The sequence below is a fragment of the Pectinophora gossypiella genome, chromosome 14, assembly GCF_024362695.1.
Source record: "Pectinophora gossypiella chromosome 14, ilPecGoss1.1, whole genome shotgun sequence".
In the NCBI taxonomy this organism is placed as follows: domain Eukaryota; kingdom Metazoa; phylum Arthropoda; class Insecta; order Lepidoptera; family Gelechiidae; genus Pectinophora; species Pectinophora gossypiella.
Window position 1 is genome coordinate 7,251,224 of NC_065417.1, and position 144,179 is coordinate 7,395,402.

General features: G+C 37.9%; 12 protein-coding genes across 19 annotated transcripts in view; 6 read left to right on the forward strand and 6 right to left on the reverse strand.

Moving 5' to 3' along the window:
- The first annotated feature begins 16,098 nt into the window (after positions 1 to 16,098).
- On the forward strand, positions 16,099 to 23,148 carry LOC126372661 (uncharacterized). Its single transcript, XM_050018510.1, has 6 exons — positions 16,099 to 16,140; positions 17,372 to 17,397; positions 19,953 to 20,059; positions 21,179 to 21,295; positions 21,791 to 21,929; positions 22,594 to 23,148. Exons 1-6 carry the CDS (start codon positions 16,099 to 16,101, stop codon positions 22,733 to 22,735), a joined length of 573 nt encoding a protein of 190 aa, XP_049874467.1. The 3' UTR covers positions 22,736 to 23,148.
- Positions 23,149 to 23,430: 282 nt separating this feature from the next.
- Positions 23,431 to 29,202, reverse strand: LOC126372370 (U3 small nucleolar RNA-associated protein 4 homolog). Its single transcript, XM_050018072.1, has 11 exons — positions 28,891 to 29,202; positions 28,435 to 28,814; positions 28,169 to 28,350; positions 27,670 to 27,860; positions 26,999 to 27,154; positions 26,303 to 26,630; positions 25,845 to 26,040; positions 25,108 to 25,331; positions 24,552 to 24,725; positions 23,814 to 23,891; positions 23,431 to 23,569 (listed from the first exon to the last, which is right to left on the reverse strand). The coding sequence occupies exons 1-11, from the start codon at positions 28,989 to 28,991 to the stop codon at positions 23,456 to 23,458; spliced, it is 2,124 nt and encodes a 707-aa protein (XP_049874029.1). The 5' UTR covers positions 28,992 to 29,202; the 3' UTR covers positions 23,431 to 23,455.
- A 514-nt stretch (positions 29,203 to 29,716) lies between these two features.
- On the forward strand, positions 29,717 to 56,923 carry LOC126372376 (type 1 phosphatidylinositol 4,5-bisphosphate 4-phosphatase). Of its 3 annotated transcripts, none has more exons than XM_050018087.1 (4): positions 29,717 to 29,897; positions 54,320 to 54,489; positions 55,273 to 55,482; positions 56,360 to 56,923. In XM_050018087.1, exons 1-4 carry the CDS (start codon positions 29,855 to 29,857, stop codon positions 56,633 to 56,635), a joined length of 699 nt encoding a protein of 232 aa, XP_049874044.1. In that variant the 5' UTR covers positions 29,717 to 29,854; the 3' UTR covers positions 56,636 to 56,923. The 3 variants fall into 3 exon arrangements, with proteins under 3 accessions (XP_049874044.1, XP_049874041.1, XP_049874042.1); XM_050018084.1 differs by lacking the exons at positions 54,320 to 54,489; positions 55,273 to 55,482; positions 56,360 to 56,923 and adding exons at positions 30,093 to 30,262; positions 31,039 to 31,248; positions 32,122 to 34,366 and having other exon boundaries at positions 29,724 to 29,897; XM_050018085.1 differs by lacking the exon at positions 29,717 to 29,897 and adding an exon at positions 53,947 to 54,124.
- LOC126372420 (U3 small nucleolar RNA-associated protein 4 homolog) lies at positions 47,691 to 53,429 on the reverse strand. The gene is made up of 11 exons (XM_050018148.1): positions 53,108 to 53,429; positions 52,652 to 53,031; positions 52,386 to 52,567; positions 51,887 to 52,077; positions 51,216 to 51,371; positions 50,543 to 50,870; positions 50,086 to 50,281; positions 49,349 to 49,572; positions 48,792 to 48,965; positions 48,048 to 48,125; positions 47,691 to 47,804 (listed from the first exon to the last, which is right to left on the reverse strand). The coding sequence occupies exons 1-11, from the start codon at positions 53,206 to 53,208 to the stop codon at positions 47,691 to 47,693; spliced, it is 2,124 nt and encodes a 707-aa protein (XP_049874105.1). The 5' UTR covers positions 53,209 to 53,429.
- Positions 56,924 to 63,970: 7,047 nt separating the features above from the next.
- Positions 63,971 to 79,386, reverse strand: LOC126372377 (tubulin polymerization-promoting protein homolog). 2 transcript variants are annotated; one of them, XM_050018088.1, is made up of 4 exons: positions 79,230 to 79,386; positions 68,581 to 68,745; positions 66,239 to 66,520; positions 63,971 to 65,425 (listed from the first exon to the last, which is right to left on the reverse strand). In XM_050018088.1, the coding sequence occupies exons 2-4, from the start codon at positions 68,728 to 68,730 to the stop codon at positions 65,234 to 65,236; spliced, it is 624 nt and encodes a 207-aa protein (XP_049874045.1). In that variant the 5' UTR covers positions 68,731 to 68,745; positions 79,230 to 79,386; the 3' UTR covers positions 63,971 to 65,233. The 2 variants fall into 2 exon arrangements, with proteins under 2 accessions (XP_049874045.1, XP_049874046.1); XM_050018089.1 differs by lacking the exon at positions 79,230 to 79,386 and adding an exon at positions 70,952 to 71,045.
- A 1,934-nt stretch (positions 79,387 to 81,320) lies between these two features.
- On the reverse strand, positions 81,321 to 83,987 carry LOC126372372 (glycerol-3-phosphate phosphatase). The gene is made up of 5 exons (XM_050018074.1): positions 83,691 to 83,987; positions 83,413 to 83,573; positions 83,105 to 83,242; positions 82,423 to 82,766; positions 81,321 to 82,266 (listed from the first exon to the last, which is right to left on the reverse strand). The coding sequence occupies exons 1-5, from the start codon at positions 83,905 to 83,907 to the stop codon at positions 82,095 to 82,097; spliced, it is 1,032 nt and encodes a 343-aa protein (XP_049874031.1). The 5' UTR covers positions 83,908 to 83,987; the 3' UTR covers positions 81,321 to 82,094.
- Positions 83,988 to 84,297: 310 nt separating this feature from the next.
- LOC126372375 (enoyl-CoA delta isomerase 2) lies at positions 84,298 to 86,226 on the forward strand. The gene is made up of 4 exons (XM_050018083.1): positions 84,298 to 84,590; positions 85,303 to 85,553; positions 85,639 to 85,728; positions 85,803 to 86,226. Exons 1-4 carry the CDS (start codon positions 84,470 to 84,472, stop codon positions 86,067 to 86,069), a joined length of 729 nt encoding a protein of 242 aa, XP_049874040.1. The 5' UTR covers positions 84,298 to 84,469; the 3' UTR covers positions 86,070 to 86,226.
- A 303-nt stretch (positions 86,227 to 86,529) lies between these two features.
- Positions 86,530 to 102,018, forward strand: LOC126372662 (sodium/potassium-transporting ATPase subunit alpha-like). Its single transcript, XM_050018511.1, has 18 exons — positions 86,530 to 86,539; positions 87,144 to 87,293; positions 87,780 to 87,952; positions 88,634 to 88,804; positions 89,215 to 89,344; positions 89,736 to 89,972; positions 90,516 to 90,731; positions 91,215 to 91,232; positions 91,584 to 91,774; positions 92,365 to 92,536; positions 93,130 to 93,278; positions 93,641 to 93,842; positions 94,251 to 94,405; positions 95,448 to 95,634; positions 95,912 to 96,151; positions 96,755 to 96,943; positions 101,608 to 101,725; positions 101,804 to 102,018. Exons 1-18 carry the CDS (start codon positions 86,530 to 86,532, stop codon positions 101,916 to 101,918), a joined length of 2,823 nt encoding a protein of 940 aa, XP_049874468.1. The 3' UTR covers positions 101,919 to 102,018.
- A 4,192-nt stretch (positions 102,019 to 106,210) lies between these two features.
- LOC126372373 (uncharacterized) lies at positions 106,211 to 110,011 on the reverse strand. Of its 5 annotated transcripts, none has more exons than XM_050018075.1 (5): positions 109,624 to 109,724; positions 108,804 to 109,282; positions 108,563 to 108,718; positions 108,347 to 108,440; positions 106,211 to 107,197 (listed from the first exon to the last, which is right to left on the reverse strand). In XM_050018075.1, exons 1-5 carry the CDS (start codon positions 109,661 to 109,663, stop codon positions 107,025 to 107,027), a joined length of 942 nt encoding a protein of 313 aa, XP_049874032.1. In that variant the 5' UTR covers positions 109,664 to 109,724; the 3' UTR covers positions 106,211 to 107,024. The 5 variants fall into 5 exon arrangements, with proteins under 5 accessions (XP_049874032.1, XP_049874034.1, XP_049874037.1 ...); XM_050018077.1 differs by lacking the exon at positions 109,624 to 109,724 and adding an exon at positions 109,468 to 109,583; XM_050018080.1 differs by lacking the exon at positions 109,624 to 109,724 and adding an exon at positions 109,464 to 109,584 and having other exon boundaries at positions 106,215 to 107,197.
- A 2,508-nt stretch (positions 110,012 to 112,519) lies between these two features.
- Positions 112,520 to 116,869, forward strand: LOC126372378 (THAP domain-containing protein 1-like). Its single transcript, XM_050018090.1, has 3 exons — positions 112,520 to 112,769; positions 113,182 to 113,377; positions 116,310 to 116,869. The coding sequence occupies exons 1-3, from the start codon at positions 112,693 to 112,695 to the stop codon at positions 116,601 to 116,603; spliced, it is 567 nt and encodes a 188-aa protein (XP_049874047.1). The 5' UTR covers positions 112,520 to 112,692; the 3' UTR covers positions 116,604 to 116,869.
- Positions 116,870 to 118,628: 1,759 nt separating this feature from the next.
- On the reverse strand, positions 118,629 to 121,033 carry LOC126372664 (dipeptidase 1-like). Its single transcript, XM_050018512.1, has 2 exons — positions 121,013 to 121,033; positions 118,629 to 120,263 (listed from the first exon to the last, which is right to left on the reverse strand). Exons 1-2 carry the CDS (start codon positions 121,031 to 121,033, stop codon positions 118,920 to 118,922), a joined length of 1,365 nt encoding a protein of 454 aa, XP_049874469.1. The 3' UTR covers positions 118,629 to 118,919.
- A 15,758-nt stretch (positions 121,034 to 136,791) lies between these two features.
- Positions 136,792 to 144,179, forward strand: part of LOC126372665 (uncharacterized) — an 8,688-nt gene continuing 1,300 nt past the window's right edge. Inside the window, exons 1-4 of the mRNA XM_050018513.1 lie at positions 136,792 to 136,866; positions 137,389 to 137,491; positions 143,038 to 143,169; positions 143,424 to 143,664. Coding sequence (XP_049874470.1) covers positions 136,792 to 136,866; positions 137,389 to 137,491; positions 143,038 to 143,169; positions 143,424 to 143,664 — 551 coding nt within the window. The remainder of the gene's footprint in view (positions 136,867 to 137,388; positions 137,492 to 143,037; positions 143,170 to 143,423; positions 143,665 to 144,179) is intronic.

Consider the following 144,179-nt stretch of genomic DNA (forward strand, 5'->3'; position numbering starts at 1 on the left):
AACGCCGCGCCGCGCGCCTGCACTTGTAAACAACAACTGCGCTCCCCATTTGTCCGGCCAAGTAGTGAATGCCATTTGCGGCAAATCTACAATAAGTCACATCAAAAACAAGTACTGCCCAACAGATACAACATTAATGTTGAAAATCAGTCTGACGCTACAGTTAGAAATATTTATGTTTTCATAACGACATTATAAGAAAGTCATTAAGTATAATAAGTAAGTAGGTAAGTACTTACACTTTTTTTGTTATTGTGTATAGCAATACAAATAAAATAGGTACTTAAGTAGGTACCTAACATTACTTTTGCAATATTTTCCCAGGTAAGTAATCAACTAGTAATGATTTTCAGAAGTTCCGTCACATTCGTCATCAGGGTTTCACGTAAATTGAATTGTTCGCTTTCTAAACACAAATCGTACACGCGATGTGCCACTTATAGGTCATTCGCGAAACGCATATGAACTGAATTATCGTTAGCGGTGCAAGTGATTAGTCAATATTTTTTCTGAGAAGAGAACAATATGACGTCGAGCGAGGCGTGATCTGTTTGTCTAGTCTAGACGGAGAGGAGGACAACAAACGAACCGTGCCGAGCGTCTGGAGGTGATATGAAGGCCTCTGCTGCCTTTCAATGCATCGTAAATTGGTTTGCGAGCGTCTAGACTACGAAAATCTGGACATTGGGACATCACTGACGTTGCTACACGCTGCGACGACGTCACTACGTGCTAAGTGTTCTATGAGAGACGTGAAATCACTTAGGCACATCGTAAAACATTACAGCCCGTAAATGTCCTACTTGCGTCTTCAAGAGCAGACTCCATTTACAAGACAATAGTTCGTAGTGAAATACCTCACCATGCTCCACTGCGGTTTAGTGTTTTATAGTAAAGCTCAAATAATTTACAATTTTCTGCCCACTTCTCTCAAACAAAAGAAAGTAAGATCACTGTTTATTACGTCTATAAATTCTACTCTAGCGCCACGTAGCGACGTTTAGTGAATTGTCGTAAATGTACAGCGTTTGTTCTGTCTGAATTTAGTTTTTTTAACGGTATAAGTATACTGAGGTACTTAACTAAATATATTGTATGTTATTTCACTTTTTCTACAAATTATTTTTAATTACAGAACTATGGTAACATCATCATTATCATCATAAGCTCGCGATTATATGCCCATTATGTACGCTTCACCGAGTTTGCTGTTAGACCGGCGTAATAGATGAGCTGTATCGCGTATTATTTAATTAGGACTTACATTATAAAAACAATATGTGTCATGCGTCTTACAACTATTATCTTAGTCAATTTAATAAAGCAAGAAGGAATTAAAGGAGATTGACCAAAGATGTATGGAATTTGGTCTAAATATCCACCAGTAACTAGACCTATTTGCCGTGATAGGTCACTAATTTTTGAGTAATAAATACCAAACCGCGGTTAAAAATATGCTGTCAGTAAATAATTATGGTTATATAAAAAATCACGTATTTTAACTTTTTATGGGAAAATATATGTATTCAGTACATCATTGTTTGAAGGCATGATTGAAGATTTCCGTATAAAAATGTCAAAAATCTAGTTTTTTCAATTTGCCATAACTTTATACTTACAGCATATTTTTGAATGATGTCTTAGTATTAATTACTTAAACGTATTACGCCAATTTTGTTGCTATTTTGTAAATTAATTATAATTAACAGAAAAAAATACTCTCACGAAAAGAAAACTAGATATTTCAACATTAACGTCATTAATACGGGCAATAAAGGTATAATTAAAACAATCTAGGCGTAGTAGGTACCTACTTTTGATTAAAGTTTTTACTGGTCGTTTGAGTTTCAAATTGTATAATTATTTAGCACGCTTAATGAGCACATGTAGTAAACAAACTGTAAAAGTGCGCGTATCCGGTCATGACAAATGGCTAGAGTAGCGTAACTAATGGGGTCTGTAGACATAAGGTACGGAACCCGAAACATACGAGTACGGCAAGCTCAACGTACCAGGCGAGCATAACAAGCGTGCAACCACATTAGGTATTAAACAGACGTTTGTGATGATATAACAATAGGCGGACGACACGGTCTACCGACACGATAGATTGTCAGGAGACTATAATTTCGAATTTCGAAAAAACGTAATGATAGCGTTTAATTCAGTGAGACTTTGATTTTTTGAACATTAATATCATCAAGTAGAGACCGTTTCTGTTTATTAAGGTCTTTGTCTTGAGGAGTTGTTGATTATGTAATTAGAAGTGTTCTTATCTTACATCGACTATTACAAGCCATTAATATTGTTTCTGAACTCTAAACGTGGAAAAATTGTACAGTGGGCGGACAGTTAATGTAACGTTGTATCATATCGGTGCCCCACAGGCTTAATACAGTTACAGTATGATGTAAAAAGAACTAAGTACTTAATAAAGTTATTACATACTCACTCAGGTGTAAGAATATTTGTCCGGTGTTATGTGGGTACCTATATATACCTACCTTTCCTACTAGTTTTTATATGTCACATAATTTATATATATTTTTCTCTCCTGTCAATCTCATCGGTCGTTTTTCGTTGCATCTCCGGTTTTTGATAAAATCAATTAAAAAGTCTAAGGAAGAGTTCCTGCTGTTTTACTGGACCTCACATTTCCGAACAATGTTCAATCCTTCTTTATACCCAATTAATAAACATAGATACCTACTTTATTAGTGACTTAAAACCTAAAGATCTGGGATCCTATTTGTCTGCATTTTTTATATCGCAATTCTATACCTTAAAGAAATGGTAACAGGTGAGTGCTCTCTGTAGATTTATGGTTTTATAATTCACTGCTTTAATTTTAATTAATACAACAATAGCGGGTTCCGCCAAGCAGTAAAGTAAGGCGCTTGGGAATTGTAAAAAAAAGAGGTTGAGAGCACGACTACTAGGCTTAAGGGATCGAATGCAGCCGTAATCGTGTTATATATATTTTTTTTTAATGTGAGAAGACCATCAACGTGACTGCGTTCCCGTGGCATCTATGCCGGCAGCGGTGTAATGAACGCATAGGTGGTACAGGTGGTTAGGATTTCAATTAATCGAAAGTAAATCATAATTTACACCGAGGCAGTTTCAGGGCCGGTGATATTAATTGGTGTCGTGTATAGGCCTCGCAGGCTGCGGGGCGAGGCGCGGGCGCGGGGCGGGCAGTCTAGACTTTCGCCCCGCGTCGCGTCGCCCCGCGGACCGCGCCGCAGCCGAAACGCACCCCTTTTAACTAATAATAACACATAATAATGTGGGCAATTTAACTCAATTATTAGCCATGCTTTATGCGGACGGGGATGAACGCCCGATCAATCAAACGACTCGTTATTGCGAATTGTTAGCGGATATGGCGTGTCTGCGCTCACACTGACGACCACCACATACGCAGGTCTTTCATGTAAACTAAACCTCTATTTCAACGTAAGCTGTCCAATTCAGAAACATGTAGGTAAGTTCTTCGCTGTAGTACCAGTATGAGAGACTTTGGATTAGGTACATTAAGCACGAGTATATATAACTACATACTGTGACACGGTGCTCTGTGTCGGTAGAGTTCGGGGTTCGGTGCGTGAATTTCCTCACGGTCTCTCCAGGGTGGCAGAATGAAACAGTCCAGGTGGTGATACGAAAGGTCCGCGTTTATTATCAAAACGAGAGGTACACTTCACAGTAACACTAGTGATTCTAATGTAGGAACAACAAACAATATTATTTAACACAGTCTCTCACATAAAATTAGGAATTACGGATAATTAAGAAAATTATAACAGAATAGCGTCAACCATTTCAAGTACGCTCAAACACGGAATCTAGCGGGGAGCCGAATCTCGCGCCGTCCAATCAGCGTGCCGGACGCAGGCCGCGCGGCCGGCGCGCGTGCGCGTTGCGGTAGCGTCGATTTAGACGCGACGCGATTGGAGGGTGCGACCTGAGGGGGTGAAGTGTGCGGCGGAGGGGAATTTAAAGATCGGCGCGCTACACACTCCTCCTCTAAGCTACAAGAGCGTCCCGCTCGTGGCTTAGCAAAAACATGTGGCGCGTCATGTGTGCGTGTATGTGTCAGGGTCTCCCTATCCCTAATACGAGGCCGTCCTCGCAGCCTACGGGGCTGAACGGGCTGAGTGTCACTCGACTGGGGACCTGAAAATAAAGACACGTCCGAAGAATGAAAACGACCTAACAACTGTCCATCTTGGTCGGCAATCTCGAACGTAGTAGGACTAAGGACGCGCTTAACAACGTAAGGGCCATCACGTCGTGGCATAAACTTCTTTGTCAAACCCTTCTGGGCATTACTCAGAGCATGAGTAGTAAGAAGAACGAGGTCACCTTCTGCATAAACAGGGAACGGGCGACGAGAGGCATCGGAAGTGTCCTTCCGAGAATCCTGCTGCTTCTCGACACGATCGCGAATGTCCTGGAGCGAACTGACAAACCTGGTCAGGTAAGGCGTAACCTGGGGAACATAATTGTCCTTTTCTAAGACGGCTCTGAGGTCGTGATGGGCGTCAAAGGGAGTACGCATCTCCCGCGCAAACATCATATAAGACGGTGTCAAACCGGTGGTACTGCACGTCGCAGTATTCAAAGCAAAACGAACCTGAGGCAAGTACTTCGACCAAGCACGATGCTCAGTTTTAACCAGTATAGCCAACTGAATTTTCATATCCCGGTTCTTCCTTTCGGCGGGATTGGCTTCCGGGTGGTATAAGGGAATCAAATTCTGCTTAATCCCAAGAATGTGCATGCATTGCTGCATAACAGCAGAGACGAATTGCACGCCATTATCAGATACGATACGCCGAGGAAAGCCATAGCGCATAAAATACTGCTCAATCATGAGAGGGGCGCAAGCTTCGGCGGTGGCATCGCGGAGGGCAAAGATCTCAACCCAACGCGTAGCAGTATCTTCAATAAGAAGGACCCACTTCGATCCATCTTCAGCTTCTGGAAGAGGGCCAAATAAATCGACAGCGAGGACTTCACCTCGCTGGTTGAGAATCGGAGTCTGCAAAAGACCGGCAGGCTTTTGGTTGGCGGGCTTATACTTCTGGCAATCCACGCATGTCTTGAGGTATTCACTGACGTACCGTCGCATTCCGGTGAAATAATAACGTTGACGGATGCGCTCCAAGGTACGGTCGACGCCTTGGTGACCAGCTAGGGGTGCGTCGTGGAATTCCTTGAGGACTTCAGGAATCATGGAGGCCGGTATAACGAGCTGTGGTTCTTCGGAATCAGCATCGGGACTAAGACGATAAAGAACTCCCTGGTTCATTAAATACCCACGCTCCAACCAACGATTCGAAGCCAGAGCATCACTATGCTCGAGATCTTGAATTATCTTGCAGACGTCGGGGTCGCTCAGCTGAGATTTCCTGAGTTCCTCCGGATTAACGTGGGGAACGTCGACGATTACGGTGCAGATTCCGCAGTCTTCGCGAGAGACATCGTCGCATACAGGACGACTCAGCGTGTCAGCGACAACATTCGCTTTACCAGGCGTGTATTCATATTGTATGTCGAACGCCTGAAGTCGGAGCGCCCAGCGCATCAGTCGACCACTTGGTGACTTGAGGGTAAGAAGCCACCGCAAAGGCTGATGGTCGCTGCGAACGATAATTGGGTGTCCGTCAATATAGGGGCGGTACTTCTCTACGGCCCAAACAACAGCTAATGCTTCCCGTTCGGTGGTGCTGTACTTCCTTTCAGCACTGGTAAGTAAACGACTGGAGTACTCGATGGGGTGTTCCTCTATGCCATCTCCTTGAGTGAGGACAGCACCTAAGGCGTAGTCGCTTGCATCGGTACGTATAACGAACGGTTTGCTATAATCGGCCTGAACTAAAACAGGAGCGCTGGTGAGTTTCTTCTTCAACTCATCGAAAGCTTTCTGCTGCTCGTCACTCCAGTTCCAAGGCTCATTCTTCCTGGTAAGTTTGGTGAGCGGTTGTGCTATCCCAGAAAACCCGGGGACAAACTTACGGAACCAAGCACAGGTCTGTAGAAAAGTCCTGAGATGCTTAAGGTTCTTAGGCTCATTCATATTGAGGATCGACTCAACCTTCGAACCATCCGGTAAGATACCTTCCGGCGTGATAAGGTGTCCAAGGTATTTCACCTCCTTGGCCACGAAGACACACTTATCTCGGTTGGCGCGTAAACCAAAAACGCGTAAACGATCGAAGACCAACTGTAGGTCCTGTAAGTGCTTCTCGTAAGACTCCGAGAGGACGAGAAGATCGTCTAGATAGACGAGTAACGTGACATCCTTGACCATGCTCCCTGAACGAAAACGATCCATAAGACGCTGGAATGTTGCCGGGGCATTCTTGAGGCCAAAAGGCATTCTGAGAAACCTGTAAGTACCGAACGGCGTGACGAACGCAGTTTTATCCCTGTCACCCGGTGCGACGCTAACTTGCCAATAACTGGAACGGAGGTCGATGGTACTGACGAAACAACCCTTCGTAGAGTGCAGCAGGTCCTCGATGACTGGCAGTGGATACGAGTCTGACTTAGTAATCGCATTAAGACGACGGTAGTCCACGCAGAAACGAAAGGTGCCATCCTTCTTAGGCACGAGCAAAGCAGGAGAGGCCCACGGAGACTCACACTCTTCGATGATACCCTCTGCCAACATCTTACCGAGCTCAGCTTCCATAATAGCCTTCTTAGCTGGAGTCAATCGATAAGGCGGGACGGCGACAGGTACATGATCGCCAGTGTCAATACGGTGCTCCGCGTACGTAGTAGGCGCTCCTCCTAGATTGAAGACATCTTCATGACGATCGAGAACATCGGATACTTGTCGGCGCTGGTCACAGGTAAGCATGATGCCTTCATCTTCCCTAAGCATGAAAGAAGAAGCAACGACAGAACGGGGAACCTCCGAGTCTTCAGACTCAAATTCGAGAGGGTAGGTCTGGTGGCTACCTGAAAATTTCCAACACGAAGTCGCAAAATCGATGACCATGCCGGAGGCGCTGAGGAAATCCATACCTAGAAGCGTCTCATTATTATCAGCATCCGGAAAAATAACAAACTCAATCGGAACCTTTTTCTTCTTAAAAGTGACTGAAACATCAACACTGCATACGAGGACATCGCGCTGGTGCACGACTCCGTCAGCGAGTTTCACGGCCACCTGCTTCTGAGTAAAACTTTGCTTCTTATCCTTCAGAAGTTTAAAAAGAGAATGACCTGCGACACAGCACTTAGCTGCGGTATCAATAAGAGCGGTGCCTCGCGAACCTAAAATGTCGACGCAAAGAATAGGCCTACTGCAATAAGTAGCCGTCGAGGTCGCGGAAATTGGGGCAACAACAGTGTCATATACCCTACTGAACACGCTTTCAAAACTTGAAGAACAATTCGGGTCGACACCAGTGTCATTCACCCAACTGAACGTGCGGGAAGAATTCGGACCATTTACCCTACTGTGCACGCGTTCAACACCTGTGGAAAAATTCGGGACATTAACCCTACTGCACATGCTGGAGAAATTCGGGCCACTTACCCTACTGTGCATGCGTTCAAAATCTGTGGAAGAATTCGGGACATTAACCCTACTGTATACGCCGGAACAATTCGAGACATTTGCCCTACTGTACATGCTGGAAGAATTCGGACCATTTGCCCTACTGTGCATGTGTTCAAAAGTTGGCGAAGATTGACCCGTGTGATTGATCAAACATTGATCGTGTAACAGACCTTTTGAGAGAGATTGAGAGTCGAGTGAAAGTGTATCCGAATTCGTGTCTGTCAAATGTTGAGTGAAAGGAGTGAAGTTGGTTGCGTGTGACACATGAATGACATTAGGAACAGAATAAGTAAACATAACCTCGTCATCACCATAGCATAGATCGCAATTACATATTTTATCACAAGAAATATTAATTGAAAGATCATGAATGTCATTATTCGAACTCGGGGTGGAATAAGGTTGTTTACATTGATTAGGAAACGTACTTACGGCGTAAAATGAAACTTTCGCGGTACAATTTGGACATTGTGACCGTATTACACCCTTTGCTCCACAACCATAACAAGAAATAGTATTGTTATCACGCTTATCGTTATCAATCTTATCAGTACTGTTCTTATTCGATAGTTTACGACACTCTTCACGAACATGACCGGGCACTTTACAGTATATGCAAAAAGGACGAGATTTCATGGCACTTTTATTGTTCGACGCGAAGTCCGGAGACATGGTAGACGTGCTGGCGCCGGTAGACGCGGTGCTGGGGCGGCGCGCTGCGTTCTTCAACGACGGCGCGGCCGACGTAGACGTCATGCGCGGAGTACTCGGCGCAGGACGGTGTGTAGCACACGATGCACTGTCGTTACTCACGTTATCTAGGGAATCTTCGACTTCACGTGACTTCCAAAGAAGGATCTCGAAGCTGTACACCTCCTCGCGACGTAGGCGCTCGCGGATACGCTGGTGTAAAAGTCCATAAATCATGTCAATCTCGACTTTCTCTGATAGGTCTCCTCGAGGAAGGCGGGCGAGGAGCGCTCGGGCTCTCGCGATGAATAATTCCGTCTTCTCGTGTTCATGAGTCATTTTAAAAAGCTCTCTGTAGATGCGATGCGGAGGACGACTGTCGCCGAAGGCGCTGCGCAGGCTCTGGATTGCAGTGGTCCAGGTGGTGATGGATGGCTTCACGCCCTGCCACCACGTCGCGGCGTCGTGAGTCAGCAACATGGAGATGCCACGGAGTGCGTTAGCATCGCTGACGTTGGCGCAGTCTTTATATGCTTCAATAGCGTCTATAAATCCGTCTAGAGACTCCTCCATCGCGCCGCTGTAGCGCGCGTTGCATGTGGTGAAATAACCACCGGAATGGTGAGCCGTGGTAATGGGTTCTGCTGGAGCCGGGGCGGGCGTGGCAGGTCGTCGCTCTTCCTCACGGTCGAGGAGGCGCTGAAGAGACTGTTGCCACAACATCATCATCGCAGACATATCGCCGATGGTGACGGTCGCCGCCGCTGCGGCGGGCGCGGTAGGTGGTGCAGAAGCCGAGGGCGCGGCTGGCACAGGAGGGACTACTCGCGCTGCAGATTCTTCATGAGGCGTGTGGAAGTCCGCCTCGACGCTGTCGTCGTCGGCAGCGGTGGAAGAATGACCACTACGTGTGAGAGGCATATTGTTGTTGCAGAATGCACTTTAAACTGGATATTCAACTGAAAGCTGGAGTTCGTACGCTCGTAGAATTTCACGGCCCGAGTTGGGCAGCCATTTGTGACACGGTGCTCTGTGTCGGTAGAGTTCGGGGTTCGGTGCGTGAATTTCCTCACGGTCTCTCCAGGGTGGCAGAATGAAACAGTCCAGGTGGTGATACGAAAGGTCCGCGTTTATTATCAAAACGAGAGGTACACTTCACAGTAACACTAGTGATTCTAATGTAGGAACAACAAACAATATTATTTAACACAGTCTCTCACATAAAATTAGGAATTACGGATAATTAAGAAAATTATAACAGAATAGCGTCAACCATTTCAAGTACGCTCAAACACGGAATCTAGCGGGGAGCCGAATCTCGCGCCGTCCAATCAGCGTGCCGGACGCAGGCCGCGCGGCCGGCGCGCGTGCGCGTTGCGGTAGCGTCGATTTAGACGCGACGCGATTGGAGGGTGCGACCTGAGGGGGTGAAGTGTGCGGCGGAGGGGAATTTAAAGATCGGCGCGCTACAATACTTATCTGCCTAGTTATTCAGGTTTCGCGTTCTTTAAACTAAAGTAGATCGGTACCTATATTGCATGTCTACCACATACCTACGTATAATCTCTACTAAAGAGTTTAAAAAAGTTAAGAGGGTAATTTCTAGTGTTAACGAGAAAAAGTCAACATATTTCTAGACTAGAATATAAAACACTTTTTGTATAAAAAAGGTCTGTAGACATAAATTGTGTGCGGTGAAGTAGGTACAACAAGTGTATAGTGCGTCTAGACTAGACGTGGGGGCGGCCGCATTAAGCGGCCCTTAGTCACTCCTAGGAAATTGGGTCACTCTGTTCAACTGAATTCCGAAACTAGGCTAGAATTTAAACTAAATTCTTGCAAACAACAAATAAATTAAGTATCAGAAAGTTCAGTAGCCTATTGCCTCGTCGGTTGTATAATACACATGACATAACACACGGCACGTGGTCTTGACACAAGTTTCCAAATCTGAAGTTTAAGAGAAACCTGCAAATATTTGAAATGAAAAAGATGCAAAGTTAAATATTTCGGGGAACATTATCGTCTTTCTATGGTCTTTTCTGTGGTCAAAAAGGACTTGTGCGTGTCTCCGAGAACGACACGTCTGATAGAGCGAAGTGGAAGAGAAGTACGAAGGAGGAAGACCCCACCATCATGGGAATAATAAATGCCAAGGAGAGAGAGATTATCGTCTTTCTATACTAGGCTGGGTGCGAATAAAAAACAGAACACATTCAGCTGCTTGTCTTTCAAGCATGTCGTTAATTCCCACAGAGGGATTTTGTCCTTTCTAACATTATATACAGTTGGCGATAGGCTGGTTCTTGTCATAATAAGGTTCATCAGATATCCATCTTATGACTGCGTATCCAACCAACATTGGCTGCAAATTGTCTTCTGATTACCTATACGTACTTGTGGCTCTGCCCACCCCATTAGGGATGTACGGGCATCAGTTTATGTATGAGTAACTAAGATTTCTGGATACGACATCCTTTAATTTTTACCAATAATGAATATTTCCAAACTGATTTAAGTAATTAAAACACATAATAACGGGTTCTTACCGCGTTTAAATGGGGATATGAGACTCCCGATATGATTTAAGTAGGTAGGTAATCGAAATGAAGCCAAATAAAAGTTAGTAAGTCACGCTCTGCGAATAGTTAATAAGTAACTTTGTTACATAGCTAATTTGGTTTTGAGCGTGTAATATTGTTTTATATTAAAAGTAGGTACATACCTATACTATGCACTTGTAGATAGACCGTCTGTGCAGCATTTCATTACCTTAGCAGTCTGGAACAAAAAGTATCGTCTGTCTAGACACGGAGGCGTATATTCACACCATGCGACCCGTGGCCTTTCAGTTTCAATCCCGTATAATGGTTTGCCATTCAGCTGACTACATTAGGCGCTAACAGCGACGCTGTAAAAAATGAACTCAAACTAAAGGCTCTAGCTATAGAGTTTGGCAAAGTGGGCGATCAAAGTTGCCGTGATACGCCTCCTATACGGAATTATTCAAGTTTGTGCAATACTTGCAAATGTAAGTACTCATTTGTAACTCAGAATTATTTGTATTCATTCATTACTATGTTTGTGAAAACAAAAATGGCACACTTTTAACCCAAGTTTCAAACAAGGTCTTAAAAAAACCTGTGTTGTGATGAGTATAATTTTTAACTGATAAAATCATTTATAATCCAAACATGAACTCGAAAACAAATTCGACAATCATTGGTTTAGGCCTGTGCTGGATTCGAACCTGCGACCTCAAAGTAAAAGGCAAGCATTCTACCAACTGGCCTACCACGGCTCTACACATGTAACATTTTCGGAAATGCGCTTTTATGTTTGAGCGAATAATAATAATCTTCTTTTTTTAGTCTTGTGTAATATTTACTTAACTAATGAAATTTAAATAAAGTTGGAAAATAAGAATTCATACTCATACCCATCAGGTCTATAATTTATAAGAGGTCTAATGCAGCTTTTTGTGTGGTTTTGTAAATAATCAATATAGGACCTTATGATGAAGTTTGTGACATTGGTTTACTAGTCAAAGATAAATTAGTTCATCATCTTCCTGAATTCTTGGATCTATGAACCGATGAACTCCCATGAACTGATGAGAGTGGGTAAGTAATGATACTTAAGATTCTTCTCTTCTTCTAATCATATTATCCCCCGTTGGGATGTAGAATTCGAATTTTGATTTACACTCCTTGCGATCTTTTGCGACCTAACCAAACCTAAGCTACAATGAAGATTTTAAGTTTTTCTTTTCGTTCTTGGGCATATCTGCACTTCAAAAACTTTTCAACAGAAAGTTCTTGTTAGACTCTATTGAAACGATTGTCGTTGATATGCAAAACAGTCAATACTTCTAATAGAATTAAAACAAGTTTACAACAAAGTTTGCGAATGTACAAAATTATATATCTAGAAATGGATTAAATAATTCATGCGGCCGGCGACATGTTAATCCCAAGTCGTAACATTGGCTGGTCTAGAGGTCGCCACACTTACCCATGTTTCCATTTACGTGCAAACATAAAAGGATATGGACATGTGACATTGATCGATACATTCAGACAAATAAAATAAGTGCTAACGCCATTTGTGGGTATGTACTTCAATTGAAATGAGTGATAATATTTATTAAAATGAAACTAAGTTTTTGGATATGTATATAGTACCTGCTTATTATGCTTTTTAGTATCTCTCTCTCTCTTTATTTAAGAGCTGCGCACAGAGTAATTGATTGCCATTAATCCGTAGATAGGGCATGTAGAACGGTGGTTGCCCCAATCGCCTTCCGTTCCGCAGTACACCGACCAATTTTTCAATCGGTGATGTTCTAGCTAGAGCCCTACCAGAATCCATTTCCTCGGTCGGCCAGTACTGATACCGCTGCTGCCCAGCGTCAGGGGTGCGCTTTTGAAGTAGCGGCGTCTACTCGCTACGTCACAAGATCGCCGTAGAACCTAAGTAGCATTTTATAGGTTAGCCCGTCCCAGCGCGCTACCCACGACGTTCTGCTAATCCTGTCGCTGTTTGGTCGGGGACTGCTTATTTTTATATTCGCAACTAACCATCATATCTAATGGCCGTTCCACTATCCGCCACCTGTGGACCCCGTACATGGCCTACAGCTCAGCTTTTTAGTATATGCCATGTAAATATATGATATTATCAAGTAACTTTAGTTAGATTTTTTATTCAGAAGTCAGTTTCATGCACTTTTTTTACACACCTACACCTAACCTCCAAAAATAACCCATTTTACTTCTTTACATCGCTGTCTACGTCTAACTAATCTCTACCTATTCGCCTACCCTTTGTTTTATACATTTGTATTGTGAAACAAAATTATTTTCCCGCGCTCGTAACGTAGATATGAACAAGCAATTTGCCTGAGTGAAAAGTATAAAATTGAATATAAAAAGGGGTAATGTATAATCTAAACCCTAAACAGGGTTGATATTTTATAAAAATGGGTTAAAGTGGCGTGCATAGTACTATACTTATAACGTAATTTACCCTTTCTTTTTTAGAAAATGTTTCTTAAAAAGTTGTAACATTTGTACTTATGTACTTAAAAAAATGTTTTTAAGATTAACTGGTAAGTAATTATTATGCGAAAAAGCAGGCGTGAGGGACTTTCTTGAAATTATATCAAGCATTATCCCGTGTTTTATAGGGTCCGCTTACCTAACCTGAAGTTTTGACAGATCCGGTTTTTTTTTACTTAAAACTATATAGGTACTTAGAATAAACATAAACAATCAAACTACGTGAGACATAAGTCGTAAAGGTCAGGTTAAACAGTGGGTTAGTCCCATGACGACAAACATGACGATACTCAAAGAACATTAAAAAATATATAAAAGTACGAAGAAAAAGAAAAAAGACTGTCCTCGATTGAGGTCATGTGATGATATGAACATCTCGAGTTCAGCTTACTAAATAAGTATGCTAATCACTGCACGTTGACCTATTCAAAGAATTCAAAAAATAAAACATTCACTAACATGATCTCTTTGTTTACTTAATTTATTTATTTTGTACATACTAAAACAGACACAAGGAACATACAAAACAGATAGTACAGGTAAGCCTACCTCTAAACAAGGAGATTACTTCCAGCTGACCTACGTGACGAGAGAGACTTTCAACGTATAATATTATATAGATAGACATACATACGCGTACAAATTATTTAGAAATTAATTATATTATATTATTCAAATCCTTCAAACTGATCGATACGAGTTGGACTATGCTAGATTAAAATTGTCAGTCTAAGTTAGCCTTACATTGAACTTCTTTCTGAGTAAAGTGAAAATTGAGTTGGTATATTAAAAAAGTGTGAAATTCTAAGCATATAAATAATATGTTATTATAAAGGCAGATGATATGAAATATAAAATTATTTTAATAAAGTGCGAGAGGTGTGGCGTCAGCGGCTGCGCGCACGTGACCGGTTCCCGGCGTCTGCCCTTCCGTCGCCCTCGCCACGTCTAGACCGCGCGCTATGCACTGGCCCCACTAACCGCGGGTAGTTGACGAACTGAACAGCAACCACAGATCAAAAAAGTCCGTCTAAAATGAGTGTAAGCTCTGGCCCCACTCCACATACAAGGTTCACCAGCTAATAACGACCTGTGCGGTTCAGTGGTTGAGCGTTGGGCTCACGGTCCGGAGGTCCCGGGTTCGATTCGTGGGACATATCACAAAAATCACTTTGTGATCCCTAGTTGCAGGCTGATCACACCCGATTGTCCGAAAGTAAGTAGATCCGTGCTTCGGAAGGCACGTTAAGCCGTTGGTTCCGGTTACTATTTACTGATGTAACAACGTAGTCGTTACATGAGCAATGTCAGGGGCGTACGGCGGCTCAATAATAACCCCCCTGACAACAGGGTTTCTGAGGTTCGTCATCCATCTCACAACCCACACGATAGAAGAGACGAGCTGATTAGTAACCAGAGAGGGCCCAGCCAAGATGCAAATGTTCCTATTTCAACACTAGATAACACTTTTGCACGAATCGACACTCTTCGACGCCAGGTGTTCTCTTAACTCGGAAACGAGAAGCGAAGCGATTGTGTAAATAGGAATATTTGCCTTCTGTTCCTAGGAACAGAAAATATAAACTTCAGCAACCACAATACTGCTGGAAGACGTGACGCAACAAACATCGCAGGCTTCGATATATATACTAATACTAAATATCTTTAGACAGTATGTAGGTACGCTGCGGGGTCTACTGATTTCGTGCATTCCGTCTACTGTTCGGATATGTAGGTAATCCATAAACTTAATTTTTATAAGGATTCACGAACACACACGATTTTATAAGAACTCCCACAAGACAGAAGATCGCTTGGCGCTGGCAGAGGAGCGTGGTGTAGCACGCAGCTCCTACATTTCTACACAATTTCAAATTTAGTTACGTACAATACCAATAAAAGTTTTAAGCAAGTTAGCTAACAAGTTTACATTGTCTCTCAAAAAAATATTATTGCAACAATCGAGATCTTTCCGAAAGTCTTCCAGTCCTAGTACCCAATGAAAATTAAGCTAAAAGTTTTCAATGTAAAAAAGCACCTACATAATAAGTATATCTAAGTAGCAAACAGAATATGTGTGTGAAATAAATCAACCGACTCGACCGAAGCCTTCTCTTTCTACGTAAAGAGACATGGTTATAATATGATACTTTATGAGTAGGCAGGCAGTCTTTTTTCGTTTATGATTATTTAGTTTTTGAGTTAGGCAGAGTCACAAGTTGTCACCAGAAGGCAAACCTCCATCCATAAAATGATTCCGTCATTATTCTTTTAAGGCTAACCTAATATTAGGCGTAATATTCGCACCAAAGTTTCTATAAACATTTCAATTGTACATTTTGTGTCATAAAACAATTACGCAATGTTTAAAGTTGCACTAATTCTCCGTAAAAAATGTTGTGCAAGTCTGAAAATCGCAATAAAACGCGTACCGTCTGCCCTTCCGTCGTCCTCAATGCCAGTCTAGTCTAGACAAAATCCAGCCCATCTGTACTACCTACACGCAGTGGCGTAGCTCCCAGAGACGCATTGAGGAGGCGCTCTGCGACCACAAGCACAGAGCCACAGACCCCTCAAAGCTTAGCCAGCGTCAGTCAACCTCATTCAAAATGTTTTTTAGTTTCTCCCAATTTAGAAAAAATAAGCACCTACTTACTTAATATGAAATTTCACATTTCCCACAAAAATCATGAATGTGCTAAATACTTCATTTTCTCGTATTAAGTAAGGAGTAGCTTAGGTACTTAATAGCATAGAATAAGGAATATGTTAAAAGGGCCCAAATCGTTGCTGACGTCGCTAACTGACGTAAGTATCTGAATTTTTTTGCGAATCTGATTTGCAACTTTTGTTATTGTCAATAAGACACAAATTGTTGATATAGCAAAAAAATGTAGATACGTCACTTTGCAAAGTCAGCCATGCAATGTTTATGGTCATAAGGTCCTCAAATACCTAGCTACGTTACTGCCCACACTCCGCGCCCCACATAGCTTACTGAAGATAAACTGTCTGCACGGCGAAAAATTGAATCTTAATTCAATTATGTAAAGCTATCTGGAAAATAATAGCTTCGTTTTCAACTGTATTATTTGAATCTAAATTATACTTTAGGTATGGTTTCTTTATTAGGTTTTAGTGGAGTTCAAAATACCAAAATCCGTATCTAACAATAGGTAATTAAATTTTATAATAATTAGGTATATATAACTTATGTACTCTATGATGTAAAGAAAATCTTTGAATGATACATACAGCACTTACATGTTAAAAATACTTAATACTGGGCAAGTTGTGGAATGCGACAATGAGATTGCCAATGCATACAAATCCAATTCTAAATAAAGGACGACATACAGGTGTGTATTGATCACATTGGTTGCAATTTAGATCTGCTCAACCTTACCCAACACAGTCAGTTTATGTGTAGGTATTTATAAGCCTAAAGTTTCAATCAGCTTAAAGATTACTTGCGTAAACCGGAGGCCAATGTAGTAGCTTATGAATTTATGACAATTAGTGTTTTTTATAGCTGTTATTAAGGCCGACGGTATGAAGTTGTTTGGGATTATAAACTTTATTGTTACTGCTAGTATTAATTTAACCTTTTACGATGCATCCAAAAATATATGATTAGTTTTTATGAGAAGATACGTGCATAAAACTCACGTCCGTTATCTGTGATACCTACGCTACGTAGAGCCAAAAGTCTATACTTACAGATAGATAACAATATCTTGCAGTGGTCTTAAGATATTTGTGATAATGGTTACCAGCCAATTATTTTCTACTGGTAAGTAATATCCGTTGAGAGTTTGGAAGAATGCTTGAGTCTCTCACAGGTTCGATTCAAGAACGTGCCTCCAAGATTTTCGAATTCGAAATGATTATCATGTGCTCAGCGTTGATGGAAAATCTCGTGAGGAAACCCACACTCCCTAGAAATACGTTTCGGTGATTAGGTTGTGAACTAACCTGTGTTGGGCTGGTTTTCTCTTCGCTGGTTGGAAAGTCAGACAGGCAGTCGCTTCTGTAAAAGACCGATCTGACAAACTTTTACGTTAGGTAAGAGGACTCCGTGAAAACGGATTAACGCTAGAGAGATAAATAAAGTAATTTTCATTATGTTAGACATAACGTTATAATTGTAATTACATAACGTTAATTTTGGACATGCTCAAGAAGATAAGTGACAGGGCGATAGGATTAATGAAGACGTAGTCAAAAATCGAGTTTAATCTCATAGCTTACCCTACCTCAATTTTACGGACAGAAAATAAAAGGAAAAGTCTGACGATACAAGTTTTTACCTTTTTATCGTTGGAAGCAGACAACAGGGGGTTGTCATTTACGCTTAGAGGAAAAGTATTTAAACAAATTTGATTGAGAAAGTTATAGGCCGCCGGTCTAGACGCCCGCCCTCGCCTCCTAGTCTGGCTCAACTTTGAATTCGTAATACCTAGACGTTATTCTAACATTTGCCTAACATCCAATTCACATTTTAATGTTTACATACTTGATTCGTTTATAAATATTTGACAAACTCATGTTAGTTTACAAGTTACTTATGTCTAGCTAGTATTACGTAATGTAAAATGTGTGTAAAACTAGTATAAAATTATGTATACCTATATATTACATTTCCATAAATAGTTCAAGTACTCTCCTTTTTTCAGTCAGATACTTAGGTAGGTCTCTGACCGAGGGAAATTTACAAAATGCGTGAAAGAAATTACGTAATTAGAAACAGGGAAACATTAAGTTCAACAGTAATTCAACTACTTAAGTCAAAGGCGGAGGTACCTACGTAAGTAATTTGTTTGTGCTGGGGTCATGTAATGTCAAAAAGAAATATTGCAATATTAAAATCTATCTGGCCTTTTTAACCCCCAGGGCTGTGGAAACAGCTGGTATGTTGGTATCTATAGGTAGGTACTATAATTAGTTACTTTCGTCGTCTAGCATCAATTGGTTAGTTAATTGTTGAACCGAAATTGACCAAATTAAAGGGTCCTTGGAAAGATTTTCCATGATTGCTGTAAGTATACCAAGATCCATTGGACTTCTATCCATAGGGATAAGCTTTTAAAATTATAAGGCATTCATAAAAATATTTTCAGCAGCTATCTAAATTATCTACCTGCCAGTACCTTTTCTACAAAAAATATTTTTATAATAAATCATTGTGATTTTCTTTAGGGCGTCTCGCGCGAATAAAGGCTCTCCGACAATGATACGTACTTTCAATATTAACTCGGTAATACTTATTGTGATTTGGGAAGGCCCTTAGAATAAATAGCCTTCATATATTTTTTTAAAATAAGTAGTAGTATTTTTGTAATCTCTTACATTTATGCTCAGGCTTTATCACAAGTTTGCATCCTAGATTAAAAGGCTATATAAATTAGAATAAGTATATGACAATTTTAATCATTTTAATCTTTTCTAGTTCATGGGAGCTGTGGTAGCTAAGTTGGTAAAACGCTTGCCTCCCACTTTGAGGTCGCAGGTTCGAATCCAGCACAGGTCTAAACACAGCAAAAAAAATTGTTTTCGCATTCATATTTGGATCATAAAAGATTATCACGTGCTCAGCGGTGAAGGAAAACATCGTGAGGAAACCCACATTCTATCTCTGAGGTATGTGACCTAACCTGTATTGGGTTGGTTTTCCCTTCGGGGGTCAGAAGGTCAGACAGGCAATCGCTTTTGTAAATAACCAGACCTGTTAAATCTTTTTAAGGTTAGGTAAGCGGACCCTGTGAAAAACGGGATAATGCTAGGGAGATGATGAAAGAGAAAAGATTTCTAGTTGGATGTACCTGTGCCTACCCCAATTGAGATATAGTCATGAGCTTATGTAATGTTATGTAAATCTTTTCTAGTTAACTATACATACCTACATATTATTATAATGTTCAATGAAGCGTTACGATACCATCTAGTTATTAAATCGATTATGTCTAAGTTGTCTAAGCAACCTGTTCGTTGCAACCAAACAAACAAAGTCGTGTATTTTATAAGCGTCTAATTTATAACCAAGTATAAGTGATATTTTAAAAATGGGTGACGCAGCCCCGGCTCCTACTACTACCAAAACAGCCGGAGGTCAGTCTCGCAAAGAACCCTCTATAGACCCCGTGAAGGCTGAAGGAATTCTGTAAGCTGTTTGTTTGCAACACTTACCTAACTAATCTAATCTATAAAGTGTCAATTTTCGCAAAATTCCGTCTTACTGAGCACCTACGTCCTAAATTGGTGATTCCTCCCCATGCCAAATTTAAGACTGCTAGCACTTGTAGTTCCTGAGAAATCGTGATGAGTGACTCATGAGCGACCCTCCTATACTCAAAGGTTGCTTGGAAGAGATTGCTACTTTCTATTTCCCTTTTGTTTTGTATTTCCTGTGTATGCAATAAAGTATTTGTTATGTATTTGTCATCATCATCATCATCATCATCATCAATAAACCAATCTCAAGTTCCGAGTGTCAACTCAAGATTGATCTCAAGTATCTGCTCTTATTAATAAATTGAACTTGAGTCACTAATGTCAAACTCGCTATCAGCTGAGAGTTGTCAAAAACGTAGAGATCTATTTTAAATATTGCTTGATAACAGAGCGTCAGTGAGCCACAAGAACAAGGTGGCAGCCCGCCTGTGGCAGCAGCGTTGGGGGTTCTACAGCCGGCTGCGAGAGGTCCAAGAAGAAGAGGCACTTCGATTGGGTACGTTATACCTATTCATGAGAGAGTAACTAAATCCAACATGTTCAATACGTTGCATCACTGGATAAAATCATAGAAGTCTTGATAATAGTAACCCACAAAGGCACAAGGACCACGTTTGTAGGGACCCCATCAAAATTATAGAACTTATCTACAACTTTTTTATTAGTACGCAAATAATTAGTAAGTAAGTAAAGACAATAAAATAAATTCTCTTGACATTTTTGTAATTGTTTTTAATGTTGTTTTTTTTTTGACGTGACTTATTGTAGATTTGCCGCAGATGGCATTAACTACTTGGCCGGACAAATGGGGGGCGCTGAGGGCTCTCACCCGGTACAACGTTTAGGACAATAGGCCTGAGGGTTCCCAGTTGGGCGCGAACCAAATGTTGTGCTTATATGTGCAATGAAGCGTTTTGTATCGTATTGTAAATTGTTTAAATGTAACGAATGCTTTCGCATATACACGCATGCACGTGAGTAAGTACTAAACATACCTAAGGTGATAATAATTGCAGTGATACAATCTTTAATACTTGTAGATCCCAAGCTGATACAAGGACTTTTTATACCTACGACATTATTTTATCTTTAGGTATATTAGTACGTGTAACTTCTTCGCAAGTAATTATTTTGAAAGTTTAATGTGGATGGATATAGGGGTAAGGAACGATCCAAGAAAGTGTGAAGATGGATTGTTTATAGAAGGATATGCGTGTGAAAGGTGTGACTACCGAGATGACGACTGACAGAAATGAATGGAAGAGGAATGCATGTAAGATTGTAATAAACTGCAACGAGATATCGATGGTGTATTGGAGTGGAGCCTCCGAAATAAACTATTATTTAATATTGCGAAGTGTAAGCTAATATCATTTACAAAAGCTAAAACTCCACTGCTTTATAATTATACACTAAATGGAGCGGTTATTTTATTCTACTACACCTAATTGAAAATGTTACTTAGTTTACAAAAACAGAAATTGGAACGACGATACGTTTCCCGCTTGTTTCCCGCACTTAGAGAGAGATATGGAACTAAATTTAAGTAGATAAATTAGAACGCCAGCCCATACTTGCTAATACAACACGTAATCGTGTAATACTGTTTTTTCAGGATTCTCTCTGGAGGAATATCGAGCTGCGATTCGTTCGGTGAGCTGTCAACCGGAACCTAAGATATTCCCCGTCGATGTGGCGCCGTCTCCTAAACCACTACCACCAACTTCCACTGGTAGGTCCTTATAATGTAACCGTTTGTAACCGATATGGGTAACTGTCATGTCACAAATGATTGATTATAATAATAAATAAATAAATTATACAAAATTAAAGGTCCTCCTCTACTGGTAGTTCCATAATAAATCGACCAAAGAGGAGGTCCATGTTGCGCCCTATATAATAAATGACCTACGGCGACCTTACTCACCGCACCACTTTTCGCTTTATGTACCTGGCTCTATCATCGTAAGGTGATAGTTACGTAATCCAAAAATACCCTCATAATAAAATTCCTATTGAGGTGAACAAAACTAAACACGAAAATAGGCAGCTTATGCAACTACTATTGGTATTGGGGCGACGATACCACCACGAACTCTTTAAAATCATCATCAGACTAGAAAGGATTCGTGTCCGGATTACTTGTGGCTTTGCTCACTCTATTGAGTCTATACACCTATGTATTGAATGATCTAAGATATTTGATTAGTATGCGGTCACGTCACAGGTATGATCGGACGACGTGCGCAATGTCCGCTGGAGCGCTACGGGCGACTCGTGAAGACTCCTCGAGACTACCCCACGCGGCCGCCGCTGCCGCCTGGACAAGTATACGACCCCTACAAGCAGACTATTGTATTCCTAGGGTACCTATTTTATGGCTATTACTTTCTGTCTGCTCCGTGTTTGATACTACTTTACGATTTACGTAGCCTACTCCGATAAGTCAAGAGCAAAAGTTGGGTTTTTTTAAATTTTCAATAAAAGATACTTAGACCACGTGATGACGTGAATAGTTATATATAGTTTTCACGTTCTCATTACTTTGTTTAGAACCTCCCTAGCGTTTATCCTGTTGTAAGTATACAGGTGAGATTTTTGAAAGACGCGAATTTTTTTCATACTCTTTCCGGCCATCTGAGGTAATGTCTACCATACGTTACACCAAAAATGTTTCTGTTGTGGTAAAGATAGATTCGATAGCTCCAATGGTATACGTAAACATAGGTCGTGTTGGTTTTTTGAGCGAAAAAAGCGGATAGAAAAAATATCCTAACGGATGCACTGCAAAACGGAGATTTATGTCCCCGGGTTCGGGGTTGCTCGACAAGGGCCCTCGGAGATAAAGGTTCAGATGGCTGGGTGCACTTTTATGATGATTATTGAATTTAGTATAGCTGGCCGGCACTCTCACGCACGGTTGTTGAAGCAACGCACAACATCAAATAAATATAAGAATAGTCTCAATACTCTTAATCAAAAGACTACTTATAAAATTAAAGGATCTACTCACCAAATCGTAACTTCCAGGTCGGTGATAGGCGACCCGATATCATACAAGTTGCCACCGGCGAGAAGCGAGATACCCGACGAGGTGTGGGCGGAACCGCGACAACTCTCCGTCACACAGCTCAACCCAGAGGTCTTAGAACGAGTGATGCGTGGATATTGACAGACCCCCGACCCAGACAATTCAATGCAAGAAAAAGACGGTAGCAGGAACTTGTGTAATATTCCAGTCTTTATGCATCCTTTCCGAAAAATGTATGTACACCCAGTCGCGAAAAGTAGGGGTTTTGAAGCTTTTCGTGATCGCCTTAGAATGCTCCCAGTACTATTGTGTTGAAAAAAAAAAACAATAGTAACTATAGTTTCAATATCGATAGCACAATCGATATATTAGGAAATTCACTAATTACGGAATTCTGTAATTTGGACACATATACAAAAAAAAATACTTGAGTTTTATAACTTTACAATATGTTTACTGTTGGTATACCTATTTAAATAAATAAAATAAAATTCACCTTTACTATCGATAGTGCTATCGACACAGTGCACCGTGTTTATTTTATTTATTTATACACTGCTGTGCAGTGTGTGTGCTAGTGATAGTGTATGTCGACTATCGATAATCAAGCTATCGATAGTTCGGCAACAGTACCCAGTATCGCTACTTTGCGACTTGAGCTTATTAGATAAATCCGTTATTTTCAAGTAATACGAATAAATAACCGTAAATAGTGCATACTTATTTTAGATAGCAGTATTTCCTATCTAAAGCGTCTATTGGTTAAGACAGTCTGTAGTTTATAAACATTAATTATTGGTGAGTTGTTTGTTTTGTAAGAAATAAATACGTTTTTCTACAATTAAATAGTTTTATTACTGTCTAAGACCACCGATTGACCTGAACGGGCGCGGGCAGCTGAGAGACGATGTTCTCCGGGAGTACTTCTAGTAGCACAGCTTCATCCGTGTCCAACCAGTGGAAACCAGCCAAATACTGAAAATAAACGTTTTAATCTTTAGTCAATGAAACTCAAAGCACACAAAAGCGGTCTCACTCAAGTGTCTGACGATTTGGCGGAAAAAGGCTCGATGGAATGGTTCTTGGTGCCGTGAGAGGGTCTGCTGTGATGCATCTCACTAGCACAGTGGCTCGCGATCTATAGTTACATGTAATATAGAATTTTCATAACTGACGAATAAAATGTTCCAATATAGTTTTTGATATATATTTCGCATACCTTTATAGGAATAACGTTAAATCCGATAGTTTTCGGAGCAGCTGGCTTTCTTTTCACTATAGGCTCCATTTCTTCACTCTGAAATAAAAGTAAGTAATGAGTTTCAGAACAGTCTTTCTTATCTTGCTAACAATTGAAAAACGAATAAGCCGTGATTGTTCCGTTGAAAGTGCACGTTGAATTTACTACAACGTCACGCATTCGAATTTAAACTACTAAATCCGAATTTATTTTCTAATTCTTGTTTAGATCCCAAATACTTGATATCACGTGCTTAACGGTGTAGGAAAAAGTCGCGAGGAAATCCAGACACTGAACAACTCAAAGAACAGATTTTCGGAGGATTTTTCAGAGGCAACTGCTAATCTGACCTTCCGACTCGTAGGGAATTCCTTCATCAGTCCCTCATTACTGAGGATCAGGATCCCGCAATTTCTCTCCATTCCAAGCATGGAATGATTTTAAGATTCGGAGTTGGTTGGAGTGATTTGGAGTTGCATGGACTGCTCGACGCATGTTTTCCCCAACTATCTTCCTCGCTGCGTCAAAATATCTTTGGTGCGTGCCTCTTCCATTTGTCCCACGATTATTAACCTCTTCATTAGCACATCCTACGTACGATCAGTAACCTAAATGTTAAGTCACCTAAGGTAAGCAAGCAGGCCGAACAGTGCCTTAATAAACCTGTATATTACGTTACTGCAATGATCGTAAATTAATAGCTTCATTTAAACTGACCTGTTTGCTCCGGTCCAGTATCCAAAGCGAAGTTTCGTCTTGGCAGACGAGCGCACGTCGCCGCGGGTGCACCGACACTGACGTCACAGCCGACGTGCGCGCCAGCCACTCGCTAGGCAACGCACCACCCGGCCACCCCGTCACTTTCTTATTGGCTAAGTCGTATTCTAAGATCTGAATACAAGAAACAGCACAGCACTTCAGAAAACGTCACGTAGGTCAGGTAACCGTCTAACGTGATGGAGAATTGGAGAACTGGTAACCTTTCACTATAAACTTCGACGTATGTATCTTTAGAGGACTATACCAAAAGTAACTGCAAGTTATCTTGCCCACAGCTCTAACTACAGAGCATTGATTAAATATATATTTTAACCGACTTCAAAAAAAGGAGGAGGTTTACTATTCGTCAGGGTCTTTTTTATTTGAATAAATATTGTAGTACGTAGAGAAAACAGTCTATTTAGGTTGTGATAGCTAGAATCATTGATGCTAGACTTCGAGAGTACCATCGGGTAAGTTTGTGTTAAAAAAACAAATACAAAAATATACAAACCGTTTGATCCGAGTATACGACGATAAGTGTTTCCTTTTCGTCGTCGACTGTCATGGCTGTCGGTACGCACTGGTACTTGGGTAGCGTGATGTGGGGGACGAACTCCTTCTTATTGTCCACTAATACCTCAATCACTCCATTAGCATCGCCCACTATTATATATGTACTGCCTGAAGGCGTCTTCTTGGAGACTAACAAGTGTATTATAGATGTTGTTTTTAACACTGGAATAGGCAAATCACGAATTTGGTTATATAAAGACTGATGTGGCACGTGATAGTTTCCAACTAACCAAATCAGTTACTTTTCACTAAACGTCAAAACACGAAATGACTATGGAATTTGTATGAAAAAGCAAACTGTGACGTCATAGAAAATTTTAAAAAATGTCGCACATTTTATTAATTTTTCTATGTTAAAATTTGTAAATAAGTTAAATAGAAGAAAGAAAACGTTTTTTTGTCACCTTTAGACCTGTTTAGTAATCGGAATTTCATAATTTATCTATGACCTAGGAAACTACCCAATTGTAGTTTGATTATTAGAATATTCCAAGCTGCTTGTCATGACTTTAGGAAGCAGGAATCGACTAAAGGAGCATTAAATTATTAGGAGGAATTATATGCTATAATCTGGTAAACCGCCACTTTATAATTTATTATAAATCGTAGTAGGACGTTACTAAAAGTGGCTGCCAATTGTTTTCTGGTCTTTCTATAAAAATACCATAAACTTACTTTTGTTCCCTGTAACAGTCTGTATGACAGTGGCGCCGGCCTCTGGGTCAATAAATAGTACGTGGAGTGCTCCGTCCGAGTGCACGATCATAGTACGTGAGTCATCCGTGAACGCCACCCGGTCACATGTGCCTGTGAGACCCGCCAGGTACAACTTTGACACAGATATGTTCGACTGGTCATCGTCTAAATCGTCCTGCAAATTTTCAAACGAAAAAAAGTCATGAAAAGTAATTTTTCGTCAATTCTTATTGCTTATTTCTTAACAAGTGAAGAGAGAATGTCATAAGATTTTCGTTTTTTATATTATCAGGTTACAATACCATAACTATTGCACAAAAACACAAGGCATGAGGTAAAATATGTACAATAGGCGGCCTTATTGCTAAAAACATTTTTTTCCAGGCAACCTTAACACTTTTTATTTCGGCAAATACCTAGTCAATTCAAATACTTACAGTGTCCAATTTAAGCATCCTGACATCACTATCTGAGGAGTAGAATATGAACTCTCCTGATGGCGACATGGCACAACACTGTATTTGTTTTTTATGTTTACTCTTTATTGATACCAGCTTCACTGGGTTTTCTATTAGTTTTAAACTTAATTTCTCTCCCCTGTTGGCCAGTTTGTTAATTTCATTTACTGCTGTATCTTGTTCTATCTGGTCATTGTTTTGTTTATCATCATCAGACTCTCTCGGGTCTATATTATTGATCATAAGATCACCACTCTCACTAGTAGCATATGATCCTAGCTTCCAGACTTCCAAGTGATTACTGTACCTGAAAATGTTTAAGAATTTTTTTGATGTATTTTTAATTGAGTTGTGTACTAGTTTCAACACAAATTATGAAATTCTGATCACTTAATGAAGACAAATCTACAACTAACGAAATACTTTTTTCTATTTAACTTATTTATAAATTTTAATCAAGAAAAACGTAATTATAACTCTGACATTTTATCATGTTTTTCTATGACGCCACGGTGTGCTTTTTCATACCTATTCCATAATAATTTCGTGTTTTAACGTTTAGTAAAAAGTAACTGATTTGACTAGTTGGAAACAAGCTTATTGAAGATGTGCCGAACATAATTAAGTCTTGAAAATTAAGTGTAACATAAAAAAGATAAAGTAACTTCCATTTACCTCAACAACAAAAGCTTCTTTTTCGTACATACAGATGACCGTGGTGTTGGAATCATATGTGGCACTCTCATTACCCATTTGGGTGGGTAGCTTGAAAATGTCAGGTAACCATCAACACCAGCTGACAAGAGCTTACCATCAGTCACTAGCAGAGCTCTGAAATGTATCACATTTTTTCTTTTATTGGTAGGTAGGTACTATGGAGAAGTACTAAATAATAAATTCCACACACCATAAACATATTCTGTGTCTATCAGGGGTAGCCAGCTTGATTATACCCAAGATCTCTTGTTTACTAACAGAACCCTACAAATTTACCAATTAGATACTTCTTGCAACCTTTAATAAACAGCATAGTTCAGTACACAATCATGTAGTATTTTTTATTTTATAAAATGATTGCATTGAGCAGTTTTGCTTTGCCTTGCCACGATCGTCTGGACTAACAGTTGCGATCAACCAGTTGGCAACCCCTGGTCTATATAGTATCAAAACCACTTTTTAGGATATATTACCAACTGCATAAGTCACTTTGTGTTAGCATAAACTTGAGACAATTTTCATCAGAGACAGTCCTCAGTAATGATGTGGTTACCAATGCATTTAATTATTATTTGTATGGGTTATTTACAAATACTTTTATTACTTTGTCTCTCTTGTAACTAGATTACCTGACATCATGCTCATGTATGTGCCTCTGAACATGCTTCACCCACTGGGTCTTGACTTCATGCCCTTGAGCCTTCTCAATCTTAATAAAGTGTGAGATGATGGGGTCTATCCCACTGCAATAGATGTTCTTCTCATCCTCTGACACTGCTATTGATAACACATCTGCTTTGTGGGTTGTGTATGACTCTATCTGAAATTAATGAAAAAATGCTTTATCCATTGAAAATATAAAATTATAAAAAGGGAATAAACACAATAGCTAGCATCATCATAATATTCATCACATCCTTGCTGATACACCTACACACCACCTTCTCTATTGAAAATTTGAAACTGGTAGGTAATTTTATACCTGAGGAGTTCTTAAATAATACAAAATGTGGCCTGTTCTAGGTATATTAGGCATTTTTGTTTGACAAGTTTTAAAATTATTGGATTACATTATTTTATTTTAACTGTCTTATGGGAAAATAAAAATTATAATTATTGAAACCTCACCTGTTCTCCAACAGTGCTGTCCCAAAATGTGAGTCTACCCTGACTGTCTCCAGATACAATAGTATTATCTGAGAGCATTGCCACACACCACACAACTACCTCTTTCTGTCGTCGAGTTACTGAGATCCGAGTCATAGCATGACCTGTCAGTACATTCCAAACTCTGATTGTATCTATTGAACCTGAACCAAGCAATAAAATATATATAAATAGGTAGGTATATTGTTTAAGGTTATTGGACCCTTATCAACTTATACTTCACATACCTGTCACAAGAGTGTTTCCGGATTTATCAAACTTACAACACATTATCCTACCCTCCTGCTTATCAAAGAGCTTGCTGTACACTATATCACCATTCTCGACTGAGTAAAGATTAATGTATCCTTGTTCTGTGCCCACAGCCACTAATGTGCTTTCTACATTTACATCAAGACACCATGCAGCGTATCCTGTTAGTAATACACTGTGCTTCCTCGTAAGTTTCACTATATCCCACTCGACCAAAGCACCAGTCAGCCCGGTTGACAGCAGCCGTTCGCCAACCCAACCAAGGGCCTCCACAGACCCATTTTCAACGCCAGGAATGAACCTCACCAGATAAGGAGCTTTATTTAAATCCCATACTTCAATGGAAGCGTCTGCTCTGTAAATAATGACATTGGTTTTTAAATATATTCATTAAAATAAAGTTAAAAACGATGATGTTGTACAAAACTAACCTTGCAAGTGCGATTAGTTTATGAGCTTTATTATACGAAACACACGTAATGGGTTGAGGTTTTGGGTTGTAAAATCTAACTCGGTGCACTTTGCTTGCCATAATGCATTAAATAAACACTATTTCATATATAAATTCGACATGTGTCTCTCCACTCCAACTTTGCTCTCCAATCTCCCTGGCGAAACGTCAATGTCAAAACCACGTGTAGTGAGTTTATAAAGAAAGTAATAGCTTGTTATTTAAACAAAATAAATTAATTCAAGACTCCAAAATTGCGTTTCTTTTTATTGAAATTACAATCATTAATTTGTTATTTTACAAATTAAAAAATCGAATGTTTCAATAAAAAGCAAAATATACCCTCTAACAAGATTATATCGCTCTTCATAAACGAAACGATTTAGGTATTCGCGGTGTTGCCATTTAATATTTTTACCCTTAACCTCGTAAGGCCCGGATTTACAGACACAATAGTTAAACAATGGGATTTAGATTTTAAAAGGCATCTGGGCCTTACGACCTTAAATATATTTTGTTATTGTTTTTTTCTTGCATAATACGAAATTTTTCATTGTTTCAACCAATTCAGCTGCCGCTTTAGCTAATTGCTGAGTACTGAAATTGATATTGACGTGACACTTGACAATTTAACAACTTTGGCTGTTTAGCCGGGAATTTTTGTTGTATAATGTAAAAATGTAATATTATAACGTAAGAGTCATATATCTTTCAAATAAAAATTAATAGGAAAGATTTATGATTTTGTGAAGGAAATAGTTCTACCTACCTACTTCACGAAAGAGTTTTGGGGATATTTTTTTAGAAATGGGGATATCCAAAATGCGTAGTTGGCAACTCTGACTTGATTTCTTTCCCAGAGTTGACTAATTTACTGCTTCTCAAATTCGTATTTTATTGGTGATATTTACATATAGCATTGCTAAATCATTTGCGCTTTCGTCATGGGTGATGGACAAGGAGAAAATCAACTCCTCCTGGCGAATGGTAAGGCTGAAAAACAATTTATTATTTTGACAGCTGATGATTCAACCAAAAACCTATTTTGCTATTTTCTTGTTACTAAACAAAGCAATGCTGATAGCTGGAGTAAGCAGCGAAAACTTGTATTGCGCAATTGACTTTCTCGTTTATTACATGAACTGGTGTTTATATACATGTTCAACGTTGTTGTTTTTACAGAGGAGGTAAATGAGAGTACGTTATCGGTGATCGGACCTGATGAATTACCTCCGCCGTACCAACAAGCTGGGATGCCCATGGTGACATGTCGCGTCTGCCAGGCTATGATAGACATCTCTGGGAAGAGAGAACAACATGTTGTCAAATGTTCTGAGTGTAATGAAGCAACGGTAAGGATTATTGTCAATTGATGACTCAAAGTTCACCATGACTACAAACACATTAATCCTATTATTTGGATTCGGCATAGGTGCTGTTAAATACCTAATTAGTCCCCAATTCATAGTTCCTACTATTATGGTTCCTACTCATCTCATTATGCACATACCTACATACATACTTAGTGTCTACTTATTGTCTGTGGCTCTATTTGCATGAATTAAGTTTATATTTGTGTATGGAAAAAGTAAACAAGTGCTTTGTATTAGATTTAAATATTTACATTAGATTATTTATAGTACATTACACATTATAATAATGTATTTATTTTATTCTTAGGTCTTGTTTTGATATCACCAGATATAATAATTGAGATTATAGTGACCTTCTTTAAATATTTTTAAAGACTTCAAAGTAAACAGACTGCTGTGCCTATTGGGTTGGGATAGGCATATTCCCCAGATAAAAATCTTTATCACCTTAGTATGTTATATTTATATTATTATTTATTACATATTTTTTATGTCAAATTTGTAAAGTACCACATATTTTTTAAAATATTGTAAATATGGTAAATTTTCCATTTTTTGTAAATAATTAAGTGAATCCTACACTTAGTACCTAGTTAGCCTGTTTAAATAAATTACTTAACTATCTATTGCTATTCAAGTATCCACTCACTGTTGAGTACACACCTTTCTGTCATGACACTCTTTCTTGTCCTGTGTAAGTCTTACTTTCTGGCATACAATAAAAATGTTAATGCATACTTATTATTAATTTCCAGCCAATACGAAATGCGCCGCCGGGGAAGAAGTTTGTGCGGTGCCCGTGCAACTGCTTGTTGATCTGCAAGTCGTCGTCGCAGCGCATCGCGTGCCCGCGGCCCGACTGCAAGCGCATCATAAACCTGGCTCCGTCACCCGTCACGCCACCCGTGCCTACTATGCCCGGCATGTGCAGGGTCATCTGTGCACACTGCCAGGACACATTCTTGGTAAGTAGATTTGCCATATCATATCTATTTTTGCCTTACCCTCTAAATAATAATATACTCTGTACTCTGACTTCTAGGATGTTCTATGCCTCATTAAATTATTGAGCTTACTTAGAATGACAGCTGCCAGGATAGTACAGCACAAGACAGGATAGTAGTTTTCCTGATATGTCTTATAAGCAATATTTAATAATTAAATGCAAATAAAATATGTGTATTTACTACCTCTAACAATATTACCAGGGTAGATGGTAGAGACTCCACCATTACTTTATATTTTGCTATGTGGTGTCGATCATTCTTCTGACTGATTCTGCTAAGATATCCCTCATAGCAGAAACTTAAAACTATTACTAATTAAAACCTATCAATGAAAAAAATCATCATATCCATCTTAGGATTTCATATATGATATGTTATGTTATGATTTCATATTAAGAGAGCTTGCAAGTTGTCCTTTATTACTTATGGGTCCGCCTACCCCATTAGAGATAACGGGCGTGAGTTTTGTTTACAATAAGTTAGATTATGACATTGGGCGAAAAAAATCTATCAATGTATTATTAACCCAGTCAAAGGGATAACCAACCAAATGTTAATATTGTTAAGCAAAATATCAGGATATCCCTTTGTGGAGGCTTCCCCTTCAATGGGAGTGTTATAGTATGTAATGATAGGGGCTTATATTTATAAAGTTAAAAATATGTTTTATGATTGAGTCATACAGCGCACATCATTTAGTTGAGTTGATAAAAGGGCCATTATTTAAATATGATATAAGAATACTTCTAATCTTATCACAGTGATTAAGAATAGCTCATTGAACTTTTATTTAGCATGTAAACACTGTCTAATGACTAGAATTTGTTGCAGTATCAACTACTGAAGAACTCGCCGGTGCGATGCCCTCACTGTAGGAAGGTGTCGTCAGTGGGGCCGCGCATGGCCCTAGTCAAGGGCACGATATTCGCAGTACTTGCTCTCATATGTTTCGCGATCGCTCTTGGCGTGACGCTGGGCACACTCGCGGCCGCTAAGAGCCACGGCGGCGGCGTGTACGTCGCCTACGTCGGCGCCTTCCTCCTTGCACTCATCCTCGCCGCCCGCGCCATCTATTACTTCGCTATGAAAGTAAGTGTAATCGACGGACCCATGTAATAATTACCGCACTAGGTTTTGTGATATGACTAGGAAATATGAAAGATTTCTCAATTCCACATAGCATTATTATGTTATTGAATAGTTTTATTATACATATAAAACGCATATTTTAAATGAAACCATCACAACGAGAACTGATTGAATTTTGAAACCAACTTGAGTGGTACGACAATATCGCGTGCCAACCCGCAGTCATTGAGAAGTTTCATTATATAATATTATTGTATAGAAAATTGATTGAATGAAGATATATTCAATATTCTCTATTGTTTCCCAAATCTACTGAACATCTTTATATATATGTTTTGAGATGTTGCATGTAAAGGATTGAGCATTTTTATGGTAGGTAAATTTAACAAATTGTGTCATTAAAAATAGATTTATTTTACTTGACATGTAGTTGTCGAAATAATAAATTAGCGATGAGATTATTCTTCAAAATCCAAAAGAACTGAGTGCGTTCTATAAACAGGGTGACATGTATAATTTATTGAGGTTTTTGTTCATTTCTTAGGAGTGTTTCATTGCGAAAAGTAATGAATAACATTGCCCACTTTCATTGTGTGTTGGCGATTAATGAATACTGCAAAGCAATAATAAAAACTAGAAACTTGTTCATTCATTATAATAAGTGTTTGCGATAGTGCATGTGTATGTAAAACAGACATGACATAATTTCTTATTGACTTGTAATAATTCTTACAAGTTAACAGTGATAAAGTGGTAATCTTGTATATACTGATCATATTGCTACCGTGCGGCGATTTCACAGCGTTGCCTTGTGTCAGCAGTGTAAACATACTTTATCAATATTTGCATGCTATTGTTGATAGCTGATAAGGAGAGACTTTTATGAGCATCCATCTATTAATGTACCCTTTTCAAAAGCAAATAAAGAGTATTTCTATTTCTAAAGACGGAGACGCAGGAAGGATTTTTTTTCTAAATCTTTATTAATGACGTTATATTCAAACCCACCTGTCAGTCTCAATTTACACGCTAACTTCGATCTCCCGCTATGCGCTGCTACACTGGACTAATGGGAGATAAAGTTATAAAAAATCGATTATCTGAACAAATACTCCTGCTTTGATATCGCAATAGCTGTTATCGATATATATTTATTTATTTTATAAATTGACTTTCAACGAAAATACGGGATCTTGATATCGATTTCTTCTAATGATTGTTTGAAGTTGATAATTTTCTTTATTTTTTTAAGAAACATTTAATTTTCGTTTGCATTCGAATATTACGTATTTTAAAAAATTTAGTATGACCTATATTTAGCTTCCTTTTTTATTTCGTTTAATAATATGGGACACTTCTATTATACGGGAGGAAATACCTAATTTAAAAAGTTAACAACATGTAACCATCGCTTAAAACAGTAGTTCGTGGGGCTCCGGGAATTACTGGTGTTGCCGCATAGAGCCACTAATAATTGTCTGCAATTCAGAAGTTCGCCCGCAATCATACAGACGTAAGGTCTAATGTCCTTTTTAAATCCAAACCCATTGTTAACTATTGTGTCGGGAAATCTGGTTTTAACAAGATTAAAATAAAAAATCCATCTGTTAATCATGGTAAGATTCCCCCTGAAGCGCAGACAAGTGTTATTGGCTGTATCTGAATTTGTTCAACCGATAGCCCTAGGTTAAGTTAGTGAGTTTGTTTTGAGTTGGTTATTATGTGATAAAAGTATGATAGTGAAGGCTAGAGTCATTGTTTTTATTTTATTTTTCTTTTAGATGCCTACTGAGGTATTTTATAGTCGAACTATAACATTCTCTGTGAATTGTATTGTGTTAGGATATTTTAAACATTATATTACGTGTAAAATTATCAGTACCTACCTTAGACAATATTATATATCATTTATTATTAATTTTCGTAACATGTTAGGGCTTTACACGTGTATTTATAGCTATAAGTCAAATAAATTGTAACTATGAAATCTGCGAGTTTTACTGTTACCGACAATGAAACATCATGTTATTAAGTTTGTTTATTATATAATAAACAATTAAATTCTGAGGTACATTTTACCTTGATATCTTCAAATAAAATACGTATAAATTACAGTGATTGCTTAAGATACAGTGCTTGTTGGTCTGCTGGGGTTTGTAGTATGTCTGCCCACACTACTTTACCAGGGGCACTGAGATCAAGTCAAACATATTCCGAAACGTTTGTAAAAGCTCCATGGTAAATAAATGGTTAGTGGTAAACTTACAATTATTCCTTCACAAGAAGCTAGGTTATTGTTATTTACAGCGTTGTGACATGGATACATTGGATAATACACAAGTTATCATAACGATTATACTTTGTATTTATAAAGTGAAAAAGATCCCAAGATCTCGGCCCTCAGAATAAAAAAAAATACAAAAATATATGGCAGACATTGGATTCGAAAGTGAAATGCGTTGAAATAAATATTTAGAACATTTAGAAATAAATAACTAAGAAAAGAATTCGCTTTTCAAACTGTGCATTTCAACTTACATCTCGATTTTGTACATCATTTTGTTTTGTACTGTTCGAGCTTACGTGTATTACATCTTATTAAACAGTATGATGCCTAGTTTAAACGCTAGAAAAGTTAAACTGTATGTATGTATCTTGTAATCAGATTATTTCGAAAATGTGTACACTCTAAGCTACTCACGACTAGACATCAAACATGCAACTCATAGACACCTAAGATACTTATTCCCGTAAAAATAGTGATGTAAAAATATTGGTTCATGCCTTACTGTCTGGATAGAATAATAAAATATATCCTTTCAAACTACGTAGAAGGAATGTCAACACCGCACGACATACAAAGCTTCAGTTAATTGCGAGAGTAATATATAGTACTATGTACTTGCTAAATTAAATAATTTACAAATATATACTTTAGAATTTACAAAATTATATAACTTAGTTTTTAAGTGTAAAAGGATCATCTATTACGAAATTACGTGTCTATATTGTCTTATGGAATCATGCGACACAAATATTAAAATACTTATTTTTGCATCTTATGTAAAATTACTGAACAAAAGCGTAACGTCGCGTCGCACACAATTAAAATTTAGAGATCTACAGTCAGAATAAAATTGAGAAGGACGTAATTAGGAATATAGGACATGTTCAGGACATTTAAAATCGTTGAACCGAAGCTCGGTTTCAATCTTCTTGCGTCTCGTTATCACGACGCCGCCGGCGACACTTGGGGCTTCACACTTCTTTCAGAGTTCGTGTGGTTAGTGGCTTTTGCCGTAACTGTCCTTGTGTTGATACCCGGTGACGTAACCGGAGCCGTCGACGAGGTCCTTCCTGCCGGCGATTCCCTTGCCTTTGCCGGTCTCGTCGAACCGCTGTTTGTGCGAGCCTGTGTACTTGCTGGTGTCAGTCAGTCTGTCCACAGCTGCTGCTGCCGCTTGCGACTTTGTTACCTACACAATGTTATACAACAGATTAGTGTAACTGTAACATGTCAACGGTGATGTAAGTCCGGGTAACAGCCCCCTCCCCATTTATCCGGCCAAGTACTAGTTGGTGCCATACGCAGCAAATTTACAATAAGTCACGTCAAAAAAGGTGACGTAAGTGGACGTAGATAACACTTGAAATACGTGACTTGGCGTTTGCCTTCAGGTGTAAGTCTCATCATGTGTCAAGAATGTTTAATATTGGTAAATTGTAGAATTACTTTAATACGGTAATACTGTAAAATTCCACAGGTTATGAAAATGTAACGAAATTAAAAGAAGAGAGATTTTGTATAAAATTATGCATGTTTGTTGACTTGTTCGAGTCACGATTATCACCAACCTTGAATTCGTCTTACTCAACACAGCTGCAATATTTATTTTGAGTGTTCCGTGGCACAAATGAGACATATTAAATTCTACTTATTTATATTATTTCGGATTGTCCGCTATCTCAGGCGATGTTGCCCGATAGAGCACGCTTAGGCACGACCGGTGCCCGGTTTATCAAAACTCACAAGTCTACACGTTCACTTGCAGCTTACAAATTACTCACAAGTACGTGTAAATTACGTTTATCAAAAAAGTACAGGTGTTGTATACCTACTTGTGAAAGAAATATTGACACTTGAACATGTAATTTTACATGACTGTGAAGTTTTGATAAACACATTCTTGTAATAATGAAAATTTTTACAAGAAATTTGCTTGTAATACGGGGCCTGTAAGTTTACAAACAGGGCACAGGCGGAAAAAAAAGACGCAAAACTTACATGCGATGAAATTCCTGGCTGTCCACAAGACGTAAGCTTCTTCTTAATGTCGTCGAGTTCTATCTTCTTGCTCTTCGCGAGATCGTCAAGGAATTTCTGGTAGTCTTCTATGCCGACCTTCAAGGACTTGAGCTTCTTGAAGTGGATGGCAGTGTCAGTGGTAGTGATTTTCTTCCCGTCGATCACTTTTGCCTGTTTCATCCATTTGTCGCTCTGTGACAACGTGATATGTTTGCCGTCTGACTTCGGGTCACCGAATTTGGAGAAAGCTTTGAAGGCATCCTGGAAATTATAAAATTGAAAAGTTAGATTGACAGAACCGTACCCACTTTCAATGTCGTCTCGGAGAGATTTTTGCAGGGCTTGCCGATATTCGTTAGCGTGTAACTAAGTAAACAATCAAAAATACCTTTCATTCTGTATTGTCCTAAACCTAACTTTTTAAAAGTAGACAAGAAAATGTCCTGTGATGCGCCGTTCCCACTCCCACTCCGCGTACCCTACGTTCCCACTTTGGGAACATTCCTATTCCCGTTGTAAACTGTTTTTTTTTAATAGACATGCCAACCCCATCGTAACTAAAATTAAAAAACTCTTTAATAGTAAGGACACTGGCTGCTATTCTTTTTCAAATTGTTATCTCTTGTACTCTGGTCTTATCTGAACGGCACGGCACATCCAGATAGGTGTCTCCCTGAAGGATAACTTTCCTTAAAAATTTGTTCACGTCTTAAAAACACTCCCACCAGTCCACAGAGTATTGTGTTTGCTACACTTATGTCACCAACCAAGCGCAGTCTTAATTGCCTTCAATTTTGTATGTACTTATACGCTGGCTATTGACTTAGTAACCACCTTGCTAACTCATACGACGTACACATAACAAGTGCATACATAACCTTCTAGCTATTTAATGTCTACTGGGTTTCTCTTCGAAATGTTTGGTCATTCATGCGCCAAAATCAGTCTGTCAATTTGTTAAAATAAACTTGAAGAAAAGAATGAGAATTTTACTCAAAAATAATATACTCGGTTACCTAAAGGGAAAGATATAGGGTAGGTGTGGTAGATTAGTATCACAGAAAAACAATGGAGAAATAGTATCTGAAGTTATCCCACAAAATGATGATTATGCACTGACAATAAACCCACCTTGTCCCTCATTTCACCGATGGTCTAAAGGTCTGTAGAGTTTTATTTTGGCTGCTTAGGATATGAAAGAGAATGTCTATCTACTGTCACAGTTGGCTCTACCATTATATAAGGCGATACTGCTCATCACGTTGGCATACAGAAAGCTCGGTGAAGGGTGGCCGCGTGGGTAAACTCACTTCATCTTGCGGTTGGTGTGCATCTGACTAACCCAATTGGGAATATAGTCGTGAACTTACGTTAGTTGTACAATGGTGCTAATTCCTGTAAATACCATCTAATTTTATTTTAAGTTATATCTGTCATTTTCTTATCCGCCGAAAAGGAAAGGGACGGGTAATCGACAAGCATAAAATTTATGGAACACACGTCAATTTTAAGCACAAATCTAAACCAACCGTCTAAAAATTTTACATTGGCTAATAACCCGACAGAGTTAAGTAGACAGCACGTCAAACGGATTGCATACCAGCGAGATGCCTATTTTATTCACCCGGGTTATTCATTCGTTTTAAAATTAACTTGTTGACAATCATCCATCCTTTGCCTTTTCGGTGGATAAGAAAATGACGGGTACTTATAACTTAAAATAAAATTAGGATGTGTATGCAGGAATCGGGGCCAATAACATGTTAAATTCCCGCCACCACCCACTCAGATATTAATTTGGAGAACACGAATTGATATATAAGTTGTAGTTTCGCGTTGGTTTATGTCGGCCGACACGCCAACAGAGTCGTAATACTTGGGACGAGTTTGTTGGTGAAGGTTGTGGTAACAATATCGTAACCGACATTTAATTTGGCAAGACAACGTAGAAGAGAAAGTGTCAGGCACACGACTGCCACTTGTAGCGTCACAAGACACGCGACAAGTCTAGTGCCAGGTGCTTCACTGTACTCTATTCTTGACAAGTTGCGACGGACTTTACAACTGTTTTTGTATACCTTCTATGAAGGTTGTGTCGAGTATATCACGACTACGCGCTGCGAAGTTTTTGCTACGCTGTGTAGCTATCGTCAATAAAAACTTTTTTTCTACTCCTCTACTTTAATCTGGCATTTAAATAACCAAAAAGTCTAATATAAGTACATACATAATTAAACTCTTTGAAAAAGTGTACGCTCTATGGTCTATAAAAGCATTGTTTACAAAGTGTAACTGTACTATAATGTCGCCAAAAAAGCATTGTTGTTTTTTTTTTTTTTTGACCTGGAAACTGGCACCTTTACTTTGTTTGGTGCCATAGATATACTATAAAAAAAAGTATACATTTGCCGCCATTTTCCCGCGCGTTGGAAAATAAATTGGAAAATTTTTGTGTTTCGTTTAAAATTACGTCGTCGTAGAAAAAGTATTGTATGCAACGTTGTATAACTAGGTCAAAAAATGCTCGTGGCGTCTCTTATTGCGATGTTCGCCAAGGCTCACATCGCAACTCACGCCACTCGCATTTTTTGACCCTTCTTATACAACTGTTGCATAAAATACTATTTTCTACTCCTCTACTTTAATCTGGCATTTAAATAACCAAAAAGTCTAATATAAGTACATACATAATTAAACTCTTTGAAAAAGTGTACGCTCTATGGCCTATAAAAGCATTGTTTACAAAGTGTAACTGTACTATAATGTCGCCAAAAAAGCATTGTTGTTGTTTTTTTTTTTTGACCTGGAAACTGGCACCTTTACTTTGTTTGGTGCCATAGATATACTATAAAAAAAAAGTATACATTTGCCGCCATTTTCCCGCGCGTTGGAAAATAAATTGGACAAAATACCGATCTACATATCAACACTGCAGTAAAACCTACCAATGTACCCAATATTACCATATCACACAATACCATTCAAAATTTACATCTTCATTTTTATAATTAAAATTTTTCTTTGTATAATTTTTGTTTCATTTAAAATTACGTCGTCGTAGAAAAAGTATTGTATGCAACGTTGTATAACTAGGTCAAAAAATGCTCGTGGCGTCTCTTATTGCGATGTTCGCCAAGGCTCACATCGCAACTCACGCCACTCGCATTTTTTGACCCTTCTTATACAACTGTTGCATAAAATACTATTACAAGAGCTAAAACTCCACTGCTTTATAATTATACACTAAATGGAGCGGTTATTTTATTCTACTACACCTAATTGAAAATGTTACTTAGTTTACAAAAACAGAAATTGGAACGACGATACGTTTCCCGCACTTAGAGAGATATGGAACTAAATTTAAGTAGATAAATTAGAACGCCAGCCCGTACCTGCTAATACAACACGTAATCGTGTAATACTGTTTTTTCAGGATTCTCTCTGGAGGAATATCGAGCTGCGATTCGTTCGGTGAGCTGTCAACCGGAACCGAAGATATTCCCCGTCGATGTGGCGCCGTCTCCTAAACCACTACCACCAACTTCCACTGGTAGATCCTTATAATGTAACCGTTTGTAACCGATATGGGTAACTGTCATGTCACAAATGATTGATTATAATAATAAATTATACAAAATTAGAGATCCTCCTCTACTGGTAGGTCCATAATAAATCGACCAAAGAGGAGGTCCATGTTGCGCCCTATATAATAAATGACCTACGGCGACCTTACTCACCGCACCACTTTTCGCTTTATGTACCTGGCTCTATCATCGTAAGGTGATAGTTACGTAATCCAAAAATACCCTCATAATAAAATTCCTATTGAGGTGAACAAAACTAAACACGAAAATAGGCAGCTTATGCAACTATAACGCCTGGTATAACGCCTGCGTTAAAGGTAAACATTGTCTCTGTATCACTTTGTGTAAATAAAATAGTTACAGCTATCGTTTTAGAAGTTTTGTGGTAAAAAACAATTAATTTGGTTGTAAATACAGTGTGGAAGTGTTAGCAGCAATTCGGACGCAAAACCAACTAAAATATTAGTGAGTGGAAAAATATCCCAATCAGTGGCAAATATTCAACGTTTTCAACTTATACTGTCAGTGAATTATACCAAAAGGCAAACCCCGTGTAAGTGTAAAACATTTCTACGTAGTTCCGATATAAAAGAAACAGTGGACAAGAGTTAATTTTTAAATTTAGTAAAAATCAAAACCGTTACGATATAAACTGATCAAAATTTGCCTATCTATGACATCTAGTGGACGATAGCAGAATTACAACATTGCTTATGAAAACTACTCAACACTAGAGGGCGCTTACTCAATCAAATATAATTTAACCTACTTACTACTAGAGGGCGCTGTTATCATGGATGTGAAAATACAATGTACATATTGTAAAAGATCTGCTGAAATTCGAGACTCAATCCATTGCTCCACCTGTAAAAATAATTATCACTATGACTGTTCTGGATGCTCCGAGAAGTTGTACCGGCTAATGACTGCAGACAAGAGAAGACAGTGGAAATGTAAATCGTGTATACAAAAAGCGCGACAGAATAGTAATAATAAAAACGTTTACCGAAATATTAACAACTCAAAAATTACTCCAAATAGCGTAAAGAAAACTCCAGTAAATAAACCCACTATTTCTTCTGCATCAGCCAGCGCTACAGCAAATGTGGAGGTTGAAAATAAAAAATGCGATGTAGAGTGTAAGACGTCATGTGACAATGTAACGGTAAGAAATAAGTACAAAATTAATATTCCCACATATAACTCGTATCACTCCTTATCTGAAGAAGAGATTCTGAACTCTACAGAAGCGTGTGACAACATCAGCCTGAATATGAGCTGTCCGGAGCCAATACGAAACTCAAGTCATGAAATAAATGCTATAAGGAAAAAGGCGGAAGACATGAAGATGGAGCTAGATAGTGCCGAGTATCAAATTGAAGAGTTATTGTCTGAAAACGGACTTCTCAAGAAAAAGATAGCGGAGTATGAAAAAAGAATAGGTTTGCTGACCGATATATGCAGCTCTGCATCGAAAACTACATCTAAAAGCGTCACCAAGAAAAAGAGGAGAGCCCGTGTCAGGGTATATAGCACTGCTCATTCTCCAATAACTCCACGATCTTCAGGGTCTTTCTTAAATTCGACTAGTATAGATGTTTTCCAAGGCTGCCCCATTATTGACCAAAAGATTCCTGAGTTAGATCTAGTTGACCCGTTAGTAGACCATACCGATACACCTAAATCCGGCGCTCCAAGGGGTGATGGGACACTACAAGCATTACAGAGTAGTAGAACGGCTAGTTCACAGGCGTCAAGCAAGCATAGAGTTCTTCTTCTGTCTGATGAATCGGGGCGTCATCTGTGCAACACACCTGAGAATGGTGAAAGTCAACAGGAACAAACCGCGGCATCCAAACATCCCAGGGGCGGTAAACACAAGGTGCTACTGCTAGCGGACGAAACGGGCCGAGGCCTGCGTCATGTGTTGGAAGATCGTCTTGGCAATGAATACCAAGTAACCTCGATACTGAAACCGTACGCGTGCTTGAGTAAGATTGTTTCCAGACATATTGACCAATGTAAGGATTTTACAGATGAAGATTATGTGATTGTATTAGCAGGCTCACATGATAATAATTTAATGCATTTTCAATCGTATTTACATTATACTTTAAATGTACTACATAACACCAATGTTCTGGTTGGCAAAATTAAGAAAAATCAGTGGTTTAATGAACGAAAACTAAATGAGTTGATTCAATTAATATGCTCTAATATTGAGAATGCACACGCAACAGAGTTATGTTACTTCAGTGATGATAAGGTAGATAAAAAAAGTACAGGCAGGGTAATTATATTAGATATTTTGCTGTTAAATTGTAAAAATAAGAACAAAATAAACTCAGTTAGCAATCATAAAAAAACCACTCGAAATGCTATAAATGTAATAGACGTAGTGACACTGTGCATATGTATTATCAAAACGCGAGAGGACTTCGCACCAAACTACAAGATTTCTATGAAAATGTCTCTAGTTCATCAGCCGACATTTGGGCAATTACTGAAAGTGGCTTGCATGAGTCAATATATGACGGGGAAATTGTACCGCGGGGATATAGTTTGGTGCGATGTGATCGTGCGGACGGGCGTAAGCAAGGTGGTTCGCTACTAGTGGCAGCGCCCGCCTTACGACTACAGCCTCTGCCTTTGCCCCATACTGAAAATTTAGACGATGCAATTTTTGAGTTAGTTTGTGCAGATGTATATAAAGGCAAGAAAAGACTGTTTGCATGTTGTGTAGCTTACATTCCTCCGGCAAGTAAAGACGCTGAATACATGCGTTTATTTGAGTTAATTGAAAAATGCTGTGATATGTATTGTGATGTAATTGTTATAGGAGATTTTAATATGTATTCGGCAAGTGACGATATAAAATGTTATTACGGATATTTTATGACAGTCTGCGAATTTCGCCAGTTTAATGAAATAGCTAATTGTAATAATAGAATATTGGATCTAGTACTCTATAAATCAGGCAAATATGATATAGCAGTTAGCGCCGAGCATGATCATTTAATAAACATGGATCCCCAGCATCCACCTCTGCAAATTATCTGTACCCGTAGAGCCACAACATTCCCTAGCAAACGTAGCTATCGCCAACCTGTCAGTAGAGTTTCGAGTCAGGGAGATCAAAGAGGGAGCTGGAATTTTCATAGATGTGATTTTCATGCTTTATATTCTTCCTTGACTGCGACAGATTGGAGTTCTCTTTACGAAACGACGTCAGTAAATGAGGCTTTGAATATTTTCTATTCAATAATAAATGATACCATAGACCGTTGCGCACCTAGAAAGCGTGGTAAACTTAATACTGATTCTAGATATATATATCCCGAGTGGTTTACTTCGGATATCATATGGGACATTAAGGAAAAGGCTAAGTGGCATAAAGCGTACAAGGCTGGTAAATCGGAAGGGGAATATAAGATGTTTTCTTTTTATAGGGCACAAGTAAAACAGAAGATTCAGATCGCACACGAGCAGTTTAAAGCGCGCGTGCAAGAACAATTAATTAAAGATCCGATAGCTTTTTGGTCCTTTGTGAAAAGTAAAAGAGAAAACCGTAATAAGACTCAGATCACCGAAGAGGGAGAAGTTCTGCAGGACCACCGCTGTGCGCAAGCATTTGCAGAGTATTTTCGGACGATATACGAAAGTGAAAGTCCAAACCTAGATGCAGCAGTGGCTGCAACGACGGCCGCCGAGAAGGCCGGAACAAATGCAGACCGTGTTTGTGTCCCACCAATCACACTAAAAGATGTGCGTATAACTCTCACGCATCTGAAACCGAAAAAGTCTTGTGGGCCGGATGGCATACCGCCATTTATAGCAAAGGATTGTGCGTCAATCCTGGCTGAGCCACTGTTGTATTTATGCAACTTATGTCTGTCTTTCGCCACGTATCCAGATCCATGGAAAACAACAAGAGTGGTGCCGGTACCAAAAAGCGCCTCTAACTCAGAATTGTCTAACTACAGACCAGTAGCGGTGTTGTCTACCTTTGCTAAGGTATTTGAGTCAATCTTGTATACTGTAATATATCCGCAAATACAATCAAAATTGTCAGACTGTCAGCACGGCTTTAGACCGGGTCGTGGAACACATAGTAATCTTATGTGTTTTACCCAGGACACAGCCACAGCCCTGGACACAAAGATAGGTGGACAAGTAGATGTCGCCTATTTTGATTTTAAGAAGGCATTCGACATGGTTAATAATGACATCTTATTAGAAAAATTAGCGATTTTTGGATTTACACCCTCTTTGCTAGCCTTTTTCGCTAGCTATTTAAGCAATCGTAGACAATATGTAGAGTACGCTGGAGAAACTTCAGATTTGTATAAAACACCGTCGGGAATAAGTCAGGGAAGCAACTTGGGGCCATTACAGTTTGTTTTAATGATAAATGATTTACCGGAAGTGATCCAACACGCAAATTGTTTACTTTTCGCGGATGATCTAAAATTGTATACTACGGTTAATAATGAAGAGGACTACGAGCGTCTGCGGCGCGATATTGACAATGATGTTCAATGGAGTAAGAAGAACAAACTTTTCTTCAATATAGCAAAATGTAACATAATGACATGTACGCGAACAAAAACTCCCCAACTCTACCAATACAATATTGATGGTGTTCCGATTACTAGAGTCACTTCAGTTAGAGATTTGGGTGTACAGGTAAATTATGATCTCAAGTTTGGTGATCATATTAAAGTATGTAAAAAAGCATTCCAAATGTTGGGTTTTGTTTTGCGGAACTCTAAAGACTTCAGTAATATAAACACAATTAAGACGTTATACAACACTCTGGTGAGAAGTCGATTAGAGTATAACAGTATGGTGTGGAATCCATTAGAAGCTAAGTACAGCAACATGATCGAAAAGCTTCAAAATAAGTTCTTACGATTCATGTACCTGAAGCAATATGGAGTATATCCACGCTACCCCTTGATGTATCCATCGTTATTTGTTTTAGGAATGATCGGGTATAATAAACTGGACGTTAGGAGACAATTAGCCCTCGTTACGTATACATTAAAAGTATTTCGTGGTAAACTATTTAATCCGAAAATGTTAGAGTCTATACAAATTAGAGTGCCAAACACCAGACTTAGGCTCGTAGCACAGAGAAACGAAGTATTCGCTTTGCCTCAGTGTAGGACGAATATACTGAGGTACGCACCTTTGACTACAGCCCTCCGTACTCTTAATGATATCGCACATGAAATAGACATATTTCATTGTTCGCTGGCGAAATTCGAAGAGGCCGCTTTGCATTATTTAACCAATAAGTAATATAGAATTTAACATAAGTTCCTATTTAATTTATTTATGACATTGTTTTTTTAGACTATAAGTTCTTTCTTGTTTATTTAGTACGTAATGTCTCATGTTATGTTATTGTTTCCAATTTTTTCATTAATTTTTAATAATTTGTTTGAGAATAAGAATGAATGTTGAACATATTTTTAATTTTAATTTTATAACGTATTTTTCATGATTGCTATATATTTAAGATGTTGTCGAATTGGGACCCTACCTGTAATGAAAACATTGTATGAGCATGTAAGAATTTAATAAAAAAAAAAAAAAAAAACTACTATTGGTATTGGGGCGACGATACCACCACGAACTCTTTAAAATCATCATCAGACTAGAAAGGATTCGTGTCCGGATTACTTGTGGCTTTGCTCACTCTATTGAGTCTATACACTTATGTATTGAATGATCTAAGATATTTGATTAGTATGCGGTCACGTCACAGGTATGATCGGACGACGTGCGCAATGTCCGCTGGAGCGCTACGGGCGACTCGTGAAGACTCCTCGAGACTACCCCACGCGGCCGCCGCTGCCGCCTGGACAAATATACGACCCCTACAAGCAAACTATTGTATTCCTAGGGTACCTATTTTATGACTATTCTGTCTGCTCCGTGTTTGCTACTACTTTAGGATTTACGTAGCCTACTCCGATAAGTCAAGAGTAAGAGTTGGGATTATTAAAATTTTCAATAAAAGATACTTAGACCACGTGATGACGTGAATAGTTATATAGCTTTCACGTTCTCATTACTTTGTTTAGAACCTCCCTAGCGTTTATCCTGTTGTAAGTATTCAGGTGAGATTTTTGAAAGACGCGAATTTTTATTTTTTCATACTCTTTCCGGCCATCTGAGGTAATGTCTACCATACGTCACACCAAAAATGTTTGTATTGTGGTAAAGATAGATTCGATAGCTCCAATGGTATACGTAAACATAGGTTGCATTGGTTTTTTGAGCGAAAAAAGCGGATAGAAAAAATATCCTAACGGATGCGCTGCAAAACGAAGATTTATGTCCCCTCGACAAGGGCCCTCGGAGATAAAGGTTCAGATGGCTGGGTGCACTTTTATGATGATTATTGAATTTAGTATAGCTGGCCGGCACTCTCACGCACGGTTGTTGAAGCAACGCACATCATCAAATAAATATAAGAATAGTCTCAATACTCTTAATCAAAAGACTACTTATAAAATTAAAGGATCTACTCACCAAATCGTAACTTCCAGGTCGGTGATAGGCGACCCGATATCATACAAGTTGCCACCGGCGAGAAGCGAGATACCCGACGAGGTGTGGGCGGAACCGCGACAACTCTCCGTCACACAGCTCAACCCAGAGGTCTTGGAACGAGTGATGCGTGGATATTGACAGACCCCCGACCCAGACAATTCAATGCAAGAAAAAGACGGTAGCAGGAACTTGTGTAATATTCCAGCCTTTATGCATCCTTTCCGAAAAATTTATGTACACCCAGGCGCGACAAGTAGGGGTTTTGAAGCTTTTCGTGATCGCCTTAGAATGCTCCCAGTACTATTGTGTTGAAAAAAAAAACAATAGTAACTATAGTTTCAATATCGATAGCACAATCGATATATTAGGAAATTCACTAATTACGGAATTCTGTAATTTGGACACATATACAAAAAAAATACTTGAGTTTTATAACTTTACAATATGTTTACTGTTGGTATACCTATTTAAATAAATAAAATAAAATTCACCTTTACTATCGATAGTGCTATCGACACAGTGCACTGTGTTTATTTTATTTATTTATACACTGCTGTGCAGTGTGTGTGCTAGTGATAGTGTATGTCAACTATCGATAATCAAGCTATCGATAGTTCGGCAACAGTACCCAGTATCGCTACTTTGCGACTTGAGCTTATTAGATAAATCCGTTATTTTCAAGCAATACGAATAAATAACCGTAAATAGTGCATACTTATTTTAGATAGCAGTATTTCCTATCAAAAGCGTCTATTGGTTAAGGCAGTCTGTAGTTTATAAACATTAATTATTGGTGAGTTGTTTGTTTTGTAAGAAATAAATACGTTTTTCTACAATTAAAATAGTTTTATTACTATCTAAGACCACCGATTGACCTGAACGGGCGCGGGCAGCTGAGAGACGATGTTCTCCGGGAGTACTTCTAGTAGCACAGCTTCATCCGTGTCCAACCAGTGGAAACCAGTCAAATACTGAAAATAAACGTTTTAATCTTTAGTGAATGAAACTCAAAGCACACAAAAGCGGTCTCACTCAAGTGTCTGACGATTTGGCGAAAAAGGCTCGATGGAATGGTTCTTGGTGCCGTGAGAGGGTCTGCTGTGATGCATCTCACTAGCACAGTGGCTCGCGATCTATAGTTACATGTAATATAGAATTTTCATAACTGACGAATAAAATGTTCCAATATAGTTTTTGATATATATTTCGCATACCTTTATAGGAATAACGTTAAATCCGATAGTTTTCGGAGCAGCTGGCTTTCTTTTCACTATAGGCTCCATTTCTTCACTCTGAAATAAAAGTAAGTAATGAGTTTCAGAACAGTCTTTCTTATCTTGCTAACAATTGAAAAACGAATAAGCCGTGATTGTTCCGTTGAAAGTGCACGTTGAATTGACTACAACGTCACGCATTCGAATTTAAACTACTGAATCCGAATTTATCTTCAAATTCTTGTTTACGTAGAACCCAAATACTTGATATCACGTGCTTAACGGTGTAGGAAAAAGTCGCGAGGAAATCCAGACACTGAACAACTCAAAGAACAGATTTTCGGAGGATTTTTCAGAGGCAACTGCTAATCTGACCTTCCGACTCGTAGGGAAACCCGAAGTATTACTTCATCAGTCCCTCATTACTGAGGATCAGGATCCCGCAATTTCTCTCCATTCCAAGCATGGAATGATTTTAAGATTTGGAGTTGGTTGGAGTTGGAATGATTTGGAGTTGCATGGACTGCTCGACGCATGTTTTCCCCAACTATCTTCCTCGCTGCGTCAAAATATCTTTGGTGCATGCCTCTTCCATTTGTCCCACGATTATGCACATCCTACGTACGATCAGTAACCTAAATGTTAAGGCACCTAAGGTAAGCAAGCAGGCCGAACAGTGCCTTAATAAACCTGTATATTACGTTACTGCAATGATCGTAAATTAATAGCTTCATTTAAACTGACCTGTTTGCTCCGGTCCAGTATCCAAAGCGAAGTTTCGTCTTGGCAGACGAGCGCACGTCGCCGCGGGTGCACCGACACTGACGTCACAGCCGACGTGCGCGCCAGCCACTCGCTAGGCAACGCACCACCCGGCCACCCCGTCACTTTCTTATTGGCTAAGTCGTATTCTAAGATCTGAATACAAGAAACAGCACAGCATTTCAGAAAACGTCACGTAGGTCAGGTAACCGTCTAACGTGATGGAGAATTGGAGAACTGGTAACCTTTCACTATAAACTTCGACGTATGTATCTTTAGAGGACTATACCAAAAGTAACTGCTAGTTATCTTGCCCACAGCTCTAACTACAGAGCATTGATTAAATATATATTTTAACCGACTTCAAAAAAAGGAGGAGGTTCTCTATTCGTCAGGGTCTTTTTTTATTTGAATAAATATTGTAGTACGTAGAGAAAACAGTCTATCTAGGTTGTGATAGCTAGAATCATTGATGCTAGACTTCGAGAGTACCATCGGGTAAGTTTGTGTTAAAAAAACAAATACAAAAATATACAAACCGTTTGATCCGAGTATACGACGATAAGTGTTTCCTTTTCGTCGTCGACTGTCATGGCTGTCGGTACGCACTGGTACTTGGGTAGCGTGATGTGGGGGACGAACTCCTTCTTATTGTCCACTAATACCTCGATCACTCCATTAGCATCGCCCACTATTATATATGTACTGCCTGAAGGCGTCTTCTTGGAGACTAACAGGTGTATTATAGATGTTGTTTTTAACACTGGAATAGGCAAATCACGAATTTGGTTATATAAAGACTGATGTGGCACGTGATAGTTTCCAACTAACCAAATCAGTTACTTTTCACTAAACGTCAAAACACGAAATGACTATGGAATTTGTATGAAAAAGCAAACTGTGATGTCATAGAAAAATTTTACAAAATGTCGCACATATTATTACCATTTTCTTAACAAAGAAAAATTTGTAAATAAGTTAAGAAAGAAAACGTTTTTTTGTCACCTTTAGACCTGTTTAGTAATCGGAATTTAATAATTTATCTATGACCTAGGAAACTACCCAATTGTAGTTTGATTATTAGAAAATTCCAAGCTGCTTGTCATGACTTTAGGAAGCAGGAATCGACTAAAGGAGCATTAAATTATTAGGAGGAATTTTATGCTATAATCTGGTAAACCGCCACTTTATAATTTATTATAAATCGTAGTAGGACGTTACTAAAAGTGGCTGCCAATTGTTTTCTGGTGTTTCTATAAAAATACCATACACTTACTTTTGTTCCCTGTAACAGTCTGTATGACAGTGGCGCCGGCCTCTGGGTCAATAAATAGCACGTGGAGTGCTCCGTCCGAGTGCATGATCATAGTACGTGAGTCATCCGTGAACGCCACCCGGTCACATGTGCCTGTGAGACCCGCCAGGTACAACTTTGACACAGATATGTTCGACTGGTCATCGTTTAAATCGTCCTGCAAATTTTCAAATGAAAAAAAAGTCATGAAAAGTAATTTTTCGTCAATTCTTATTGCTTATTTCTTAACAAGTGAAGAGAGAATGTCATAACATTTTCGTTTTTTATTATCAGGTTACAATACCATAACTATTGCACAAAAACACAAGGCATGAGGTAAAATATGTACAATAGGCGGCCTTATTGCTAAAAACAATTTTTTCCAGGCAACCTTAACACTTTTTACTTCGACAAATACCTAGTCAATTCAAATACTTACAGTGTCCAATTTAAGCATCCTGACATCACTATCTGAGGAGTAGAATATGAACTCTCCTGATGGCGACATGGCACAACACTGTATTTGTTTTTTATGTTTACTCTTTATTGATACCAGCTTCACTGGGTTTTCTATTAGTTTTAAACTTAATTTCTCTCCCCTGTTGGCCAGTTTGTTAATTTCATTTACTGCTGTATCTTGTTCTATCTGGTCATTGTTTTGTTTATCATCGTCAGACTCTCTCGGGTCTATATTATTGATCATAAGATCACCACTCTCACTAGTAGCATATGATCCTAGCTTCCAGACTTCCAAGTGATTACTGTACCTGAAAATGTTTAAGATTTTTTTTTTTTAATTGAGTTGTACTTATACTAATTTCAATCGCTTAATGAAGACAAATCTACGACTAACGAAAAACTTTTTTCTATTTAACTTATTTATGAATTTTAATCAAGAAAAAGATAATTATAACTCTGACATTTTATCATGTTTTTCTATGATGCCACGGTGTGCTTTTTCATACCAATTCCATAATAATTTCGTGTTTTATCGTTTAGTAAAAAGTAACTGATTTGACTAGTTGGAAACAAGCTTATTGAAGATGTGCCGAACATAATTAAGTCTTGAAAATTAAGTGTAACATAAAAAAGATAAAGTAACTTCCATTTACCTCAACAACAAAAGCTTCTTTTTCGTACATACAGATGACCGTGGTGTTGGAATCATATGTGGCACTCTCATTACCCATTTGGGTGGGTAGCTTGAAAAGGTCAGGTAACCATCAACACCAGCTGACAAGAGCTTACCATCAGTCACTAGCAGAGCTCTGAAATGTATCACATTTTTTCTTTTATTGGTAGGTAGGTACTATGGAGAAGTACTAAATAATAAATTCCACACACCATAAACATATTCTGTGTCTATCAGGGGTAGCCAGCTTGATTAGACCCAAGATCTCTTGTTTACTAACAGAACTCTACAAATTTACCAATTACATACTTCTTGCAACCTTTAATAAACAGCATAGTTCAGTACACAATCATGTAGTATTTTTTATTTTATAAAATGATTGCATTGAGTAGTTTTGCTTTGCCTTGCCACGATCGTCTGGACTAACAGTTGCGATCAACCAGTTGGCAACCCCTGGTCTATATAGTATCAAAACCACTTTTTAGGATATATTACCAACTGCATAAGTCACTTTGTGTTAGCATAAACTTGAGACAATTTTCATCAGAGACAGTCCTCAGTAATGATGTGGTTACCAATGCATTTAATTATTATTTGTATGGGTTATTTACAAATACTTTTATTACTTTGTCTCTCTTGTAACTAGATTACCTGACATCATGCTCATGTATGTGCCTCTGAACATGCTTCACCCACTGGGTCTTGACTTCATGCCCTTGAGCCTTCTCAATCTTAATAAAGTGTGAGATGATGGGGTCTATCCCACTGCAATAGATGTTCTTCTCATCCTCTGACACTGCTATTGATAACACATCTGCTTTGTGGGTTGTGTATGACTCTATCTGAAATTAATGAAAAAATGCTTTATCCATTGAAAATATAAAATTATAAAAAGGGAATAAACACAATAGCTAGCATCATCATAATATTCATCACATCCTTGCTGATACACCTTCACACCACCTTCTCTATTGAAAATTTGAAACTGGTAGGTAATTTTATACCTGAGGAGTTCTTAAATAATACAAAATGTGGCCTGTTCTAGGTATATTAGGCATTTTTGTTTGACAAGTTTTGAAATTATTGGATTACATTATTTTATTTTAACTGTCTTATGGGAAAATAAAAATTATAATTATTGAAACCTCACCTGTTCTCCAACAGTGCTGTCCCAAAATGTGAGTCTACCCTGACTGTCTCCAGATACAATAGTATTATCTGAGAGCATTGCCACACACCACACAACTACCTCTTTCTGTCGTCGAGTTACTGAGATCCGAGTCATAGCATGACCTGTCAGTACATTCCATACTCTGATTGTATCTATTGAATCTGAACCAAGCAATAAAATATATATAAATAGGTAGGTATATTGTTTAAGGTTATTGGACCCTTATCAACTTATACTTCACATACCTGTTACAAGAGTGTTTCCGGATTTATCAAACTTACAACACATTATCCTACCCTCCTGCTTATCAAAGAGCTTGCTGTACACTATATCACCATTCTCGACTGAGTAAAGATTAATGTATCCTTGTTCTGTGCCCACAGCCACTAATGTGCTTTCTACATTTACATCAAGACACCATGCAGCGTATCCTGTTAGTAATACACTGTGCTTCCTCGTAAGTTTCACTATATCCCACTCGACCAAAGCACCAGTCAGCCCGGTTGACAGCAGCCGTTCGCCAACCCAACCAAGGGCCTCCACAGACCCATTTTCAACGCCAGGAATGAACCTCACCAGATAAGGAGCTTTATTTAAATCCCATACTTCAATGGAAGCGTCTGCTCTGTAAATAATGACATTGGTTTTTAAATATATTCATTAAAATAAAGTTAAAAACGATGATGTTGTACAAAACTAACCTTGCAAGTGCGATTAGTTTATGAGCTTTATTATACGAAACACACGTAATGGGTTGAGGTTTTGGGTTGTAAAATCTAACTCGGTGCACTTTGCTTGCCATAATGCATTAAATAAACACTATTTCATATATAAATTCGACATGTGTCTCTCCACTCCAACTTTGCTCTCCAATCTCCCTGGCGAAACGTCAATGTCAAAACCACGTGTAGTGAGTTTATAAAGAAAGTAATAGCTTGTTATTTAAACAAAATAAATTAATTCAAGACTCCAAAATTGCGTTTCTTTTTATTGAAATTACAATCATTAATTTGTTATTTTACAAATTAAAAAATCGAATGTTTCAATAAAAAGCAAAATATACCCTCTAACAAGATTATATCGCTCTTCATAAACGAAACGATTTAGGTATTCGCGGTGTTGCCATTTAATATTTTTACCCTTAACCTCGTAAGGCCCGGATTTCCAGACACAATAGTTAAACAATGGGATTTAGATTTTAAAAGGCATCTGAGCCTTACGTCCTTAAATATATTTTGTTATTGTTTTTTCTTGCATAATACGAAATTTTATGGAAATTTTTCATTGTTTCAACCAATTCAGCTGCCGCTTTAGCTAATTGCTGAGTACTGAAATTGATATTGACGTGACACTTAACAATTTAACAACTTTGGCTGTTTAGCCGGGAATTTTTGTTGTATAATGTAAAAATGTAATATTATAACGTAAGAGTTATATATCTTTCAAATAAAAATTAATATGAAAGATTTATGATTTTGTGAAGGAAATAGTTCTACCTACCTACTTCACGAAAGAGTTTTGGGGATATTTTTTTAGAAATGGGGATATCCAAAATGCGTAGTTGGCAACTCTGACTTGATTTCTTTCCCAGAGTTGACTAATTTACTGCTTCTCAAATTCGTATTTTATTGGTGATATTTACATATAGCATTGCTAAATCATTTGCGCTTTCGTCATGGGTGATGGACAAGGAGAAAATCAACTCCTCCTGGCGAATGGTAAGGCTGAAAAACAATTTATTATTTTGACAGCTGATGATTCAACCAAAAACCTATTTTGCTATTTTCTTGTTACTAAACAAAGCAATGCTGATAGCTGGAGTAAGCAGCGAAAACTTGTATTGCGCAATTGACTTTCTCGTTTATTACATGAACTGGTGTTTATATACATGTTCAACGTTGTTGTTTTTACAGAGGAGGTAAATGAGAGTACGTTATCGGTGATCGGACCTGATGAATTACCTCCGCCGTACCAACAAGCTGGGATGCCCATGGTGACATGTCGCGTCTGCCAGGCTATGATAGACATCTCTGGGAAGAGAGAACAACATGTTGTCAAATGTTCTGAGTGTAATGAAGCAACGGTAAGGATTATTGTCAATTGATGACTCAAAGTTCACCATGACTACAAACACATTAATCCTATTATTTGGATTCGGCATAGGTGCTGTTAAATACCTAATTAGTCCCCAATTCATAGTTCCTACTATTATGGTTCCTACTCATCTCATTATGCACATACCTACATACATACTTAGTGTCTACTTATTGTCTGTGGCTCTATTTGCATGAATTAAGTTTATATTTGTGTATGGAAAAAGTAAACAAGTGCTTTGTATTAGATTTAAATATTTACATTAGATTATTTATAGTACATTACACATTATAATAATGTATTTATTTTATTCTTAGGTCTTGTTTTGATATCACCAGATATAATAATTGAGATTATAGTGACCTTCTTTAAATATTTTTAAAGACTTCAAAGTAAACAGACTGCTGTGCCTATTGGGTTGGGATAGGCATATTCCCCAGATAAAAATCTTTATCACCTTAGTATGTTATATTTATTATTTATTGTTTTATTTATTACATATTTTTTATGTCAAATTTGTAAAGTACCACATATTTTTTAAAATATTGTAAAAATGGTAAATTTTCCATTTATTGTAAATAATTAAGTGAATCCTACACTTAGTACCTAGTTAGCCTGTTTAAATAAATTACTTAACTGTCTATTGCTATTCAAGTATCCACTCACTGTTGAGTACACACCTTTCTGTCATGACACTCTTTCTTGTCCTGTGTAAGTCTTACTTTCTGGCATACAATAAAAATGTTAATGCATACTTATTATTAATTTCCAGCCAATACGAAATGCGCCGCCGGGGAAGAAGTTTGTGCGGTGCCCGTGCAACTGCTTGATGATCTGCAAGTCGTCGTCGCAGCGCATCGCGTGCCCGCGGCCCGACTGCAAGCGCATCATAAACCTGGCTCCGTCACCCGTCACGCCACCCGTGCCTACTATGCCCGGCATGTGCAGGGTCATCTGTGCACACTGCCAGGACACATTCTTGGTAAGTAGATTTGCCATATCATATCTATTTTTGCCTTACCCTCTAAATAATAATATTCTCTGTACTCTGACTTCTAGGATGTTCTATGTCTCATTAAATTATTGAGCTTACTTAGAATGACAGCTGCCAGGATAGTACAGCACAATACAGGATAGTAGTTTTCCTGATATGTCTTATAAGCAATATTTAATAATTAAATGCAAATAAAATATGTGTATTTACTACCTCTAACAATATTACCAGGGTAGATGGTAGAGACTCCACCATTACTTTATATTTTGCTATGTGGTGTCGATCATTCTTCTGACTGATTCTGCTAAGATATCCCTCATAGCAGAAACTTAAAACTATTACTAATTAAAACTTATCAATGAAAAAAATCATCATATCCATCTTAGGATTTCATATAATATATGATATGTTATGTTATGATTTCATATTAAGAGAGCTTGCAAGTTGTCCTTTATTACTTATGGGTCCGCCTACCCCATTAGAGATAACGGGCATGAGTTTTGTTTACAATAAGTTAGATTATGACATTGGGCGAAAAAAATGTATCAATGTATTATTAACCCAGTCAAAGGGATAACCAACCAAATGTTAATATTGTTAAGCAAAATATCAGGATATCCCTTTGTGGAGGCTTCCCCTTCAATGGGATGTTATAGTATGTAATGATAGGGGCTTATATTTATAAAGTTAAAAATATGTTTTATGATTGAGTCATACAGCGTACATCATTTAGTTGAGTTGATAAAAGGGCCATTATCTAAATATGATATAAGAATACTTCTAATCTTATCACAGTGATTAAGAATAGCTCATTGAACTTTTATTTAGCATGTAAACACTGTCTAATGACTAGAATTTGTTGCAGTATCAACTACTGAAGAACTCGCCGGTGCGATGCCCTCACTGTAGGAAGGTGTCGTCGGTGGGGCCGCGCATGGCCCTAGTCAAGGGCACGATATTCGCAGTACTCGCCCTCATATGTTTCGCGATCGCTCTTGGCGTGACGCTGGGCACCCTCGCGGCTGCTAAGAGCCACGGCGGCGGCGTGTACGTCGCCTACGTCGGCGCCTTCCTCCTTGCACTCATCCTCGCCGCCCGCGCCATCTATTACTTCGCTATTTATTTATTTATTTATTCGTAGGGATAGTAACAGCTTTACATTTTAAGGTTACAGTACAAAGATGAAATTTATAAGCCAATTATAACTATCCTCGGTTTACAATTTGATGGAGGCGAACATATGTATTGATAAAAAATAAGAATACAAAAGCAAATTGTTTGATTAAAGAAACACCGACAAGAAGATATGCATATACACACATATATACATACATATACATATACAAAAATAATAATACATAAATAGTAATAAATAATAATACTGAATAATGTAATAATAATATAATAAAGTAACAAATATTATATTGTAGTGCTGTCGTATGAAGTGATTGTTATATTGTGTATTTGTGTCATGTTGCAATGGAATTGTATTGTAATGTATCGTTTTGCATTGCGTTAAATTGTATTGCATTGTGATGGTGTTGTGTTGTGTGTTGTGCGTTGTGTGTTGTGTGTTATGTGTTGTGTGTTGTTTTGTTGTGTGTTGTATTGTATTGTATCATATTGTATTGTACTGTTTGTATTGCATTACACTGCACTCCACCGTTCCGCGATGCACTGCTTCGCATTGCATTGTAAAAATTACTTATTGACCATCTGTGTTTATATGACGTTTTATTTTAGTTATAAATAGTTGTTTAGATCCAATAAAGGGATCAATGTCCCCTTCGGAATTAAAATGTTGATTATAGGTGTTTAAAACTCTGGTCATTACAGAGTTTCTACCATAATTAGTTGTATGAAATGGCGCGTGAAATAGGGCTGTATGCCTAGACCGACGCTTCGGTGTATTAAAAGTGACATTACCTAGAAGTTCAGTACAGTCGAGACGACCGCGGATAACGTCGAATAGCAGACCCATATCCAATACGTCGCGACGTTGTTCCAGTGTAAGAAGACTGTGTGCCCGACAAACCTCATCATACGTGGCTTCACGGTTTATTTTCCTACATTTGAAGTTAAGGTGTTTAACGAATCTTTTCTGTATGCTTTCAATACGGTTTATATACACATGATATTGTGGAGACCAAATAGTACTGGCATACTCTAATATGCTACGAACATATGCGTAGTACACTATTTTAATAGTTATGGGACAAAAGAAAGGCTGACAGGTGCGGATAACAAAACCAAGGTTGCGATAGGCTTTATTGGTGATTGTGTCTATGTGAGTGGACATGAGCATTTTCGTGTCGAAGGTAACTCCCAAGTCCCGCACCACCTCGGTCCTCTGAATAACAACGCCGTTGAAGTGGTACGAGAAGTTTAAAGGTGTTATCTTCCGAGTAAAACTAATGCATTGACATTTGCCAATGTTGACAGAGATTCGGTTTTCAGAGTAGTAAGTGAATAAATTATTAAGATCTTCTTGCAATAGCCTACAGTCAGCAACACAGCGAGTCGTCATGTAGATTTTCTTATCATCGGCGTATAATAAGTGCTTGGCGTTTTTGATAGCGTAGTAAATGTCAAAAATATAGGCATTGTAAAAGAGAGGACCGAGGTGCGATCCCTGAGGAACTCCAGAAGGAATAGCGACCAAGTCCGATCTGTATCCACCAAGAACAACAATTTGGGAGCGGTTACTTAAGTAGGAGCGGACCCAACGCAAGAGATCTCCGTGAATACCTAGGCTTTCCAGTTTTTTAAGAAGTATTTTGTGGTCCACGCGGTCGAAAGCCTTCTCGAAATCCGTGTAGATCACGTCCACCTGTCCCCCACCCTCCATTTCACTAAGCACAAAGTTTGAAAATAAGGCAAGGTTTGATGTTGTGGAGCGTCCTCGAAGGAAGCCATGCTGGGTTTGAGGTATGCCCTTCACAATGAGGGAGTAAATTTGGTCATATATTAATTTTTCAAATAGCTTACTAATTGTATTTAAAATTGAAATTGGACGGTAGTTTTCTATCATGGACTTTGATCCCTTCTTATGTACTGGAACGATTTGGGCCCGCTTCCAAACAGCGGGAAAAACACACTCCTTAAGTGACCTACGAAACAATATAGTGACAGGTAATGAAAGACCATCGGCACACGAGGCAAGAAAAATCGGAGGGATTCCGTCACAGCCGGCTCCTTTGTTTCTGTCTAAAGAACGAAGTAGTTTTAAAATGATTTGTTCATTGACATTAATATATGATAAAATTTCGTTACAAGAATAGGTGCAAGTTGTTGATTGGTGGGCTTGATCAGCTGTAGTTGGAGATATAAAAACGTTTTCAAAGAAATTACTGAATGCTGAGCAGATATTATGACCATCGGTATAGCAAATATTTTTGTAAGTAAATTTCTTCGGATATGAGGATCCCCCCCTTTTAGACTTAGCATATTTCCAAAAATATTTCGGGGATTTTTTAATGAATTTTTCAGCGTTGCTACTGAACTTATTGAAACAGAGTTGTTGTAAACGATGCTGTCTCTCTCTCAGAAGGGAGAATTCATCGTAATCTCTAGGGTTGCCAAATTTTTTCCACCTCTTATGAATTTTCACCTTTTCACGGTCAACCTTTATCAAAGCCTGACTATACCAGTATGGATATGTGTTATTTTTATTTATTTTAGAGATAGGAACAAACTCAGCGAAACATCGTTGTAATTCGTTGTAAAATATATCTACAGCATCGTCAACTGTGTTACAATGTGTCAGCAATTCGGCCCATTCAATAGTCCTTAAGTAATCATTGATCTTGTCATAATCGCATTTGTAGAAATTGTACCGGGGTATATTATTTACTAAGATGGGAAAGATATGCAAATCCAAAACATCAATATCTAGTGAGGGGTGTGCAACATCCTCTTTAATAATCGGTTGCGAACAGCGATCTGAAGTGCATGGAAGATTGCTTAAACATAAATCAAGAAAATTACCTTTATAGTTACAAATTAAGTTGTATTGATTTAAACCTAGGAAAAATAATTCATCCAAAAATGATGTAGATGCGTCCGTTATTTCTTGAGAAGGTGATTTTTTTATACAATAGGTATTCGAGCTATTCCAAGTAATCCATGTTAAATTAAAGTCTCCGACCACAATAACATTATCAGAAGGAAAGCAGTCCATAATGTGTTGTATATTATTTTTTATAAGGTTTAGTCGGGTAGTAATGTCACTAGGATCCGGAGGGACATAGGCTGTTACTATATGTAAATTAGAAGAAGAGTGGAGTATTCGTGATGGGACAGACACACAAAGCGTCTCAGTAGCCGCGGAGCCCTTCCATTGTTTACATAACTCGGCTTCAAGTTCTCGCTTCGTGCAGATCATAACTCCACCGCCGCATGACTTATTTGTAACTACATTATTACGATCACAACGAAATATCTCATAGCGACCATCACAGAGCTCTGTGTTTAGGATATCATCTTGTAGCCATGTTTCATTAATCAGTATTACGTCATAGTCATGTAATAATATATTGTTATATAGTTGGAGACATTTGGTCCTTAGCCCACGAACATTTTGGTAATATATGTTCAGGTTTCTATCTTTGAGGTAACCAGTAGCCATTTATGATACGTAACAAACAGTCGTTTAGATTGAATAAAAGGTATGAAACGTTAGGATAAGTTGGCCAGATAAAATGTCCGAGTTGATTGAAACATAAAAAATGTGTGGATACAAAGCATTCACGGTTATGATTAAGATGGTAATTATGTATATTAGAAAATAAATATGTTATTCGCAGTAAATAGTATTTGCATATAAGCGTATGTCTATGTATAAATACTTGGGTTATATATTGCAGTATATATTCTTCTAGTAATTGAGTGCAGTCGCGGTTTAACAAGGGGAGTGTGAGTACAATGAGTTGTAAGTGTTCGTGTCGGAGTGTGTGTAGACATAGTAGGTAATGGACGTAAAGTTTTGAAGTTATAGTTAAAGTATAAGTATAAACATGAAGGTTATGTGTATTATATAATAGATATACGGATATAAGTGAGATGAGGCATGCATGTCTGTATATAAATAGTAAATAGTAAGGTTTATAACCTGAAACAATGGCGTAAATATAAATAAATATGTACTTACTATGCATAGTGTATAATACATACATCAATAGCTGAAGGCTATGATTTATCGACATACTCGTAGTTGTAATAAATATATCAGTGTTGCCATTTATGCTTTTTAAATACGTTAAACACAATAGAAAAACACACAATATGATTATCACTTCACTATTTTTAAGTCTATGTAATCCCGTATGTGGATAGGTGGAGATGTGTCGTTTTTTCGGACGAATATTTTACCGTTGCGAATCCAGACATATTGGTAATTAGAAGTAGAAGCGGCTTCTCGTGTCTTCTTATGGAGCATTTTGTAAAATGGCGTTAAATGCTCATTTATGTAGATACGTTGTTGTTGTTGTTCTCCCGTGACAGACAGCCCAATATCTTGTATTGTTAGTCCTTTCTTCCTACGAATCGCCGATATAATAGTATCTTTGATGAGTTGATTTTTCAGTTTTACTATTATATTTTTAGGCAAGCGTGAGTTAGGTACTCGAGAAGGTACACGATGAATAGTGATAATGTCTTCCTTAGTCACTTGTACGCCTATGTATTCACAAATTAATAGTAGACACTGGGTAAGATTTTCAGTATTTTTCTCAGGAAGCCCTGAGATCTCAATATTATGTAGGCGTTCTCGTTGTTGCTGGATATTAAATTCACGTTGTAAATCGCATAATTGTTGTTTGCAGTGATTGAGTTCCTGTTCGGTATTCTTCAGGTTAGCGACGTCCTTAGAGATCGAATCAGTGTGGTTCCTAAGTTCATCGAAGGAATTAGAATGAAAGTTCAATGAATCCGTAAGGTCGGAAAGCTGCGACTTGAACTGATTATGTTCTTGAGTTAAATTATCAAGGGAGGTAGACATCGAGTTTACTTGAGTCTTTATTTCGGCTAATTCCGAGCTAATATTATGCATGTATTCATTGCTTGTTGTCTTAAAATCCTGTAAGAAGCTCCTCATTTCGGTCTTAAATTCTTCAAAATCCTGCTTTTGTACATGATCCGAGTCAGGTTGTTTACGTTTTCGTTTAGTGACTTGCGAATCCGAGGCGGTAGAATCATAGCCCGTGAGATCTTGTTGAGAGCCAGTGTAATTAGACCCCTCCCGCTGTTTAATAGGCGATTGGTGGTGGCTCATGATGACTGGTAACGCCACTGGTTAATATATAGTGAGGTGTGAGAAAAAAAATGCAGCCGTACTCTTCCCGCGTAGGTGCGCCGGAGTAGATTCAGCTTCAATGACGATATAAGGTTTTAAAACGCACGCGCAGTTTTACACAAAACTAAATTCACTGTTTGTACAAAACAAGGTTGAGAATAGAGCGATGTATTATTTTAGAAAAATATAAAATTGTTATAATCGGAAGCGCACGTCCGCCTCGATCGATGGTCGCGACTAATTTTGAAAGTAATGACTATGAAAGTAAGTGTAATCGACGGACCCATGTAATAATTACCGCACTAGGTTTTGTGATATGACTAGGAAATATGAAAGATTTCTCAATTCCACATAGCATTATTATGTTATTGAATAGTTTTATTATACATATAAAACGCATATTTTAAATGAAACCATCACAACGAGAACTGATTGAATTTTGAAACCAACTTGAGTGGTACGACAATATCGCGTGCCAACCCGCAGTCATTGAGAAGTTTCATTATATAATATTATTGTATAGAAAATTGATTGAATGAAGATATATTCAATATTCTCTATTGTTTCCCAAATCTACTGAACATCTTTCTATATATGTTTTGAGATGTTGCATGTAAAGGATTGAGCATTTTTATGGTAGGTAAATATAACAAATTGTCATTAAAAATAGATTTATTTTACTTGACATGTAGTTGTTGAAATAATAAATTAGCGATGAGATTATTCTTCAAAATCCAAAAGAACTGAGTGCGTTCTATAAACAGGGTGACATGTATAATTTATTGAGGTTTTTGTTCATTTCTTAGGAGTGTTTCATTGCGAAAAGTAATGAAAAACATTGCCCACTTTCATTGTGTGTTGGCGATTAATGAATACTGCAAAGCAATAATAAAAACTAGAAACTTGTTCATTCATTATAATAAGTGTTTGCGATAGTGCATGTATATGTAAAAGAGACATGACATAATTTCTTATTGACTTGTAATAATTCTTACAAGTTAACAGTGACAAAGTGGTAATCTTGTATATACTGATCATATTGCTACCGTGCGGCGATTTCACAGCGTTGCCTTGTGTCAGCAGTGTAAACATACTTTATCAAAGACGGAGACGCAGGAAGGATTTTTTTTCTAAATCTTTATTAATGACGTTATATTCAAACCCACCTGTCAGTCTCAATTTACACGCTAACTTCGATCTCCCGCTATGCGCTGCTACACTAGACTAATGGGAGATAAAGTTATAAAAAAATCGATTATCTGAACAAATACTCCTGCTTTGATATCGCAATAGCTGTTATCGATATATATTTATTTATTTTATAAATTGACTTTCAACGAAAATACGGGATCTTGATATCGATTTCTTCTAATGATTGTTTGAAGTTGATAATTTTCTTTATTTTTTTAGGAAACATTTAATTTTCGTTTGCATTCGAATATTACGTATTTTTAAAAATTGAGTATGACCTATATTTAGCTTCCTTTTTTATTTGGTTTAATAATATGGGACACTTCTATTATACGGGAGGAAATACCTAATTTACAAAGTTAACAACATGTAACCATCGCTTAAAACAGTAGTTCGTGGGGCTCCGGGAATTACTGGTGTTGCCGCATAGAGCCACTAATAATTGTCTGCCATTCAGAAGTTCGCCCGCAATCATACAGACGTAAGGTCTAATGTCCTTTTTAAATCCAAACCCATTGTTAACTATTGTGTCGGGAAATCTGGTTTTAACGAGATTAAAATAAAAAATCCATCTGCTAATCATGGTAAGATTCCCCCTGAAATGCAGACAAGTGTTATTGGCTGTATCTGAATTTGTTCAACCGATAGCCCTAGGTTAAGTTAGTGAGTTTGTTTTGAGTTGGTTATTATGTGATAAAAGTATGATAGTGAAGGCTAGAGTCATTGTTTTTATTTTATTTTTCTTTTAGATGCCTACTGAGGTATTTTATAGTCGAACTATAACATTCTCTGTGAATTGTATTGTGTTAGGATATTTTAAACATTATATTACGTGTAAAATTATCAGTACCTACCTTAGATAATATTATATATCATTTATTATTAATTTTCGTAACATGTTAGGGCTTTACACGTGTATTTATAGCTATAAGTCAAATAAATTGTAACTATGAAATCTGCGAGTTTTACTGTTACCGACAATGAAACACCATGTTATTAAGTTTGTTTATTATTTATTATTAAACAATTAAATTCTGAGGTACATTTTACCTTGATATCTTCAAATAAAATACGTATAAATTACAGTGATTGCTTAAGATACAGTGCTTGTTGGTCTGCTGGGGTTTGTAGTATGTCTGCCCACCCTACTTTACCAGGGGCACTGAGATCATGTCAAACATATTCCGAAACGTTTGTAAAAGCTCCATGGTAAATAAATGGTTAGTGGTAAACTTACAATTATTCCTTCACAAGAAGCTAGGTTATTGTTATTTACAGCGTTGTGACATGGATACATTGGATAATACACAAGTCTTCATAACGATTATACTTTGTATTTATAAAGTGAAAAAGATCCCAAGATCTCGGCCCTCAGAATAAAAAAAAAAATACAAAAATATATGGCAGACATTGGATTCGAAAGTGAAATGCGTTGAAATAAATATTTAGAACATTTAGAAATAAATAACCAAGAAAAGAATTCGCTTTTCAAAGTGTGCATTTCAACTTACATCTCGATTTTGTACATAATTTTGTTTTGTACTGTTCGAGCTTACGTGTATTACATCTTATTAAACAGTATGATGCCTAGTTTAAACGCTAGAAAAGTTAAACTGTATGTATGTATCTTGTAATCAGATTATTTCGAAAATGTGTACACTCTAACTACTCACGACTAGACATCAAACATGCAACTCATAGACACCTAAGATACTTATTCCCGTAAAAATAGTGATGTAAAAATATTGGTTCATGCCTTACTGTCTGGATAGAATAATAAAATATATCCTTTCAAACTACGTAGAAGGAATGTCAACACCGCACGACATACAAAGCTTCAGTTAATTGCGAGAGTAATATATAGTACTATGTACTTGCTAAATTAAATAATTTACAAATATATACTTTAGAATTTACAAAATTATATAACTTAGTTTTTAAGTGTAAAAGGATCATCTATTACGAAATTACGTGTCTATATTGTCTTATGGAATCATGCGACACAAATATTAAAATACTTATTTTTGCATCTTATGTAAAATTACTGAACAAAAGCGTAACGTCGCGTCGCACACAATTAAAATTTAGAGATCTACAGTCAGAATAAAATTGAGAAGGACGTAATTAGGAATATAGGACATGTTCAGGACATTTAAAATCGTTGAACCGAAGCTCGGTTTCAATCTTCTTGCGTCTCGTTATCACGACGCCGCCGGCGACACTTGGGGCTTCACACTTCTTTCAGAGTTCGTGTGGTTAGTGGCTTTTGCCGTAACTGTCCTTGTGTTGATACCCGGTGACGTAACCGGACCCGTCGACGAGGTCCTTCCTGCCGGCGATTCCCTTGCCTTTGCCGGTCTCGTCGAACCGCTGTTTGTGCGAGCCTGTGTACTTGCTGGTGTCAGTCAGTCTGTCCACAGCTGCTGCTGCCGCTTGCGACTTTGTTACCTACACAATGTTATACAACAGATTAGTGTGACTGTAACATGTCAACGGTGATGTAAGTCCGGGTAACAGCCCCCTCCCCATTTATCCGGCCAAGCACTAGTTGGTGCCATACGCAGCAAATTTACAATAAGTCACGTCAAAAAAGGTGACGTAAGTGGACGTAGATAACACTTGAAATACGTGACTTGGCGTTTGCCTTCAGGTGTAAGTCTCATCATGTGTCAAGAATGTTTAATATTGGTAAATTGTAGAATTACTATAATACGGTAATACTGTAAAATTCCACAAGTTATGAAAATGTAACGAAATTAAAAGAAGAGAGATTTTGTATAAAATTATGCATGTTTGTTGACTTGTTCGAGTCACGATTATCACCAACCTTGAATTCGTCTTACTCAACACAGCTGCAATATTTATTTTGAGTGTTCCGTGGCACAAATGAGACATATTAAATTCTACTTATTTATTTATATTATTTCGCATTGTCCGCTATCTCAGGCGATGTTGCCCGATAGAGCACGCTTAGGCACGATCGGTGCCCTGTTTATCAAAACTCACAAGTCTACACGTTCACTTGCAGCTTACAAATTACTCACAAGTACGTGTAAATTACGTTTATCAAAAAAGTACAGGTGTTGTATACCTACTTGTGAAAGAAATATTGACACTTGAACATGTAATTTTACATGACAGTGAAGTTTTGATAAACACATTCTTGTAATAATGAAAATTTTTACAAGAAATTTGCTTGTAATACGGGGCCTGTAAGTTTACAAACAGGGCACAGGCGGAAAAAAAAGACGAAAAACTTACATGCGATGAAATTCCTGGCTGTCCACAAGACGTAAGCTTCTTCTTAATGTCGTCGAGTTCTATCTTCTTGCTCTTCGCGAGATCGTCAAGGAATTTCTGGTAGTCTTCTATGCCGACCTTCAAGGACTTGAGCTTCTTGAAGTGGATGGCAGTGTCAGTGGTAGTGATTTTCTTCCCGTCGATCACTTTTGCCTGTTTCATCCATTTGTCGCTCTGTGACAACGTGATATGTTTGCCGTCTGACTTCGGGTCACCGAATTTGGAGAAAGCTTTGAAGGCATCCTGGAAATTATAAAATTGAAAAGTTAGATTGACAGATCCGTACCCACTTTCAATGTCGTCTCGGAGAGATTTTTGCAGGGCTTGCCGATATTCGTTAGCGTGTAACTAAGTAAACAATCAAAAATACCTTTCATTCTGTATTGTCCTAAACCTAACTTTTTAAAAGTAGACAAGAAAATGTCCTGTGATGCGCCGTTCCCACTCCCACTCCGCGTACCCTACGTTCCCACTTTGGGAACATTCCCGTTGTAAACTGTTTTTTTTTTTTTAATAGACATGCCAACCCCATCGTAACTAAAATTAAAAAACTCTTTAATAGTAAGGACACTGGCTGCTATTCTTTTTCAAATTGTTATCTCTTGTACTCTGGTCTTATCTGAACGGCACGGCACATCCAGATAGGTGTCTCCCTGAAGGATAACTTTCCTTAAAAATTTGTTCACGTCTTAAAAACACTCCCACCAGTCCACAGAGTATTGTGTTTGCTACACTTACGTCACCAACCAAGCGCAGTCTTAATTGCCTTCAATTTTGTATGTACTTATACGCTGGCTATTGACTTAGTAACCACCTTGCTAACTCATACGACGTACACATAACAAGTGCATACATAACCTTCTAGCTATTTAATGTCTACTGGGTTTCTCTTCGAAATGTTTGGTCATTCATGCGCCAAAAATCAGTCTGTCAATTTGTTAAAATAAACTTTTTTTTTTTACTTGAAGAAAAGAATGAGAATTTTACTCAAAAATAATATACTCTACGGTTACCTAAAGGGAAAGAGATAGGGTAGGTGTGGTAGATTAGTATCACAAAAAAACAATAGAGAAATAGTATCTGAAGTTATCCCACAAAATGATTACAATAAACCTTGTCCCTCATTTCACCGATGGTCTAAAGGTCTGTAGAGTTTTATTTTGGCTGCTTAGGATATGAAAGAGAATGTCTATCTACTGTCACAGTTGGCTCTACCATTATATAAGTCAATACTGCTCATCACTTTGGCATACAGAAAGCTCGATGAAGGGTGGCCGCGTGGGTAAACTCACTTCATCTTGCGGTTGGTGTGCATCTGACTAACCCAATTGGGAATATAGTCGAGAACTTATGTTAGTTGTACAATACTTACTTATTTTGCCTTGATGAACTATTTGCGTTAACATTTTCTGTATGGTAGAGTGCCTGCAAGAGATTGCTACTTAGCAATAAGGCCGCCTATTGTACTCTTTCTATTTCTCTTTTGTTTTGTATTTCGCGTGTGTGAAAATAAGTATTTGTTATGTTATGTAGGAAATAGTTACAGTAGCCTACTAATACCTATAAGTAAAAACTTGCCTATTAAATTTCGCATAAAAAGTTGGTTTCTTGAAATACTTTTATCGGCAGTAAAAAGATGATATTTTTTTGTTCCGGCTTACATAATTTATATATTATAAAAAGCCACGATAAAAAGTGTATAAGTAGCCAAGTGGTTAAAGGTATGTATAGGTATTACACATCTCGCCCTCTTCACTCTCTCGCTCTACCTTATAGAGCCAATCCAGTTAGTAGGTTATATGCTAAAACAAGTTCACTATGAGTCTTGAGCTATGTAAAATGATTACAACATAACATAAGGTACGACTGTATCCCAATTGGGATTTCAAAGGTATCTCACGATAAACTAAATACCCACACCATCCGTTTTTGTAGTATTACGTAACATAAACACCCTATATACTTCCCACTGCTGGGCACTCAACCGGAGGGGGTATGGAGCATACTCCACCACGCTGTTCCACTGCGGTTTGATGGAGGTGTTTGGACTAGTAGCCCGGGATCAACGGTTTAGCGTGCCTTCCGAAGCACGGAATCATCCTAGTGTTTCGGACAATCAGGTGATTCAAGCCTGCAATGTCCTTAACAAACAAAGGACAGTCTCACAAAGTTATTTTGAGAATGTCCCCATCGGGAATCAAACCCGGACCTCCAGATCGTGAGCCCAACGCTCTAACCGAGGCTGTTTTGTAGTATTATTATTTGTTTATTTTATGGCTATGTACGAAACAGTTTGTAAATACCTTGAACGGCACAGCATTGTCCTCGCTCTTAGGCGTTCCGTTGGCCGCGCCGGCGTCTGCGCCGGGCGCGGAGCCGTTTTCCAACTTGACGTCCTTCACTTCCTGGGTCACCTGCTCCACTGCGTCTGCAGGCTTGGCTTCGTCAGACATCTTCACTTACGTATACTGGAACAATTGCAGAGAAAATCTTGTAGATCCCTTCCGATCCACCTGACAAGTCCACCTGGGAGGACCACGGAAACTTGTACTGACCCTTAGTCTATAATGGTACTTCGTAGTTGCGTTACGTACTTTAGCTGGAGTATCAAACCAAATCACGACTACGTACGTAGTCGGTATTAATGTACGAGCAAAATGGTGAATATTATATTGCGACATAGTTATGTAAGTAGGTATACGATTTCAACTTCAACCTTATAGTTTCAAGGCTTGTTTACGAACCACATCACTGTGACTGCACTGGCAACTTAGTAAAGTGAATCTCCGCGGACATAAATCTTATCGCGTTCCGTGCTCGGCCAGGGGCGGAAAGAGAAACTTAAATGTTAGTGCTGTTTATTATCCTGACCTACTATGTATAAACTTAGGTATACATACATCAAAAGTCATTACAAGTTGTCTAGGCCCCTCCTTCCCACTGGGCACCCCAGGGCCCCGCTGTCGATAGGGGCTCCCTTAGCTTCTCCTAGATCGCCAATCGTTAATAGATGTTTTAATATTGTTATTTGGTAGATAAATTAATAGAACAGTTGAATAAATCAAGAATCTTACGTCATTTTGCTCGTGTTATCAAAATCGTTTTTTATCAGGCATAAGGCCCCATCATAATAATGCGCCCAAGGCATCCAACACGTTAACGATAAACTTGCACACAATACATGAGTTAGATAAATTATGTGTGTGGTAGGTACATGATTGTTTTCGGTGTTGCGAAAATACAACTATTAGGTAACTATTCTTTTTTGAATATCTTACTGCAACAAGGCTGTAAGCTGTCGGCCCTAGACAAATATATATACCTTTAGATTAGAAAGGACAGTTCAATGACAGGACATTTTTCCATCCGGCGTATACTTATTTTAATTCATAGAACATCCAACAATCTATCTCGCTATATGAATATAAAAACTTATCATGTAGAAATACGTACCTATTGTAAATAAATTCATCACTAATGTCAAGGCAAAAGTGTAATTTTAATGTTCAACTATCGTACACTACGGTACAGGATGATGTCATACAAAAATAACCAAACGTGTCTATTCTACAGTGGATATATTTTTTTGTAGGGACCCGCGGCGAATCACGTTTAGCCGCTAAAAACGGCAATTACATCACCGCGCGACCTTGCGCTGTTCAACTATTCAAACTATAGTAAACTGTCGGCCGGTGTAAACATCAGCTGAGAATGCTAAAATGCATGTAACAGGCAGGCGGGGAAACTTACTTCATTATAACGATTATAGCTAACTGGTTTAAAATCACAGCCGTCTATGGAGCCGCCTAGATAGGTGTATTCATAATAACTCCAAACAGATGTTTGGAGTTATTATGAATACACCTCGTCTTAAGGGGGTTGTATAGGTGGCGAAGCCGTGCGCATTAACTAACTAAACATCTCACTAGTTCCTACTTAATACACATACAATTCTTATAATCTACTTACATAAACTCTCTTATTTACACAGCCATGATAAGCCAGCTTCTCGAAGGCGCACAGTAACGTTTAAACATCCTAGACTGACTTGTAGTTGCATATACTTGTATTTAAGTGAGTACCTACTGACTCATCGTACCAGACTGGTAACCACGTAGGACGGGTACCTATCTATGAATTGCACTACAGATCCCTAATTGGTTTCTGCATAATGAATTGTAAATCTCCTTAATTGTATTGGAAACATTACGCACAATACCTAAATGGGGACGTAAGGAAATTATAAACTTGGACGCGTAGGAGTTTTCTATATAATAACTACCGGTTATGTTAATGAAATGTTTGTTTGTTTTATTGACTGAATAACTGAAACAGTCAATACAATACAAGAGTGTATTTAATTACTTATATGCAAAGTGCATTAAAGCGGAGGCGTTAGTATGCCAAACAAAATAAGTCAAGCGTCTGCCTACATAATACCAAATCACGAATTCTGCACGCTACTCGTGAACATCAGGAAATGACATCAAGTACTGATTTGGACAACTATAGACCTTGAGTGTATAATCCTGAAGACAATATGTTTGATATAGTAATTTATCACAACAATGTGGAGGCTGTAACATCAGTAACAATACTCTATTACACCTCCGCTGATTTGAGGGCCGTGGGTGCCTGTCTATTGCCTATTACATCTGGACTAAACGATCTGACCTGCGAATGAAGGTTGCGGACACTGAAATTACCTCACACCACACCACAGTACCCTAACTATGAATCACCCAGGAACAAATATAACGTGTACTCATTACAGATACCCATCCTGCACTACTAATTATCTCAACAGCGCTACCTACCTGAGCAATTATGATAACGTTCACACGCTACTAGACTGCGATATTCAATAACAACATGACATTTATAAATAACGCCTTCATTATAATATAATATCATTTTGCATAAAATCTTTTGTCGCCGTTTTTGAATAAAAGTCGCACTGCGTAGACAATTGTTGTTACCAAGGACAAGAAACGTTTACCCTTCACTTTGCTATTTCTAAAGATGTCTAATACTCCGCCTATACGTTTTTAACAGCGACAAATGTGTCTGGAACTAAATGTTTATTGGAAGCTAGTAAAAGAAAATACGTAAAATATCTAAATGTTTGATGCCTATTATTGTTGGGTCTTTCTTTTGGTGTGCGTCAAGCTAGCGGCCTCAAAAAAAAATGGGCACGAAAAAATAATTTGACCATACCAAAAAATAGTACTCTTATTGAAAAAAATAGTACCTGTTGTAAAAAAATTAGTACCATCACGGTTCTGGATTTATAGCCATGTTTTATTGCACTTGCTAGCTTGACGGTGAGCGAAATTTGGCGAGAGTTAACGACAAGGTCTTTCGCTTTGATTTAAACGCCAAAAAATAGTACCGAAATAGTACTTACCCCTTGCAAAATACCGAAATGAGCACTTCAACGGTTCCAAAGTTATAAAGGCAGTTCTTTGCTCCCGCTGGCTTGACGTTTTGAAAATACCTATTATCTAGGGAACGCTTGCATACTTCAGTATGTAACTAATTTCAATAAACTCGTATGAAATAGTACTTCCTACCATCATAATTTTGATCCGATTCTCTTTCTAGAAATATGTTAAAAAATCATCATAACCTATGCCATACATTTGTTGTTGATACAGTCACGTAGACAATTACATAACCTCACAATTTATTCGTATGTATTGCCATTTTGGAGGTCTACCCTACCATTTCTTTGCACTTCAGAGTGTTGCTATTACAAAAAATTGCTATTGCATACACCCATATGCAATAATTTTAATAAAAAATGGCTGCATAGGTCTAGTTCTTATTGAAAACAATCTGTGATTTTAATACATCATAATACATTTTTAATCAGCTGTTTTATTTTATAATTTATACCTTCATGTTGAATTTGTTACGGATCGAAGTGTTTGCTAATAAACAATTTGCAGTATTTGTAGAATAACTCAAAGAGTTTCAACAATGATATTACTTTCATCTGACAACCCTGGCACTTCACCAATTTTTACCCAAAAATGGGGAAAAAATACTAAAATCTGACAACATTCTTCTTGAGCATGTGTAATAATTTTGTTCGCGACTGTACCTGTCTTGATAAATGTATGACATAGGTTATAATGACTTTTTGACATATTTCTACAAAGAGAATCAGGTCCAAATTATGATGGTAGGGAGTACTATTTCATACGAGTTTATTGACATTAGTTACAAACTGAAGTATGCAAGCGTTCCCTAGATAATAGGTATTTTCAAAACGTCAAGCCAGCGGGAGCAAAGAACTGCCTTTATAACTTTGGAACCGTTGAAGTGCTCATTTCGGTATTTTGCAAGGGGTAAGTACTATTTCGGTACTATTTTTTGGCGTTTAAATCAAAGCGAAAGACCTTGTCGTTAACTCTCGCCAAATTTCGCTCACCGTCAAGCTAGCAAGTGCAATAAAACCGTGAAATAAAACCGTGAAATCCAGAACCGTGAAGGTACTAATTTTTTTACAACAGGTACTATTTTTTTCAATAAGAGTACTATTTTTTGGTATGGTCAAATTATTTTTTCGTGCCCATTTTTTTTTTGAGGCCGCTAGCTTGACGCACACTTCTTTTGTGCCTTTTGAAACTACTTACAAAAACAAGTAAAAGAATGTCTGCTAATTCGTTATAATCGTTATCATGAAAGTAGGTAATTTAATCATTGTAGAAATTTGTAATTACTGTATATGCTCTATGAAATACTTAGTTTATATCAGTCTTCTAGCCTATCCGTCCGGGATGCATACCTAAGTCAACGGTACGTTTTAATACAGATCTAATCGAGCCAATAACGTTTCTTATTAGTTTCTCTGATTGCAACGCTTAACGTCGGGTCGATGGCGTGCCACCTTGTCCGACCTAGTTCCTTGCCGCGGCCCATATTCATACAACCCGGCCATTGCACTATTTGCTCGCCCCCGGTCTCTCTTCTTAGTTTCGACGTGGAAATATTAATAACGAACAAACACAAGCTTTAGTTCCACTACTATGGTCTCTATGATAAACAAGGGGTAGATCTTCATTGGGTACGTAAGAAAATATAACAAATCGAATAAGGACACATGTAGTAAGCAGGCAGTTGGCAGAAACTACCTTGCAACCAATTTTATTTTACATTTAGTTACCAGCTCATTTATAATATGAAACAATACGTTAGAATGAGATCTTATAATAAACTTTGTATTGTCCCCTCACTCTGACAGCCTGAGCCTGATCAGCCTGCACTAATCCACAGCTACATCGCGCTTCTCTCAGGATACCTACTCCATAAACGGACTGATGCAAGTAATTATTAATAGCACGTTTGTAAACAATTCAAATGCACTTACAGAGAGATACCTAACCATAAGTATATTTGCCTACTGATTGATGAGACACCCACGTGAAGCAACAATAGCTATAATTCAGATCAGTTGTATTGTATTTACATGAAGGCAATCACCAGGCGGCTTCTTTATCTGACAAATTGATTCTGTTGTCAAGGTGCGGCTGTGTCGTTAAGGTGTAGCATAGCTTAGCCAGCACGCAAATTTCACTAAGCCACACTAAGCTAAATAAATCGGAATATCCGCGTAGAATCGTAAGTGAAAACATTAAGGGCACACTTCTTCACTATCCTAAGAGCTAGAGTAAAACATACATATTTACAAGGTTAGGTATATAATCATAGTACAAAAACGTAGGTGAAAAGAAATGGTAAGAGGTGAGCTTCCTTCGTCGATAGAGTCAACAGCTAACACTAGGGGTCAGCCAGGTTTACGAGCAAATTACCTTTATACACGTTTCACGAAAATTGATCAAGTTAATTGAAGAGTGACGAAATAGGGTTAGGGCGTACCCGGATAACAATTTTGGTGGTGATATGTTTTTTTATAGAATGGGATAGCGCGTGACCCACTCCGTGGGTGACGTCACTCTGCGTCACCACTCGCATAATATTCCGTCCAGCCATGACTCATAGTCGCTAAAATGTTTGCTGTTTTGTCTATAAAAATATACCTAGTAACGTATTATTGTAACTAAAAGAATATGAAATAATTATTACTGTGTCGGATTCAAACTTAACTGTTGACTTATGTATGCAGCTTGCTCGCGATTTTATCACGTCTTGAACTACTTTCTTATCATGATGTGCTTTACATTACTTGAAGTTTGAATAACATTTCTAACTATGTAGCACCTCTTACTACAACTACCATCAAACTTAGCATAGCTCCCAGGTTTGCTAATGTTCACAGCAGTAAAAATTGTTAGTGTTTGTAACATACAATTAACAGTTAGTAAGTAGCAGGTGGCACACAGGAGAAGCCATTTTACATAATGGTTTGTAGTTATATTCAAGGCCTTCAACAACATTCATTTTCTTTTGTGATACAAAAATACATACGTCTTACAAAAAGTATGTGCCTTGAGGATTTTGCTTACATACTATAGGCAGTTAGCAGAATGGACTATTCGTCAGAAATAGACTTACCTAAATAAACAATCATAAGAAAACCCACATCCAGCCACCTTGATGACATGAAGAATATAATAAACTAGGAGTAGGGATTCAAAGAAGAAACCATGTTGGTCTCTTCTTCTAAGACCATGAAGATGAGGAGACCATGTTAGTGATAACTTACCAAACTAACCGTGGGCCGTGAATTGAGTAGATATGTAAGAACATGCACATAATTATCGACCTAATTAGTACGTCATGGCTTCCGAGACGCGAAGCAGCCGATATGCTCATAATAGTTACCTAAATCTAGATTTTTAGCCCTAGATAATTTGTATGGAACATGCAAACTTCTCTACGCTTTCAAAATAGTGCTGCAGTCATGTCTCTACATAATAGATTGCTATAAATTAAGCGCAGAGCACGCAACGAGTAACCCAAAGGTAGGTCAAATCAAAAATGGTACAATAGTCGTACACTACGTGACTAGCACTCGAACGATCATTTTAATGTCAATTCGACGTTGCTTTGCATATCCATATATATATCAGATTAGCTTATCTACTGCAGCGCCCGTAGCATGCATGCTGTACGCATGTCGCGCGCGTTACGAGTTACGAAGCAACTCTTAATGACTAGGCGACGCGTAATGCGATTGCCATACTACGGCTGCAAGTCAAGTGTGATATCATCCAGCTTCCTAGTCGTCAGCTAGTCGTAGCATGCTATACTTAGGTATATATGACCACAACAACAAATGGAACTAGCAAGCAATAACTATAAATAAAAGAACGTACAGTACCAGAAACAATAGCTCGTTGAGGCTTTTCCTATGGGAGGTACTTAATATGTCACTTTCCATTGTACCTTCCTTTATTTTTGGCCATTTTACTAACGACCGTTATAATTATGCATTGTATCCACTAATAAGGTAGTGTAGGGTAAGTTAAATTTGAACAACGAATGAAAAAGTTCCAACACTTTCATTTTGCATTTGAGTAGATACAAAACAAGCGTTATCGCAACTAATTTCCATAGAGCTATTTATCAACGCGGTTAATTTGGGATGTTCGTTTCGAAACTGTAAAGCAAAGCTAATAACTATCAAGAAATTCCCCTGATATATTTCTTCCTGCTTGATATAACCAATAGATGCGTTATAACGGTGCTCTAGATCTGTGCGATAGGATTTCTACTTCAGTAGGCGACGCAAATCGATGTATCCGCTGTTTGCAAGTACCGCCTATGGGTTGTGTAGTATTGGATAGAAGCACGATATTCCCGTTTTATACATTAGTTTTCTGTTGGCATTAAAGTGACTTTCAAACCGTAATGTGGTTGATAGTGGAAACTGGTCCAATATCTAAAAGTGAAATTCATAAAATGCAACGACTGAACGGTGGAATGACGTTTTTCGCTGAGTTTGGAATAAAGCGTTACTTTAGAAAGCCTAAACTATTTATTCAGAAAAGGCGACAATACTAAACTATAAGCAGTTTACATAAACCCATATTACGTCGGTAAGGAGCAGACTCTACCACGATCTTGTACTGCGGGTAGAGCTCCACCTACTTACGATAACACTTCCACTCGACTTTGGATTTTCGCATACCAATCAGACGGGCGCAGTCGAACGTTTACCGCAGTTACTACAACTATATTAACCGTTTAAGATATAACGATAATAGATAAAGGCAAAGCCCGGCTAGCAAGCGAAAGGTTCAGAAAATTATGTGGCTTCACTACAAATGGAGGGAAATCTGGAAAGCGCGATCTATCGTGTGAAAAACTAGACGAATGTTATCGGCCCCGAGTTTCTATAGCAAGGTTTATTGCTCGATTACGACTGCACATAAACTTTCCCTGATGGTGTTCAGCTTATATGTTTGGTGTTAATTGAATGGCAACATTCTTTAACGTTTTTATGTCTCAACGGAGTCAACGTCACTTGCTGAACAATAGCTAAGTAAGCCATTGTAAACACTTCTTCGTGCAACTTAGTTCTTTAGTTAATTAAATGGTAGAATTTTAACTGGTTTAGTATTTACGATATGAATTGCGTTACCATTGTGCAACTTCAAAATAATCGAAACGATCAGATTCCGACTAAATACTCATATGTTAATAAATATTTACAAACGATTCATATTCATATTCATTTATTCCTTGTAACAACTTTATATTGTGTTGGAAATTGGAAATAAAAAATAAATAAAAACAAGCTTAAACTACATTACAATCTAAAAGAACAGTGGGACTATAACTTACTTAAAATATACCTAACAAACTATTACAACAAACACATACAATATCAAAATAAAAAAAATAAAAATATCTTACACTTTAAACTTACACTAAAAACAATGTCGATGTTGTTTATATTCCTCAACGCTGTAAAAACAATTCTTTCAACACAGTCCAGTCCGTACAAAAAGTCAAATTAACACGACTAAGTATACACTAACTATACTCGTATAGGTAAATAGGTATAAGTAGCTTATAATAGCTTTAGCTATTAAAATCGTAGTGAAAACTTGTAAGCAAATTTGTAACTATACTTAATCTGAATAATTGGTAACCTTCTTGTCTGCTTGTTAAACCTCAAGGCAATAATATTTTTGTTTATTCTATTCAAACAAAGTTGGAGGACATATCTATTGACAGGTATTGAATTTTACAGCACAATAGGTTCAAGTAAATTCAATACTAGGAAAGGTACCTATAACGTATATTACTTAGGTAAATACTATTCTTTTTACTAAATAACTTGTAAAAAGTAATAAATAATAATACGCAGTAGGTACATAGGTAATTTACATTCATACCCCTACTAAGTAGGTAGGCATAATGACGTAATTTCAACAACAGCTAATTAAAAAGATGTAGATATAAATAAGATAGGTATGCATACTTATAGGTGTTTCCATAAGCTTTTGTATATATTCTTGGGTAAACAATATGCTGCAAGTTACATACGCTATAGGTACCTAATTGGTAAACTATTTTTAAATGGCGATTATACATCCTACCTACCTAGTACTGGTACTAAATGACACTAAGTTTGTAAGCATTTAAAAATTATCAATTAGAACTTAATAAAGCACTTGCCAAAGACACGTTCAAATAAATACGATGTTGGTAGGTACTAAGATTTCATTTCTTATCTTCTGTGGACTGCTCTCTTTGACTAGACTGATAGATAAACTAATATCCTGACCGAACGACTGTTCTGCAACTCGGTGAAAAACTGAGAACCGTCAAATTTCTGAATGTGATTGTCAAAGAAAACTTGTCGAATGTAACGGTCGTACAACAATTTAAAATTAATTTTCTGCAAGTTTAAATATACACACAACACACGATACCTAGACGTGTTTTAATACACAGATATCACACTGCTTCTCTTCCCTTCAACGAACCTTAGCATATCAGTTCCTATATCTATGTACCTAACACCTCAATTGTAACTACTAAGTATATGTAACAGGTTACGTTCAGCTCAGGTTCCAGGCTACGTTCCCCAAACAAAATATGGATATCGGAGTACGGACATAACGTGATAATTACATATTTTCTTATTGCTCGGTTACATACGTAATCACCCAGAAAAGTCCTGCGTAGGGAACTGATACACGTGCAAGCCAATACCTACTTACTTCACACCTAGATACGGCATTGATATGTTTTGTTTATGTTGACGTTATCAGATTTATCAGTGATTAGAAAACTATTTTAGGTGTTTTAGTAACCAAGGTTAGTGCAACCACCGTGACATTGTTATCATATCAATAAATGTCATGTAGGTTATTTGTACCTATCAATACCTACCTTAGATAACGTATCAACGGTAACTTTAATAATAAAACATAAATTACAAATTAGTAATCAATTTGTATTAATTTATCGCCATTTTTCATGCATCGTACGACGTAGTTGAACATATCTCGTAGTGTTAATTACGGAAAATTCCGAACTCTATTTTTTACGATGATAGGTACCTATCAGATCCTATTCTGAAACAATCACTTGCGAGTTGCGAGTTAGGTGAGCTCATCTTCAAAACGATATCCAGTCAAGAGGCAAGGATCGTCGTTTCTGACCAATTTCACGGGGAATGAGAGAATTGGGGAGGGTGCATGCGTCATGGGGTAAGGCACGGTGTGACACCCCCGTGCCCTTGCGTTTTCTTTGTTTTTGTTTCCCCAATTTTTGTAAACATATACCTACTTAGGCACTTACTTATAAAAAGATACCTATTAACTACAAAATATGTGAGGTTTTATGGAACAGTGTACGAAGTAGACTACCAACAATGGCTCAATTTCGGATGATTGTGAAAAAAAAATCTATCTAAAGCCCGAAAGAATAGATCTTTGCACGCAAGTGCGTATTTCACCTCCCTCTTATAATGCCTAGCCAAAAAGCGCATAATACAAATCACAATATTAAATAAATATTGACTCACATCAATCTGTCAGGATATGAGTTTCTGAATGAGATCACATAGGCCGGCGATGGGCGCTGTGCGTGCGTGCGCGTATCTCGCGGTTGCACTGATACTGGCGCGAAACGGGCGCGGATCGCGGGCTGTAGCGGTGTACCTAGTTGGTACTACTGTTAACAAAACGCGGGAGATTGAGCGCGACGCCCGCACGACGCATGCGCCCCGACCGTCCGCCGCCCGCCGCCGCCGCATCCCATCTTCCTGCTTCCTATTCCCGGCCAGTCAGACATACCTACCAAATCGCTCTGCTATGCCCCAGATATTTTCACTACTTATACATCACGTTTGAATGTGAACTATCTTTTGTATTTTATGACCGGTGTAAATTCGTACCAGTTGTATAGGTACCCATACCTTACGTTTCAATAGATCTTCGTTAGCATAACTCAACTTAGCGACACACTCGAGTTTCTTTGTTTACATTGCCATAAAGTTGACAGTTCGTACGTGCGAAGACGTTCATGTTTACTGGCGCTCATTAGAATGTTAGTTAAAACTGTCTATGATGGACAGATAATGAACGAGAAACATAATGCATTCATCTGCATATGTATGAGAAACATAATGAATATCTTCCCAAAAGACAAAATGATTGTGTGTCTTTGTAACATGATATGGGATGATAAAAAAATAGGTTTGCGTTTGACACGCAACACAATCTCACCTGATGGTAAGTGAAGATGTGGCCTAAGGTGCTTCACGCTTTACCTAGCAAATGTCTATTACATATTTTAATTTTGAAGAAGAGTGAATAGGCAGGAAATAGCAGATATACATATATGGGGCGAGATACTATGCAATCGGCCCAGCATCAGCACTCCGCAGTGTGTACGCCAGGCGCAGTGATCGGCACACATAGGTACATAGTACAACTGGCCGGACCTCTGTCCCCTAGCAGCTTCTCTGTCTAGAGTACACGAATTTCGTCTTTTCTTGCCGGAACACGAGTTTAGTAATTTGGTAGCAAGGCTCTGTCTGGAGAGTGGTACCTAATCAGCTACGGCCGAAGTCTACCGCCCAGAGGGGTCTCGAGGGCAAACTTACAATAGTGAACGACTCCAACCCCCAACAACACCGATTGAGTGATTGGATTACTTATCACAACCTTTATTTAACCTGTATTTCGTATTATCAAGAGTGACTCAACCACCCAGACAAAGTTGTCATTGAATACTTTTGCCATAGAATAAGGAATAATACTACGTATAGAACGGCAACTCTCCGCTCCCCACCAGCGTCCATGATAGGTTTACTTCACCCCCGTCGAACATAGTTTAGTCTTAAATCGTATGGTGTCAAACGTCACACACACAGATGCGCGTTACGATAATGTCAATGTGTAGTGAGTGTCTATGTAAAACGAGGTTCTTTGTATGAAGTGTCCGGGGTGTGCTTCTGCCTCTGGCCTCCCTAAACTCCTCACCATTGTCCGGTCTGGTTTTCCATATAGCAACATAACATACCATCACGCATGTATCCCCGACAGGCGGGTAGACAGAGGTGTATAGTATATAGGTGTATAGTTATGACTAAATCCCGAGTAATGGGGGCGCGCCTAATGCCATTAATCGGGCACAAATCTTGGAAACGACATGATATCAATTATCTATGATCTAAACATGTAGTCAAAGTCATTCAGTTGAATTCAGTGATTTAGAGGCCGAGCCGGAATTCGAACCCGTGACACTACTATAACTTGAGATCACCTACTATAAGTTAACCCTTAAAAAAGGATCATAGGCCATTAATGAACTTTCTGTCTTTTGGATGAATTTACTTAAACCTTATTATTACAAACTTTCGGCACTCCTTACAAAAATCTCATTCTTACCATGTGCCCCTTACCACGTAAGTGCGTGCGAAACAGATCATTCGCGCTCTCCCTTACTCCTACGCTTACGGCCATTTAAAAATAAGAGACTCAGAGGGGGTGAGATAAATCTAGCTGGGCGTTCGATACTAATTTGGTGCGGGGCGGAGCGTCACCATTCTATGCTCAGTGTTATTCTTTGTTCTATCCTTCGGGAACATTATAGAACCAGATAAAATACATTTATAAACATGTGTTTTTATTAAAAGCTGTCTCTACAACAATGTTGACAATTCCGATTGTATATTGTCCTAAAACGAGATACAACATCCACTTCAAAGCAAGTGATGACTATTAGGTACAAATACTTAGTGCATAATATCTTCATTACGTAGTAAGTATACTGCTCACTGAGGTATTGATTAGTATGAAAAAAGGCAACACGGAACGCCCAAAATGCAATCTCACACCGAAAATATAAAAATACATTAAATATAATTGTTAAAAAAACAGTACACTCTCCACTTGAGGACTTCCGTTACACGAAATACCTATTAAAACCTATTTAAAAATATTTGTACATTCTTTAATCCTTACGTAGATATAATTAAATTTATTGTCATTATAATCGATGTTCCAGTATGTTATTCCGTGCTGCCAACATCTTTCGCGTTATGTACTATTATAATAATTGAATTAGTTGTGGCAAGTATCAAAGAGTACATAATATATGTATAAAATTACAAATACCTAATTATATGTAACCGTGTACTTACCCTAAACTGCGAGGTCTGTTTTAAGTACACACACAGATGATTCTAAATGCCATTCTATCTGCCAGCACTAATTCTCTTAGCTTTTGATTCGAATACAAATAAAAATAAATTAAAGGTGTAAATACAAACACTTGAATAACTCTTAATTGGCATTATCACAATACAATTGCTCTACAAATTGCGCTAATTCTTTAATTAGTTATATAATATAAAATATGATACTAATAGTAGTAAATTGTACTATGACTTTGCAAGCTCAACTATATCACCTAACTTTGGTAGAACTACGTCAGGCAGTGGAGGCTTCTTCTCATTACGCAATTTTTCTAAATCCTTTGCACTAGTGACACCAGTGAGTACCAGGAGTGTTTGGAAGCCACAACGCACACCTAGTTCGATGTCTGTGTTACATCTGAAATAAAATTCAGTTTGTTTAGTAATTTTAGATAAAAAATACTAAATTATATTAACTGATAAACAAATATGTAATAATGTCAGAGATTCTTGAGTGGCAAAACAAAAAAATTACTTAAGACTTCTTTTTATAAAATCATGATTCATAACATACCTGTCACCAATCATCAGTGTTCTAGCAGGGTCCAAGCCACATGATTCCAGATACTTCCTGACATATGCGTGTGGTTTGCCTAGCACTAGAGCCTTTCTTTCAGAACAAGTCTCTACAGCTCTTACTAACGTGCCTGTACCAGGCACAACAATAGACCCTCCTTTAGGGAACCTTTCATCCGTGTTTGTCGCAATGAAAAGACATTCTTCATTGGCTAAATAAGAAGCTGCCTTCATGAATTTAGGATAGCTGATATGTTCATCAAAACCAACCACTACGGCCCCTACTTCTGGATCTTGCTCAGTTGGTTTTAAATTTTTAAAATCCACCTTCACTGGATCGGGCTGAAACATATAATTAAGTATATTTAAAATATACATAAACTGCCTATATACGTCCCACTGCTGGGCACAGGCCTCCCCTCAATCAACCGGAGGGGGTATATTTAAAATATATGACTTTCAAAATAACTTTTTATTTTTAAGTTTATATTTCATTATTTAGAGCCTGCAATGTCATACAATCTTAGGGATAGAAGTACTCAGCTTTTATTTACAAAATTTTACATTCAATTATTGTAAGCATACTTTATTTAAATTTTGGACTAATAGAGTTTTCTTATATAAGATGAATTCACTGATTAGAATATCAATATAATTTGTGTATTACATCATTAACTTACTCCAATGCCCAAGTGTCTTATACCAACAGCTTTTAATTCATCTCCAATTCCATTTGATCCAATTAGATAAACCTTCTTTGTGAATCCAATACCTTTCAGATAATGAGCTGCTAGATACGCCGTGGATAGGATTTCTTCCTGTAAATTGGAAAAATGTACATTTTAAACTACATATGAATTATATTTAAAAAAATCCATTGGTAATCCAATAAAATAATTTTTAGCAGTACCTAAATAATCTAAGTCTTTGTGGTAAAACAGTAAATATACAAAATCTATACTATTATAAATTATATTTCATCAATTACCGGTGTAGCCACAAAACCCAGCTGTTGGGCCTTAGCAGCAAATTCACTGCGAATCTTGGTGGAATTGTTTGTGACATAGAATATCTTCTTGCCTAATTTACGGAAATAATTCATAGCTTCCGGCGCTCCGGGTATGGCATTGTTATCTATCCAAAGGACACCTGAAAGGCACAGGACTGTGTAACTAGAATGTTAACGCAATATTAGTGTGATGAAAAGTACAGTATAAACTTGGACATGCATAAAACTTTGTGTAAAGAATATACAACAATACTTACCATCACAGTCAGTCAAAACAGTGTCGAAGGAATTTAAAAATTCCTCGACTTGGTCCTTCGTTGCTTCTTGAAGGTTAAAAACAGCTGATTTAAACATTTTGCGACTTGTACTAATAGTTTTTGTCTGAGACAGTAAGTTTAGATAATTACAAATCAGCGATTTACTTGTACAATTTATGTTAGTTTTTCCTAATACCTTTAAAAGCAATTTCACCATACCTTAATGTCAATAAAACAATTTACAATAAAAAAGCCGGAAAATTACAAGAAATGTCTAATATAATGTCAAACTTGACATTCAAATGACATTCAGATTATGTTCCGATACACACTCGATTTTACCCTGAGATTTTACCCCGTCGTACACGGAGAAACTCAAAGGAAACGGTCTTTGGAAACTAGTTACAAACCAGTATGTTTTACACCGATCAAGTACCTATATCAAATATCGCACTACGCTACTAAAATAGATAGTAACGCATTACTAACGAAGATGTTTACTCTTGTCACGACTGTACAAAATAGTCTGGAAACAAAGACCAAGGGAAACCTTGCAACACTTACTGTTACCCCTTTTCATTGCAAAAAAAACATCATCGGTCAGTGACAATGACAATCAGCTGATAAATAAATAGTGGTATGATAAGGGACTCGCAAGTAACAAAGTTCACTTTAACTCATAATATTATAATAGAACATTAAAGTTGCCTTTTAAACTAAAGTGTGATCATTTTCGAATCTTCGCAAGGCATTTATCTGGTTATTGGAGACATTTTGCGATGGATAACAGTGAAACTATAATTGAAACTCGTCAGGGTACCATTAAGGTTGTACAGTATAATAAACCCAAAAAGAAGAATGCCATTGACGTGAATATGTATCTTCGGATAACGAAGATACTTAATGACCAGTGTTGCCGACAGTAATTTGCTAAAATCCCCAAACGCATTGTCGAAATTCCCCACGTTTGGGGAAAGAAAAATGATAATTCCCCACATATTCCCCACAGAAATAAAACAACCAAAAATGTAGGTAAAGTTCGGTCTGTGTGAGAATGCATTTCTGACGTATGTCAGATATCACTAGTGTCACATTCACTGTAAAGTTCTTTTTAATATCTATATTTTCTTATTATATTTTTCGTTACGTTGAAGAGCAAATACCATTATTTTTTTATTTTTTACAGAAATTAAAAAATGTATTTTTTCCCGCTAGGTAGAGCTACTTGAAAGCTAAATTCTGCCGGTAGGTCGCGACATATTCCATGTGATTTTTATTTCTGCCACTAGGCGGCGATAATAGATAATACTTAACGTTAATTCACCGCAAGTTTCCGTCAAACTTTACTCTCCAGATTCTGCTGTAAACTTGACGTCAATATACGGCAGTAGTTGGACGGCAACTTGACCATTATTCTGACGTCAACTTACGGAATAAAAGGCTATCAGGGAAATCAATCAAGACTAGCAGAAATTTGATGTTAAATATCGCGTATTTGTGTTCATACTTAAAATCCCCGCATTTTCCCCGAATTGAAGCTCTCCCCACACATTCCCCAATCAGCTTTGCTTTCCCCGCAGTTTGGGGAATTCCCCACAGATCGGCAACACTGTTAATGACGCTGCGAACGATGCGGACATATCAGTGATGGTATTGACTGGGACTGGGGACTACTACAGTAGTGGAAATGATCTCTCTGCCCCCAGAGACTCGACGGAAGGGCCTTTTTTAGATATCCTGAAAAAGTTCATTGACGCATTTATTACATTCCCTAAAACACTAGTTGCCATAGTAAACGGGCCAGCTGTTGGTGTGGCTGCTACGACACTAGCGCTCTGTGATCTGGTGTTTGCATCTGAAAATGTAAGTTTGTCTGACATATTACCTACTTTTATAAAAAAATAATTAAAAGACATACTGGCCATTATTAATATATTTTTTGTTGCAGGCTTTTTTCTACACCCCATTCACAAAGTTAGGACTTGTGGCCGAAGGTTGTTCAACATTCACATTCCCAAGATTGATTGGAGACAGGAAGGTCAGTAGCTTAATAGCACACAGTTACTCTACCTAATCCTAAGAATCCTTTTTAATTATTTTCTTTCATTCAAGGCTGCTGCAATGTTGATGTACAACCAGAAGATGTCAGCTAAAGAAGCACTTGACTGTGGTTTCATAAACTATATGTATAAACCTGAAGAGCTTCAGAGCAAAGTGTGGGACAAAATCATGGAAGTGTCTCAATTCCCACAGGAATCCATCACAGTGACCAAAAATCTTATGAGGAGGAACCTGAAAGACACCCTTACAAAAACCAATGAAATGGAAATGGATGAACTGCATAAAATTTGGATTGCTAAAACAAATAGCAAGCTGTAAATATTATCTACTGCAATAAACAAACTTATTATCAGTTGGTGCCAGGGCAAAGGTGATTATTTTGTTGAGATTATGAGAGGATTTTATTTCTTATTATGTGTAAGATTGTATAAATGTACATAATACTATTTTGGAAATAATAAGGTATTGGCATTTACTTAAGCTTTTTTTTTGTAATTACCTACTGAGTACGTACGCGTCGCACACGTTTTTAATATTGTTGTGTATTCATGAGCACAACAAAACATAAATCACTTGAAAATGTACAAACACTTAAGTCATATCCAAAGCCAGACACACACGAAGCTACGTATATAGGCTCCATAATGTTTCATTTTAAAACAGCCTACTCGATTTCTGTATAATGTAGATGTAATAAAATAATCTTTAAATATTGCGACGAAAATGAAGTCAAAGGCCTCGAGTATTTCTTCTATCTCTGATCTGTTTCGACCTAATAATGAGAGAAGGTTGCGAGGCAAAAATCTAAGCAGCACAAGGCTGTCTATACTTAAACAAGAGATCAAAACTAAAACGCATTTAATTCCTCTAAGTAAGTCTGTTTCCAAAAGCTTTATTTATAATATACGATTTCATACAAAGATTTATAAAATCCGATAACTTCGACGCATGTGGCTCCTGTGGCGCGTCTGGGTGCGCGTTCGTCTTATATAACACCACCCGGTACCCATTACACCAAAGACCATTGGTCTTTGCATTACACAGATATACTAAAAGTGGTTAGTAAACAACTTGTTTTCTAACGATTTTAACGTTCCCCAAAAAGTATATTCGTAAGTAGATAATAGGTAGACTAGACTAGTTGCGCGGTTCTTCACAATCTTATCTGAAGGCACCTGCGGATTAATTCTAACAGGGTTAATAATCTGAGTGCATCTACACAATTGATAAATATATAATAATCTGAGTGCATCTATACAAGTACAGTTAGGTACAAAGATTATTTTTCTGTTGTTTACAACTCGTTTTATATTAATATCAATTTACACTCGTACTCATGATACTACAGCACAGAACCCTCTAACTGTACATATTTTGCATAAACTCTTACAGAAGAACTTTATACGCTACTTGAAACCAATCCCGAGAAAGGTTTATCAAGTGACAAGGCGCAACAACTGCTGTCATACTACGGCCCCAACACATTAACGCCTACATCGCAGTACAGTGTGCCACGGCTACTATTGAAGTCTATGTGTACAGGTACACTTAATTAATTATTCCTAAAGGTTTGTGCTAATTTACAAACCATAGTTTTCATCACAGAACAGTTCTCTTATACAGTATGTATATGAGTCCAATGAGTGCCCTCGTTGATGTCTTTTATATGGGGAATATTATCTAACGGTTGCTGTGTAACAAATTATTTTTTTTAAGCAAACTATGAAACCATTTTAAAGCATTCTTGTGGCTGACGTAAAAGGTAAGAGAAAAAAAATCTTTGTGATGTTAAATGCTTGGCTAAAAACCTTTGAAAATCGAATTAATTGCTACTACCGTATCGGGCTGTGAAAGAAAGCGCCATACAATAGTATAACGCCTTTTGGCAACAATTCCTATATTTTTTTTATATATTAACCAATCCTACGATGATCATGTAAGTATAAATAACATGTACCTACCTATTGGGTAGGGTATTTTTTTTACAAAGATCACTAAATACTAACGTAGTTTATTATATTCGTGCAGGTTTCTCCGTGTTAATATGGCTGGGTGCATTTCTATGTCTGGTGGCGTTTATGATAGAAAGTTCTGCCAAACCAAACGCTAGCCTGGACAATCTCTACCTTGGATGCGTACTTATACTTGTTGATCTGTTATGTGGCAGTTATAGCTTTTGCCAAAACTATAAAAGTTCACAGGTAATGCTTGTTACTTGAATAGGAATACATTATGAACACACCCCTTTTTGACGTGACTTACCTATTGTAGATTTGCCACAGATGGCATTAACTACTTGTCCTGACGAATGGGGAGCGCTGAAGGCTCTCACCCTGTACAACGTTTAAGACAACAGGCCTGAGGGTGCCCAGTTGTGCACGTACCTCGGCTCAGGGCGTCGTCTGACAGGAAAAATATTTGAAAGAATTATTCGACCCCAGTGGGTCGATAGCGATAAGCGCTGATTGAGGGAAATCGTCGACCACGCCGGCGGGGTCGGTATCGGGGTCCTGAAGTGTTTGGTGTCGCGAGCTGATTGGCTGCCTCTATGGCTAGTGTAATCGGGTCGTCGGGATCGTATATTACGTCCTTCGGACGCTGATACTTTTCAGTACCGTCCCTAAGCGGGATGTATTCGGAAGCCGCAACAACCAGGGGATTTGGGTGGTGTGGAGCAGAATCGAAAAAACTTTTTGAAGCTAATTTGAGCCATTGGGCAATGGTTGGCAGACCTAGGTCAATGTGCAGATTTTCATTGCGAAGGAACTACGAAGCTCCCGTAGCTTTCAGCATGAAACGATTTTGTATTACCTGTAGACGATGTCTACAAACATTTTGAATAACCCCAGATTCTACAGTTAGCTACCTTATAAACATTACAGATCATGAAGTCATTCAACAAAATGATACCAACGTACGCTACCTGCATGAGAGACGGCGTACTGCACGCAGAGCTGCCTGTCTCCGACCTGGTGAAAGGAGACATCGTTATAGTCAAATCTGGCGACATTGTGCCCGCAGACATACGCATTATAGAAAGCAAAGGATTTAAAGTGCGTTGCCTAACACATCTTTTGAATCTTTTTTTTTTATATATTATCTTAAAGAGTTAAAAAGATAATTAAACTAGGGGGTTAAAAAATTCAGACCTTGTATAAGCAGTCGAAGAGAGAAAGCGTCAAAATCGTAGAGTTCGGACTTCTCCCTTAAGCCGGTTTTCCTGCATTGACTACCTCATTTGCTCATGATGAAATCTGCCATCGAACGAGACTTTTGCGAAAGTGTTGGTCAAAGTGAATCGTAGGTTTCCCCGATTTAGACAAACCTGATCACAACTTCGGAAAATGTTCACCAACACTAACTCGGTACTAATACGTACTACGGACGATTAAGTACCTAGACTATATACGAGGCAGAATTATTACACAGTATAGACAATTGATAAAGAGATAATGTTATACAGGTAGACAATTCATCCCTGACTGGAGAAAGTATTGCGGTACCTCGTGGAAATATGGATGGATGTCCCAACTTACTGGAATCGCAAAATGTTGCATTCTTCTCTACCCTGTGTGTCGAAGGTTGGGCGCGAGGTAAATATGTAAATAACCGTATAAAATGACTTGTAAATATTACAAACAACTAGTTAACTTCTAACGAAATGGAAAAGGTTTGAAAATGGAAAATGCCTGGTATTGAATGTGTTCCTCTAGTTATTAAATAACTTGTAATGTACCCTCATTGATTTAAAAGATGTGTTGCTGTTGCAGTTTCTTGACATTTCATAACAAGTTTATCCATGATAATAATTACGTTGAATAAATGATACTGATTTCTGTTTATTTTAAAGTTTCCACGTTGAGAAAAAAGCTAGGTGACAAAAGTTTATAGATAGAAAATGAATGGCCTACCTAAAGTAGAAATTCCTAATTTATTGCTTTTCTCTACTAAATAAAGGAAGACAGAATCAAGTTTGTGTTTTAGGCGTGGTACTGTGCTGTGGAGATCTGACAGCTCTAGGCCGAGTAGCAGGTTTAGCGTCCCGCCTGGAGCCTGCCCCCTCGCCCCTGTCGAAGGAGATCCGCCGCTTCATGCGCTGCATGTCCATCTGGGCCCTTAGCCTGGGCTTCTTCATCGCCTGCGCATCCCTCATCCTTGGCTACCCGTTTATGCAGACTACAGTGTTCGTCATCGGAATCGTTGTCGCTAATATTCCTGAAGGTACCAATTAACATAAGCTCACGACTATATCCCAATTGGGGAAGTCGCAAATTGAACTAAGTACCTACGCCTCACCGAGCTTTCTGTTAGCCCGACATGATAGGTACTTACTAATTAATGTTATTAAGAGCTTAACTACCTACTCTAGTACAGAGGTTAAAATATTCAATTAATTGCCGAAAGAACACATTCCAGATAACTTTTTTCTAGCTACCCATATAGCAGTGGAGCAGTAAAGACTATTTGCGCTATGTAGCAAATATATGAAGTTCTTCTGAAATGAATGAAAAGTGTAATTTGAAAACTAATAAGCTTTGTTGTACTAGGCACACCCCGAACACTTTATATAAAAAAACCTCGTTTACACAGACACTACACATAGACATTATCGTACCGCGCGCGTTGTATATGATGTCTGACGCCCATACGATTAAAGTCTAAATAAAAAAGACCGAGGGGGAGACGTAACTTAGCTCATTCGCTGGTGGGGAGCGGAGAGTTGCGGTTCTTATGTATGTATTATTATTTATTGTATGTTTCTAGGACTACAGCCGACGGTGACGGCATCTTTAACATTGACTGCTCAGCAAATGGTAAAAAAGAACTGTCTGGTGAAGAACCTCGAAGCTATAGAGTCTCTGGGAGCGTGTACAGTGATCTGTTCCGACAAGACTGGTACCCTCACAGAGAACAAAATGGTAGTGCGGCATATTTGGCTCTGCAACCAAAAGTTTCTGATCCCAGATTCTGAGTTTGACCGTAAGCATTACGAAAAAGAAATGCAATATAGAAAATTATAATTATTGTTTTTCTGTTCCAAAGTGGTACTAGATTTTAAGTATATAGGATTTTTTCTCTCTCTCTTTGGCGTCATGCGACTTAATTGCATATTTGCCATGTAGATATGAATGTAGAGGATAAAAACTTAGGAAACGTAAGCCAGAACTAAAAGAGAATAGCTATATCAATAAGAAGAGTTCTCTGTCATTTTATTATGTAGTAAAATAATGTTAATAGTTTTAGCATAGAATAAGGAATAATAGTTTTAGAAGGATGAGACGTTCGTTATTTAAAAAATGACGATTCAAAGTGTAACAATGTTACCTACTGAATAAAGATTTTTGAATTTGAAATGAATTTACGTTATCGGAGATCCTAAATTGAAAATAAATAATTATTAATCAGGTGTGTTTTTCTTTTTTTATTTCTCAATATTAATTAAACAAAATTTTTATTTTACAGGTATACAAAAGAGCCCAGGTAGGTATGAAATTCACGTACCTACTTAGTTTGTGACTCAAGAAGTTGATTATTATACTTATTTAATGATGTTTATTTCAGCTTTCTGGGAGCATATAAAAAACATAGAACACGTTCAGCTGCTTCTCTTCCCGGGCATGTCGTAAAAACCGACAGAGGGATTGTGTCCTCTAACATGATGGACTAATGTTATGGGCGATAGGCTGATCCCTTATCACCATAAGGTTCATCATATCCATCTTTGGACTTCGTATCAACAGTGGCTGCAAGTTGTCTTTGATTACTTGTGGCTCTGCCCACCCCATTAGGGATTACGGGCGTGAGTTTATGTATGTATGTATGTTATTTCAGCTTTAACAGCTTTACAAGTGTGCGGGTCGTTATGTAGTAATGCCACAGTGGACAACAACGGTAAAGTTAGAGGAGACGCATCCGAAACGGCCATTTTGAATTTCTTGCGAGAATACTATGACCCTATAACAATTAGAGCCCAATTCCCGAAGGTCGCTGAAATACCTTTCAATTCAATTAACAAGTATCAGGTAAGTTATTAAAACTATGCCAACCGCAGGAATTCGAAATGTCTTCTAAATATTTTATAACGAGTCATCGAGCTGCCTTATTTAGCCCATCCTAGCCCATCAGTTCAGTTCAACTTTTGTATGCTGGTACGGCACCCTCTTGGTGCACTAGTCCAATTCCCACTTGATTGAATTTATTTATTCATTTCCAGTCCAGTATACCACTAGTCTAGTAGTTAATAGTATTTTCCAGGTGGAGATTCATAGGAAATTCCAACTTGGAGTGTGAGTGAGGAACGGCTCCTTATAACAAGGAACACTGCAAATTACACGGGGGAGGGCTTGATGCTGGCTAACAATGCCATTTCCGTAGCCAAATACTGCGAGGGTACTATATAGTAACTAAAACTTTGAGGGATGATTCTGATTTTTTTGTGTTTTTGCGTCGGAAAATTCCACTTGATATCAACTCAGAACCATGGCCTGAATCATCTCTCAAAGTTTTCGTTACGATGTCACCCTGTATAAGTCTGCCATCGACTCGAAAAAAGAAGAGTCCAGCATAGAATAAAGCATTGATAAATATGAAGTAAAATTGAGTCCTTGTCCAGGTGAGCGTCCATTTAGACACGGCATCATCAAGACACATTGTCGTGATGAAAGGGGCGCCGGAGAGCATAATCGGACGTAGCAGCACCATTACGTATAATAATAAAACTATAAACCTCTCTAAGGATATGAAAACTTCCATTGAAAAGGCTGTTGAAGACCTTGCCGTTACAGGTAAACGTGATAGATAATTTTAATAGCACATAACACAACCTCACGACTACCTTATATGCCAAATGGAGTAGTAGTCAGATGTACATCTATTGTATGATAAACTAAGTACCCTCACTTTACAGAGCTTTTGTTAGACCAACGAAATAGTATCGCCGTGTATGGTACTTAAACGGTATTGGTAATTTAAAATAATGAACCACAAGAGCCACAAGTCATCAGTGCTAAAATGCTGGCATTGTATTCGCATTTTTCAGGTCTCATTTACCTGTGCAGGTATAAGATGTCTTTGCTCGACAATAGTCTAATTTCCAACTAGTCAAATCAGTTACTTTTTACTAAACGTCAAAACACGAATTTGTATGAAAAAGCCCAGTGACGTCATAGAAAAACGTAATAAAATATTGGACTTATTTATACGTTTTTCTAGATTAAAATTCATCAATAAGATAAATAAAAAAAGAAAATGTTCTTCGTTAGTTTTAGATCTTTCTTTAGTAATCAGAATTTCATAATTTATCTTGAACCTAATACACGACCCAATTTCACGAAAGTGTTATCAATGTCTCTGGATGTATAATTTTCTAATATTCCAGGAGAAAGAGTCTTAGCTTTCGCAGACCTAGAACTTAGTACAAGCGAATTTCCATTGGGCTTCGAATTCGATTCCGAAAACGTAAATTTCCCAGTAGTAAACATGCGTCTACTCGGTCTTATTGGATTGATGGATCCACCTAGAAAGGAGGTACGTACCTAATCTATAGTTTTTATTATCATAATAAAGATGTCCGCTTTTACAAATTCCGACCAAGTCGTCTAAAGCCGCAAATGTGCGGCAAGTCACGTCAAAAAATAGCTTTTAAAAAATGGGATCGGAGCAGAAGGAGCGACATCAGGATTTCAACCTACGATGCGTTCACTAGATCGAAATCCGCACCGGGAGTTGCTATGACAACTCATAGCAATTCGTAAATGCTGAAGCTCCGGCCAGTCCGATTTCGCTCAAGTGGACGCGCAGCGATATTATTTTAACACTCGACAAAATGTCTTGTATCATAAAGGAAAATAAATGACCCGTAATTTATCCCGGGGAATGATCGACTATAGGTCCAGAAGGCTATAGAGCGCGTGCGAGCTGCCGGCGTCCGAGTGATGATGGTAACCGGTGACCACCCCGCGACGGCGCGCGCCATCGCACACGAGGTCGGCATCGCCACCTCGGACAAGTGCCACGCGGTCACCGGCACCGACCTGCGCAACATGAACCCTGACCTCCTCCACTGGACCCTCGAGAAACATCATGAGATTGGTAATAGAGTACAATGGTTTACCTACATCATTTCGTAAGACATGATCACGTAAAATTAACAATGAAAGGTTCAAAGTAAATCGATAAGAATCTTGGTTATTCGCAATACAAAAAAGCTTTTGGTCCGGCACTTAATTAAAACGATAACCAAATATGATTTTTATCATTTATATTAATATCAAGCGCAAAATAATAATTTATGCGGAACTTCGTTATCAAAATCATCCGACGGCTACATGTTACTAAAATACAATCAACCAAAAAACAACCAATACCAACAATTAAAATAAAAAATTAAATAGCTTGTCTCCGCTCTTGGTAGGCGCCGGATGGGCCTAAGATGGATTGTAATGACATTAGGTGTGTTAAATTATTACGACCGACATTAAATTCTAATGAATTCCTTAGTGTTTGCTCGAACGTCTCCTACTCAAAAGCTGCAAATAGTGGAGGCATGCCAGCGCCTGCGCGGAGTGGTAGCGGTGACGGGCGACGGGGTCAACGATGCCCCCGCGCTGCGACGCGCTGATATCGGGATCTCTATGGGCATTACTGGCTCCCCGGTACGACAACTACTAATAATTATTGGACATCAATCCTCCTCCAAATCCCTTGTTTGTTTTTAATCCTCTGATTACCCCAATTAGGATATAGTTTTGTTGTGAGCTTATGTTTTGTTATAAATATAACATATAAAGAGCATCATCCATCACGCTGCTCTACTGCGGATGCAATATAGAGTATGCAAATTATATGACTTATAATAAAAATATTGAAATTACAGTCAATGCATTGATTTTGAGATAGGTTTAGTAGAGTGCGTGCAAATGAAAAACAAAACAATAAAGTAAATAGGTAGGTACAATTTATCTTTGAGCCAGTCTAATGCCCTATTGATGAACATGGAAATTTTCTTTCTTTGTATTCGGAAATGCGAAATAGAATCAATGAGATTAAATTCGCCTGTTTCTAATCAGTCAGAAAGGCATGTAAATCGAGAAACTGAAAATGTTATGAAGGAGAAATTCAAATATTCCAGTGAAATTAAGTAGATAAATTTAGGCCAGCCGTGTCCATTAATCACGCCTCATTGACAGTGCCGAGAGAGGGTAACTTGAGGTCGCAATAAATATGTTCAGTGCGTCATCAATTTCTATTTAAAGTCCGTTTTTAACTAAAAGTGTATCGTAGCAACCACAAAGGAATCTCTTCAGAATCGCCCGTAACGAGAAAGGGATGATTGGACAGCCAACCTACAGAACGACAAAACCATAAAACATTATAACTTTTTCTGTCTTGACTTTTAGAGTTAGACTTTTAGAGTTCCGAACAGAACTCTTATTAGATCACTTGATCGAGGAAGGTTTTCCAAATGAATAGTACATTTGTTGCTCGATCACAAAAAAAATGTTTTTGTTATTATAAACTTATTTGCAGTCAGTAAACTAATCGCGACCTGTCGATGTATGGAGACAACAGTTTCTCAATGGCAAAGTCATAGCCTCCTTAGTAAACCTTGGTACGCGAGTTGTATCATACTTGACTGGATTTATTTTAGTCTTACAGAGTTTTCTGCTGTAACTTACAATAAGATCTGCTTCACAGGTGTCGAAGCAGACAGCAGACATAATCCTACTAGATGACAACTTTGCGACCATCGTGACAGGAATAGAAGAAGGGCGAAAGATATTCGATAATCTAAAGAAGTCTGTCTGCTACATCCTGATCTCGAACGTACCAGAAATTATACCTGTGCTGATGTTTATATTATTCTCTATTCCATTGCCGTTGGGTTAGTGATATTTAAAATGAGAATTTCGTACAATTCCAATGTAGACGAAATTATCGTGAAAACCAACAGGGTAATATTACGCACACCATGAAAGCTACGCTGAAAAAAGTCAAAACAAGTGAGCATCTAGATGACGCCTAATTCCACTTTTACGAAATAGGAACCCCCACCTGAAAAAACAGACGGTTGTATTCTAAAAACGGGATCAACTTCATGAAACCATTTTTTACCGTTCGAATTAGTATTTTAAATTAGGTATACAGTACCTACTTTGTAGGAGTAATGACAATCCTGTGCGTGGACCTGGGCACGGATATGTGGCCGGCGGTGGCGCTGGCGCACGAGGGCGCGGAGCGTGACGTCATGGCGCGTCCGCCGCGCGTGCATGACCCGCTCGTCTCTTCGCGCATGCTCTGCCTGGTCTACGGGCATATAGGACTCATCGAGTTCGCCGCTGGAATGTTCGCCTACTTCGTCGTCATGGCCGAACACGGATTCTATCCAGAGAAGCTATTTGGTAAGTAACAATGGTGAACTTATTTCTAGGCGATTGGTTGGTAACCTGCCAACATGCGTTACATTAGTCCGACCTATCTCATGCATGACGCCAACATCAAAACTTGCTGCATTGTACCTAGACAGCTCAACCCACCTTTTTAAAAATTACGGGCGTGAGTTGTTACAGTAAATAACTCTGATAACGGTATTAACTTCTTACTTCCAAAACAAATAAGTGAAAAAAATAAAGCTACAAGTAATATTTGATGAAAGTAGGTAGACAGGTACATACACTTTCAGTAACAACAACTGAACAAGCCCAATTTAAAAACAGTCACTATAAATTATGTGTTGCACATTATACCGTCAGTGCCCTATTATACTCGTAAGTGACCACTACCCACACTAACTGTACCCTGAAAAGTCTGTATATTTAATTAGCGAACTAACTTGTACCCCCAGTGTGTGAGGCTCTGCATGGCAACCCCGCCACGCGTGGCGCGAATTATATCGAGAGTTTCGACCAATAGACTCTAATAGATTTACGTGGACCAACATCGTACAGCTATTGGTCAAAACTGTCGATATAATTCGCGGTGCGGTTGCCGTGCCGTGAGGGCAGGTATAAGGCAGGCCTGGGACAACGAAGCGGTGAGCGACCTGGAGGACTCCCTCGGGCAGGAGTGGACGTACGCTGACCGCAAACTACTGGAGCGCGCGGCACAGGCCACCTACTTCGTGGCCGTAGTCGTCACTCAAGTGATGAATGGCATCGTCTGCAAAACTAGGTACAACTCGCTCTTCCACGTCGGTGAGTGTATACGGAATTTATCTACCTTCTTATCAAATTCAAATTCAAATTCAAAAATATCTTTATTCAGTAGGTAACATAGTTACACTTTGAATCGTCAATTTTACATAACGAACGTCTCATCCGCCTAAAACTACTGCAGCTTCTCACAACCTGTATAGCCGGGGAAAAGAAGCTGCAAGAAAAACCTCGGCACAGGGCCCTAGACGTTCTTTAAAAAAATAAAAAAAAACATAAAACATAAAATATTGGTATACAATTGAGTAATTTAGCTGCCTAATATCAGTTCTCAGACAGTTAATCCCATGCATTCATATCTTCTAAATAATCACTAACTTTATAATAACCTTTTTTGTAAAGTTTTTGTTTAACTACTGTCTTAAAACAGTTGAAAGGCAAATTCTGAATGTCAATGGGAATCTTATTGTAAAAACGTATACATTGCCCCTTAAAAGATTTAGTAATCTTATGTAATCGACTGACTTGTAAAGCAAGTTTATTTTTGTTCCTGGTATTAACAATGTGCCGATCGCTATTTTTTGCAAATAATCCTATATGTTTTTTTACATATATTAAGTTTTCAAAGATATATTGTGATGCCAAAGTTAAAATATTAATTTCTTTAAATTTATTTCTAAGTGACATCTTGGGTCCCAATTTGTAAATCGCCCGAATGGCTCGCTTTTGCAGAACAAAAATGCTGTTCATATCTGCAGCATGACCCCACAGCAAGATGCCGTACGACATTAGACTGTGGAAGTAGGCAAAATAAACTAATCGCGCGGTTTCTACATCGGTTATTAAACGAATTTTTTTGACCGCGAATGCTGCTGAGCTGAGCCTTTTGGACAACTTATCAATATGAGGACTCCATTGCAACTTAGCGTCCAAAGTAATTCCCAAAAATACAGCAGTATCCGTGAGGTCCAATTCCTTATTTTTTACAATAATAGAATCGAGGGGCCTACTAACATTCGATAACGTAAAATAAACATATTTTGTTTTATTTTCATTAAGTAGCAGGTTGTTTACAGTAAACCAATCCACTACCTCTGAAATGGCGTTGTTTACATCGTCAAAGGAATCTTGTCGTCTCTTTACTTTAAAAAGTAAGGAGGTATCATCTGCAAACAGCACCACCTCATGTTTTACAAGACTAGGTAGGTCGTTTATGTAAACTAGGAATAGAAATGGACCTAGAATTGAGCCCTGCGGGACGCCTATAGTGACGTTAGATCCACACGATCTGGAGCCATGCACATCAACCCTCTGAACGCGGCCACTAAGGTATGACTCCAAAAGAGCGATGGCATTATCAGTTATTCCATAGTGACGAAGTTTCGCGATCAAGATATCATGACAAACGCAATCGAAGGCTTTGGAAAGGTCACAAAAGACACCAATAGCATCTTTGGACTCCTCCCAAGCCTGAAAAACATGATTTATTAACTCAACACCAGCATCGGTTGTTGAGCGACCCTTTGTGAAACCAAATTGTTTATTAGACATTAAATTGTTTAAATTGAAATGTTGAAGTAATTGCAGTAATAAAATTTTTTCAAATATTTTACTAAGCGTGGGTAGTATAGATATTGGTCTAAAATTAGTAGGGTCAGAAGTACTACCAGCTTTAAACAATGGAATGACTTTACTGTGCTTCATTAAATCTGGAAACACACCATTGTCTACACATTTATTAAATATACATGATAGATAGGGAGCTATGCAATCAATCACGGAGTTAATGACTTTAACAGAGAGACCATGAAGATCTGCAGTCTTTTTGATTTCTAAAGATTTAAAAGCTCTTAAGACGTCCCGTACGTTATCTAGGTAATAAAACAATACAACAAAGCATCACGCCTGTGCGCCCACTCCTCGCGGGCAATGTTTAAATCCTATGTAACAGGGGGCGAGCCTATTGCCATTAACCGGGCAAAAATCTTGGAAACCACATGATATCAGTTACCTATGATCCAAACATGAATTTAATCTCATAAAGTCGACTTCAGTGGTTTGAGCCAGAGCCGGGATTCAAACCCGTGACACTACGATATAAGACACGCGTTCTCCGAACAAGAAAGTAATAAGATGCTTTTTTTTTGACTTCTGAACTGAAAGTAAATACGCGTAGAAATTAAAACCTCTTTTTGGAGTCTGTTAAAAATACAGCAAAGGAGATCATCGGCTCTCCATACTTTGGCCGGCCCAAATTCGAAAGTGCCGGCCAGAGAAAAAAAATGTGTCGAACCTTTCGAGTACATTGCTGTGAACATTTTTTACTATGACACCAAACGTGTATGACCATTAGTTTGGCTTTAATTGGATTTTAAAAATCTCGATTTTTCATACATTTTGTAAAAAAAAAAATATGTCCGTTGGGAATAAAAGGGATACAGGCGTATTACAAAGGACCGTTAGAACATTTATTAGTATGGCGCCAAACTTCTATGACCATTATTTTGACGTTTATTGGACTTTCCGTTTTGGTTAATATGTTAAAATGCCGGCCATCGAATTAAATACGTCAAATCTGTCTAATAGTTGCTTCTTAATATTTTTTAATATGACACCAAATATCTATGACCATTATTTTGACTTTTATTGGAATTTACGTTTTAGTTCAAATGTGAAAAGTGCCGACCACCAAAAATACCATGTTGAGAGTATCGAGTAGATGCCTGTTAACATTTTTTTCTATAGCGCCAAACGTGTATGACCATTAGTTTGCCTTTTATTGTATTTTAAAAATCTTGATTTCTTTTTTGTTTTGTTTAAAAAAAGCACTTTAGGCAAAACTTGCGGTACGGCGGATTACAAAGGACCCAGAACTCAGAACAGACTCAGAACATTTAATAATCTGGCGCAAAACATTTTTGACCATTATTTTGACTTTTATTCGTCTCTCTTTCCATTTTGGTTCAAATGGGAAAATGTCAGCCAGCGAAACAAAATAAGTCAAATCTTTTGGTAAACGACTTGAAACGTATTTTTTACTATATTACCAAATATCGACTTTGGCTTTTATTAGACTTTTTTAAAAAAACTTTTTTTATATACATTTTAACAATGACAATGAGCAGAGCTTTCCCTATGACTAGTTATTAGTCAGATAAATACTTTGTGTTTTTGTTTTGTGTGTTGTTAGGTGAACTTCTATATTAATACTATCTGATTTTAGATATGACGTTGGCTGTAGTTTTTGCATTCGACTCAACGTTACGGCCTAAGTTTAGGTCGAATTATGGTATTGATTCATCTTGACCGTAGATGGTTACCACCCTCCAAAGATAAGCTTGCCATCTAGTGACGAAACTCGTCTTTTGGCATGACGTCTGAAGTAGCTGTTAGGGAAGACAGGAGTCGGGCAGTTGTACTTTGCATGTATGCCGATCACAATGTCCTGGTGCTACTCGGCCGACATAGCATCGTACCTCACTTTTCTTAAAAAAAAAAATAAGCTTCTAAAGCGGCCAAACGAAAACCTATTTTTGATTAATAAAAATGTGTCCAAAGACGACCACGATATTACGCCTTTACCTGCATTATCGCCAGATAAAACTTATTTCGCCAAAGTGTAGGTATCTATGAAAACTCCAGATTTTTGAGAAATCTAATTGAGTTCAAAATAGTGGTCATAAACGTTTAATGTCATAATAATAAACATTCTGACGATCCTTTAAATAACGCGCCTGTCATATTTTATTTTATAACAAAATAAATCAAGGATCGAGATTTTAAAAATCCAACAACAGCCAAACTAATGGTCATACACGTTTATTGTCATAGTGAATAATGTTTACAGGTATCTTCTCGATAGTTTTGACATGTGTTTTTGCTGACCGGCACTTTTCACTTAGAAACTAAAACGTAAAGTCCAATAAAAGCCAAAATAATGGTCATAGACGTATGGTGCCATAATAATAAATGGTCAAACGGATAAGTTTTAACGGGATATACCAATATTGTTTCTTAGCCGGCACTTCAGATTTTCACCAAAATGTATGAAAAATACAAGTATATTTTTTAATTCGAATAAAACCAAAGATATTGACCCTACAGCTTTGGTGCCATAGTAATAAATGCTCAGATGGATAAGTTCTAAGGATATATACCATTATTGTTACTTGGCCGGCACTTTACATTTTCACCAAAAATGTATGAAAAATACAGTTCTTTTAATTCGAATAAAACCGAAGATATTGACCCTACAGCTTTGGTGCTATAGTAATAAATACTCAGACGGATAAGGTCTAACGGAATATAGCAAAATTATTTTTTGGCCGGCACTTTGACTTCTGGGCCGAAATCCGATGATCTCCTTTAATCATTATCGCTCTTGTTTTTTTTTTAACGTCAAATGGCTACAATTTAACTAAAAACTTCAGGAGTTAATTCTACCCACTCCATTCCATCTACTTACAACCAGACTTCTTGTTATGGATATACCACCAATCCGCACTAAACGTTTTGCCTCTTCCTTTTTGATGCGAACAGCAAAGGACTAGAACTGTCTACCGTCGTCTATTCTTCCCGCTCGTTATAATCTTAAGTCTTCAAGGCTAGAGTGAATAGGCATTTGGTAGGTCACTTACCGTCGTCACATACATTATTAAAAAAAAACTTAAAACGGGCTGTTTGGTTATTTTTACACGTTTTTCCAGGTATGAAGAACAAGGCTTTGAACATGGGTTTAGTGTTTGAGGTAGCCCTCGCAATTTTTTTGTGCTACACGCCAGTGGTTAATAATTTTTTTCGGACTTATCCGCTACGACTTCGATGGTAATTATTTTAATAAATTAATTCGTCATTTTAATAAATAATAAGGTACATTTTCAGAATTGTCTTTTTTAATTGCAGGTGGTTCCTGTCGGTACCTTTCGCGCTCTTTATATTTTTATTCGACGAATTCAGAAAATACTGCATTCGTAAAATAAAGTTTGGAGGATGGTTTAACATGATCACTTATTATTAAACATACATTTCAGGAGATAGGTATTTGTAATTATAATAATATGGCAATTTTATAATAAAACGAAATACTTCTCGAGAAATTGGATTTATTTTAGCATTTATGCCATACAACTTGATCCCACACATATACCACCCCAGTTTCACATAGGAAATTAGATTTTACTATCACACAGACGTAAAGAATATTAGTAGTTATGTCAATGAGCAATCAACAAAACTCTGTAATTTTCCAATGAGCAAAAATCAATCATTCTGTCACATGCTTACTGCTACACAGGTCACTTCGACAATTTTGATCACAGAAATACACAAGGATGAGTTATCGAAATTAGCGATAGCTGATAAAGTTCTTAGTTACTATTATGAGGTACCCCGTGAAATAAGGCACGAGTTATGCGCTCTGTCCATCGTCCCATTCAACTTTACAAGTCTTTCCCGCGCGTATTAGTTAAATATGTACATAAAGACGTATAGTGGCACAAATTTCTACATAACTATCTAATAAATAGTCAAAAACGATATGAATAGTTAAAATTGAGTCAGTTAAAGATAAAAATTGTTAGGTAATAGTATATTCAAAATATGACACACACTTTTCCACTCTATTATAGATCTGAAAAGATCTATTCCGAGCTAACATTATATGCCTGTAAATGACACATCAACCTAACAAATTAAGGCTAATATAATTCAGTTAAAAGACGCATTTACTATCCACACACAGCCCGAGTAACATTAAAATGCATCAAAGAAACATTAAAAATAATATACTCTATAGAATTAGGGACGACAAATAAACTGTACACTTAAAACAAAATCTGGTTAACATTTTTGGTCTTAGTCGTAAAAATTTAATTCTATATAAAACAACAATTTCTGAACATATATTATTCAGTAATTAAATTAACATACCTAAATACAAAACACAGTCAGATTTTACCCAGTTTTTGTGTATTCGTTCTACTTTCATACATTTACATTATACAGAGTGTCCCGTAAATAATTGATCAAACGGATGTGGAAAATAGTTCATGGTATTATGTAAAACTAAAAGTCTTTAGGGATGCCAAGATTTTTTTTTTTTTTTTCAAATCCGTTCAGTTTTTTTATGCATAACTATACCTAATTGAGGTCATTTTATGCATCGTTCTTTTTTCCATACAGTAGATTGTTTGCTGGAAAAGTTTTAATTTTAATTTCAAAACACAAAAGCTCGAATGCAAATTTAATTTTGTTGGGTTTCTAAAATAGCTTTTACGTCTGTAGTCCTTACAAAGATATTTGCTTCTGAAATAAGGAAAGCGTCGATTTTTTCTAATACCTAATTTAAAAAAATCCCTGCAAAAAATGTCATCAATTGTAGCACCAACACCAAAAATAGTGAATAGGCTAGAAATAATCTTAAAAAACTAAAAAAAAACTTGGCATGACTTTTTAAATTCTAATCAAATAGGTAAGTGTTAAATAATTGGATGAACTATCTTCCACTTCCATTAGATCCATTTTTACGGGACAGCCTGTATAATTACTCTACTAAATAAATAGATTATTATGCTACTAGGTAGACAAACAGTAGTAAAAATTGAAGTATTTGACCTAAGAATAACATGAATGACAATACATGGATACAAGTCTAATTTGATTCCTACTTTTACATGTATGAATATAATTACTATGTAAGTCAAGATCAATATAAGCTCATATACAGGGTGTTAGTGACATCGTAACGAAAAAAAAAATGGAACGCCTATTTTATTGTACTAAAAACGATGGTGGGTGTTTTTCTTGTCGCAAATGTTTAATTAAGATTTTCAATTTTTACTGTGCCGCAATGTAAGTCGAACAACGCGCCACACAGACGCTAAACTTACGCGCGGCTACGTTACGCGTGCGTGATACGATGTTGATATCTAGGTAGGAGTTTTCATTCTCTTGTATTTAGATGCTTAGTGGTTCAACGTTTAAAAATGTTGTTTGTTAAAGTAGAACACCTACTGCCACGATTTTTCACGCACGGTACCTACCTACCAGTTATTAAAACGTTCCTAACTTATTAACAATAAAAACCCTACTCTTGCCTTACCTTAATTGTTATTCCTTCGGATGAAGTACCTAGGTAGGTACCCTAGAACATGTCACGTCACGTAGGTATGCAACATCGCGTTTCCTCCGCGGTAGGTAGGTATCACACGCACTCACAAACACAACACCTTGCTGCTTTAATAAACATCAACAATCTTCCATACTTTTGCGCAGTAAATGGTCTATGATCTATCATCATAGTCGACACTACTCATTTACAGAATGAAACAAACACTCACAAACACGAAAAAAATATCCTCGAAAAACATCACGCGATTCGGGTCAAGCTTAGTTTCGACTGAGCGGAAGCGCGCGGCGGCGGCGTTAGCGCAAAGCATCAAAGGCGCCGACTAAGGGCGCCGACGACGCACTGGCCGCGGCCGAGTCGAGCCGACGACTAGAGAGAGAGAGAGAAGTATGTTTATGGTGCAAGTGACAGAGAAAGAAATAGTATCTGTTCGTATGCCTACTTTATTGGCGAGCGTTGCCCTTGACCCGTGCGCCGGCTATTCACCTGCGCATAGCTGAAGTTGTAGATACGTTATTATTATTATTGATGACATTGATAAAATTTAATAATTAGTAATTTTTATTTGTTTATTTTAAATGTGCGTTCTATGCAGCTTAAAACACAATATGGGACTGAAAAAAATCTATTTTTTTTATGAATTTGGCGACAGGAAACTTCACTTGATACCTATCAACTCAAAGAAATACCTAGTATCTGTTCGTAATGCCTACTTTATTGGCGCGCGTTGCCCTTGATCCGTGAGGCTATTCACGTCCGAGTATCCATCAAGACAGATCAAACAAGCCCTAACTCGGAGGTCTTGCGTCCCAGGATCCTTTAATTATGTCTTAGAACCTTCTTGGCCTATGTGGTCCAGTGGTTGAGCGATGGGATGCGGAGGGTCCGGGTTCGTATTCCGGTGGGGACATATCACAAAAATCTGTTTATAAGGCCTTTGGTTGGGACGTTACAGGCTGATCACCTGATTGTCCGAAAGTAAAATGATCCGTGCTTCGGAAGGTACGTTAAGTCGTTGCTCCCGTCTACTAGGTACTTATGTAAGCACGTAGCCGTTACATGAATATTGTACACAGAACAGGATAGGTTTAATTAGTTCTTTACTGATGATTTAACAATGAGATTTAAAACCACGAATAACTTAGTACTTAGTACCTCGGTACGGTACCAACATGTAACAAGAAAAATAAGATCACTCCTCTCGGACAATTTTTTTCTTTGAACATGCCGACATTGCCTACGCGGCGGAGTTGCCGAACTATCGATAGGTAGATTATCAATTGTTGAACTTGAAAATTGTCTAAACTATCGAAAGTAGTGATAGTACATTTAGATCGATACTAGCGATAGTACCGATAGGTCTTGCTTTGTAACAATAATGGGTATTGATCTAAAAGATCTATCGATAGGTACCTACTATTGGTTTTTTTTTAACTAGGTATCGATAGAATATCGATAGGCAACACTCTGGCGGAGTGTCCGCCCAATTCTAGACGCGATCTCGCTCGATTTTTGTGTAGCGAGGTTTTGCGTAGGTACTTACATACTAAGTTGGTGGATGGTTGACATAGTAGGTAACTAATTACCTAATCTGTGGTGGTTGTGTTAGTTGGTTGTTAGTTATTCTAATGACAACAAAGAATACAATTATTTGCTGTTTCAACTGTTTTAGGTAGATAATGGCCCTGATTCCTATGAGTAAATGAATGAATAACCCGGTCGAATCAAAAAGGTATCTCGCTGGTAACTTAATTCTGTCGGTTGTTTTAGATTTCTGCTTAAAATTGACGTGTATTCCATAAATTTTATGCCTGTTGATTATCCGTCCATTTAAGAATAAGAATAAAATAAATTTATAATTTACGATAGACAGAGAAAGAAATAGGATCGGTTCGTAGTGCCTACTTTGTAGGCCGCGCCGCCGCCGCGCCGCAGCCGCGCCGCAGCCGCGCCGCCGGCGTGCGGCGCGGGGCGCGCGGAGCGGGGCGTGCGGAGCGGGGCGCGCGGCGCGGTGCGTGTGGCCGTTGACCCGTTCGAGCAGCTGTTGTCTCCATTACATCGAAAATTTTCGATAATTTGTCATTATTGTTTTTTTTATTGAAATTTGGGTTCTATGCAGCTAAAAGCACAATATGGAATTGAAAATAATTAAAAACAAAACTCAAAATTTCATGAATTTTGCGACGGAAAATTCCACTAGATATTAACTCAGAATCATGGTCTGAATCATCCCTCTCAGTATTCGTTACGATGTCACTAACACCCAGTATATCAGTATTTTTTATAGTTTTATCTACTGCAATAAGTGGTATCTTTTGTCATAAAATTCATAAATAAATTTTATTCGAAGAAATAATAATTATGGACACCACATCAGAACTTTGACGTTCTACTAAAAATACGTAAACTTTATTATTTATTAGATTTAGAGCAACTACGCTTAATAAAATATTTTAAAATAATAATAATAAATGTCAAACTTTTCTAATAAAATAAATAAGTAATTCTTCACTGTCATAATAATGTAAAATAATATACTTACCTACTTAATAACAATTCTTAATTTATTATGTTCTTGTCTTTTGGCATTTTAACGTAAACATTAAAATAAAATTTTAAACAAATTCCAACATGATTATACCTATGAATAAATAATCTTTTAGGTATTCGATTCGCAGACAATAGCACGACAATAGTCAAGGTGAACGTAATCGAATCCAGAATTTGCTTTAAAAAAGGCGCTTTGTGGTCACCAAAGTCAAAGGAACCTAAGAACAGCAAATAACATATCTCACGTATCATACCTACCTAATGTTAATCGAATGCAAACCGTAATATAGCTATTAATAAGTAGGAGAGTTCAGATCTAAAACACAGCAATGTGTGAAATTATTCGAGAAGCGTTTAATTTATTCCCGGCTAAAAGGATGTTATCGGCAAGTCTACCTTTCCAGTAAAATTAGGTATATTACTTTGATTATTATGTTGAGGCAGTGTTCAGTTATGGCGGAGGCGTGATGCGGCGGCGAGGCGGGCGTGTATGGCAGGGGTGCGCATGTCTGCGATGGAGTGCCGAGCCTTCATCAACGCCTCCTCACGACATACTTCGTCTTGCAAAATACATTCCATTATCTTAGCTACAATTGTTGACGGTGGAACATGAGGATTCCCTGAAATACCATTATTTTATTACCCTCTGTACATTACAGAAACACGTCTTGAAAGACAAAAAGTTTATGGCTAATAAAAAAGAACCGTTTATGTATAAACTCTAATGGAGTAATAAAATAAATTACAGAGCACAGGAAAACGAACACCGATAAAACGAGGATGTTATAAAACACAAACAACCAAAAGTTACTACAAAACAGTATTAAAAATAGAGCAATTACTCACTGGACCGCAATATCCGGCACTTGATAGGACCTATGGCAACTGGGCGAGACTGGTTTCATGAACCGGCATACAGGCGTGCAGTGGTCTGTTAGTAAGGTTAATGTTAGTAGCATTACCCGACCTATTGTTATTGGCACACCCATGATATAAGGCACATAATATTTGGTTATAAATACAATTGGTGTTAAAAGCTTGTAGGTATATGCAATTCTATCCAAAACTCCGCACCACTTTATTGGCGAATAAGGCAACAAGAAAAAACACATTTCCACATTTAACAATTATGTGTTTGATATTAAAAAAATCATATTTCAATATCATACACATAGTTCATAGTAGTGTATTATATGTATACATACGACAATAGTTTGTTTCTGTCTCAAACAAAATATGTGTAGGTAATGTATACTGTTGTTAAGATTCTAACTCCCTTTGGTTGATAATAAAAGTGACAAGTTAATATGTTTCATCTCCAGCAAAAAATGAGTGTTAGTTGCATTTGTATATGTCGTGGCCAGATCGTAAAATTGATCATTTCATGATGTGTTCAACCATTTCATGAAATGGTTATATTTCATGAAATGGCCAACTTAAGTTGACCATATTGTCGATTAATTTCTTAAGTTCAATTTTATGATCTGGCCATGACATATACATATATATATTATACTTGTGTATATATACATTTGTCCATATTACGTGTGTATATGTATCTTCTTAATAATGGAATCTGACCTTTCCAAAAATATATATTATTATTATATAATGATTGAAGATGTAACTATTACATGGACACCCTTACATTAGGTACTAAACATCAATACTTTAAACACGTTTTAATGGCAATTATATAAAAATATAAATTTTATACCTTTAGTAGGTACATAAATATTCATATTAAAAACTATAGAAAAAATACTTACCAGTTAATCCTCTGTAACCAAATACTCCACAGTCATGCATCCGCATAGAATGCTGTTCATCTTTGATAAACTGTTCAGTACTAATTCCTCTTAGCTGAAAAGGAATAGGTAATGATTTATTGGATGTTGCAGCTAGATTGTACAATCTGTTGTATTGCATTGTAGCTAGCCATTTTATGTGACATTTATACTATATAACACTAGGTGTGAACTCACCTTGGATGGCACTAAGAATCTATCAGGTATCCTTTGTAATTTTTGTTGTTTTTCACTTGGGCCAAAACCTAATGCTAATAAAACAGACTCAGCATCCACTTTTCTTGCACCCAGCACATTTAGAACAGAACTACCACTGGAGCCACTGGCATCAGACTGTAAATAAACAAAAATAATTAAAATGAAAGCATATTAACACACTAATTATTAGTAACGTAAAAAGTATTTTCAATTTGAATACCTGTAAAGAATGATCTCTCAGTAGAGGATTTTTAAACTTTGGTACATAGCCTTCTGACTGGACTGAGTGATCTCTTTGCAATCTCTTCTTCAACCCACTCTGAGGGCCACTTGTCAATACAGCACTGTCTAGAGATTTCCTCTTCCACATATCTTTGGGTGTAGGAACATCAAGATTCTTGTCATCATGGAAGCTGTCTTCAGCGGGCTCTACTATTGTCTTGTCAGCTGGTTCAATTACAGTATTTACAGTGATAGTTTGTTCAGACTTGCTTTCTTCAGATTTTGTGTCTGTAACTTGTAGTTCCACTGGTGATTCAACTGGGTGTTCCACTGGGTCAGTTACATGCTCTGCATCGGCTGGTAAGGAGTCCAACCATTGCTGCACAGGGCTGCTCCGCCGCATGTCGTCTATCACTCCACTCAACCAGCCCCTGACTTTCCTCTCAAGTAATGACGAAACTGATTCGTTAAATGTGTCTAAAAATATACTTACAATTAAAAAAATATTACTATTTAAGCTTTAAACATCAACTAGGTACATACCTAAATATTTTAAGCTTAAGCAAAAATAAAACTATCGTTATGCTATGCTATGCATATAAAGCATAATAATATTAATAACAAATTCCAATATTTGTGTAACATTATTAGACAATACCTACTGACTCTGTAGTTATAAGACATAATAGTAAAAACTTCACAAATGAAACATAAAGAGCAACGCTGCGAAACACTACTGTTTGTCTGAGCGAGGTGTTTGTGTATGGAACTATTGTGATTAGCACTACACTGTCAATTTGTGTTGGTGATAAACCAACCTTGTTTGGGATCCATCCTCGTCTCAACACAACGCTGCATGCAATATGAGAGGATATATGAAACGAACGTGCAAGAGGCTCTGGCGCACAAATACTGGATAATTAGTAATACAATATGAAATGCAACAAAGCATATAAACCTTACCTTCAAAGTTCCATAAGTACTATTTTATTTATATGACTACTTCTTAAAACACCGAATGATAATATTCCTCGCAATCACGTCATACTATGATAAACAATATTATTTAACTACACCCTTGCAGCGAGAATCACAGCAAACAATCTCTACTTCTACTATACCTACTATTATTACAAACAACTACAGAAAATACAGCCAAATATTGGACATGGACAAATACGGATGACGTTCGAATGTGACCACAGACTAATTAAAAGAAAAATAAAAATACTATATAAGCTGAGTATATAAGAGACTGTTATACCTATCCAACATTCGTCAATCATGATTTAGGATTAAATTAAAACCAAAATCTAGGTACCCTACTATTACATTACTGTGATCGTTATTTGTAGGGTCGTATGGTGATTGACGGAAAACCGTGGGAATACCATGGTATGGTCTTTGCCATGGTTATTATTCCTTAGAGGGATATTACATCTATCCAACATTCGTCAATCGTGACTTTTTAGTCAAATAAAAATCAACCTTATTATTACTGTACTGTGGTCGTTATTCAATCATTATTTGTAGGATCGCACGGTAAAACCAAGATCATCCATATAGAAAATTATTAATGACGAAGTTTTAAAAAATCGACCTTATTATAATAAAACCTGCGATTGTTTTTTGTAGGGTCGTATGCTGATTGACGCAATACCGTGATAAAACCACGATCACCCATAGACAATCAGCATAAGACTACAAATAACGATCACAATGGAATATTAATAAGGTCGATTTTTCAAATAATAATAATAATATCTTTAATCAAATCAAATATACTTTATTTGATTGCACAGAACAGCAACACAAACAAAAATATTCAAATATACTTTATTGCAGAGATTTGATTGATTTTTCTAATCTTCGTCGGGTATAATTTTGTCTATGGCGTAATCGTGATTTTAACTTGCTATTCACACGGTATTCCGTCAATCACCATACGACCCTAAAAATAGCGATCACAAGGTGGTAATAATAAGGTCGATTTTTGTTTGAATAAAACGTCATGATTGACGAATGATTTGTGCATGGTATAGATTGGTGGATAGTTATACCTCTCTAACGATCGTAGTATAGTATTTTCTTATTAGTATGTGTAGATCAAGGAACTAAGGTGTAGATCACGGACCAATGTATATCAAGGGTGTATTTATATGTCTGGAATCTTTGAACGAGTTAAACGAAGGTAACGTTGTACAGCGCCAACTATAATATTTGTATGAGGGAACGTGACCTGAAAAGATCCTCCTTATAAACTATACTTAGTCAGCACTTTTGGGCTAATATAATAATATAAAAATAAAACATCATGAATACTTCAACAACTAAGTAGGACCAAGTATAAGATACGAACTTATAACGAAGAACGAAGAAGCATAGGAAAGTATCACAAAAACTTCACCAACAACGAAATAAAACATGTGCGCACTAAAAAAAAACTTGAAGTCAGCGTCAATGTCACTGAGCTGTCATTGACATAAAATAGCGGATCGGGGGTTGAAGATTTGTGCGCGACGGACGCGGTTGACATATTCCCCATCGCCTATACGTCAAAAACTTCTTGTATGAGAGGTACTCACATGGGCAGTTATCTTCATACATATCATTCTCGCATTAAGTCTATGGTGCGCTCATATTGAAGATGACAGTTCCACCCCGCCCCTCCTTCATACTTCTTTCGTATTTTGCCTGCCATGCCAGAGTGCAAAGACCAGTCGCCATCTTGTTCGACATGACATTTTCAAAGTTCCTTCACAACATTTAATTCGTTTAATTCCGTAACTTATCCCCTCAATTTTAATGTATCACATTATTTATTATTAAGTGGCTATTCTATTAACAATTAACGCTCTGTTTGTTATTCTGCTCAGATAAGTTGGTCTGTTTGGGACAGTTGGTAGTGAAAAGAACAGTGGCAGAAGTCTGAGAATGCAACTCACTGAAACATTTATTACTTTTCAGAAAATGTCTCTCATGAGCACAATTTTTGCAAGAGGAGACTGCATGAAGACCATTCCTACAGCAAAGTTGAAGTTCCAGAGAAACGTACAGGAGTCGAAAGTGGTAAGTTTTACACATGATGATATGTATGATATACACAAATATCCAGTAAAGGGCAATTATTTTGATATTGTTTTACTTTTCATATTTATCTACAGATAGAACACAAACAAAAATTGCGCTCGACAGAATGGACTAGGTAGATGTGGCGTAGTAGGATGTTCATTTATTCTGTCGATTTAGAGCTGTTGTGAGGTTATTATTATTTTTTTATTTTGTGTTTCTTATTTCAGATGCACCCATTTACTCCACCCCTCGACGCCCTAGACGAAGAAGGCGTGTGATTGTCACGAAAAAGTCTGTCATCAATTTGTGCAAGAATTAACTCTGAGTACTGGAGACCCAGAAAACAATCCATTAAAAATAAAATAATTAATAAATAGCACTACCTATTTCATTTCAAATTCCCATTTCAAATGAAAATAATTAGATTTTATCACGAGGGTGAAAAGGGGAGGCGATTTAGGCTTAAAAAGGCTAAAATTGCTACCACCCAAAGCTACTAACTGCCAAGACAAATACTTCAATCTGTTTTTCCCCAAAGGGATAAAAAGTTAAAAAAAAAAAACAAATACTTCAATTAAAAAAAAGAGCTGTCACGTTCTATAAGAGCAGTTTACACAGAGCAATTTTTTTTTTACTATGGAATTTTCCGTCTGATGCGTAGCATCTCTACTTGGTCTGTGGTGATCAGCCGGATTCAGCCAGCCGTGATGTCTACTTTTGACGCAATATGGTGGCCGCTTGGATATCAAAGCTGATGTTAGTTATTTGTTATTTTGAGGCGTTTTTGTAATTTGTTATATAAACAAACAAGAATCATGGCTTGCGTAGCGGCCGGTTGTATGTCTAGAATGGGTGTTTTATCGGAAAGCGATCAAAAGATATCTTTCCATAGGTAAGTAGACTACATGATTTAATTTATTTGTGCAAGAAGTATTTCATGGACTGTTTCTTTGTAAAGTTAATTGAGCCCTAAATACGATGCAGACGCATATGCGTAACGGCTTTGTTGAAAATATTTTCAACAAAGCCGTTACATTTATTCAAATAATAATAAATAAATTTTATACATTACGTTGTTTAACTTTGCCAGTTCCTGTAGGTACTCAAATAATAGTACCTATTGTAAGTAGATAGAGTTGTCACTTATATCGACAAAATACTTTTTTAATTGTCTTATCATCTAGATTATTGTTTATCTGTTCTATATACTATGTTTAATTAATGCTTAGGTCTCTTTCCCATTTGGATGATGATTACATAAAGAGCAATAAATGTAAGATGAATATAGATCTTGTATTTTCCAGATTTCCTAAAGATCCTAATCTAAGAAACAAGTGGATTCAGAATATGAAACGAGATAATTGGAGACCTTCACCATACTCTCGCCTTTGCTCACTACATTTTGATGTATCTTGCTATCGGGCAGGATACACATCAAAAACATTGCACAGTGATGCTGTACCTACAATATTTTCTCATATACATAAAGATTCACATAAGGTGAGCATAATTCAGTTTTTGATAATGAGGGACTGTCGAGATTTAACATGATAACTACCTATGTACTCATTACTCGGGTAAATAATTATTCAAAAATACAATGTAATGGCAGAAGCATAATATAAAACTAATTGTTGTTAATACAATTTGTCGCTTAAAATTACGAATAATTAAAAAATTTAAAATTATAACACAAACTATGACTAGTGAGTCAGTCTAAAATACCGCCCCCTCTCGTACCCGGTTCAAAGGTGGGAGGTTGGTATTGTTGTTTGATATTTGGATCACATTATGTATAGAATTATGTTGCTACCTATATTGCTTCTGTTTATAAACGAGAATAATAATGGGTGGAAGATGTAATTGTGCCTGGGTGTACTAAAAAGGATCATCATTCATACCCAAAACAAAGATAATAGATGCATATGTCTGTGATCCATGAAATTAGAAGGTTAAACGAAGGAGAATCTTCACAGCACCATTTATTTTGTTTTTGAGGAACATAGTCTGGAAAGTCCCTCAGACATATTAACTTAATTTTACTTTGTATGTAGATTAATCTAACACCTAGTAGGTAGTAAATAGGTAATAATAGGTAGGTAGTAACTACCTATTATTACCTATTTACTTTGAGCTAGACTATAGATAGATAGATAGATAGATATAGCCTTTATTATGGACTTATTGTAACAATTTTTTTTTTTTTTTTTAGCTTATACATAATATTAAAAAAGAAATAAAGATGTGTTTAATTATGCTCTTCGTCCATTTGTCTTTTGACAAAGGCCTCCTCCAGCTCTTTCCACTTATCCCTGTCTCTCGCCAGCCTTCTCCACATATTTCCTGCTGTATTTTTTATCTCTCCTTCCCATCTCTTAATTGGTCTTCCTCTCTTTCTTGTTCCGTATCTGGGGTACCACTCGGTTACGTCTTTTGTCCATTTCTCAATTTTTTCTCGCATCATATGTCCAGTCCAACGCCATTTGATTTTTCTTATGTGTTCTGTTATGTCTTTGACCTTCGTCTTTTTCCTTATATCGGTCAGTCTCACTCTGTCTTTTCTTCTAACTTTTAGGATGCTCCTCTCCATACTGTTCTGACAAACTTGAATTAGAGCTAGACTATACTATATATTATATCTGTTTTATATATGTGTACAGTCATGGGCAATATCATGTACCCACTTTAGAACCCTGTCGCACCATCGTATTTGACATTTAATGAGAGTTACGGTTTAATTTGTCAAAAAAGTTAATGTGACATGGTTTCAAAGTGTATACATATCAGTACTCATGACCGTACAGGGTGTTAGTGACATCGTAACGAAAAAAAATGGAACGTCTATTTGATTGTACTAAAAACGAGTGTGTTTTTCTTGTCGCAAATGTTTAAAAGATCTTGAGTTTTTATTGCGTCGCAATGTAAATCGAACAACTTGAAACAGTCGCTAGACCAACCTACCTACGCGCGGCTACGTTACACGTTGATACCTAGGTAGGTATTTTAGTAGTTTCCGTTCTTTTATTTAGACGTTTAGTGGTTCAACGTTTAAAAATTGTTGAATTTGTTGAAGTACCTACGTACCAATTATTAAAATGTTCCTAACTTATTAAAAAGCCTACACTTACGTTACCTTATTGTTATTCCTTCGGATGAAGAACCTAGGTACCCTAGAACATGTCACGTCACGTAGGTATGCAACATCCCGTTTCCTCCGCGGTAGGTAGGTACCTATAACACGCACTCACAAATACAACACCATGCTTTTTAATAAAACATCAACAATCTTCCATACTTTTGCGCAATAAATGGTCTATGAACCATCATCATAGTCGACACTACTTATTTACAAAATAAAACACTAAAAAATATCCTCGAAAAATTTCACGCGATTTGAGTCAAGGTTAGCATTCCACTGAGGGGAAGCGCGGCGGCGGCGGCGTTAGTGCAAAGCATCAAAGGCGGCGCCGCCGCCGGCCGCGATCGAGTCGAGCCGGTGACTAGAGAGATAGAAACATTGTAATGCTGCAGGTGACAGAGAAAGAAATAGTATCTGTTCGTAATGCCTACTTTATTGGGGCGCATTGCCATTGACCCGTGCGGGTATGCACCTGTGCACAGCTGAAGTTGTAGGTACGTTATTATTTATTGATATTGTACATTGATAATTTTTAATAATTAGTATTTTTTATTTATTTATTTTAAATGTGAGTTCTATGCAGCTTAAAACACAATATAAGACTGAAAAAAACTAAAATTTTCATGAATTTTGCGACAGGAAATTCCACTTGATATCAACTCAGAATCATGGTCTGAATCATCCCTCAAAGTTTTCGTTACGATGTCACTTACACCGTATACATTTAGTTTACTTGTAACTCATAGTTATCAACTCATTTATTTCGTGTTAACACCGGCCCACTGAGTTTTTTCAGGCTGTCCAAGGTTAGCTGGAAGGAATCCCAATTAGGGATAAGCTTGCCTATGCTTTGTGTAACGATAAATAATATGTAAATTTCCTTTGTATTTTAAAGCAATAAAAAATATACAAACTAATAATTTATTGACCAAATAATTCAATCAATGAATTTATACTTCACTAAATAAAAATTAAACTGGATGTAAATGTAAATAAAAATTAAAATGATTCGTCAATACAGAACATTTATACCTAAAAGGAAAATAAATTGAAACTAAGTAAATTCATAACTTTATAGATGAATTTTGATTTTGTATTCTACATTAGCATACAAAGAATAATTCAATACAATACAAATATTATTTATTACACAAAGAATAAATTACAGAGATAAAAGAGCCTTGTCTAAAACAAATAATTAGCATGAATAACTATTTTGTACCTAGGATTTATTATTTCTTCAACATGTAATTGTATTTGTGTTTCTCTTTAAAACATAATCCATTCTTGCAGGCAAAATTAAGGCGATCCAGGCCTTCACGACCAGAGCTGACACCATCCACGTCCACTTCTAAACAAAGTGCACAAGTTGAAATACTGAATTTAAAAAAAACAATATCTGAGAAAAATAAAATCATTGCCGATTTAACTAAACATATTAAACGGTACAAAACTACCGCTGAAAGAAGATTGAGAAATTTGAAAAAAGTAAGACAGTGTTTACGTAGACTAAGAAATAAACGGAAAAATGATGATGATCCGCCACCAGAATTCTCAAAAGTACTTTTGTTATCCGAAAATATATGAATATGTCCCTTCGCAAAATTGAGTCGTAGCAAGTTTTTGGTGATAATTATTTTCCTTTTTAAGCAATGTTAACACATTTTTTACTGACTACCGTTTATTGTGTATGAATATAAGTGATATAAGTATTATTAGTATTAGTAGTATTATAAGTATTAACGGAAGGCGATTGGGGCAACCACCGTTCTACAAGCCCTATCTATGGAGTATTGAAGGCGATTACTCCACCGACAAGAGCGCAGCTCTTAAATAAAGAGAGAGAAGTATTATACGCGTATTTTTTTAAATTACATGTAGCTAGTTTATATAAGATAATAAAGCAAGCGTTGAATATGGCTCTCTTCCGCCCAAGACAGTATCGAGTCATTTTTGTGTACTTAGATTGACGAAATAGCAAATAAATTGAAAATTCTACTCAGGCTTTCCTGATCTTAACTTTAATCCCTAGTCTAATGGATAGCCTGACTCAAAGTATTTCATTTTTGAAGTGACATGCGTGACGTGTGTAAGATCTATCGTCTTATCGTTGTATGTTGGCATACAGTGGTGACATCGTAAAGAAAACTTTGAGGGATGATTCAAACCATGATTCCGTATTCACATCAAGTGGAATTTTCCGTCGCAAAAGTATGGAACAGAAAATAATTTAAAAAATTACTAAAATTTGAATAAATTTTCTGACTGGAAATTCCACTTGATATTAACTCAGAATCATGGTCTGAGTCATGCCTTTCAGTATTCGTTACGGTGTCACTAACACCTATACATACTACTTGTATGGCTATCTTACCTACTTGAACGGGTTGTAACTAACCTCGTATCGTATATACTAAGGGGAGTGATTCATTATTCTGAGTTAACATCAAGAGGAGGAATTATCGTTAAAGTAAAAAAAATAATTAAAAATAACAAGAAATATAATGAATTGCGATAGAAAATTCCACTTGATATTAACTCAGAATCATGGTCGGAATCAACCTCCTCAGTAGGTAATCGTTACGATGTCACTAACACCCTGTAGAAAAGCAGAAACGAACAAAAAATCGAAAAAACTTCATTCGTAAGTAGGTACACCATTTTGACCTTATTTCTGCCAAATAGATACAGGTAATTGTATATTATATTTAGAGGATCATAAGACTGCCACAATATACAAAAATAACAAAATTAATTATTTAATAAAATTTTGGAAGAGATATAACCACATGATATAACAATAAAAAAAAATGCGAAAAAGAGGATTCTGCTTGTTATAATTTTTTGTTATTTTTGTATAGGTAGGTAAAAATTAAGTTGCAGAAATGAATTCCTCGTCCTTGATTTATACGACGACGACTCCAAACTTGATGCAATTGCCTGTTGGAGCAGATATCAAGCATAACGTGAGGCACTAAAAAACAAAATTCAGTTTCCCTACTTCCCCTGCCTACCCGCTGGGGGAACCTCATGGTAACTCCAGAAATACCTGTTCCAAGTGCTTTGTTTCAAAGATACAAGATAATTAAAACACATAATAACGGGTTCTTACCGCGTTTAAATGGGGATACAAGATAGTGGACCTAAGATGTACTTTAGGGTCATTGTACTGGCGTCATTTGTTCATTGACACTTTTCCGGAGAGTGGAGCTCAAAAACTATTGGAATATCAGAAAAAACAAATTTATAGGAAATTTAATAGGACGCACCGTTTCTGAGATATTAGCGTAAATATAAAGGTTCGAATCCCGGTGGGGACAAATCACTTTGTGATCCCTAGTTTGGTTAGGACATTGCAGGCTGATCACCTGATTGTCCAGAAGTAAGATGATCCGTGCTTTGGAAGGCACGTTAAGCTGTCGGTCTCGGTTATTACTACTGATGTAAGTACGTAGTCGTTATTTGAGGCACGTCACAGGCCTTTGGCGGCTCAATAATAACCCTAACACCAGGGAAGAAGAGACTTATTGCTTAAAATACGAAATAAACAATGAAAGATGCATTTTATAAATAAAGAATATTTATTTTTCTATAAACACATTATTCCTTTTATATCATCATGCTCACATCATATAAATCGCGGTTCGCATTGGGCTTTCGTCAACGAATTCGTGTGCATGGATGGAGAAGAGTTCAGCGGGCAGACCACGGCGGGCCGACGCGAGACGAAGCGCCCAGCGCGCGCGGCTCCTTAGCTAAACATTTGTGCATCAGGTCAGGTAAAGATTATTTTAATCGCTAAATCACATTTGGACACTAATATACATGTATAACTACGTTCAACAAGTGTCAATATTGAGCAGTACGAGGGGGGCCGCGGGAGCGCGCGGCGCGCAGCCTACGTCACGCGGGCCCGTACGCGCACTCGCCGCGGCGCGCGCCCGCCGTCTCCTCGCCCGGCAGCACGGCTGCGCGCCGCCACTGGTCGCGCACGCGCTCCACGTGCTGCAGCACGCGCACCACGTTCATGCCGGCCAGCTTGCGCACGTCCTCCTCGCTCCAGTCCGGGTCGCGCAGCAGCTCCGCCAACAGGTGCGGATAGCGCGATACGTCCTCCAACCCCTCCGGCGGTGCGTCGATGCCGTCATAGCCTGCGCCCAGCCCCACATGTTCGACGCCGGCCACGCGCCGCACATGGTTGATGTGCGCCACTACGTCCTCCACAGTGGCTCGTTCCCCGCATGTCACTAACTTAGCATAGAAATTGATCATCACTACGCCCCCATTTGCAGCTATCATACGGAGGAGCTCGTCCGGTACGTTTCTACTCGAATTGCACAAGGCTGCTGCTCCGGAATGTGAGAACACCACAGGCGCTTGTGATGTTTCTAAAGCATCTCTTGCCGTTTCTTCGCCTGCATGTGAAAGATCGACGATCATACCGAGGCGGTTCATTTCTCGTACCACGGCGCGACCAAACTCTGTGAGTCCGCCGCTTGTGCCGGCGGCGCGCGCCCACCGGGTGTCACAGGTGTGCGTGACCGTGAGGTAACGCGCGCCGAGCTGATAAAAAGCTCGCAGCACCGCAAGGGAATCACCGAGTGCATGTCCTCCTTCTACGCCTATTAACGACGCAATGCGTCCATCACGGTGCGCATCCAGTAGTTCCGCCGCATCCGTCACCAATGCGAGGTGAGCCGCATTCATCTCTACTATACGCTTAATAACGTCCATTTGCTCAAGAGCGAGCTGCACTGCATCGCGATCACGGGCGCCACACGGAACATACGCCGACCAGAACTGCGCGCCGACCTGTCCGAGCCTCAGCCGTGGGATATCAGTGTGCGACCAGCGCGACTTCGCCCACGGCTCGAGACCTTCGAGACCAGCGCTCAAGTTAAATTCACCGATTTTATTGTGAAGAAATTTCCGGACGTTCCAGGCTAAATCGTTGTGGCCATCGACTAAAGGGGAGTCGCGCAGCATGCGGCGTATGGTAGTTAGCCGCTGCTCGGGCGTAGCGCGGCCGCCGCCACCGAGCGCCAGCGGCAGCGCCAGCGCGGCGCCCAGCGCGGCCAGCACGACGAGCGCAGCGAGCGCGATGCGCCAGCGCGGCCGGCGCGGTAGCGGTTTCTCGTCGGAGCTGCCCGACGCCGACGCCGACAACGAGTCCGGCGCCCACCGCCCGCAGCGCTCCGCCACGTCCGGCAAAGGCCCGGGGAACGTCATCCCCTCTGGTACTGCCGCCTGGAACAAAAAATACCTACGTGAGATATATATCCTTGTTACCTACAATATTATATTCTACGAAAACAAAAGCCTTAGGTGTACCATGTAAAGCGTTTACTTAATTGTTCAATGTAATCAGAAGGTACATAGTAGATGTTTTATTAACATGTGTACAGAGTGATTCGCTACGTTAGCCTGCTTTTATCCGGCGCCATGTTTCCTGATTAAACATAATCTCGCAGACGCGAGGCGCTTAAATAACAATGGATTTAAATGACTGACACATTTGCGTCGGGTAAGAAATTCTGCGTGCCTTATTGTAGCTTCATAGGCATACCCTAAAGTAACATACACAATACGTACATACTGATGGGCATACCTAATTGTTTTACCCACCAACACAGTACACACATATACGTAAGCGTAGTAAACCAACACAGCACTTAGCTAAGTACGTAGTATAGTGTCTAATCGTGCAAGCTTAGTTACTATGTCCCTCGAGTCATTTGTTATGGAGACGGGCAGTTCAACTAATAACCGGTGAAGCTCGAGGGATTAGGGTGAGGTGGAAGTCAAGAGTTGCAGACGTCGCAAGCGTGACAATAATTTGCCGCGTGTTCAATTATGCAAGGGGCACACACGGCACAGTCAGTATGGGCCCGACGCGGGGGTGGAGAGGGGGGCGCTGGGCGATCCTGAATAGCCTCTGACCCATTTACAGGGAGAGCTGGGGCGAAGGCCTCCAGTCGCCGGGATTTCAGACTCACTCGTGGAACTGCGCTGCTCATATTTTGCACTCATTAACACGTTCAAATGAGCTTAGGTAAATGCGATTAAGTAATTTTGTTAAAAAAAGTTTTGTTTTAAAAATTAATAGTATGTTTATGTTATGACAATAATAACAATGAGAGCACAACAAGCAACACACGAAATGTATTTTCATTTAATTAAACCTGCACCAACAGATGAGTCAGCTACTTATTATGAAAGCCTTGATAATATAGGATACGTCTCCTTAATTAGTTATAGGCGTCTCTTCGGTTTTCTACACTAATTTGGCCGGCGATAGGTACAGTTCGTGACGAAAGTACCTACCGTAGGCAGCGGGCCGCAACTTTCACCACGACTCCCGAGGGTCTGGACGTTCCCAGTTAATAATCGGACTAACACGGCAACTCCCTTTTTAAATATTACATTCGGGATTGGAACGAATGACAAATTGAACGTTTACGAGAGAAGCTGCAACTAGGGAGAGTTGAAACGGAATGAACGCGAACCATTGGAAGTAACGGGTGACAAAAATTACACAGACATCTAAAGCAATGACGAATTCACACACACACACGCACATAGCAAGTTGTATTTTACCTTAAGTACTTACCTATAATTATTATTTTTTTTTTGTTAACTTGATATTATTCAAATTTTAAATGTTATAACAATATTCATTGTCAGCACCCTCAATTTTGGCTTTCTGCATACAACTCTTGGATGGTAGCTGGTATACTTAGCTCAGTTTTAAAACTTTTAGGGATTACAGCTGACTCATAGTAATTATGTCACAGCCTATTACTACATACTTATAAATGTAAACAAATATTGATATATTTAAGGCTTAAATGGTACAAATAAAGATATTATTATTATAGTTAAGCATTTTTTATTTTACTTATTTTGTTTCGTTTATGCAGGTTGGTATTTACGTTTGCTATCTAGACATAGCAAACACTAATAAGTTTTACTACGCTCACTTGGCATGGGCCACAAGTCGTCAAAAACAGTTTGTAGGGAACTACTACGACGTTAAGGTTTATCTTTTTTACCCCGTGGTATCCATGGACCTATCAGCATAGAATAAGCATACTACGTACGGTCACGAGCATTAATATGTATACACTTTGGTACCACGTCACATTAACTTTTTTGACAAATTGAACTGTAAGTCTCACTAAATGTCAAATATGTTAGTGCGACAGAGTCCTAAAGTGGGTACATTATATTGCTCATGACTGTACTATCATCAGTCTGTCGGTACCTATCTGCATTTAGGTAAGGGACATTGTACAGAGTATTGACTCATGTGACTCAATACCTACTCGGCGCAATGTTTTTGATGTTACCAGATGAAAGCCTTGACGGCTCCCCATTTGTCCGACAGTCCGACCTAATAGTAAATACAGTCCAACCTAGAATCTTTATATTTAATAACTGATTCAGTAAAATTTAAAGCTACACATAGACGAGATTATATATCCAACTTCTGGATCTTTATAAATAAACCAGAAGGAATACGGTGCATACTCCACCACAATGCTTCACTGCGGTTTGGCAGAGACGTTTTGGGTTAATCAACTCCCGCCACGAAAGCTCCGTCTAGGCTTAACGACTGACATAATGTGTCAACAATAATATTATATCTGAGTATTCCAAGTACCTACCTCCTTATATAAGTCATCATCATCAATTTAAGAGCCACGCTCTTGTCGGTGTAGCATTTTCCATTCCAGTCTATCAAAGGCCAATTCCTTGACTTCCCTATAAGACACGACGTTAACCTTTTCTTTAATCTGTTCCATGTAAGCTCTTCTTGGTCTTCCCCTTCCTCTCTTTCCTTCTAGCTTTCCTTCTATGATGTTTTTAATGAATTCGTCGTGTCTTATTAGGTGTCCAATCATCTTGCCTCTTCTGTCCTCAATAATTCTCAGTATTTGTCTCTTTTCCCTTACTCTTACTAGCACTTCCTCATTTGTAACCCTTTCTGTCCAACTTATTCTTTCCATCCTCCTCCAACACCACATTTCAAAGGCCTCGAGCCTCTCTCTGTCCTTCTGTGTCAGTGTCCAAGTTTCACATCCATAGAGGGCTATACTCCATACGAAGGTTTTGACACATCTTTTTCTGATAGATTTGGCGATCCTAGCCTTGAATATGCACCCTTTGTTATGGAAAGCTTGTTTTGCCATTGCTATTCTGGTTTTAACGTCTAAAGTACATCTTGAGTCATTCGTTATTATGCTGCCTAGATACTTAAAGTTCTTTACATTTTCAATCGGGATATTATTTAACTTAATTATTTGGCTGTCTATTTTTGGAGTTTTGGAAATTGTTAGAATTTTGGTTTTACTTATATTAATTTTAAGGTCGTATTTTTCAAAAACTGTGTTCATTGTGTTAAGTAGGGTTTCTAGGTCTTCTTTATTACTGGCCAGTGCCGCAATATCGTCTGCAAATCTGATACTAATTATATTCTGTCCATTTATTGTTATTCCGTTACTGATTTTAGCTATTTCCTTCATGGCACCCTCTATGAAAATGTTAAATATTAGTGGAGATAAGGAACAGCCCTGTCTTACACCTTGCCGTACTCTAGCTTTTCTCTTCACTTCTCCTATTTCTACGACAGTTTCCTGGTGTTTATATAGTTCGTATATTATCCTTCGGTCTCTATAATCCATTCCTACTTCCTTCAACCCCCTCATCATTTTCCTCCAGTTTACCTTGTCAAAAGCCTTTTCAAGGTCTATAAAAGCCACGCTGGTATCCATGCTTAAATCCAATCTCCTGTCAATTATCAGTCTTAAAGCTAATATTGCTTCTCTTGTAGGTACCTTTCTTTTCCCTGAACCCATACTGGTCATCTCCCAGACATCCCTCAGCTTTAGGTCTCAGTCGGTTTTGAATGATTTTAAGTTATATAAGTAGGTATGTAAAATAATCAAGCGCTGAAATTTTCGAGATTTTTATTTTCAAATTAAGTAAGTACTCTGAAACCTTTTGTTGTATATCTATTGATGAATTTTCAACATGTTGAGGTACATTGCTCGTACATTGCTGTCATAATAATAACAATCCTGAATTGTTGTTAGTAATGTGCTAAGATTTAAGAATACACTCGCCATTCTGACAGTCAGGTTAGCGGCTCACTTATTTTTGAAATAACTTTTGTTCCAAAAAGGTACATTGCTTTTAATTTTAGGTACATTCAGTACATTGCTTGTACATTCCTCTCGTATCGAAATCATCACCGTTTATAATCATACACCCGCCATCCTGACCCACACCTCTTATTATATTCTTTTTGCTCATTACGTGTGCTAGCTATCCCCCACTTACGTTTATTTACGGGACATTATTCGTATTCATAAAACTTTGGAAGAGACAGCTGCATAGCAATAACGCCCGAGGTTTGCGTTACCATACTTTCTTATAGTGATGTGTTTTATACGTTAATTACAAACTTATTTGCAGTTCGTAAACTAATCAAGAAAATATCTATCGAAAAAAAATCTGACTCGGACGGGACTTGAGCCCGCAGCTCTTGTCAAGCTGGGGCGAGGGTGTTAACCATTACACCACCGGGTCCTCCTGCTGTCCATGCGAAATTCTTGTGATCATCATTAAGCCGACGCCTTAGATTTTCAACGGCAAAGTTTCGAAACTATTGGCGGGTCGGACCCGCACTTGATCAGATTTTTTCTTATTCAAAAATATTTTTATTCAGTAGGTAACATAGTTACACTTTGAATCGTCAATTTTTACATAACGAACATCTCATCCGCCTAAAACTACTGCAGCTTCTCACAACCTGTACAGCCGGGGAAAAGAAGCTGCAAGAAAAACCTCGGCACAGGGCCCTAGACGTTCTTAAAAAAAAAACACCTTATCTATTCAGATTAAGTGACATAATAGGTACTTATACCAACATGCTACATAACGCAATCATATGAGAAGATCCTCGACCGTATGCTAATGCGGTCTTTGATCAAGCACGCAAGCTTTGTCGAGTGTGATGGACGTGATTGAGACGCAAATTGCTCTTACGTGCACTTAATCATGAGACTCAGGATACAATTCAAAGGTTATGATGTCATGGAAAAATCTTGGATATGTCGAGGACATATCATTCTTTCTATAAGTAGGTCCTTTCGACAGATACATAATGCAGGTAAGTACCTAGTTATAAAGTCCTTCTTAATATATAAGTACTTAGTGTGGTTGCATAAGTTTTCGAACAATGTTGTTATCTTTTCACTAGATCTTGCTTATATGATAAATTCAAATTTGACTTTTACAGAAAATCCGCAAACCCAGGCGTAATACCGCAGTCCGTGTAGCGTCAAAGTTACTTTAAGGTGCGAAGAACAAATTAAATTTAGGATGACCGCGAGGCTCTCTGGAAGTTGGGAATGGGTCCACGAGAGCCGGGAAAGTTGTGAAAACAACCCGCGGAGAGGAGGCGGGGCTGCATCGATTCGCTGCAGCCTGACAGCCAGAGTTGCCAGCCCTCGCTGTTTCCCGCTAAATTGGGTCTATTACGAATATACATTCATGGAATCGTTTCCGAATTAATGTAATAAAACTCTTAAAATGTTGATTATGTTTGTTTGAATATTTTACTGTTATAGAATTACTATTACGCCTGCACTCTTTGTTTTTGTTGTATACTTAAATGAGTTTACCTGCAATTTACCTGGTTCATTTTAAGTGCTTCGATTATTATTAGAATTGCACTAGCTAAATGTAGCAAAAACTTGGGTTCTTATTAAAAGCGTACCTTAATATAAGTAAGTAGGTACGTTGAAAATATTGTTGTAATGGAGAGAAAATGTAGAGAGGACTCGAATAAAGAGAGCGAGGTAAAAGAAACATATTTTTACAATTTTAAACTCGATGCGGTATATGGAAATAGATGATGGCAACATTAAGCGCTCCGGGCTCGCTCACGGACGCTGCCCCCACGGCGGGCATAATGTTGCGTGAAATTTGCGCCCCCATTGTTACCTTAGCCAGCCGTCCGCACCGTGGAGGCGCTTTTAGATGCGGACCCCGATGCTCCGTGGACCGAACTTCGATTAATGCTGTGAATCACGCGAGATATAATGGAATTGGAGGATCGTATTTCCAAGAAAGAACTGTTACGTAAGGATGTAAGTAAGTAAAGTAAGATACTATAAGATGCAGCATGTAGCTATTGATGTCAGTATTAGAGAATTGTGCCTATTATATAATATACATACTAAGGACGCCGAGATCGTAGTAGCTTTACGAAACTTTTCAATTTCTACATCAAAATGTTCCCCTACATTATATACCAGACCGTGACGACGAAAGTATGTTTACGCTCTTAAAAACAAAGAAACAGCCTTTGTTGTATGTCTTCATAAAATTTGCGCAAAAAATCCAAAGCCCGCAAAATATTAAAAGTTTACGATCGAAGTTTGTACGAGAGTTGAATTTTTTATCAAAAAAGTTGCCACAGAACATGAGTTGTTTCTTTGGTGATAATTTCTACTCACTAAAATAGGTAAATAAGTACTTCTACATTTTACGAGCTGTCGCTGTCGATGCAGCTATTGTGTCTATTAATATCCAGCTATTTTCGTGGAGCACACTTCGCCGCACAATGCTCCGGTGGTGCTTTACTAAAATTTTAAGTACTTACGACCGTTATAGATGACCGATGTTACAACTAGGTCATCCCTAAAAATGAGCTGGTCGCCAGTAGCCCTCATAAGCTCGCTACTACTCTACCGTTTCACAAAGATAGCACAGATCGATATCCCGCTATGGACCGTCTGTTTCGGACCGAGATTACACCGACCCTTGATTAGCTGACGGGAAGATAAAACTTCTAAACCGCAAGCTCTTTGATGTTTTATGTACACAGTGATGCGTGAACGTGGCGATATTTCACGTCAAGTTTTCCTTAATGCCATGCTACTTAAGTGCTCCGATGAGAATCATAAAAAGGTTTCAGGAAAATATTTGTTAAAGGAGGCGAGGGAGGAGCGTCGTTTACTCGCCATGATTAAGGAAGAGATATCTGATGTTTTCCTTCCTCCCGTACCTGCCCAACTACTTCAACTTCCGGAACCTCTCCACTAATTCATCAGAGGTACTCGTTCGAGTAACATTGTTCCACAGACACATAAATGCTCTTTCCTTCATCGTTAAAAGTAATTATAGTAAACATGCCGAGGCCACTTGCCGACTCGGCGGAGTTGGAGGCCTAATTGATTGTTTGGTTCTATATATATACGTATATATAATAAATTGAGGAAAATCATCAGTGCTTCAATGTTCTATTAAAATTCTGATGTTTGGTAAGTGATCGTATGTTGCGATGAGAGAGCTGTTTATCTTTTGGCGGGTCCAAAAACATCCACTCTAGTGTAATAATGATTGTCTTTTGTTACCCGCGACCCCTGCGGCGGCCGGCGGCCGGCGGCGGCGTAGCGCGCTCAGGGAGCGTTTTATTAGCTTTCTCACAAGGGCCCGACGTCTAAATAATGAATTAATTAAAAGCCTCTAGTGGAAATTCGGGAGAAGAAACTTCTGTTGATCAAACTTTAGGTTAATCTTGCTTAAGTTAAGTTAAAACATCTTATTTTCCATGTTGCTTAGCTATCAATACAATGTAGCCTTTATACAGGGTGTTAGTGACATCGTAACGAAAACTTTGAGGGGTGGTTCAGGCCATGATTCAGAGTTGATATCAAGTAGAAATTTCCGTCGCAAAAGTATGGATTGGAAAATAATTAAAAAGAAAAGAAAAATTTTCATGAATTTTTTGACACGAAATTCCACTTGATATCAACTCAGAATCATGGTCTGAACCATCCCCCTTAGTATTCGTTACGGTGTCACTAACACGCATACCTACTTATATGGCTACCGTATGTACTTGTACGGGGTGTAAGTGTCATCGTAACGAATACTGAGAGGGATGATTCATCTAATTATTCTGAGTTAATATCAAGTGGAATTTTCCATCGCAAAAGTATAGAATTGAAAATAATTTAAAAAAACTAAAAAAAAATCATGAATTTTGCGACGGAAAATTCCACTTGATTTTAACTCAGAATCATGGTCTGAATCAACCCCCTCGGTATTCGTTACGATGTCACTAACACCCAGTATAAATTGTAGGTAAGTGTAATTATAGAGTTTCAAAATATTTAATGATGCCTATTTCGCCCGGGTTATTGTTTCATTCTCTCATCCATTTTCAAAGTCATCCAGTTAGTCTGCTAGAATTTGGAATTAGAAATATCGCAAAATGTATATTTAACTTTTTCGAATTATAATTATTATAAATAAATAAAAAATGATTATTTCAAGCTATAATATTAATTATACATCACAATTAATACACCCACCCATAATATCATTATTATTACATAATTTGTCCACTCAAATAATTAATTACTTAATTAAAATTATCATTAATTGTAATTGTAATTATTAGTAATAGTAAATAAGTAAACATTCTTAGTACATGTCAATTTCAGGCACAATCAGGCAATCTTTAAATATGTAGTTATATGTATACACAGACTTGTGATTATATCCTTGTCCTTATATAGTTTAGGCTACTTATATAATTGTTCATTTGGTGGTAAAAACTATAAAGTACTTAAGTACTTATATTTGAATGTATTGTCCTTTATACTGCATTTAAAATAAGTTAGTAAGTACATTGAAGAAAAGTAACATGTGTAATATTTTAAATGAAACATGTATACCTAAATAGTAAAAGTATAATGACATAAATAGAAGACGAAATAACCTGGTGTTGATCCCGGGAGCGCGCGTCCCAAGTTTTATCTGTTTGACTTCCGTCTCAGGAAACTCGATTCATTTAATTCTTAGATATCCTTGGACGTTTTTATCTGAACATAAGATAGACACCTATTTACCTTTGCCACATACCTTTTGCACTTTGGAATATTTTCACGTGATAACCACGTAAGCGCCTATTTGAAAAATCACATTCGTATATGATTTTTGATAACAAAACCATGTAACAGACAAGCTAGTTTTGTTCCAGATAAAAAGAATGTGGTCTAAAAATTATACCCGAAATGATACTAAGTAATTGTTAAGAAAACGAGTATTGTTGATGAAAATCGTATCAGAATGTGACTTTTCAAAAAGGTGCTTATGGTTTTCACTATGAGGTGACGCCATAGGTACGGTCACGAGTACTAATATGTATACATTTTGCAACCATGTCACATTAACTTTTTTGACATGGCCCATGACTGTACACACGTATAATTAAAACTGATTTCGTTATGAAACCACGACTGAACAATAGATTAGGGAAAAAGTTTGTTAATTTTAAAATATTATATTTATAAACAGAATGGAATCTGAACATTACACCTAGTACTTAAATATGATTATGCTGTAAATATTATTTTATTATAGTAGTGCGTTGATGTCTTTTGTATTAGATTAATTAGATAAAAACTAAAATAAAAAAGGTCGTTATTAAAGTTTTCTTCTTCTTCTATCGTGTGGGTTGTGAGGTAGATTACCAACCCCATCAACCCTGGTGTCAGGGTTACTATTGAACCGCCAAAGGCCCCTGACATGGCTCATGTAACGACTACTAACTTGCATCAGTAAGTAGTAACCGGGGCCAACGGCTTAACGTGCCTTCCGAAGCACGGATCATCTTACTTTCGAGGTGATCAGCCTGTAATGTCCCAACCAAACTAGGGATCACAAAGTGATTTTCGTGATATGTCCTCACCGGGATTTGAACCCGGGACCTCCGGATCGTAAGCCGAGCGCTCAAATCACTCACACCACAGAGGCCGTTAAAGTATTGTAACTTAATTATTCTAAATAATCTTTTTTTTGTGATGTAGCCTGACTAAATAATAAATCCAAGACAATTTAAAAATCTGTGACCTTCATAACAAAAACGCGTCATTCTCATCAAGGCAGTCAACTCCATGAAAACACGATTCAAAAGTGGCCATGCATAATAAGCATTACGTTATAGCCCGCGGCGAGGGAGGCTTTTATTATTGCGATACACTAAGAGGACGGAATAAAATCTCCATTTACAACTCAAGACAGTAGACGTCGGCAAATAATAGGCCCCTACTTGTATAAATTTATAACTCTGAGCAGACGCGCTGGCGGTCCACCTGAATAATATATCCTCCCAAATGTTATGAGTTTCACAGATTCTAAACACCGCACGGTAAATCCGAGTGCCTTTGTTGGTATACAAACGAAAAGTAAAGTTTGCTTATTAGATTTGGAAAAGTTACGTAACTGAGCTCGTATAACTATTGCCTTATTGTCATAAAAAGTATATTAAATCCTATTGAAGCGAAAGTAATATGGTAACCGTACAAAGGCAAACAACTGACTCGAGATACAAATATTTGTACAAATATGGAATGTGTTCCCTAAATATTGTGGTAACCAGCGGGGACTAACCACAATGAAATCAACAAAGCGTTTAACTGAGCTTGAGTGCGAAGTACGACGTGAGACGTGCGAGTTCCGACCCTGTGGCTGGAACATGCACATAAAGAGATCGCACTCGGCGATACATTCAATTTTTGACGAGGAAATCGGCGACAACCGACAGGATATTGAATAGGACGTAAACGGCAAGTGAAACTCGAACGCTGATATTAATATTTTTAGAAATAGAATAGAACGATTTATATTTTACAATTGAGTAAATATTACGTGTATACGCCAAGCAACTCAGCCAACCAATTCATATCTTTCTTATGTTTATTTCTGCAGGAAGTAAACAAAATAATATATGCAATTCAGTAACCAGGCCAGCGTGCACACGAAGAATACAACTAATCAGGGCTCATTAACATCGTGATGTCAACACGTAATTTTCTACTCAGTAGATCTAGGTTACAGCGCGTTCAGGTGGATGCATATCACGCTGATAAACGCTTACAGGATAAAATACGACTTTATAACGGATAGAGAAACGCTAAAAGAGATGTCGGTAAATCCTTTTAATGCTATAAAATTGAGTGCCGGCTGAATTGAGATGTAAAGGGAGTGGCGCTCCTGGCGGGCCGAAATCACCTCACATGTGTAAAATTTTATAGCCGTTCACGTAACGCGATGTCCAATAAAAATGCAACGACATTTTTTATTCGTCCCCTCTTTAGAGTCACTTTGTTGGAACAGGATCAGAGAGACCGATTTCTGGTGTGTATTGCTTGTTTTAAAACTTCAGTAAAGTTCTTTGAAGTATAATTCAGGTAGACCGTTCGTTAGTGGAACGTTCAGCGGTCTAATCGGGTGGAAAGTTACAAACAGAAAAGTTTCTTTCTAATGACACAAATAATGTAATTATTCAACTCAACGTAATTATCATGGATAAACTTGTTGAAGGTCAATGTAACATTTTGAATTTACGTCATTTCGCAAGGTGTTATGGCTGAGGAGAAGAAATGACAAGAAACTGCAAGTTGCAACAGCAACACATCTTTGAAATCAATGAGGGTACATTACAAGTTATTTAATAACTAGAGGAACACATTTAATACCAGACATGTTTATCATTTAGGTAATCATTAATCTTATAATAAGCTTTTTTACATAAAGTAAGCTTCACGTGAGCTTTAAATTTATTCTCTGACAAATTTAAAATATTATTGGTATTTTATTGTAAAAACGTATACATAACCCCAAAAAAGATGAATTTAATTTACTTAATCTAGAATTTTGAACAACAATTTTATTTTTATTCCTTGTATTGTAAGTATGCCTTTCACAGTTTCTCGGAAGGAGAGATACATTTTTACGCACATACATAATGTTTTCATAAATATATTGACTTGCGACCGTCAGGATATTTATTTCTTTAAACAGCTCCCTTAAAGTACAATGTTATACATATACAACTAATACAGCAGTCATCATCAAAATTAATATAATAATCTAACATTACCTAACCTAACCAATTTGATAATGAAATCAATTCATAGCAGAACCCAAAATAATCCCAATACGTGCCTACTTGCTTGCGCGCGTGTGTGTGTGTGTGTGTGTGTGTTGCGTGTGTGCGTGCGTATTTACCTTTTTCGTTTAGCTTACTTTAAATGCACACTAACTTATATTCAAATTATAGATTTTCATGGTTGAATTTAAAAGTTATAATTTGCCTAGCATTTTTTTTAATAACCACCATAACTATAATTATGTAATAAACGTACGTTTTCAAATTATACTTTCAATCATTAAGTAAGTAATTATGTCAATTAACGTTATGGCGAGTCTGTTATGTATTTTAAAGTTAGGTGTTTTATTTATACTTAAGGAATTCTATGAAGTCTCCGGGAATGCACAACCTAGGTACTTAAATGGCAATAAATAAGCTAAGGGGCTACCAGACAGGTTTACTTATCAATCTACGTTTGTAATCTCGTATTACCTAGAAACACGGTTGACTATCAACATCGACCATTATTGAAGACGGGGATAAAAAAAGGATAATAAAAGTTCAGTGCCCGGGTATATAGTCTATCATGCGTTGGTTTGACTTCTAAATACCCCAATTGGGAATACTTATTAATTTATTTATTAAGTATTTTTATTTATGTATATTCCCCTCTGGTTGATTGAGAGGAGGCCTGTGCCCAGCAGTGGAACGTATATAGGCTATTTACGTTTATGTATATTTGTATTTATGATATAGTATAAAAGTTATAAACATGTATAAAAACGTAGGACACTCGTAATCTCTTACGGGGTGAAAAGAATGACACTGTTACAAACTGATATTTACTGTACGGTCACGAGTACTAATATGTATACACTTTGAAACCGTGTCACATTAACTTTTTTGACAAATTGAACCGTAAGTCTCATTAAATGTCAAACATGATAGTGCGACAGGGTTCTAAAGTGGGTACATGATATTGCTCATGACTGTACGTACGGTGATACTATTATCTACCAGCCTAAGTTATACCATTCATCATTACAGACAACCGAAAAAACTCTAAACCGAAAAAAGTGCTCTGTACACGGATAGCTCGTACAACATACTCGTGAGTAGTAAACATGAAAAGGAGTGCACAATCAAAGCCGAGGTGAATGACAAGGTAAGCAGTGTCATGCATTATAAATCCGTCAATAGCACCCGTAGAATGTCTCGGCCCGTGAACATTGGAACACGATCCACATGAAACTAGGTGGGCTGTCAAGAACAACACTGATTTATGACCATTTCAGCATCTAATTAATTTCCTCATTAAGTATACCTAAAGTACCGTAGTAGCATTTAGAAAAATGGCTCATTATTTTAACACCCTTCAACTGTTTATTTGTCAATAATTTATTAAGTGAAAAGAAAAACAACGATTTTTTATACTTAAATAATTTTATCTGGAGATTGAAGAGAAATTCAACTTAAATGTAAGTAAGTAAGTGTTAAGTTTTTCGCATGTAGGTATTTAAAAACCAGATGTATAAATTATTTTAAAAATATTCTGTGGTTATGTTACTTCACAAAGTAAAGTCCAAATGGAACACTGTTTATTATGTTGATAAATCAGTGAAAATTTTAGTCAATTATGAAATTGAAACGCGAAAGTTTTGTAACAGTCATACATCTGTCACACTTACATATAAAATCAACGTAACCTATTTAAAAAAAAATCCTTGGGGCACTTGCAAGATATAGCAAAAATGATGAAACGTGCGTGTTTTAACAACATTCATAAAGTTGCAGAATTCACAAATAGAAATTTACGTAGGTACACTAGGATGATGATGCGTACATGACATGTGAACACTACAAACAAATCGGCATGGGTCGGTCCCTAGCGAACCGTGCAGGGCATGCGGGCGTGTGGAATACTGGGCGCGCGATAGGTAACGTACGTGGGCGTGCGGCGAGGTGATCGCGCGGCACAGGCAGGCGTGCGCCGCCGGCGCCACCTGGTAGTCCATGTAGTTCCCGTAGCCCATGTGGTCGCAAGTACAGGCGCAGTTTTCGATGTGTCGCCGCAGCTCGAGCTCCAGCTCCCAGGGCGGCTCCATGGGCGCGACGAGGCGGGGGAGCGCGCCGCCGCGTGCCCGCGCCTCCGCGCGCTGCGAATGCGGCCCCGGGCGCGCGGCCCGCACCTGCGCGACGCCACCTGCCCTCCCGCTCCACTGTGCTCGGGGCCGCTAGCGTCGCGCGGCGGTGGTCGCTGCGATGGCGGTGGCGGTGGCGGCGGTGGCAGTGCGCGCGGTGCGCGGCCGGGAGCGCGCGGGGCGGCGGGCCGCGGCCGGCGCGGCTGGTGCGGGCGCAGCGCGCATGGCTCGCTCGGCGCCCGGCTGGGAATGCCGCGAGCCCGGCCGCCAGCCCGGCCGCCCGGGCCGCGCCGGCGCCCCGAGCTCCACGTGACATCCCCCGCGCGCCCGCACAACTCCCGCCTCCTCTCCGCCGCCGCACGCCGCCGGACACGTCTTTCAGATGCAGAATCGTCAACCATCAATTAACTCCTCAACATAGGTACATTACTAGGAAATTGGATTCCGGATTGCGAAGAAAATAGCTTCGCTTTCCTGTCGTCATGATGATCATTAATAATCAAATCACAGTCTTGTTCATTTACAGAACGACTACAAACAGAAACAGTAAGTATCGGGTTCCCGGCGACAAAAACATTACAACAATAATAAATCAAATAGTTTAGCACCAAATCGATGGTGACAGTTTGTAAGGAGTAATAAATTTACATTTCCTGTTATTATTATAGATTATATCCCCTAAGAATACAACTTCTTGTTTATATTGAAGTATACAGATAAAATGCTTTTGATAAAAGAAATTTTATTTTATGAAAGGTGTGCTTTGTGCTCAATAAAGTATTTTATCTATCAATCTTTATGAGATTGACGTGGAGCTTACATTCTAAGGGCAATTCCACAAAAATAATATTAAATACCTATTTTAACATTATTTCATACAATACCCATGCTAAAATCACACTATTACTTCCACTGGGCGGAAAATGCTTCAAGCTTAAAATTGCTGTAAACAAAAGAGTCCGCAGTATCCGGGACAATGACTGCAATGGCATTTCATCTTTTAATATTATCTACCTACAGACGAAGAGCTATACAAAACTTTATGAGTTTTCTGTTAGCTACGAGTATTGCAGGCACGAGCGTACAACGTGGAACAATATGCATAGGGAATAAATGTACCGTGAAAATGGATAAATTCAAACCTGACACTGTGGCAAACAATAATATATCACAAGACTTTTGTGTGACTTATAAAAGACATTCATCCTAACCATATTTCACGCACCTGTCGTCGGTTTATTTTTTATGTATAAAAGTTTTCTGTAGGTTCGTACTTCGTACGCAAGCTTCGTATGTGAATAAACGAATTTAACTTAGAACATGTCTCATGCTAATATTTTAGAGACAGTGATTCTGCTAATTAACAGTTTATTATATAGTAGTAAAACAGGCCCAGTTGGTATTTTTAGTTTGTGGGACGTGTCTGCAGGTATTTATCAGCATTTAAATCCAATTAAAATAATCGTAGCATTCGGCGTAGCAAGGTACGTAGCATTCACCTACCGTAGCTACGTCGCCGTAGTACAGTGTTACGACTTCGTAACGGCTGCTTTACTCGTGAAGCACGAGTACTTAAATGAAGGACATCGGGGCTAAATCTTTTATACTTAATTACATTTTAAATGTTTCATAAATATCTTATTTGATTTAGTACTTAAAATTAATACTTCTATTTACACAAGAATATTATGAAACATAAATAAAATAATCGAATCCTTCCAATTTCTTAAAATATTTTAAAACACACTTATTTTATAAAATCTTAGTTCCATATGCTTGATATAAAACCCTCACTCTCATAATACCTGTTTGGCTAGGCAGAGCCAACTTGCAGCCGCCGAAAATGTCTTAGTATTTCTTAATAAAATGACAAAGGTTAGACCTTCAGTCTATCGGGGCTGAAAACAAATATACCTTACACGATATAATATTATAGCCCGCAGATGTTAACCCAGCGCATGACCCAGTTACATGCAAAATTTAAACTCGATCCAGCGCGGATTGTCTTTTTGTACCAGGAAACCTCCAGCTCATCTGAATGCGTTGGCATCATTAAAACCTCTATTTGTATAATATTCAAACATACATTATTTCGCTGTAGCCGCTCAGATATGTGACGTATATTGTGTCCATTGTAATATGATAATAATTCATGCAAATTATAGCAGTGGTCAGGTACTATGCCTAACCTACGTCCCCAAATCGACCGTTGGAAAACAAATCAATGCGCTTAATAAACGACCAAAACAAAGCGAGATCATAGCAGATCGATATACACGCGTAGGTGAACATAAAGTTAGACAAAGTTTGCATAGCACAATAATACTGTAGGAGGATCATTACAGAAGAATTTTTTCATCATTTATTTACATTTGTCGCATAGTCGATGACTCTTGGCGTATAGGAATTTCACGGTAGCAGTATCGTAAGGTTACTTCGATTTCATTAGCAAATGTTGCCACTCCGCTATTTTAACTGGAGCTCTGACTTTTCTGCTGGTGGCAGACAGTAGCCTTCGTTTGTATTCTAGTGTAAGAGCTCGGGGGAGGACAGAGTGGGCGAGGGCGGCGTGTCGGAGTTGAAGTAAAATATGTGGCGTGGTATGTAGGTGGCCTGGAGCAGAGAGGCTGCGTGCGCGCGCAGCGGCGAGCAGAGTGGCGAGCAACGCGCGGCAGTCGCTATGAGGCGCGCGCGGAGCGTCACGGGGCCGCTGCGCCGCGCGCACCCCGCCTCGGGGGCCACCTGGAACGTCCAGGTACTCACCACCACACGTAACCAACTCAACTACCACACACCTTACTTTTACATACGATTCAAAAAGTTAACCCTCACGTGATACCAAATGTCAAAGATAAGCAGCAGCTTGGTGTTTGGTGAACATGACCACTGGAGGCTGGAGACTTGTTGAGTTGAGGACTTGTTGCGCACGCAACTCTCTTGAATACATTAAAACTATTATCATCTGCTTGAGTGACGGGTGAATGAAAATTATAATAGGCTTATTTCCCGCTATCACAACTTCAGCCTGAAAGCGGTACCATTGTACCCATTCATTAACTCATGTTTGATTGAATTGAACAAGTTTCATGAATTATTATATTCTTACCTAATTATTTTTCCTTATTAAATGTTTTTTTTTACAATTGTGAACAAATTGTAAGAAAATTACTCTGTACTGTACCTTTCACAATAAACACTGGTATATGTTTATAGTCGTCATGCATTTTGTGGTAATGACAATGTTTCATGTATAATGCGTGCTGCATGTCCTGTGCAGGTGGTGCGCGGGAAGATGAGTTCGCAGTGCCTGTGGCATGCGTGCCGCGCGCTGTCAGCCGGTCTGCTGCTGATGCTGCTCGGAGCTGCCATGGCCGTCATAGGTATGTACTGTAAGGCCTATCCAAGTAGAAGACGAGCTCACTCGAGCCAGCTATGATTGAAGGTGTACTTACATGTAAACTTTACATAAAGTTACTCCTGTGATTACATTTTCTGTTTACGTGACTTATTTTTACTAACTACTTGTCCGGAGAGTGATTACAAAGAAGCTGGTAGAGCAGAACAGAAGAGAACTTGTAGTGCAGAAAAGTAAACGTCAGCGGTGAAGACGTACTCACAGGTATATTCAAAACACAGAGCTATAAATATAAGTTTTAAGGCTAAAAAATATTACTTAACTATATTTAGGAGGCACCGTAACTTGAACGATTCAAGTGGGCACTCCAGATTTTCAAGCAGGCGTCCAAATTTAGGCAAGCATGACGGTTATTGAGTTTGTTGTTCAAAGACTATGTTTTTTAAATAGTTGCCAGTCTTCAAAAATGTATCCTAACACTCTATTACTGTCGGCTTAAAATTAAATGAGTTCACCCATTTACATAAGCTCACGGTTATATCCCAATTGGGGTAGCCAGAGGTACATCCATCGCAAGATGAACTAAGTACCGACACCGAGTTTTGGTGAATATCAGCGGTATCGCCCTCGAGACAACTGTCAACCAACCAACAACCTGGAGTATGCTGTGGAGTATGCTCCATACCCCCTCCGGTTGATTGAGGGGAGACCTGTGCCCAGCAGTGGGACGTATAAGTATATATGCTATTTACGTTACGTTAAGCTTTATTTAATAAAGAACTTTGAACAAGAACGAAGACTATGAACTATGAAGACTGAGAACTCCTCCTAATTATACAGTAATTAAAAACTATGTTACTTACTTATAAAAACTTATAAACTAGTACAATACTGCTTTAAAATAAAATTACCTACTTATTCTATTTTAAGTACTTACAAAGTGTCATCTGGCAACTTCTCTAAGAGGTTCTGCCAGAGCACCATTGCAACCTCCTACCATTGTCTCCTAAAACGGGACGTTTCGGACGCACTCCACGCGGATGCGCTAGATTTCCTCGACGCATATACATTACATTTTATCACAAATCAGATCAGAAGCAGATTGTCAAAAGGCAGAGACCCAGGACCCACTGCGATACCCGGGTGAGAGCGCTCAGCGTCCCATTTGTCCGGCCCAGTAGTTAATGCCATATATGTCAAATCGACAATATGACACGACAAAATAAAACTACGGTGATATTTTAAATCCGCTACCTATAAAGTTGGCAGTGGGCAAACAAGTGGGTTACGCTGAGCATCGACTTTGATGTTAAGTAACTATATGCAGTTGAATTACTTACTCATAAATATACAATACCTTCAAGCAAAACTCAATGTTAATATTTTATCACGATGTAACATAACTAAACCAAAGTTAGAAACTTTAACATTAAGTAAATTAATATAACATGAATATACGTACTTACAATGAGACGTACGCACTTATAACATAACACCCAAAAAAAAGCATACATTACCGCATTAAGTACTAACATCATATTCAGTATCTATCAAAGTATAAATAATAAGTAAAAGATACCTTTTAACTGTTAAGTAATGAATATTTGTAAAGTTTCCTCAACAATATAATATTAGCAACTTTTTGCTACAAAACTCAACAGTTCATACTGTTTTTTAATTGTATACATACCGGTAAGGACGTACTTTACTCGTAAGTATATATATATCAAAAATAGGTCTACTATGTCTTTATTTTATGCTATTCTATTCTATATTTAGTTTAGGTCGCCAGGCGTCCACCATAATTAGTTTATGTCGACAATTTTGTTTAAGAAGTGAACTCTTCTGTCGTGTGGATTGAGAGGTGGATTACCAACCCCATTAATCCTGGTGTCAGAGTTACTATTGAGCCGCCGTAGGCCCCTGACATAACTCATGTAACGACTACTAACTTACATCACTAAGGCAATAAGCCGGGACCAACGGCTTCACGTGCCTGCCGAAGCACGGATCGTCTTACTTTTGGACAATCAGGTGATCAGCCTGTAATGTCCTAACCAAACTAGGGATCACAAAGTGATTTTTGTGATATGTCCCCACCGGGATTTGAACCCAGGACCTCCGGATCATGAGCCCAACGCTCAAAGCACTGGACCACGGAGGCCGTTAAAGAAGTGGACTAATAGAGTAGCATAAAAGTATCCTAGTTTAGGTTCTACTAAATATTTCCCCTTTAACTCTAGCAATGTTCACTATTTCGTTGTATTTGTGGAGGAATAAGGAATGTATTTACTAAGTTAGCCACTTGGAAGACTGTGCTAAGAACATGTTGTGTCCAGCTGTAACTTTTAACAGACACATCGAATATCCCGCGGTTTCCAACTAGGTCCAGCACATTAAAGTACTTACTTAACTTCGGGAAGCAGAAACACTAGAACGTAGTTGTTGTGAAGGAAAAATGGAAAACGCGATCCCTAAATCTCTAGCAGCTTCTTTATCAATTTAATCGTTCCGAATACAGGGATGATGAATTCTGAATAATGGACATAAGTAAGTACGTCTATTTTACACTATTATCTAATTATCTACTCACATAGAAGGAGTAATTTCTTTCCATCCCAAGGCCACTTTAAAAAAAAACAATTGAGGAATGTTTTGTATTCGAATTTAGATAGTAGGTAAGTATGAATTCTCATTTCAAATATTTGAGAATAGAAAATTAGAATTACTTACTTAGGTATTAATTGAATTGGAAATTATCAAATCTGTTTGTTTGTTGTGGTGACACAATGCGTTGGCTCCGAGCTTCCTACTGAAATCAGTCATCAAGTTAATCCAATTTGTCGCATGTACATTGGAACCACTGCAGTGACACAATTGCAGTGGTTTAACTCTATTATTTCATAATTTAGGCAAAATGAAAATAAGTAAGAGCTCAGTAAAATAATAATCAGCTCATTTGTGAACATTTAATAGTAGGTATGAGTCGATGGGTATTATCGACGCTGTCTGTTACAAACGTGACAGACGTGTTGTATACGGCTCATTACAAACTAAAGGCTAATATAAGTAAGTAAGTACCTAATTTTAATCGTTTTTTTTTTTCTTTTTTCGTATGAATTGTAAAGCCGTTGATCGACCGTACCAACCCTTGTCAGAATTATTATGGAGAACAGATTCACATTACTCCAGCTACGGCGTAGTCAAAACTTTTGAAAACAATGCACATCTACCTGTTATAATATATTCATCAATAAGTTTAATTGTATTCAGTTTATTATATTACTTCATTCCCTTGTTACATTAAATAAATCCAATAGGATCAATTTCAAATAGCGGCGTATCACGTACTTAGTGAAAAATTGAGCAGGCAACGGACATTCGCGTAGAACCAACACACATAACCCACAAATGTCATATTAATGACAGCGACGGGAGACAAACGTTGCGCGGCTGGGGGAGGGGGAACTTCCTGCCCGCGAGCGTGTTCCGGCACTGACACTTCCGGCTTGCCGCATCCGCTGGTGTGTTGATACAACTGCAAGCGGCAAGCGGCACGTGTGATGAGCTCTGTAATTGCTAGACAGCAGACAAAATGTTCTACTCTTGTCTCTCTTAGTTTCTATACGGTTCGTCATACCCATTTTATAATCTTCATACACTTTTGCCTCCCACTTATTTGTATCAATAATAATTTGACATGTTGTTTAGCGGATCTCTTGATAAGAACGCGTTTATTTAAAAATATTCCGTGCTTGCACACACAGGCACTTTCACAATGTTAATTGAGAGCAGCGTTGTGCTGACATTCAGGCTAAAGTAGGTCAATAGTTATCATCATCAGCCGTACAACGCCCACTGCTGGGCATAGGTCTCCCCCAAGGATCTCCACGACGATCATTAGTCATTATTCAGTCCGACAACAAAACGGTTGTGTCCTATGTAAGGAATCAGGGGGGAACAAGTTCCAGTCTCTTAACAGACCTAGTAGCAAAACTTCTGGAAATTTTTGCTTATTACATTCTGGGTGTTTTTAACGAGATTGCCGACAGCCTCTCGCGGCAGAAATCTCTAGCGGACTGGCATCTGTCGGATCGAGTGACGAACTTTCTATTAAAAAAGTGGGGAATTCTTCAGATAGACCTTTTCGCAACTTCTCATTCGAAAGTAGTTCCAATTTATGTGGCCTGAGATGTGAGAGACAAAGGTGCTATTTTCATAGATGCATTCAGCAAAACATGGGACTTCGACCTAGCTTGGGTATTTCCTCCACCAGCGCTGATACCTCTACTAGACGAACGCAAGGGAGATTAACGCTTAGAACTAAGCATGTCAAAGGGAAGTGAGGAAGGTGTAATCTCACATGGTCAAGCCTAGGCAAGACATGAACTATATCATTTTCTACCCTTCGTGGGGAAAAGTTTCCTATTTTTTACGATATTCATTTGTTTGTCTTTCGTCATCTTAATACACCTTTCATACATATATCCGTCCTCACGCAATCCAATCCACACCTTTTTCGGTCGTCTCCTACCCCCTATGTCCATGCACATTCATATTCACCATATATCATCTAATATGACTTCCATTCCTCTTCATCAGATGTCTATACCACATCATTATTGGTCATTCATTGCATTATTTCTATAATAACTGACAGCATTTCTAAATTCGCTAGCTTATTTCTCAATTCCGTGATTCATTTTCTCAATTCGCTGAGCCGCTTCTTAATTCGGTGTAACATTTTCTCAATTCGGTGATTAACTTTTCTTATAAACCACTTCACCAAATCTGGTCCCAATTAGATCATGAGATTGCATCATTAGATTCAAGATGAAATATAGTTCAATATTTGTTATTAAAATATTCATAAAAGCCTAATTTCAATTTAGGCACCGAATTGAGAAAAAATAGACCCTTCCGTAGAAATGCCCATTATGTTTCATAGGGACTATCAGTAAAATAGAGCATCGTAAATATCAGAACCTACTTAATAAAAATAAGTGTCAAAAATTCGGGAGGGTGTCGATTTTTTGATGGGAAGTATAATATTATGTAAGTATATCTAACTTCTATATCCATATCCAATTGCTTATATCCGGTAACGTATGGTAATACCATATGCGCCTCAAGTAACGAGATGTTCAATAATTGCCACAGCCTTGTCGGAAGGCGGTGGAATGCGAAATGAGGACCGACATAAAACCACTCCTCCACTTAGTCAGGTTATTTCGTTCCCAGTATTTCAGTTGAACTAACCGTCGGTTCGGAAACATTGTAGGGTTTGACTTTTCAATGCAATTGTGCAATATAAAATGGGCATTAATTCATTTTCGGAACGCTGAATAACAAATATTTCTTGAAATATTGCGATGGATGTACGTCTGATTACCCCATTGGGATATAGTCGTGAGTTTATGTTATGGTAGGAAATGAGCCCAAGAAGACTTCAACAATCTTCTCTATCTATTCAGAAGCAGCTAGATGCAGTATATTCCATCTTTTATGGTAGATGGAAACTATCCATGTCGTGGAAATATTGTATAATAAAGACATGTAATTTGGTTCCAGGTTACTACGCAGACACGTTATCGGTGGCAGAAGAAATACGCGGCAACGCCACAATATCAGTAAAAGATGAAGCCAGAGGGTTCCATCTTAACAACCTCTCATATGCTGGACCTATCGTCATGGGATTCGGAGGTAAAAACGGTGAACAATTTGAATAAGTACAAATCATACAGGGTGTGAGTGACAAAAACAAAACTCTATTTTACCTAAGTACGTGGAAGTGATTTAAGATTTTCAACTGTACTTTTGAAATAAGTAAGTACTTACTTACTTAAGTATCATCTTCTTTTATCTACTTATTTATCCCTTTTTCTGCCATATTTTGAAACTACTATTTGCTTAGTAAGTTTGCCTACTAACACACCTATATTACTTCCAACCTTCAGGCTTCATAGTCGTCGCGGCGTGCGTGATGACGTTTGAGGCGCGGGACAGCGCGGCGAAGGTGACGCCGGCGCGGCCGCAATCGCTGCCGCGGCCGGTTCCGCGGCGCGGTCCGCCCTGCGCCGCGCCCGCGCGGCTCGATCAGCTCGGCGTCTACCGCCTCCCGCACGTGCTACCTCTCCCGCATGCGCTGCCGCTAGCGCCGCATGCGCTACACAGACACCGGCCTCCCCACGCACACAGGTATTTTAAATATTTATTATTTGAAGTGAAAAGTAAGTTTTGCTTGTTAAGGAAATAATTGTTTGGCAATTTTATCCATTTTTAAAGCTTAATACATAGATAAGTACAATATATTACATATCAATGGCATAACTTACACTATTATTACAATTATGTTAAAAAAGTAACTCTTATAAAATAGATTAAAAAATAAGCCAAAATAAAATAAAGAAGGCACTATTCGCAATAGAAGATATAAACTACGATCAGTAAAGGAAGTATTAATTTATCAATATAATATAAATTTTTACTTTATTATAATGCTTTTTATGTAACTGATTATTTAACCCCAGTAGTTAAGCTATTCCTTTAGTTTACTTTAAATCAAAAACTTAAAGTAAAATTTCGTAGCACATCTTCAAAGTAACATAGATAGACCCCGACTTACAAGTCATCTCAGCTTTCATAAAAAAACATGTATCATCAGAGAGACGTCTGAGAGTGACAGGTGATTTGAGGAGATAGGGTAGTGAGTG

Coding starts and splice junctions, on each gene's coding strand:
- LOC126372661 (XM_050018510.1), top strand. CDS start 16,099: ATGTTAAAAGGGCCCAAATCGTTGCTGACGTCGCTAACTGAC. Junction 17,398..19,952: donor CTGACAAACTTTTACGTTAG/GTAAGAGGACTC, acceptor GCTTGATAACAG/AGCGTCAGTGAGCCACAAGA. Junction 20,060..21,178: donor AGAAGAGGCACTTCGATTGG/GTACGTTATACC, acceptor CTGTTTTTTCAG/GATTCTCTCTGGAGGAATAT.
- LOC126372370 (XM_050018072.1), bottom strand. CDS start 28,991: ATGGCAAGCAAAGTGCACCGAGTTAGATTTTACAACCCAAAACCTCAA. Junction 28,815..28,890: donor AAACTAATCGCACTTGCAAG/GTTAGTTTTGTA, acceptor CATTATTTACAG/AGCAGACGCTTCCATTGAAG. Junction 23,892..24,551: donor TACTGGACCGGAGCAAACAG/GTCAGTTTAAAT, acceptor CTTTTATTTCAG/AGTGAAGAAATGGAGCCTAT.
- LOC126372376 (XM_050018084.1), top strand. CDS start 29,855: ATGGGTGATGGACAAGGAGAAAATCAACTCCTCCTGGCGAATG. Junction 30,263..31,038: donor CTGAGTGTAATGAAGCAACG/GTAAGGATTATT, acceptor ATTAATTTCCAG/CCAATACGAAATGCGCCGCC. Junction 31,249..32,121: donor ACTGCCAGGACACATTCTTG/GTAAGTAGATTT, acceptor AATTTGTTGCAG/TATCAACTACTGAAGAACTC.
- LOC126372420 (XM_050018148.1), bottom strand. CDS start 53,208: ATGGCAAGCAAAGTGCACCGAGTTAGATTTTACAACCCAAAACCTCAA. Junction 49,573..50,085: donor GACTGTTACAGGGAACAAAA/GTAAGTGTATGG, acceptor TGCCTATTCCAG/TGTTAAAAACAACATCTATA. Junction 48,966..49,348: donor TCGTATACTCGGATCAAACG/GTTTGTATATTT, acceptor TCTTGTATTCAG/ATCTTAGAATACGACTTAGC.
- LOC126372377 (XM_050018088.1), bottom strand. CDS start 68,730: ATGTCTGACGAAGCCAAGCCTGCAGACGCAGTGGAGCAGGTGACCCAG. Junction 66,521..68,580: donor ACAATGCTGTGCCGTTCAAG/GTATTTACAAAC, acceptor TATAATTTCCAG/GATGCCTTCAAAGCTTTCTC. Junction 65,426..66,238: donor AGCCAGGAATTTCATCGCAT/GTAAGTTTTTCG, acceptor AACATTGTGTAG/GTAACAAAGTCGCAAGCGGC.
- LOC126372372 (XM_050018074.1), bottom strand. CDS start 83,907: ATGGTGAAATTGCTTTTAAAGGTATTAGGAAAAACTAACATAAATTGT. Junction 83,243..83,412: donor TGGGTTTTGTGGCTACACCG/GTAATTGATGAA, acceptor TCCAATTTACAG/GAAGAAATCCTATCCACGGC. Junction 82,767..83,104: donor TAAGACACTTGGGCATTGGA/GTAAGTTAATGA, acceptor TATATGTTTCAG/CCCGATCCAGTGAAGGTGGA.
- LOC126372375 (XM_050018083.1), top strand. CDS start 84,470: ATGGATAACAGTGAAACTATAATTGAAACTCGTCAGGGTACCATTAAG. Junction 84,591..85,302: donor TCTTCGGATAACGAAGATAC/TTAATGACCAGT, acceptor TCGGCAACACTG/TTAATGACGCTGCGAACGAT. Junction 85,554..85,638: donor TGGTGTTTGCATCTGAAAAT/GTAAGTTTGTCT, acceptor TTTTTGTTGCAG/GCTTTTTTCTACACCCCATT.
- LOC126372662 (XM_050018511.1), top strand. Junction 87,953..88,633: donor AAAACTATAAAAGTTCACAG/GTAATGCTTGTT, acceptor TAAACATTACAG/ATCATGAAGTCATTCAACAA. Junction 93,843..94,250: donor CGAGAAACATCATGAGATTG/GTAATAGAGTAC, acceptor TGAATTCCTTAG/TGTTTGCTCGAACGTCTCCT.
- LOC126372373 (XM_050018075.1), bottom strand. CDS start 109,663: ATGCAGCGTTGTGTTGAGACGAGGATGGATCCCAAACAAG. Junction 109,283..109,623: donor GAGGATGGATCCCAAACAAG/GTTGGTTTATCA, acceptor GTATATTTTTAG/ACACATTTAACGAATCAGTT. Junction 108,441..108,562: donor GATTCTTAGTGCCATCCAAG/GTGAGTTCACAC, acceptor ATTCCTTTTCAG/CTAAGAGGAATTAGTACTGA.
- LOC126372378 (XM_050018090.1), top strand. CDS start 112,693: ATGGCTTGCGTAGCGGCCGGTTGTATGTCTAGAATGGGTGTTTTATCG. Junction 112,770..113,181: donor CAAAAGATATCTTTCCATAG/GTAAGTAGACTA, acceptor TGTATTTTCCAG/ATTTCCTAAAGATCCTAATC. Junction 113,378..116,309: donor TACATAAAGATTCACATAAG/GTGAGCATAATT, acceptor CCATTCTTGCAG/GCAAAATTAAGGCGATCCAG.
- LOC126372664 (XM_050018512.1), bottom strand. CDS start 121,033: ATGAGCAGCGCAGTTCCACGA. Junction 120,264..121,012: donor TGAGCAGCGCAGTTCCACGA/GTGAGTCTGAAA, acceptor TTTTTGTTCCAG/GCGGCAGTACCAGAGGGGAT.